The sequence below is a fragment of the Myotis yumanensis genome, unplaced genomic scaffold, assembly GCF_028538775.1.
Source record: "Myotis yumanensis isolate MYYU_CA2020_CCGP unplaced genomic scaffold, mMyoYum1.0.hap1 SCAF_1, whole genome shotgun sequence".
NCBI lineage: Eukaryota > Metazoa > Chordata > Mammalia > Chiroptera > Vespertilionidae > Myotis > Myotis yumanensis.
In genome coordinates, this window is record NW_027223752.1 from 148677479 (window position 1) to 148821657 (window position 144179).

The 144179-nt window shown below is 41.3% G+C and overlaps 1 pseudogene; it reads right to left on the reverse strand.

Annotated features, from left to right (window-relative positions):
• Positions 1-86192: 86192 nt before the first annotated feature.
• On the reverse strand, positions 86193-87889 carry LOC139019653 (glutamate dehydrogenase 1, mitochondrial-like; annotated as a pseudogene).
• Between the last annotated feature and the right edge of the window lie 56290 nt (positions 87890-144179).

The window sequence follows — 144179 nt, forward strand, 5'->3', positions numbered from 1 at the left end:
ACCTACCGTCTCTGCTTTATTTTGCTACTGTCAACTGCCCTAACCAAACATGGACTCTTACAGATGGCTCTCACAGGGGGGAAAATACTACCAACTATTATTGTTCTTTCTTAAATTAGTAAGATTTGTTAAAGCAAAACAAATGAGAAAGACGTAAACCTAGAAAAACACTAACATTTTCAATGAAATAAATTGAGCTTCCTGACTCATTTCAGCATGGATGCTTGAAAACTTCATAGTGGACTTATGCTAGTCCAAAGGCAACATATTTTTTGGTCTCCTATCTCTTTATGTGGTTTCCTTTCATCTATCCTCTACATGAAGGGTCAGCAAAATAGGGCCCAAAGGCTGATACAAGCTGCCATCTGGTTTTGCAAATAGTCTCACTGGAACACAGCCGTGCCTACTCACTTACAGATTCTCTATGACTGCTCTCACACTACAATGGCAGACTTGAGTAGATATGACAGACCACATGGACTAAAATCAGTCCCTTTAACAGAAAAATCTTGCTGATCCATGCTTCACACCACAACCAGAGGACCCTAATCTGCCGGAAGCCGGTCCATCCTTGCTGCTTGACACAGTCGCTGCAGGAAAGAAACATCTGCACAGCATATGTTTCAAAGGACCTGGCATGTATAGCATATTGTTCTTAATATGTTTGCTCTCCTTAGTGTCATGTGTTTTAACCAAGGTCACCTCTCCGAGAAAGGTTGTTTCCCCAGGTGGGGATTTTTCCCTGAGGTTAGGGATGGGATACAACCCCTTAATTAAGTGCCAGGCAGGTAGTTAAGCTACATAATCTTTACTCCCTGGAATGGAGATAAGAAACGTCCTAACCTTTGTAATAGAAATTGACAGGATTAAAATCGGCTGGTATAAATACGGATGTAACAAGACAATAAACATCAGATCCTCATCAGATCCTAAATAGAACCTGGCTGGAGAACCTAGACAGAACATGGCGGGAGATCCTGGATAGAACCTGGCGGCAGAACCTGACTGGAGATCCGGGCTAGAAGCTGGATGGAGAACCTAGGGAGAGAACATGGCACCAGAACTTGGTTGGAGTTCCTAACCAGAACTTCGCTGGAGATCCTGGAGGGAGAACCTCGCTATGCTGATGAACTGAAATCAGTTTCCATGTCATTCATTCTTCGCCGACTCCATCCTCACCTTTGGGGATCCCTGGACCCGTTGGGGTTGGACCCCAACACTAATCATATGTATTCTTGTTAGTCTTCTGCCAAAAACTCCAATGAATCTCTGTAGTAAGCATTGCTGGCTCCCTACCTTAGTCTTCCTTATTGTTGGAGAACCACAACTGTATTTGGACATTTACTGTTCTGATACACAAAGAAGCTTGTATCTCCCCAGCTCCAGAGAGAGATATGATTATACTAAGCTCATTGAAGTCACTAGTTTACCACTAAAGGATTTATGAATGAACATGGGATATAATCCAAGCCCATCAAAAATTAGGGGAAGTCAACTCCAAGTCTCTCAGTTTTTTCCCTATTTAAAAGAAACGCATAGGCCAGGCCAGTATTGCTAAGTGGATTAAGAGTTGTCCCATGCACCAAGAGGTTCCTGGTTCAATTCCCGGTCAGGACACATGCCCCAGTTGCAGGTTCAACCCCAGCAGTGGCAAGCAGGAGGCAGCCGATGGATGTGATGGTTCTCTCTCTTTGATGATTTTATCTCTTTCTCACTTTCCCTTCCTCTCTCTCTAAAAATAAATAAAAACATGTTTAAAAAATTTCAAGGAAACACATAGCTCAAATCACTAATCATGGAAATGCAAATTAAAGCCATAGAGAAGTACCATCTCACTCTTCTCAGAATGGCTGCTATCAAAATGTAAATAAAAAGTGTTTTCGAGAACATGGGTAAGAGAGAAAGCCTCACACACTGTTCATGTGAATATAAATTGGTGCAGTAATTGTGGCAAATAGCATGGAGATTCCTCAAGAAATTAGAAATGGAACTGCCATTCCTCGTCTGGGTATTTACCCAACAGATATATATATTACACACATTTTGAAAATAAATATCTGTTCACCCCTGTGGAGAGTGGCTACAGTGTTCGGACAGGATCAAGCCTTGGACTCACTTGTGGCAAAGCCACATACAAGTTCCAGTTTTAATGGCAAAGCCCTCCAGCACAATTATAGCCAAAAGGCTATGGTTGTAAGCTTGACCTTATAGTCCGACCCTGCAGTCCTAGGTAGCTAAGGGATGTGGGCTGCAGGGGGTGCAGCAAGTGCTGCCTAAACAAAGCTTGATAGAGTTCAGAGAATGGCAACAACAGGAAAGAAGCAGATTGTCTCAGAAATTCTCAAAAACATTATAAACATCTTGCCCTTGTTTTGCTTTGTGTGATCTGACTATAAAATAAAGATCTTGCTTACAGGCAGGGTCACTGTTTCCTCATCCAGGCACAGTGATTCACCTGGTCCCAACTGTATTCTCCTGTCTGTTGTCTTTAATCCTTCACCACCCCTCCTTCACCATCGGCCATGCTGGACACACTTCACACCCCTATGTTCACTACAGCATCATTCATAATAGCCAGGATATGGAAGCAACCTAGGGTCTTTCCATAGATAAATGAATAAAGAAGATGTGTTATGTACATGTTTTATGTATATATGTTATATATGTATTATATATTATATATATATTTATACATACATACATATACATATATATGTAGAGAGAGAGAGAATATATTACTCAGGCATAAGAAAGAATGGAATCTTGCCATTTACAACAACATGGATGGGAAGAGAGGGTGTTAGGCTATATTAAATAAGTCAGAGAAAGTCAAATGTCATATGATCGCACTTACATGTGCAACTTAAAACAATAAAACAAAACAGAAACAGGCTCCATAGCTACAGAGAACAAACTGATGGGTTTACAGAGGACAGTGACTTGGAGAGACGGATAAAATAGAAGAATATGAATAAGAAGTGCAAACTTCCAGTTATCAAATATATAAGCTACATGGATCTTGTGTGCAAAACAGGCAATGACCCAACGTAGTACTAATGTTGCATGGTGATAGATGGTTACTAGACTTATCATTGTGAACACATCCTAAGGAATGTAGATGTCACATTATAATTTCATACACCAGAACGTAATATATTGTGTGCCAGCTACATTTTAACAAAAAATTATAACAAAAAAAGACCTAGTCTCTGGTGTAGGACTAAAGACTTTCATAAGCCTGTTGCTAGGCACTCACCTCATTCCGAAATACCCCCATGGCACACAATTTGCACCTTGGCAACTGTACTGCTCATGAATCCCACAAAGTTCCCTTGTGTATCCCAGCCCTTGCACTGCTGTTCATTCTGCCAAATGTGTCATCTCAAAACATGTTCTTCTTGCCAAACATCACGGTCTGTCTCTTTACCTGGTAAAGTTCTTCATACTCTGCATACTTACTTTAAATACTACACAATTTTTTTTCAATTTTAATAAATTGATTAGAAAGTGAGTATGGGTAAGGGAGACACACAGAGAGAAAACATTGCTTTCTTGTTTCACATATTTATGCATTCACTGGGTTACTCTGGTATGTGCCCTGACCAGGCATCAAACTCACAACCTTGGCATATCCGGGACAAAGCCTGAAGCAAATGAGAAACCCAGCCAATGCCTCACCCACATTTTTAAAACTCTAATTCTCATCATGGATTCAAAGTGGCTGGCACACACTGTGACCCAATAAAAAGGAAAAAAGTAACTATATTTGTAAGCACCTAGTGCGATCTGGCGCCTAATAAGCACTGAATAAAGTATAGTAAATCACTACAATAATAAATGGCAATGATAATAACAAGCTCTTGGAGGCAGGGACGGTATTTGAATTCTGCAACATCACAGTAACAAGTACCTAAAAGACGCCTGAGAGTTAAAGGCAGATCATTAAGCTGAAAAATGAAGAACTGAACTTTGATATTTTCTGTGAAAATTATGTTTAAAAAAACAAAAGAGAAATAAGCCCAGGAAAGCTCTCCCATGTTATGCATACCTTCAAGGTCAAAACACTGTTTCATCTCTGTGTTTCCCATAACCTGCAAAACCAGCCTACACAAGTCCTCTGATAAACATCCACTAAGTCCAAGGTGTCTCACACAATTCAGATTGCACAATGAACAGGTAACAGAGCCGGCATTTTTGTTATGGAGAAACATTTTTGTATGTTTATTGTAATTTACTGAGTCCCAGGTTGGGCTATTTGAATATTTATTAGATTATTTTTTCACCAATGGCAACATAGCATCTTGTTCTACAGAGATTCCAGTGTCCTGATAATTATCAAATTAATAAAGTCAACATATCTCCTTCTGTTTTGTCTTCTGAAGATTGAAGTTGATATCATGAGACCTTGTTGGTATAATGTGAAAAATACACTATGCTTCTCAACAGGCATTGTTTTTCTGACTTCTGAACTATGGGTAGATATCTTTAAGACACAATGTCATTGAGATTCTTGCACACTGGCTAAGTGGTGTACTTCTTATTGTTTGCCATATGCTTGTGCTACCAGGAAAGTATTGTTCAGTTCCTAGTTTTAGTTATTTTTTTGTTGTTGTTAGTGAGACAAATCACTATGCAATAACAAGTACTCACTTACTAAATATAATCCACTCACAGTTAAAACTAAACAAAGATCCATTTTTAGAACAAATACAATTTTTTATAATGTGAATATAGAGGAAATGTACACAATCCGACCATAAAATCTTTTTTTTTTTTTTACATAAAGATATCTTACGGGATTGTAGGGATCAGGACTAAATAAATGAATTTCTTTTCAAACGATATTGTCCCAGATTTTAACTTTGTTATTAATACTGAATACTATGCTATTAAGAAAGAGATTAAGAAAAACGATACATGCAACTTACACATTGTTTGGTATTTTTTTACTGCTCTTTCATTATCAAACTTTCTTACTCTTACTTCATCTATGGTAGGAGCACCAAGAGGAATTCACTATCAGAAGTCTTACCAAGAGTGCCACTTTCTGATCTTTGGGGTCTCCTTTCTTCTTTATATTTAGAAGTTAGTTGTTGCTTGCTGTGTATAAAAATGGTGATAAATAGCATTACTCTCTTACTATTAATATAAAAAAATTTTCCAAATATAGTAAATTCTTAGGATATTTCAGATAATATCAGAGCTAATATTACAATGTTAATGATACCATACACTTCAAATTTTTGTAAGTTCCACAACTGTTTTAGGAAGTAAAATTTTTTTAAAAATGTAACTTTCATGACTTGAGAGCAGTATAATTCAGTGAATTAATTAGAGTTAGCTTAATTAGACATAATCACACATTTCTAGAACTCAGACACCCTAGTTCTATAACCAACTGCTATTTGTTATCAAACAAGTCACTTATCTTTGGCTCAGTTCTCCTTTACAAAATAAGAAACTTACTGCCTTATTTTAGAAGTTTGTTAGGAGGATTAAAAGAGATGAGACAGCAAAAAGATATGCTCAGAAAATCATAAACCAAAGAAAAAATCTAGTCATGACATTTATTTCTTGAGTATTCCCAAATAAATACCAATGTGAATTTTTCATAGTTTCTCATATTCAAATGTTGCAGTTTTTTGAAAATGTTATGAATTTTACTTATAACCTGTACTTACGTTGTGGTTTGTAATTCAGGGCATCTCAGCTATTATGTAAGTGGCAACTAAATTTATGTACAAATAGATTACCCCATGAAGTCAGATAACACAATGCTCCCTTCTTTATGTAGCAAATCAAACAAACCACAGAAAACTAATAGAAGCCAGGACCTGGCCTGGGCTAATACTATCCCTTTTCTACCTACTCAAACTGTGATCCAGCAGATCTTTATGAAAATGATGCTTAATCTCCCCGTTCACCCCCAATTGGCTTGGAAGACAGAACCCTACTGGTCACACATGGACACTTGAGTCTTGGATGCGACCTAAGCAATTTTAAGTCCCAATAACCTACTTTTGAATATATTTTATTGATTTTTTACAGCGAGGAAGGGAGAGGAATAGAGAGTTAGAAACATCGATAAGAGAGGAACATCAATCAGCTGCCTCCTGCACATCCCCCACTGGGGATATGCCCGAAACCAAAGTACATGCCCTTGACTGGAATCAAACGCAGGTCAACGCTCTATCCACTGAGCCAAACAAGTCAGGGCCCAATAACCTACTTTTGATTCAGAGCTTTCTGTTGACTGGCTTCTATATGAGGCATAATTTAAAATTCTCTGAAACCTAAGGTAAATTTAAGTCACCTGGGAAACTTTCATTATTATGGCAAAGAGATCACTTGAGGGACCAACTTTAATTATGGGACCTCGGGCAAGTTGGTGCCTACCGCTCTGCGGGAGTGATGTGGGACCTTCCACTACCTAAAGAAAGGTGCGCTACAGAATAGAAAGTGACCTTGGGGTACAGATCTGGAAACAAAGGAGAAAGGAACATCTGGTCCTTTCCTGCAGCATTATTTGAATATCCCTGGCAGCTCAGAATGGTTCCAACTAACACTTTCTAGCAGGAAAAAAACCCAAGAAGCTCAAAGAGTAACTAGTCTGAAAAGATCTGGGCTAAGAAGTAAGCTCCACATAAGCTTTCCAGTGTGGGTGGTGCAGCGGGGGGTGGGTAGAGGGGGGCTGTGGGTGGCTAGAGCTGGAAGGCCCAGCTGCCTGAATAGGGAGCTGGTAATTGTAATAGTGGCTAAGCATACAAAGCATATGTGTATAAGCTGGAAAAAAAAAAAGCTGTAACTCTCAAGTGCAAGTGTGAATCAACATGAAGACTCAGGAATCTGAATCAGCAAGGCCAACCAGGGAGCAAAGATCAATCATGACTATATGATGGGTTTCAATGGCAACTCAACAGCAATAGAATCAATGGAAATAACAGAAAATTTAGAATGTCCCTTTTTCACCTCTCCATCTGACTTGTGAGAGAAGATTGTCTCCCTTGAACTCAGAGAATCCTTATATTCCTGAAGAATTCAAGGGGGAATGGATAGGAGATAGCCCCAGACACTACAGATTTTTCTGCTACAGTGAACACTTCAAGACCAAAAATAACTAGTTAGAAAAACCAGAGATGAGACTTTATTTATAATCTTATGCATAGGAGTTAGATTGGAATGAAATGGGTAAAAATCTCAAAAGTTTTAAGATAAAGAATCTGGCCCATTGCTCCTTCTAACTAGTTGAGCCTTGGTTTCTGGCTGATGACCTAGATTGACTGGCATTCCCAAACTACCTGACCCAAACTATGAAATCTCACCTGTCACAAAAAAAGTAACAGTGAAATGATTTTAAACCTCATTTAGTGATAACTAGTACTTCAAAACAAACACAAATTAAAACCACCAACAAAAGCATATTCTTCTGCAGTCCACTCACAGTCAACTTGAGAAAAGCCATCAGTACCTTGCTAAAAAAGAAGCCTGACTGTATTTGTGGACTCATTATTTCCTGTAAGCATGCGGGCTGTGTATATAACACAGAAGTCACTTCACCCTCGGCATCTTCTATTATGTTATTGAAACAGCTAACTTGATATACTTCCAAGTTAATACCCTGTTTGTCTGTCTAGAGTTGACCATTTACATGCTGAAGTGTTCATCGTGTAAATTACCTCCAAGACTAAAATGAAGGAGAAAAACGGCCACCTCTTATCCCACTTGGGTATTGCTAATTTGAAGTCCTCTAACAGATAAGAAACTATGCTGAGGTCACTAATCTGAAGCAGGGGAAGATTTAAATGAGGAACCACCACTTGGCCAAGATGTAAACACAGGTTGAAGTTACTAGAGGAGGTTTTGATTAATTAATTGCTAGGCTTCCTTAAACTCCTGAAATTCTACCTGCCTTTCATTCTGTCCACAGAAAAATGGAGAACACTGGAGAGGCCAGAAGAGCAAATAAATAACACAACGAAAGAAACACCAGAAAAATCTAGACAATAAAGTAAAAGAATCAAGGAAAGCAATGGAAGATGAAAAAAGGACTCTAGGAAAAAAGAAAAAACCTTCATACAACTAGGCAAAGGTGCAAGCCTGAGGGGGAAAGCCAGACTGGGAAGTCAGTAAATAGAGAAATCTATTAGAAATATCCTCTAATTAGATGCTGGATGTAATGAATATAACATGGTCTATACATAGATATTCTTTACTCACAGATAATTCCTCCCAAGAAGAATAGATATCATTTTAACTAAAACCACTTGCCTGTATAGGCCTTGTTTAGGTAAAATCTTTGGTTCTGTCGCAATATCTAACTGAGATGTGCCCTAAAAGCATTGGTGGGAAGAACAAGGTCCTATTTATCACCACATTTGTCAAGGAGAGTAAGATAAATGCTTAGACTAACTGGGCTTCTAAGGAAAAGTCTAAATCAGAGTTAACACACAGATTTGACTTTCTGGGATGAACTTGTTTGCATCCTTATCTCCATGGCAGAGCTACACAGGAACTTATCAGTGTATGTTGAGGGACAAGAGAATAATTTGGTAGCCAAAATGGTTGACAGTCAAATCATGGCTCAGCCCCTTGCTAACTATGGAATCCTGGGTCAATTCATCCACCTCCCTAAACCGCAGTTGCCTCATTAATAAAACGTAGGCTATAATAGCACAGTTACTTTACAGAGTTATTGTGATGACTGTATAACACAGGTTAATTAGGCTCTAGCCCACAGTAGAACTCTCTAGAAATGTTATTTTCTTTCCTCTGAATTCCCTTAATTAACATATAATTTTGAAAAATCCATAAAATCCTACCTGCTTAAGGAGTCTTCTTCAGAGGTATCAACCACTATTTTTTAAAAAAAAGTAAAATACATTTTAAAGCAGTAAAAATATAGGACTCTAAAGTACCAGATTAATGCATTGTTAGAAAGTATAACTTTGGAACCACACCTGAAGACTACACTAGAGTTACTATTATTGGTAGACCATTAATGCATTAACAACATTTACTTTCTCTTTTTAAATATATTAAGTGCAAAAAAAGAATGGGATATATCAAATTTTGATACTTACCTGTGAACTGCTATGTACAATGAACATAATCCTAACCAAACCCCGTCAGACTGACAGAAAATTGTATCGTTAGTAGAAGCAGAATCATAGACTAACCATGTCAAACTTAAATATCATGGGTTTTCTGGACTCCTTCCATTAACAGCAGTAAGAAGAGAGTTATTTTCCCGTTACGCAATACATCTCCAGCTCTTGAGTGAAGACTAGCCAGTTTAGGATGAAACACTCTACCACAAGGAAGCTTGATGCCTAGGCAATACATTTTCTTTCAAAGCAAACCATAGAAAACAGACACTTTCTGTCCCCATTTCCAATAGCAAATAAGTGAGATTCCAGTTGTATAAAGTAGAATCCCTTGAGACTGTCTCCTTTCAACGCTAGCTTGTAACTGTTCCCACATCATAGAGCAGGGGGATCCAGACAGGGAGGGCTCTGCAGTAGTGCATGAGGTCATTTTTCTCAACCCTGCCCAGCAGGTGACAAAAGCCTGTAAAAATCAAGCTTGTTCTGCTTGTATGGCATATGTCATCAGAGCCTATGCTGACGAACAACAAGCCACAATAATTATGACATGTCATGTAGTAGTGTTCTAGTGCTTACAGAGTTCTTCCTATTTCCACATAATACTTTTCTTAATTTCTTATAAAACTGAAAGCATGGCTTGCCCATTAAAGGCAGTTGTTGGCAAGTCAAAAAGTCAAAGAAATATTACTCAGAATTTAGGGATATCCATGGACATTCCACCAAACTCAACATGCATGGAAACATACTGGTCTTTTCAGTTGAACTATTGCTCTTTCCTGCTCATCTCACAAAGTCCTATTCTTCATGTCCAATCTAAATGCCAGTGCACTGCCTGGACACCTACAAAACACCTTGCATTTCTCTCTCCCCGCCAATGTTTTACATTGATTTTTCACAAAAATATATGAACTAGACCTCTTCATTGTATCTGCTTTGTTCTGTTACTGTCAACTGCCCTAGTCAAACAATGGCTCTGAACAGATGGCTCTCACAGGGGAAAATCCCACCAACTATTATTGTTTCCTCTTAAATTAATAAGACTTTTTGAGCAAAAACAATGGGAAAGACATAGACCTAGAAAAACAATGACATTTTAAATGGAATAAATTGAGCTTTCTTATTCATCTCTGCATGGACAGGTGAAACTGCATAATAGGCTAATGCTAGCCCAAGGAGGAAAAATCTTCCATTGTTTCCCAGTCTCTTTATGTGATTTCCTATCATCTGTCACTTTATGGTGGTGGGGGGGAGGGGGCAGGCCTCAGCTAATGAAGGAACACAGGCCAAATGCAAGCTGCCATTAGGTTTCATAAAGAAATGTCTCACTGGAACACAGTCCTGCCTGTTCAATTAAAGGTTGTCTAGGATGGCTCTCACAGTACAATGGCAGACTTGAGTAGATATGACAGACCACATGGCCTAAAATCAGGCCCTTTACAGGCAAATCTTGCTGATACCTACTTCATATCACAACCAGAGGGCCTTAATCAAACCCAATCTCGTTCCACTTCTGCTCAAAACTCCTGAGTCCCTGCGGTAAATATTGCTGGCTGCCTAACTCAGTCTCCACTCTTGCTGGAGAACCAAAACTCTGTTTGGACATTCTCTGTCATGAAACACAATGAAGGTGTTATCTCCCAAGCTCCAAGAAGAGAAATAATTATGAAGAGAAATAATTATACTGAGCTCATCAACGGGACTAATTTACCACTAACTGGTTTAGGAATGATTATGTGATGTAACCCACACCTATAATATGTTAGGCAAAGTCAAATGCAAGGCAACCAGTTTCTTTCCATTTAAAAGGAACAAATAGGCCACACCAGTGTGATTCAGTGGATTGAGAATCGTCCCATGCACCAAGAGATGGCCGGTAGGATTCCCATTTAGGGCATATGGCCAGGTTACAGGCTTGATGCCCAGTATTGGTGGGCAAGAGGCAGCCAAGCAATGTGATGGTTTCCTTGTTACTTCCATCTCTCTCTCCCTTCCCCCTCTTCTCTCACTCAATATCAATAAAAACTCATTTTTTTAAAAAATTAAAGGAAGCACATATCTCAATATCGCTAATCAGGAAATGCAAATGAAAGCCATAATGAAGTGCCAGCTCACTACTCTCAGAAATTCTGTTATCAAAATATCTACACTAATAAAAGGAAACATTCAAATTGGTGTCACTCCTCTATGCCCAACAGTCAATCGATGAGTATGCAAATGAATCCAACAAAGATGGTGTTTAATTTGCATACACAGGCACCGAGCAGAGAATGAAGGCTCTGGCCAAAGTGAAGCTTGAAGACTGCTAAGACTGAAGACTGAAGACTGAAGAGGCTTGGCCGCGGAGAAGACAAGGCTTGCTGCAGTCGAACCAAAGGCCAGGATTCTGGGTGCCAGAGGAAAACCTTGAGTGGTGGCCATGAAGCTGGAGGCTTGGGTTACACCAGGCAATGGAGGAAGCCAAGCTTCCAGCCGGCCCTGGTCTTTGCTCAAGGGAGAGAACAACATGCACGCATGGCCAGGAGTTTGAGAGATCAAAACGGGGGGGCTCCTGCTGCAAGTTTCCATGGTGTGGCTGGGGGCAGGCCCTCAGGGGACATACACACACACACCAACACACACACACATATGGGGTGCCTTCTCTGAGCCTCCGATGTGGCTGGGGCAGGCCCCCAGTGAGGACAAACACACACACACACGGGATGACTGCTACTAGTCTTCGACCTGGCTGCTGGCAGGGCCCAGAGGACACACACACACACACACACACACACACACACACACGACACTGGCTCCAAACCTCTGTTGCCAGACTGTGGCTTAGGCCTGCTCCCCTAAGCCATCAGTAGGACATCCACTGCAGGCTCCTGGACTGTGAGAAGGGGCAGAATGGGCTGAGGGACCCCCTAACCCCGGTGCAGTAATTTCATGCACCAGGTCTCTCATAAATAAATAAAAAGTGTTGGTGAGTGCTGGCAACCATTTACTGTCTTCGCTAGCTGAGTATAGACAGAGACCCCCCAAAAGCTAGTCACCTTTGAAAGTCCTAGCAAAGGTCAGGGCTGTGCACCACCCAGTTAATTTAGACACCACCCAGTTAATCTAGATGATGCTAGGTAAAGCAATATGCCCACCTTAGCTCACTGAATTCCTTAGATACTTGTGTAGATCCTTGTTGATTATTGTTGATCAGATACCCTGCCTATTCTAGGAAATTGTCTACTGAGAGCTAATCAGATACTCTGTCTATTCCCAGAAACTGTCTGCTGATCTGTGTGTCATTGAAATCTCCTTACGTAAGGCTACAAGCTCAATAAAAGATTGGAGTGGCCTGAGCATCAGTGGAAGTCCCTCTCCTGGAGTTGGACTTGCCCGCCTGGTCCTCCAATATTGCAAAATTATCTCATGTCTTTTTTCTCATTTGTGTGTGGCCCCTCTTTCAGATACTGAACCCTACTCCATGCAGGATGTGGAGCGAGTCTTACACTACAGGTGAGGATATGAAGAAAAAGAAAACTGGGGAGAAACCAAGATGGCGGCATAGGTTAACGCCGGAGTTTGCTGCCTCGAACAACCACTTCAAAATACAACTAAAAGATGGAACGGACATCATCCAGAACCACAGGAAGGCTGGCTGAGTGGAAGTTCTACAACTAGGAGAAACTGAGAATAAGAGGAGGCACAGTGCTGAAGTGAAATACTAAGGTGTGGAGTGCACGTGGCGTGGGCTGGTGGCTGAGGGCGCGGTTGTCTGTTTCAATCCGGAGGGAGCCTCAGACTCTGAGCTCCAGTTCCGGGCGAGTCTCTAGGGACCCAGAATCAAACGGGAGAAGCAGGACTGTCTGGCTACGGTCCCTCCGAGGTTTGCAGCGGTGGCTGGGACAGAGAGACAGAGCCACTGGGGACGGACTGAGAGCAGCCATAACTGCTCCCTCCTCCACCCTGTTGATCCCGTGGGACCCGCCCCGCCCAAGCCCTGCCCAGAGGCATTTGCCAGATAGCCTCAGGCAAAGGCTAGATTAGCACCTCCCTAGAGGACACAAGTTCTTCCACTGCAGACACAGCTGATTATCACAGCCAGTCGGCCTGGAGGTCAAATCCTTCTAGTATTAACTACAACAATCAAGGCTTAACTACAACAAGACTGCACACAAAGACCACTAGGGGGTGTACCAAGAAAGCGTAAAAAATGCGGAGACAAAGAAACAGGACAAAACTATTAAGGGAGGATATTGAGTTCAGAACCACACTTTTGAGGTCTCTCAAGAGGCTTCTAGAGTCTGTCGATAAACTTGATGAGATGTACAGGAAATCGAATGAGACCCTAGATGGTGTGATAAAGGACCATCTAGAAAGTAAGATTACATTGACTGAAATAAAGAATATTATACAGACTCCCAACAGCAGACCAGAGGAGCGCAAGAATCAAGTCAAAGATTTGAAATGGGAAGAAGCGAGGAACACCCAACCGGAAAAGCAAAATGAAAAAAGAACCCAAAAATACGAAGATAGTGTAAGGAGCCTCTGGGACAGCTTCAAACGTACCAACATCAGAATTATAGGGGCACCAGAAGATGAGAGAGAGCAAGATATTGAAAACCTATTTGAAGAAATAATGACAGAAAACTTCCCCCACCTGGTGAAAGAAATAGACTTACAGGTCCAGGAAGCGCAGAGAACCCCAAACAAAAGGAATCCAAAGAGGACCACACCAAGACACATCATAATTAAAATGCCAAGAGCAAAAGACAAAGAGAGAATCTTAAAAGCAGCAAGAGAAAGAAACTCAGTTACCTACAAGGGAATACCCATATGACTGTCAGCTGATTTCTCAACAGAAACTTTGCAGGCCATAAGGGAGTGGCAAGAAATATTCAAAGTGATGAATAGCAAGAACCTACAACCAAGATTACTTTATCCAGCAAAGCTATCATTCAGAATTGAAGGTCATATAAAGAGCTTCACAGATAAGGAAAAGCTAAAGGAGTTCATCACCACCAAACCAGTATTATATGAAATGCTGAAAGGTATCCTTTAAGAAGAGGAAGAAGAAGAAAAAGGTACAGATACAAATTATGAACAACAAATATGCATCTATCAACAAAGTGAATCTAAGAATCAAGTGAATAAATAACGTGATGTACAGAATGAACTGGTGATTATAATAAAATCAGGGACATAGAAAGGGAATGGACTGACTATTCTTGGGGGGAAAAGGGGTGTGGAAGATGCGGGAAGAGACTGGACAAAAATTGTGCACCTATGGATGAGGACAGTGGGTGGGGAGTGAGGGCGGAGGCTGGGGTAGGAGCTGGAAGGAGGGGAGTTATGGGGGGAAAAAAAGAGGAACAAATGTAAAAATCTGAACAATAAAGATTTAATAAAAAATAAAAAAAGAAAAAGAAAAAGAAAACTTTTGTGTACTATTCATATGATTGTAAATTCCTAGAGTCATTGTAGAAAACAACATGGAATGTTCTCAAAAATTTGGAAATAGAACTGCCATTTCACTTCTGCATATTTATACAACAAATACATGAACAGGAATTTGAAAAGATATCCACACCCCTATCTTCACTGCACCATTATTTACAATAGCCAAGATATGTAAGCACTGTATGTGTCCTTACATACAGAAATGAATAAAGAAGATGCAATATATATAATATTACTCAGACGTAAAAAAGAACAAAATTTTGCCACTTAGTGCAACATCCATGGACTGAGTGGAGGTTATGGTAAGTGAAATAAAACTTAGAAATACAAATACCTTATCTCACTTACATGTGGAATCTAAAACCACAAAGCAAACAAAACAAAAACACACCCATAGCTACAAAGAACAAACTGATGTTTGCCAGAGGGTAGTGAGTTGAGGAGATGGTTGAAATAGAAGAATATGAATGAGAAGTGCAGAATTCTAGTGATAAAATATATAAGCAACAGACATCTACTGTACAGCAAAGGGAATGTGTCAATCCTATTTAATAAAAGGGTAATATGCAAATTGACCATCACTCCAACACACAAAATGGCTGCACTCATGTGGACACAAAATAGCCGGCAAGGGAGGAGGGCTGTTGGCGATCAGTCCAGTATGAGAAGGCAGTTGGGTGGTACCAGGCCTGAAAGGGAGGGCAGTTGGGGGAGACACAGGCAAGCAGGGAAGGGCAGTTGTGGGGGACCTAGGCCAGCAGGGGAGGGTAGTTGGGGGAGACCTGCACAGGAGGACATAAGGGCGACCAGGCTGGCAGGGTAAAGCAGTTAGGAGTCACCAGGCTGGCAGAGGAACAGTTAGGCATCGAACAGGCTGGCAAGGGAGTGGTTTGGGGCAATGAAGCAGGCAGGCAGGCGAGCAATTGGGAACCAGCAGTCCTGGATTGTGAGAGGGATGTCCAACTGCCCATTTAGGCCCCATCCCAGGAGGCCCGATGCTCCTGGGATCGGGCCAAAACGGGCAGTCAGAAGTTTCTTGAGGGGTCCCAGATTGGAAAGAGTGCAGGCTGGGTTGAGGGACACGCCCCCTCCCCCATGCATGAATTTCATGCACCCGGCCTCTAGTATTGTAACAACATGGTATGGTGATTGGTGGTTACTAGACTTATCATGGTGAACCCATCATAACATATGTAAATGTCAAACCTCTATGTCATACACATGAAAGTAATATACTCTGTGCCAACTAGACTTTAATAAAAAATTTAAAATTGACCAAAGCAGTCCTTTGGCCGTCTCATACTGTCACGTGAGAATAGGATGCTTTGCAGCCATCACTAATTAGTCCACCAGGAAAGCACTCATAAGCACTGTCAACCTCACAGCTGAATAAGGGACAACACCTGGGATCCTAATGCCATCACTGAACCACCAAAACAATCCTGGTTCCTATTGTTTCAGCCTCTTAATTAGGCCACCCATACTAACCTGAAGCTAAAAGCATTCTGTCTGATGAATTTCCCAAGGCCACAGGCTAAGATCTAGTCCTCTCTGTAGTACTAAAGCCTTTCATAAGCTTGCTTTATAGCTAGGCACTCACCTCATTCCCACCCATTCCCACAGCACACATTTTGCACATTGAACAGTACAGCTCAAAAATCCTCCAAAGTTACAGTGCACATCATAGCCCTTGGAATGAGGTTCCTCTTGCCAAACATCACCCTTCTGCCCCTTTAACCTGGCAAACTTCTCCATCTGCAGGCTTAATTTAAATCTCACCCACATTTTTATTTTTTATTCTTTATTTTATTTGTGTGTAGGTGAATTTTAGAGAACATTTATTTTTGAAGGTGGGGATAGTGAAACAAGAAAGGGCTGGGGAAATGAGCCCAGGTTCACTAAGAAGTCAGGATTAGAGGGTTTTCCCAGGATGAATTGCTACTGACCATTGTTGCTCTGGTTGGAAGCCTCCTGGGGTACCTTAGTGTCTATGTGACTCATCCCTGTGGGGAAAGAAAATGGGGAAGTCTTGGGTGTGCAAGCATGTCTTTAATTTTCTTTAATTTTTAGCACCTTTTAAACATTGATTTAAGAAAAAGAGAGGTTGAGAGAACATTGCTTTTTTGTGCAACTTATTTAAGTATTCATTGGTTGATTCTGGTATGGACGATGACCAGGGATCAAACCCACAACCTTGGCCTATTGGTACAATACTTTAAGCAAGTGACCTACCCGCCAAAGCTTCCCCATATTTTTAAAACTCTAATTCTCATCATGGACTTAAAGTTGCTGGCACATGCTACACACCAATAAAAAAGAATAAATAATGATAATGATAAGCTCCTAGTATGTTCTACCACCCAGCAAGCACTGAATAAAGTATAGTAACTAATAAAAATGGCAGTAACAAGCTCTTGGAGAGCAGAGACTGTGTTTTTAAAACATTTCAATTCTGCAACATCAGAATAGCATTCAGGACATAAATGGCACCTGAGAGTTAAATAGTACACCAGTAAGCAGACAAATTAATAACTGAATTTTGACATTTTCTTTGAAAATTCTGATAAGATAAACAAAAAATAAAAGAGTGACAGCTCACATATTATGAGATCAAGGTCAAAATGATATTTCATCTTGTATTTCCTATAAGTTACAAAATCAACATACACAAATCCTCTGGTTGAAGTCTACTAAGCTGTCCTCATACAGTTCCGGTTCAGATTGCAAAATGCAGTGGTGCCACATCTGGGCAGCACATTGGCATCTTTGTCAGTGTGAAACACTTTTGCACTTTATTATAATATATTGAGCCCCGAGTTGGGGTATTTATATACAGTATTTATTATGATTATCTTTTGATCAATGCCAAGAGAGCTTCTTGTTCTAAGGAAATTGCAGTGTCCTGACAATTTCCCAACAAACAGGACGAAACATCTTGTTCTAATGCATCAACATATCTCATTCTGTTCTGACTTCTGAGGAATGAAGTTGATGATAGTGAGGCCTTTTTGGCATAATATGTAAAGTATCCTATGATTCTCAACAGGTATTGCCCTTCTGACTTCTGTGCTACTGGTAGGTGTCTAAAAAAAAAAACACCTCAAAGGTCCCAGGCAGTGCTGTTCATTGATTGAGGGTAGACCTTTGAATCAGGAGGTCAAGGTTCCATTAGCAATTAAAGCACATGCCCCCTTAATGGGCTAGATCCCTAGTGTGGGGAATGTAGGAAGCAGATCATCAATGATTACCTCTCATCTTTGATGTTTCTCTCTCTCTCTCCCTCGCCCTTTCTCTCTGAAATCAATAAAAGTATTATTTAAAAAAAAATTTCATTGGGATAGTTGCACACCAGGTGTTGTAGTTCTTATTGTTTGCCATTTGTTTGTGGTACCAGGAAGGGATTGTTGAGTTCCCACTTTTAACTACTTTTTTAGTGAGACAAATCACTCTGTAAAAACAGGTTTTCAGCTCTAGCCAGTTTGGCTCAGTGAAAGAGCATCAGCCTGTGAACTGAAGGGTCCTGGGTTCGATTCTGTTCAAGGCCACATGCCTGAGTTGACTGCTTAGTCCAAGGTGGGAGGCATGCAGGAGGCAGCTGATCAATGATTCTCTCTCATCATTGATGTTTCTACCTCTCTCTCCCTATCTGTTCCTCTCTCAAATAAATAAAAATATTTTTTTAAAAAATTAAAATAAACTACAGGTTTTCATTCATTAAATGTAATCCATTGCCTGTAAAAACTAAACAAAATGTCCATTTTGTATAACAAGTCCAATCTTTTACAATGTGAAAATAGAGAAAACATACAACATCCTAACTTAAAATCTTTTTTCTTTTTTACATAAAGATATCATATAGGATTTGAGGGATCAATACTAAATAAATGAACTTCTTTTCAAACAATATTGACCCAGATTTTAAAATTACCTACAATTAATTTTTTAAATAATACTGAATACAATAAACATTCACATGCAACTTACACATTGTTTGTTTTTATTGCACCTTCGTTATCAAAATTTCCTTACTCTTAATTCATCTATGGTAGGAGCACCAAGAGTAATTCACTATCAGAAGTCTTACCAAGATTGTCACTGTCAGAAGATTTCATAGGTCTTATTTCTTCTTTTTTTTCAGGAGTTGATTGTTGGTTGCTGTGAATAAAAAAATGGTGCTAAATGATATTCCCATTGAAATACAAATATAAAAATATTTCCCAAATATTGTAAATTCTTAGCCTATTTCAGAGAATATCAGAGTTAATAGTAAAACATTAATTATACAACACACTTCAAATTTGTAAGTTCTACAAACTTCTTATGAACATGTAATTTTTAAAGAAATGTAGCATAAAAGAGTCCTGATGTAAAGGCAATCTAGTTCAGTGAACTAATTAGAGTTAGCTTGCAATAATGGCAAGTCTCTTTAACACAGACTTCCCAGCTCTATAAACATGGCTATTTGTTCTCAAACAAGTCACTTTTCTGTGACTCAAGGTCCTCCTCTACAAAATAAAAATCTAACTGCCTTACTTTAGAAGTTTGCTAGGAGATTGAAATGAAAAAACACGTTAAAAGGAGATGCTCAGGAAACAGTAAGGCAAAGGAAAAATCTGTTATTGAACTTGAGTTGTTGAAACTGTTGGAATCCCAAAGAAACACTAACATGGGTTTTTCATAGCTTCTACAATTCAAATGTCACCGTTTTCAGAAAATGCTATTAATTTTGGTTGTTACCTGTCCTTTCTTTGTGGTTTGTAATTCGGGATGTCTCAGTTACTGTATAACTTGCAACTAAACCTATGTACAAATATATTATCTCATGAACTCAGATAGCAAAATGCTCCCTAAGTTTTGTTTTGAGTCATGTGAATTGTAGAAAACTAATTGAAGTTAGGACTTGGCCTGGACTACTAGTATCAATTCTCTTCCTCCTCAAAGTGTGAATCAGCATATCTTTATGATATGAAAATGATGCTTTTCTCCCTGTCCACTCCCAATTGGCTTGGAAGGTAGAATCCTACTTGTCACACATGGACACTGATGGGTGATGCACCCATAGCATTGGTAAGGACCAATAACCTACTTTTGAATCAGAGCTTTCTGCTGATTGGATTCCATGTGAGACACAATTTAAAATATTTTGAGACCTGAGGAAATTCAACTCACTTGGGAATGTCTCATAGTTATGGCAAAGAGATCACTTGAGGGGCCAACCCCAATTTTGGAGTCTCAGGCAAGCTGGTGCCTACTACACTGGGAAAGGCAATATGGGACCTTCCACTTTCTAAACAAAAATGCTCTATAGGATTTAAGGGGAACCGGGGAACAGAACTGGTAACAAAGGAGGAAGGAATGTCTGGTCTTTTCCTGCAGCATTATTTGAACCTCTCTAACAGCTTCGAATGGTTCCAACTAACACTTGTTTCTTCTATCCTAAGGCCTTCCTTGTTTCACTGTCCCCAGCTTTAACAAATGCGCTCTCTGAATAAAAAACAAAAGAATGAACAATTGTACCCTTCCATTGGATGATCTTTCGAACCTCTAGTTAGTAAAAATTCCACCATTTTCTCCTTGTTTTCAGATTTGGCAAGTGAAAGTGGTGTGAAGTCATCCTGTAGAGCAGAAGAAACTATTTATAATTCATAGAATGACATGTATCCAAACTGAATATTCGAATTTAAATAGATCCTCTGAACTTAAACATATACAATAGAAAGCAAATAAACAGCATCCATCCCCTTTTGCCCTGACTCATGTTCTCACTGGTTACCAGGGGTGGGAAAACTTTTTGACTCGAGGGCCACAATTGGTTCTTAAACTGGACCGGAGGGCCAGAACAAAAGCATGGATGGAGTGTTTGTGTGAACTAATATAAATTCAAAGTAAACAGCATTACATAAAATGGTACCATCTTTTTTTTGTTTGTTTGTTTTATTCATTTCTAATGGGCCGGATCCGGCCCGCTGGCCGTAGTTTGCCCACGGCTGGGTTAGACCATTGGACAGCACATTTAAGGGTCTAGGTTTAATTCCCATTCAAGAGCACATACCCAGATAGCAGGTTTGATCCCAGACCGTGGCCTGGGCCTATGGGGAGGCACCCCCACATAGGTGTTCCTCTCTGTCTCTCTCTCTTTCTCTCTCTCTCTTTGTCTCTCTCTTTCTCTCCTTCTCTCCCTTCAATTTTCTCAAAAAACAATGGGAAAAAATATGCGTTGATGTCGATGAAAAAAAAATAGTAGCAGCCCTTTTCTTCTCACCTCTGAACAGTCACTGACTGCTTCTTCCCTTTAAAATGTCCTCCACTCCCTCTTCAGCAGATTAACTGTAACATCATTCCCCAAAACTCACCTCAAAGATTTACAGTGTGAGTTCCAAGATTCTATGTTCCTGTCTTACTATCTATCCTGGTACACTGTCGTCATTATGTTGCCTGTGCACTGGGACCTCTCCTCACTTGCACTCACCCAGCTCCCCTTGCTGGGTATTAGGTCTCCTCTCCCCACCCATCCCCAGCAGCTGCCATTTCCTTAGCCCCAGTCAGCATGGCAACCAGTCCCCACCATCACGTCACTCCCCCGGCCTTCAGTCCTTAGTGGGATCTGAGCCTATCTCCCACTCCCAGGCACTAACAGGAAGTTCTTCCTTCTGGGTGGAAGGGTAGCTGGGAGGGAGAGCTTCGCCCCTTCCATGGACACTACATTTCTCCAGCCCTCCCTGCATGGGCTTTCGAGTTGTTTCCATGGTGACAGGGCCTGATCTATTGTATTCAGTGTATGTATGTGAGAAAGAAAATGCTTGTTCCCAGCTGGGGTGGCTCAGCAGTTGAGTGTTGACTCTTGAACCAGGAGGCACATGTGGGGCTTGTGAGCTGGATCCCCCAATGGGGGTGTGCAGGAGGCAGCCAATGGATGACTCTCTGTCATCATTGATATTTCTATCTAACTCTCCCTTGCTTTCTCCTTAAAGTCAGTAAAACACAGTTTTTTTAAAAAAGGCTTGCAACTGAAATAAAAACATGTATTTCAAACATTTTGTAAATAAAGTTACTTGATCTATACCTTGTTTCTCACTTCCAGATTTGCCATACAGGAAACTAGCTTTTCCGCTATAGTTGTGTTTTGACTAAGGACAGCATAGTGAAGAGCAGTGTTGCCTTGGATGTCCACTACATTTGGATCGGCACCGTGCTCTAGTTGAATAGCAGCACATTCTTCTTGCTCATATTCAATAGCCTGTCGGTATTATGGAAAAAAATAGATAAGTGTTAGGAAAGCAAAGTAACATTCCACAACTTTCACCAATGGCTTCTAGTTAAATGAGATAAACACATTGTTATTCTAAGTAATTAAATTCAAACCCATCTCATGTTGACCTGGTTGGCTAATACATACGTGAATTAGAGCTGTTTTATTGTCAGTATCACAGAGATTCAATAGGCGACGTCTGCTTGCTAGCTGACTCACCACTCGTTTATGGCCCTTGTAACAGGCCACCTTCAGAGCATGCCTATGAAAGGGAGAGGATCCTTAGCAACTTAGAGTGCACTAGATGAAAGCATACACTTGTCCATGTTCTTGTAAACATTCTCCCTATGCCTTCAAAACAAATATTTAATTTTCTTCAGGAGGCAGTACAGTGTTTATTAGTTCTTGTTACTCACCACATTAGTGAAGGAGAAGCCTATTTGAATGGAGAGAGGATGACCTGGGGATTCAGCTCAACTTGGTTCTGATCCCATTTTAACTGTCACATATCAGATATCACTTGGTCTCTCTGTGCCTCAATTTTCTCATCAACAGAATGGGGATAAAAATAATAGGTATCTCACGGGACACCAGAATCTATGCAAAGTGTTTAGTACAGTTCTTAGCCGAGAAAAAAATAACTCAATAATTGTTAGATAATATCAGTATCTTCATTATTATTATTACTCCCAATTTACAAAAACAACATTTCAATTAAGTAAAATGATATCATCATACCTACTTTGAGAACTTATTATAAGCATCAGAAAGAACATAGTATTTCAATGCTTCTAAAATGCTTATTTACAAAGAATTTAACATCTCTGACATTGGAGTCCAATTTTTAATTCAGAATGCCTTACAACCATTATTGGGAGCTTTTAAAAAATTAATTAACACAAAAAATACTGACAATCTGACATCCATGGTACCTTACATTAAGTGAAATATTGCTAACTATAACATTCCTCTTGCAGTTTTGTCAAATGTTTGGCATTGAAATACATATTAATTATTTATAGCTTTATGGGGGTAAAGAGGGCACAAAAGGAAATCAAGAAAATTTTAAAGGTAATTCTTACTTTGATTTTCAAGAAAATTTAACTCAAAGGAAGGTCAGAATTCAAATATTTAAGATGGCTCAATTTTTTCAATATTTAGATTTTTAGATTGTAGGGAAAATGGACGTTCCCAGTGAGCAATACTAGTATTTATTACTATTATACATCATCAAAAGGCCAGTTAAAGGTTATCTTTTACAGTTTCCTACTTTCAGAAATACTTTGGTTTGGAAGCAGATAGAAAAAAGCTTCAACATGATGATGCCCTAATATTTCAATTATGAAATTCTCCTTTTGCTCATATTGGGCAACATGAAATTGTAAGGATGAAAGGGCCTGAGATTTGGAGGGAAAGGGTCCAGAGAAGAATATGTCTGCTACATAATAATAGGTATTCAGGTTATATTTCATGTAAACAGGGATTGAGAGAATGCATACACATAGTGGAAGAGTTCAATATTTTTAAATAAATCTTTACAGATTAAAAAAACACTTCAGCATTAATAATAATCTTTCACATTTTCTCTCTTCATTAAAAAAGTTTATGGTTAAGAGTATTACAGATCTCCTACATTTCTCCCTCATCGTCACCGTCCACCTGGTTCCTGCCTCACCCCAGTCCTTTAACACCCTATTGTCTGTGTCCATAGGTAAAATCTTAGGTTAATCTAGTCCTGCTCCTCTGTTCCCCCTTGCCACTGAGATACAGAAGTCTGTTACATGTTTCCATGCCTCTGGTTCTATTCCATCCATTAGTTGTTTTTGTTTTTTTCATTAGATTTATTGTTTATTTATTTTGATTTTTACATTCAATTGATGATCTATAATAAGGAAAGCATAATATGCTAATTAGACCAGAGGTCTTTCTGGATATCCTTCGGACGAGTTCGAGATGAAGCCAGGGCTGCAGCCACAGAATCAAGGAAGCCTCTGTGACTACCAGGGAGGAATCCAGGCAGCCCCTGTAGCTGCAAGGGAGAGATCCAGGTAGCTGCCATGGCTGTGAAGGCCTATCCTTGCACAAATTTCATGCATTGGGTCTCTAGTAAATACATATGTATTGACATATTATTGTTTCTATTTTTAAATTTTTGCTTTCTTCTCCTTCTCCTCCTTCTCCTCCTTCTCCTCCTTCTCCTCCTTCTCCTCCTTCTCCTCCTTCTCCTCCTTCTCCTCCTTCTCCTCCTTCTCCTCCTCCTCCTCCTCCTCCTCCTCCTCCTCCTCCTCCTCCTCCTCCTCCTCCTCCTCTTCCCCTTCCCCTTCCCCTTCCCCTTCCCCTTCCCCTTCCCCTTCCCCTTCCCCTTCCCCTTCCCCTTCCCCTTCCCCTTCCCCTTCTCCTTCTCCTTCTTCTTCTTCTTCTTCATCTTCATTTTTCTTTCTCAAGAATACCCATCAATATTTCATTCAACACTGGTATAGTAATTGTGAACACTTTTTTTTTTGTCTGTGAAGCTCTTTGTCTGACCTTCAATTCTAAATGATATCTTTGTTGGGTAGAGTAATCTGGATTGTAGGTCCTTGCCATTTATCACTTTTTATAATTCCTGCCACTCGCTACTGGGCTGCGAAGTTTTTCTTGAAAAATCAACTGGCAGTCTTACAGGTATTCCTTTGAAGGTAACTAACTAATTTTCTCTAGCTGCTTTTAAATTCTCTGTCTTTAACCATTGGCATTTTAATGATGATGTGTCTTGGTGTGTGCCTCTTTGCCTTCCTCTTGTTTGGGACTCTCTGTGTTTTCTACACTTGTAAGTCTATTTCCTTTAGCAGGTAGGAAAATTTTTTCTTTCATTATTTCTTCAGATAGGTTTTCAATATCTTACTCTCTCCCTTCATCTGATGACAGGAACATAATGTGATTGTTTGTATACTTGAAGTTATCCCAGAAGCTCTTTACACTGTCTTCATATTTTTGGATTCATTTTTCTTTTTATTCTGCTGACTGGGCATTTTCTGTTTCCTCATATTCCAAGTCTTAATTTGATTCTCAAGATCTTCAACTGTACTGCTGAATCCCCCAAAATTATTCTTGACTTCACTTAGTGTGTGCCTAAGTTCTGACAGATCCAGGTCTTTTTAATGTCTTTGATGTTGTCATTAAATCCTTGAAAGTCTCACTAAGTCCCTTGAAGCTTTCATTAAAGATCCTTGAGCAACCTCATAACCATTGCTTTGAACTCTGTATCTAGTAATTTTCTTGCTTCCATTTCATTTAGTTCTTTTTCTGATGATTTCTCCTGTTCTTTCATTTTTGATAGGTTTCTTTGTTGCCGAATTTTTGGCTGCTTCCCTGTGTTTGTTTCTATGTACTAGGTAGAACCTCTATGTCTCATGGAATTAGTAGAATGGCCTTGTATAAGAGGTATCCTGTGGCTCAGTCTCTTTAGGAACCTGAGCTGGGCAATCTAGGTGAACCCCTGTGTGGGCTATGTGCAGAATCTTTTTCTGTGCCTTGACTGCTGTCGGTGTCACTAGGTGCAGTTGACCTCCAGGCCAATTCGGTGTGAGGATCAGCTGGGACTACATTGGAAGAGATGCTGTGCAGGCAAAACACTTTCTTGTTTGAGATATTTTTGCAAAGTGTGAAGCCTGACCCAGGACATGCCATTCATATGTTAACGGTGGTACAAAGCGCTTGAGTGGTGTTCAAATTGCATTTGGTTGGGTCTCAGAGAATCACCAGGGGAGAGCTAACAGTTTGAAACAAGCTGATGAAAACTCATATACAGATGCCTGTCAACTCTGGAATGGGGGAAGTCTCAGCACAGGAACAATGACCTCTGTGAGCACCTCTGTCTCTGAGAAAGCAGCCTTTGATTTCTTGCCCTGATGCCAGACAATCCAGTTACTCCCTGATTGTCACAAGTTCCTTTCAAGCTGCCACCACCAGGCTGGAGCCCTAACTGTTTCAGTCCTAGTAAGTTCTTGTGCTGGCCCTTTAAAAGGAACTACCTGGGTCTCCCACAGTGTGTGTTCTTGTCAATCAGCCAAAATGCTTGCCCATTTTCATAGCTTGAAGTTAAAGGGAATTCTCTACCCTGCTCTGGAACCCTGGGTTGTGGGCCTCGTGTAAGACTGGGGCACCCTTGCTTCTCACAGGAAGCCTCCATAACCACAACATATATCAAGATTAGAAAAAGACGCCACATGTTGTTGTGGGACCAGCCCATTCAGTGCCTCTGCCCTTCCTACCCACCAAAATGTGCTTCTTCTTTACTTCTCTAGCTGTAGGAATTCCATTCAGCAGGATATCAGGTGATTCTGAATGATGGTTATTCTGTATCTGTATTTTAGTTGTAATTTTGATGTGGTTATTGGAGATGGCAAGTACCAGGGTATACTTATGTAGCCATTTTAGTTCTTCTGTACTTTCTATTTTTTAATTATATTTTTTTAAAGAAATAACTCAGTTAGAGAAAGAAAAATTTCAAGTGACCTCACTTAATTATGGAATCTAAAGATCAAAATGTACTGATGAACAAAATATGTCCAGAGGTAATGGTGCATAGAATAGAACAACAGATCTAGGGATGGTGGTGGTAGGACAGGAAGAGATTAAACAAAGAGCATATATTTATAACCCATGGACACAAACAATATTATGAGAAATTTCCTGTGGTGGAATGGGGTGTGGTTTAGGTGGAAGAAGGACAAAAAAGGGACAAATTGGGAGAGTTCTGTAATACTGTAAAAACAAAAAAAAATTAAACTTTTAAAAAAATATATTTTTAATTGATTTTAAAGACAGAGGAGGTTGAGAGAGAAAAACATTGATGTGAGGGAGATGCATCAATAGGTTTGCTTCCATAAGCACCTCAATCATGGATCAAATCTGAAACCTGGATAGTTCTCTATTACCAGGAACAAACCCCAAGACCTTTCAGTGTACAATAAGGTTAATGGATGATGCTCCTACCACCTGAGCCATACTGATCAGGGTGCTATTTTGAAATTTTTAGGTTCAGAAGCACATCAAGATGTGAGTAATCTATAATAACTTTCATATTATATGTAATAAAGCTATATAACATAAAACACATATGTGTATAATTATATATACATAAGTGCATATACATATATATATATATATATATATATATATATATATACAGTAATAAAAGACAAACATGCAAATTGACCAAACCTTTGCCATGCCTTAAGTCATGCCCACCATCCAATCAGAGTGACTATATGCAAATTAATCCAACCAATATGGCATCTGGGAGCCACAGGACTTGAGCAAGCAGGAAACTTCGTTCCCCAGTGATGGAAGAAGCCAAGCTTCCCACCAGCTACGGCCAACTCTGAGCTCCACTGAAGGCAACAAAGTTTCAATTATAGGAGATAAATAAACCCCAGATACCTGCTTTCACCCCGCCCTGGCCAGGGAGCTGGAGCGAGCAGGAGCAAACTTGGGTTGCTCCTAGTGTTGGAGGAAGCCAAGCTTCCTGGCCATCATGGCCTGCTCTGAGTTCCATTCAAGGCTACAAAGTTTCAATTAAAGAAGGTAAAAAAATACCAGGGAAAAAAAAGAGGCTCAGAGCTTCCATCGCTGGCGGGGCTTGGCCAGCCTGAAAAGGGCCCTCAGCCCATCGGCCAAAGTGTCCAGACACCAAAGTGGGGACCCCCACCCTGAAGGGGGTGTGACCAGCTTTTAACAGCCATCAGCCCCTCACCCAGTCTGGCCACGCACCCTAGTGGGGACCCCCACCCTGAAGAGCATGTGAGCAGCCTGCAAACACACATCATCTCCTCACCCAGGCTGGCCACACACCCCAGCGGGAGCCCCACCCTTATCCAGGACACCCTTCAGGGCAAACCAGCCAGCCCCCACCTGTGCAGCACACCTCTATCCTCTTTAATAAAAGGGTAATATGCAAACTACCCTAACAGCAGAATGACTGGGTATGACTGGTCACTATGACACACACTGACCACCAGGGGGCAGACACTCAATGCAGGAGCTGCCCCCTGGTGGTAAGTGCACTCCCACAGTGGGAGCTCTGCTCAGCCACAAGCAAGGTAGATGGCTGCCAGCACAGTGGTGTTGGCAGGAGCCTCTCCCACCACCTCAGGCAGTACCGAGGATGTCCAACTGCAGCTTAGGTCTGCTCTCTGCTGGTAAGTGGACATCCCCTGAGTGCTGCCAGGCTGCCAGAGGGATGTCTGCCTGCCAGCTTTGGCCCAACACCCCAGGGAGCATTCCTAAGCTAGCAGGTGGACATCCTCCAAGGGGTCCCAAATTTCAAGAGGGCATAGGCCCAGCTGAGAGACCCCCCCGAGTGCACTAATTTTTTTTGCACCCGACCTCTATTGTGTGTGTGTGTGTGTATGTGTGTGTGTATATATATATATATTAGCAGCCCAGTGCTCAAAATTGTGCGCTGGTAGGATCCCTGCCTGTGTTCTTGTTCCAGTATTATGAAGGCTTCAGGAAATCTGGAGAATGCTTTGCGTACATTATATAGCAGTCCAGAGATGCAGCATGATTTTGAAAGGCATTTGGGGGTCAGAGGAACCTAGGTTAAAGAAAACTAAGATCTCCTTGTCTCAGGACCCCATGCTTTTGATTAACACAATTGGTCCTGAGGCAAGGCAGAGATATGTACTTCCAAGGGTCAGGGTTTCCTATACAGAGGCATTGTCAGATTTGGGGGAATTAAACTACAGCTATTCAGGTGTTTGGCCAGTAGGAGGCAATTACATGTAGATTAAGATGCCCTGAGCTGTCTGGCAGCAAACTATCAGTCAGTCCCTTTTGGGGTTTGGGGAAATAACATCAGCCGTTCCCAGATTCAGTCCTGCTATCATGCTGGGATTGGCTTCTGGCAGGGCCCTATGCCTAGTCTGTGATCAGGTCCATCTTCTGCCTGCTCACCAGTCCCCAGTCCTGCCCCACCGCCGCCACCAAACCAGTTCCCCTCGCCATTCCCCAGTCCTACTATACTGCCGCGACCCACCCAGTAACCTGACCCAGTCCCCAGTCCCGCAGCACTGACATCCACCCTGGTTCCCCATTCACCATCTGATGATCAGAGCCTATGATTGCTCTACTCACAGCGACTGGTAGAGCAATCGTTCTGGTCGTTACACCATTATAGTCCCTGGGCTTTTATTTTACAGGGTTAGTGTCCCAGTAACTTAAATTTGTGCATGAGGGGTGGGTATCCCTCAGCCCCGCCTCCGCCCTCTCCAATCTTGGACCCCTTTAGGGATGTCCAACTGCTGGTTTAAAGATCAGGCATAAAATGGCAGTCGGATATCTCTCTCGCAATCTGGGACTTCTGGCACATAACCGCTCACCTGCCTGACTGCCTGATCACCCCAGGCTACCCTGTCTGCTGGCTTATTTGCCCCCAACTGCCCCACCCCCCGGCCAGCCTTCTTGCCCCCAACTGCCCCCCTGCCAGCCTGATTGCCCCAACTATCCCCCTTGACAGCCTGCTCACCCCCAAGTACCCTCTCCTCCTGGCTTGATCACCCCTAACTGCCTCTGCTTCAGCCCTGACACAATGGCTTTGTCTGGAAGAAAATCCACAAGGCCTCCCAAAGGTCTCCCGGCCTAAATAGTATATTACTCTTTTATTAGTATAGATAGAGGCCTGGTGCATGGCTGGGGCCAAGCTCATATTCCCTGAAGGGGTTTCCTGATCAGGAAGGGGGTCTCCACTGGGGGCATTGCTGACCTGAACAAGGGACTCGGGCAGATTGTAGGCTGGCCATGCTTCCATCAGGGTGGGGGTCCCCGTTGCGGGGCATGCCCAGCCTAGGTGAGAGTTGAGAGCTCTTTTCAAGCCAGTCACACACCCTTTGAGGTGGGGGTCCCTGCTGGGGGTGTGGCCAGCCTGGGTCCCAGCCTGGGTGAGGGGCTAGTAGCTGCTTGCAGGCTGGCCATGCCCACATTGGGATGAGGTTTTCTGCTGGGGGCGGGGTTGGCCTTGGCTTGGAGCTAATGGCCTTTTGCAGGCTGGCTACACCCCCATGGGGTGAGGGTCCCCACTCTGGCTAAGGGGGCCTAGGCAAAGGGCTGAGGGCCATTTGGGGGTACTTTGCAGGCTGGCCAAGATCCTGGCTTTGTCCAGAAAGACATCTAGTGAGCGCGATTCATATGATTGCCCTTCCTGAGGATGCTTTTATTCATAATATTTCCTAGAATTTCCTTACATGTTCAAACATGAAATCATATTTTTTAAAAAGCAAATGTTCATTTTTAATACAAATGCTCAGAAATAAATTTTATCACATTTTGCATCTATTTTTCACTAATTAAGATCATAGTCTGTTTGTGTGTATGTATAACCAAAATGAGTTTTTCTTATTAAGACATTGTTATTTTCAGAAGTACTGAGTGAAACAAACTATATAACTTAGATTTTAGTATAAATAGAATTGATGGGTACTGGGAATATATCTATACTAGAGGCTCAATGTAAGAAATTTGTCAGGGGGGTGAGTATGTCCCTCAGCCTGGATTGCACCCTCTTGCAATCCAGGATCCCTCGAGGATGTCCGACTGCTGGTTTAGTCCCCGTCCCTCAGTGGATATCCCTCTCACATTCTAAGACCACTGACCTCTAACCTCTTGCCTGCCACCCTGCCTGCTCTGACTGCCTGCCAGATTGCCCCAAACAGCATCTGCCTCGTCTCTCACACCCGGGACCTCCGCTTTTCTCCTCCAGCTGGCTGCAGGCACCTGGTACCCAGGCTTTCCTCCCTTCGGCTAGCTACAGGCACCTGGGACCCCGTGCAGCTCACACGTGGGCTGGCCTCAGGCACCCAGAACCCCCAGCAGCTTCGCCCAGGCTGGACACAGGCACCCTGGGCCTGAAAGGCTTCGCCTGGGCCCCTGCTCTGTCAGAAAGGTCATCCAGAAGGATGTCTGGAAGATGTCTGGTCTATCCAGTCTATTTAGTATATTACCCCTTTATTAGTATACTAGCAGATTTTTAAATGTGCTGCTCAGGGCCAAATTTCTTATTGCAAATGTCAAAAACAATCTAAATTTGAAACAGCAGCAAAAGGACAATCTTCAAAAACTGGATGGATGGAAAATATTATTTTACTCTTTTACCTTATTCCCTTTTTCCCAGGGACACTAAATATATTCTCAGTTGTCCATTGGTCACTTATACTTATGCAAAAAAAATACTGTGTTCATTTTCAAGTTATAGTTTTTTGTTGTTGATCTCAAAGACTTCTCTGTAAAAGGAAGACATACCTTTCCTCTGATACACATATACCGCAAATATTTTGCAAGAACGTTTTCTTTCTTTTGCTAAAATTATTTTATGGTAGACAGAGTGTATGAAACATTTTAAAATATATTTTCATTGATGAATACAATATATTTTATTCAATATTGAGAGAGAATCATTGATTGGCTGCCCCCTGCACACTCCTACAAAGGATAGAACCCGCAACACAGACATATACCCAGACTAGGAATCAAACCATGACCTCCTAGTTCTTAGGTTGGCACTCAACCACTAAGTCATGCAGCAGGAATAGAACTTTTTATATTGCTCAATCAACCTCCAGAAATCCTGTGCTTCAAGTCTTTGTCAACATGAAAAAACAACAACAAAGTATAAACAGACATTTGTATATTCTCCTGGTACTTTTCTCATTTTGCATATTTAAAACTTTTAATCTGAGATTTATTTGGAGTAATAAAAATCTAGCTAGTTTTATACAAACACTTAACATGGAATCCTCCACCATTTTTCACTGACCTTTTCCTACAAATATGAAATGTCACCAGTATCTAGTTCTAAAGTGTTACATATTTTTTGAGGTTTGGGCACTTTCCATTCTGTTCCAATCATTTATCTGTCCTTTCAGCTATTAGTAAACTGATACTTTGTGGAAATTTATAGCACACATTAATAGCTAGAAGGGTAAACCTGTGTCTACTATGCAAAATTTGTCTTCATTTCATTCCAATGATGGGAGATAACATGTAACTCAAAAAAGTTTAATGTGTATTGAATTGGTTGGTAAAACTAATAAACAGGACAAGCACACATTTTGAGAAACTCAGTCATCATAATCAGGACCACAGCCACCTTCCCGTTTCAAAGTTGCATCTGAGTTCCCTCCATAAAGAACATAGGTTATTAGATTTTATCCAAGGAATTTTTAGCCCAGAAGTGGATCTATTATGAGAATTATCTCTCTCATTGTGCACTTTTCGATAGTATGTAACATCATGCTATAAAAATGTGTATGGTATCCAATGAACACACTCTGATTAGGATTAATTTGTTGTCACTACTTCCTGGCTGACATAACTTTTAATCCCTGAACTAGAACTCATCAGATCACCTAAATCAAGGCAGGAAGATACATTGTTCCTTCCTCATCACTTGTCACTGGTTCAAAGATTAATTGATTTCAGTCAAAAAAGGCTTTCTTGCTTTTTTTGCATGCAAACCACTTATTAGGGAGATCCCACTCCTTCCTTTTGTTCTCAAACCACAAGGTAATTGCCCTGAAATGGTGGAAAGTTAAATGTCCAAACGTCAAAGAACAAAATGTATATGTTGTTAGCCGATGTAATAATATATATATATATATACTGACCTACTGTATGTTTTATACACATAATAACACAAAGTAAATGTCCTTAGACTGCATATGTTTATGTTTATACAAGTCATGTTTTCATGTAGGATCTAGTTCTGGAAGTGAAGCTATTGGGAAAGGAATGACATACTTGAATTTTTGAAAAAAGCTCAATTACCCCTCTAAGAAGATGTGCTAATTTCATCTACCAATAGTGCAGGAGAATGCCCCTTTCCTCTCATGGGACAATCCTGGTTTTTATTTTTTACAGAGAATAATTATCCATATAACTTTAAAAAATGGTATCTTATTATTTGTTGATATGCATTTGTTTCTGATCAGCAAGGAAGTTTCTATCTAGTAAAAATGTAAATTTGCTAATCATGAATATTAGCTCAAATTGGAATTTGTTTGATAGGAAAAGAATAATTACCTACTGCTAAATACTGCTATAGGCTTACCTATCAGTATTTACATTCTCCTTAATAGGAACCTGCTGCTTCTCACTTTGTTCCATGTTGCCTTTCTGCCTCACACCAACACTGTCACTGTTGTCTTCAGCGCCATCATGCATGTTACCTGACACTTCCCTTTTACTACTTCTCTTCTTCTGTTGTTCTTCAACCTTTGATGAAAGTTTGATACTGTTATTAACTTATTCTTTAAAAAGGAGTGTTTATTCATTAATTTAGTCATTTGGATTTATCAGTTGTGTTTGTTACTACCTTATCCACTAAGAAGGCTGCGTTTTCATTAATTCTATCATTTGGCTGCTGGGAATCAGTTTGTTCACTGTTGATTTGTTGCAATCCACTTCTGTCACTGTCATCATTAGCGCCATCATGCATGTTACCTGACACTTCCCTTTCACTACTTTTCTCTTCCACCTCTTTTTCAACCTTTGATGAAAGTTTGATACTGTTATTAACTTATTCTTTAAAAAGAGTGTTTATTCATTAATTTTGTCATTTGGATTTATCAGTTGTGTTTGTTATTACCTTATCCACTAAGAAGGCTGCATTTTCATTAATTTTATCATTTGGTTGCTGGGAATCAGTTTGTTCACTGTTGATTTGCTGTTGCAATCCACTTCTGTCACTGTCATCATTAGCACCATCATGCACATTTTCTGACACTTCCCTTTTACTACTTTTCTCTTCCACCTCTTCTTCAACCTTTGATGAAAGTTTGATATTATGGTTATTGTTATTACCTTATTCATTCAAAAGTTATATTTTTATTAATTTTATTACAGAAATGAAATTGCTATAACTTGAATCAATAAATATATTTTGAATGTTTAATTTTATCATAACAGGTCATTGAAATTATAAACACTGTTTCGTATCTGTTTCTGTATAGGAGCCGGATAGTCCAAGATTTCTAAAAGGCTTTCTTAATTTTGTGCTCCTATTCACATTACATCCACTCTTTGCTACCTGACATTTCCCCTTCTCACCCTCATCCCATTTATCTACCACAGACAATGAGATAAAAAGACAAAGATGCAAAATTTCCCCCTTTTGTCTTTCCTACCTGAGTGTTGCATTGCACAGATTGATTTAGAAGATGTGAATTTGTGCCTCAGTAACAAATAGGAAACTTTGTCTTTCTTCATGAAGCTATTGTTTCCCACATTGCCTTTTACAATTTTTTCAAGATCTTTAAATGTTTCAAAAGTGGTGGTATTTAAAAAAATATCAACCAATATATTACAACATTGGATCAGAGTGAAGCCAATGAATTGTTAGTTAAAGTACTATTTTGGAAAGTGAGTAATGTTCCCCTAATTTCAGACCAAATCTTGGTATTTTGGGCCTGATGAATTCTGCTGGCCTTACCCCAAAGAGTCTCTTAGGTGCCATCAAACCATCAAGTCCATGGGTACCCAGTGGGTGATGGCTGGTATTTATGTATGCTGGGACTTTTGCTGAGTGGCCTCACACTCAGAAATGAAATTGCGTTTCAAACTGTCAACATGGTAAGTACCATTCACACCTACCTGGTGACTCACTTATCTCTTGGGACTCATATACCAATGGGAGTTCTTTCAGTGATTGACCCCAACAGAAAGCTGGTAGGCAGAAGAGGAACTCAGAGTGACTTGGGCTTTGTACTCAGTTGTCATGAGGGCTTGGTGCTGGTAGAAGCAGGCATTACTGTGCAGCTTGGCCCCTCCCTTGCACACCTAGGCCTAGCAGAGGCTGTCACAAACACTGCATCACTTTGTATCTCCACACAGGTTGCTCAGGAAAAATCACAGGCAAAGACTGACATTGACTTACAACAGAGTGCCCACCACCCCCATCTCAAGAGGCTCCAGTGGGCAGCTACAGAGCATGAACCATTATCTCCACAAGCCAAACACTGAAAGGAAGATCTAGGCAGGCACCATACGACACTGGTGTGAATTACTCTACATGGGGTCAGCCATCACACAGCAGCTTGTATACTGTGGTCAGCCAGCCTGAGCAGCAACACCGTCCACTAATAGATAAACATCAACAGTCTACAAAAAGAGGGCTCACATCACACACAAGTGACATTCCTGGAGCACTTAGCTCTGGTGATCAGAAAGTATGTTCCAATGAGCCTGACCAACACCTAATACAGAAGGCCATTTTTCCAAGACTTGGAGGCAACATACGTCTACCCATATTCAAGGAAACAAATATAGAAGGAAAGCTGAAATGGGAAGAAAAATAAATATGCTCTAAATTAAGAAACAGGTAAAATATCCAGAAAAAAACACACACAAATAAATGAAATAGAGGCAAGATAAGCACCAGATACAGAGTTCAAAAACATGGGTACAAAAATTCTCAAGGAACATAGTGAGAACTTCAACAAAGAGACAGTATGTATGAAAAAGGATAAATAAATCATATGAAATATCCACGCAGAAATGAAGAAATAATACCTTAAATGAAGAAAACACAAGAAAGAATCTTAGCAGAGAAGATGAAGCATAGAATAGAATCTTTGACTTAGAAGAGAATATAGCAGGATGTAACCAATTAGAGCAGCAATATATATACTTTTATAAAAGTACACATCCTTTTATAAAAGTATATATAAAGAAGAGATACTTTTATAAAAGTATCTATACTAATAAAAGAATAATATGGTAATTAGACTGGATAGACTGGACATCTTCTGGACAAAGCCACAGTGGTGGGGCCAAGGCAGAGGGGGTTATTAGGCAAACGGGAGAGAGTAGTTTGGGGAGATCAGGATGGCAGGGGAGTGAAGTTAGGGGCATCAGGCAGGAAGGCAAAGGGGTTATAAATGATCAGGGAGGCAGAGTGTTTAGGGGTAATCACTCAGGCAGGCAGGTGAGTGGTTAGGAGTCAGCTGTCCCGGATTGCGAGAGGAAAGTCCAACTGCAGAATCAGGCCTAAACTGTCAGGAAGACATCACCTGAGGGGTCGCAGATTGGAGAGGGTACAGGCCAGGCTGAAGGAATCCCCTCCAGTGCGTGAATTTTGTGCACTGGGACTCTAGTATATATATATATATATTTGTTCTTAATGAGACTAGTTTAAAAAATTTATTGGGTAACAGAAAACATAGCAGTGTCCATAGGAGCACCAGAAGGAGGAGAAGAATAGCAAAAATTAAGAACCTATTTGAGAAAATAATGATTGAAAACTTCCTTAGCCTGGTGAAGAAAGAAGACACACAAATGCAGGGTGCAACGAGAGTCCCAAACAAGACACTTTATAATTAGGATGGAAAAGCTTAAAGAAAAAGAGATCTTAGAAGCAGACGGGGAAAACTAGATAGCACCAAATAACGGAGTCTCAGTAAGTCTATTAGATGCTTTCTCAACAGAAACACTTCAGTCTGATAGTTACTGGTACAAAATATTCAAAGTGATAAAACAAAAGGACCTACAACCAAGACTCCTCTACTCATCAAAGGTATCATTTATAATTGAGGAGGAAATAAAGAGCATCCTAGGTAACCTAAAGAAGTTCATCACACACACACAAAAAGAGACAGTGTTATGGGAAATATTAAAGTGGCTTCTATATAAAAAGCAAAAAGGCAGGGGACATAATTTTAAAGAATAAAATAGCAATAATCCAGTACCTATCAGTAATCCCTGTTAATGCCCAGCAGGGGGCATATATGTCTTAAAAGCTCCAATCAAAAGACGGAGTTAAATGGATGGCTAAGAAAACCAGATCCTTATATGTGCCATCTACAAAATAACAGATTCAGAAAAAGATACACACATACTGAAAGCAAAAAGGAGGAAAATGATATTTCCTGAAAATACAAACAAAAAGGGCCCTATTCTGGTGTCACACGTGGTTAGAGTATTGACCAAATATGCCAACTTTGTGGGTTTAATCTCTCATCAGGGATATACAACTAGCAACCACTGAATGCATAAATAAGTGGAGCAACAAATCAATGTGTCTTTCTTTTTCTGTCTATCCTTTTCTCTCTCTCTCAAATCAATAAATAAAAATTCACTTAAAAAATATTCCCATGGCCAGTGTTGCTCAACAGTCAGGTGTCTACCTAAGAAACAAGAGGTCACCAGCCTGGTCAGAGCACATGGCCAGGATACAGGCCAAAATCTCAGAGGGGGGCATGCAGAAGGCAGAGGATGGATGTTTCTCTCTTATTGATGTTTTTACCTCTTTATCCCTCTAGCTTCCTCTCCCTGAAATCAGTAAAAATGTATTTAAAAAATAAAAGAGCAAACAACAACAAAAGCTGGGATAGCAATACTTATTTCAGGCAAAATAGAAGTTAAATCTGAGACTATAGAAAGAGACAAAGGAGGCCATTACATAATGACATGGGATCAACCCAACAAAAAGAAATAACATTTATGAACAGGAACACTTCATTCTATAAAGCAAATATTGATAAAATCATTGTTAAAATATTAAATACTCCATTGACTTCAAAGAAGCAATTCCCATTTCAATATTCCCAAATTATCAGTTCAACCCCTATTGTGGACCATGCAGGAGACAGCTAATCAATGTTTGTTTCTCACATCAAAGTCTCTCTCTCTCTCTCTCTCTCTCTCTCGTACCCCTTCCACTCTCTCTGAAATCAATAAAACAAACAAATATTTCTTTGCTTGAGGATTTAACTACAAAAGACTAATTTTGCATTACAAACTTAAAGCATAAAACAATGACAGGTAGGCCACTAGGAAGTTTTAAGAGAAAGTGTTACACAAAATTCAATTGAGAGCAAGAAAATCAATTTCACAAGAGAGCACTTTACCTTGAAGACTACATTGTCTGATGTAGGACATGAAACAGCAATGCGATGTTTGCTGTAAAATCCACAGCACCAATGAAGAAATTCATTTAAAAAAACAACAACAAAATTTTAAGTGAAAGATCAGCTTTTTGTATATTAAATAAAGATTCTTTATATAATTAACACTGGGCCAATGTTTAAAAAACCTTTTAGTTATCTATTTCCGCTGTCACCTCTCCCAGCCTATGAACTATTTAACAGACACACTCTGCCTAGGATTAATTTGCTTTCACCACTTACTGGATGACATAACTTTTATTCCCTGAACTGGAACACATCTGATGACCCAAATTAAGGCAGGAAGATAGGTTGTTCCTTCCTCACCATCTATCCCTGGTTCAAAGACTAAGCGATGTCAGTCAAAAATGCATTCTTGCTTCTTTAGAATGGAAACCACTTATTAAGGAGATCCCATTCCTTCCATTTACCCTTAAACCATACAGGACGTTCTGAAATGGTGGGAAGTTATATATTCAAATATATATATGTGCTGGTAGCCTTCCCACTCCCACATCACACTTTGGCAGGCTCCATGCAGTCTCCAACATTTAAATCTTCAGCTTATGAAGGCACAGACTCATGAAACAAGCATGGGCTCAAATGACCAAGAATAGGAGCTCATGTTTCCCTTGCTCTTGGAAAACAAAATAAATGGAGTCTGAGTGATCAACTCATAACACAGGTGTGTCACCCAACTCCATTAGTGATTTGAAATCTAGTCTTACTCTTACTCAACCCTCTGTGTACATGGGAGTCACATCAGCTAATTGGAAAACAGGTAGAGGGCAGAAGACACCTGCCTTGGGCCATAGATCTATGTAGTTCAGCAATCTCCCATCCCCTAGGACTCCAGGGAACCTAAGCTCCACTCTGTGAGTCAGAGTTCAGGTCGATGAGACCATAGTTGTATTTGTGATCAAAAGAATCTTTCCAGTGCCTCCAAATTTTTTAAAAATATTTTTCTAAAGAAACCTTGAATGTTCCTAGTTCCTCCAATTAAACAAATAACAGAAAAACAGCAACCTCTTCAGGACATCCTTGAGCCCAATATCTTAATCTGCCAAATCTTGTGGCCTTCCTTCTTAAAATGTATCTTTAACTTGTCTTAAACCCCAATATCTCCATCTGTTTTCTAAAACTCTATTCCAATCCCAACCCAGTGTTGTTCCTCTCAAAACCTGGGATCCCCTTCTAAATCCATTCTTATCTTCTATTGACTACATTTGCTGCCCACTCCCCATATTTGTATTATGAACCTCACCTGCAGAATGATAAAGAAGGAAGAGTATTACACTCATCAACGTGAATTTACAAGTCAGTTCCACCCTTTACTATACCCCAATAAGTCAGTTTAAAATCTTTGAATTTCCAGTACTCCATGCATACAACCACTTGGCCAGGACATTAAACACTGGTTGAAGAGCTGGAGGGAATTGTGTTTAATTAATTTCTAGGCTGTCTTAAATTCCTGAAATTCTATGTGCCCTTGATTCTGTCTATAAAAAATGGAGAACACCATAGCTGGCAGAATTGGAAAAAAAAAAATTACACAATGAAAGAAACGCCCCAAAAAGTAGAGAATAAAAAATTTTAAAGTCAAGAAGTCATGTGAGAATTAAGTAAGAATATGGGAACAAAGAAGAAAACCTCATACAACTAGGCAAATGTAGTAGCCTAAAAAGAAAACCAGACTGGGAAGACAATAAATAAAGAAATCAATTAGAGATATCCTCTAAGTACCTGCTGAATTTAATTAAGATAACAGGCTTTATACATAGACATTCTCTACTTACAGATAAATAATTCATTCCAAGATGTATAAATATCATTTTAGGAGTTAGAAACAGAGGAGAATCGAAGATGGCGGCATAGGTAAACACCGGAGACTGCCGCCGTGGACAACCACTTCAAAAATACATCTAAAAGTCGGAGCGGACATCAACCAGAACCAAGGGAAGGCTGGCTGAGGAGAGTCTCTTCAACTAGAAGCAAAAACAACAGCATTCTGACGCTCAGCGGAGGCGCAGTGTGGAAAATTTAAAGGTACGGCGGTGCGGTGGTGAGGGTGCGCGCGCAAAGCAGACTGGCGGCTGAGGGCGCGATTGTCGTTTTCAATCAGGAGCGAGTCTCAGACTCTGGGCTACAGATCCGGGCGAGTCTCTAGGGACCCAGACTCAAACGGGAGAAGCAGACTGTCTGGCTACGGCCCCTCCGAGGTTTGCAGAGATTGCTGGGACAGAGAGGCAGAACCCCTGGGGACAGACTGAGAGCGGCCATAGCTGCTCCCTCCCCCCCGCCCTGTTGAGCCCGCCCTGCCCAAACCCTGCGCACAGCCATTTGCCGATCGCCTCAGGCAAGGGCTGGGCTAGCGCCTCCCCTGAGGACTGAAGTTTTCCCACAGCTGATTTCCACCGCCAGTCGGCCTGGTGGTCAAATCCCTCTAGTGTTAACTACAACAATTAAGGCTTGGCTAGAACAAGACTGCGCACAGAGACCACAAGGGGGTGCACCAAGAAAGCATAAAAGATGCGGAGACAAAAAAACATGACAGAAATGGAGGATATGGAGCTAAGAATCACAATTTTGAGGGCTTGCCATAAATTTGTGCAGAGCCTCACGAAAACTAATGAGACCCTCGATGCTACGATAAAGAAATTAGAAAGTAAGCATACACAGACTGAAATAAAGAATATTATACCCAATAGCAGACCAGAGGAGCACAAGAATCAAACCAAAGATTCGACAAAAAACACCCAATTGGAAAAGCAAAATGAAAAAAGAATCCGAAAGTGTGAAGATAGTGTAAGGAGCCTCTGGGACAGCTTTAAGCGGACTAATATCAGAGTCATTGGAGTGCCAGAAGATGAGAGACAGCAAGATATTGAAAACCTGTTTCAAGAAATAATGGCAGAAAACTTCCCCCACCTGGAGAAAGAAATGGACTTACAGGTCCAAGAAGCGCAGAGAACCCCAAACAAAAGGAATCCAAAGAGGACCACACCAAGACACATCATCATTAAAATGCCAAGAGCAAAAGACAAAGAGAAAATCTTAAAAGCAGCAAGAGAAAGAGGCTCAGTTACCTACAAGGGAATACCCATACGACTGTCAGCTGATTTCTCAACAGAAACTTTGCAGGCCAGAAGGGAATGGCAAGAAATATTCAAAGTGCTGAATACCAAGAACCTACAACCAAGATTACTTTATCCAGCAAAGCTATCATTCAGAATTGAAGGTCAGATAAAGAGCTTCACAGATAAGGAAAAACTAAAGGAGTTCATCACCGCCAAACCAGTATTATATGAAATGCTGAAAGGTATCCTTTAAGAAGAGGAAGAAGAAGAAAAAGGTAAAGATACAAATTAGGAACAACAAATATGCATCTATCAACAAATGAATCTAAGAATCAAGTGAATAAATAACCTGATGTACAGAATGAACTGGTGACTATAATGAATCAGGGACATAGAAAGGGAATGGACTGACTATTCTTGGGGGAAAAGGGGTGTGGGAGATGCGGGAAGTGACTGGACAAAAATCATGCACCTATGGATGAACTCAGTGGGTGGGGAGTGAGGGTGGAGGGTGGGGTGGGAGCTGGAAGGAGGGGAGTTATGGGGGGAAAAAAGAGGAACAAATGTAATAATCTGAACAATAAAGATTTTAAAAAAAAAAAATATCATTTTAACCTAAGCAGGCCTTGCTTAGGTAAACCTTTTGGTTCTGTGGCCATAGCTAACTGCTATAAACCCTAATAGCTTTGGCGGGAAAAAAAAGGTTCTATTTACTGGTACTACTAAAATTGCCAAGAATAGTAAGGTAAGCCCTAGCGGATTTGGCTCAGTGGATAGAGCGTCATCCTGTGGACTCAAGGTGCCATGTTCGATTCCGATCAAGGGAATGTACCTTGGTTAAGGGCACATCCCCAGTAGGGAGTGTGCAGGAGGCAGTTGATTGATGTTTCTCTCACATCAATGTTTCTAACTCTCTATCTCTCTCCCTTCCTCTCTGTAAAAAAAAATCAATAAAATAAATTTAAAAAAGAATAGTAAGGAAGTGCTTATACTACCTAGGCCTCTTAGAGAAACTCTAAATCAGAGTTAACACACAATCAGATTTACTTTCTGAGTTGAGCTGATTCGCATCTGTATCTCAAGCCAGTGCTACACAGGAATTTATCAGAGAAGTTGAGGAAAAATGGAATAGATTTGCAAGTCAAACAGGTGGACACTCATTAACTATAGAATCAGGTGTCAATTCCTCCACCTCCTTGAACCACAGTTGTCTCATTACTAAAAAGTTGCCTAATGAATACAATAGCACAGCTACTTTGAAAGTTATTGTGATGACTAAATAACACAGGTTAGTTACATAATATAGGGTCTCCTCTAGCCAATAGTAGACTACTCTACAACTGTTAGTTTCTTTTCTTAATATTCCTGTAGGTAATATGTTGTTTCTAAAAATCCACAAATTCCTACCTGTATGAAGGCTCTTCTTCAGATATCTCACGTACTATTAAGGAAAAAAGTAAAATACATTTTAAAACAATAATATAAAAATACAGGACATTAAAATTACCTGAGTAATTCTTAGTTAGAAAGTATTCCTTTGGGACCACACACCACATACCAGGATAAATATTAATCATAGTGTTGGTAGGCCATTAATACATTAAGAATTCTTACTTTACTTTTTAAATATATCAAATGAAAGAACGAAAAGAAGGGATCTGATATGTACAATGGACATAAACTCAAACAAAAACCATTAGACTGACAGAAAATGGTATGGATAGTAAAAGCAGAATCATAAACTAACAATATCAAACTTATATATCATGAATTTTCTGGACTCTTTTCACTAAGAAAGTTTAGAAGACTGTACTTATTTTTCCATAACATAATACAACTTCTCCAGTTCTTTATTGAAGACTCGCTAGTTTAGGATAAAACACTCTATCACAAAAAAGGTTGGTCGCCAAGCACTACACTTTGCAGCATAGCATAACATAGGAGACAGACTCTTTCTAGCAACATTTCCAATTGCATCATAAGTAGAAAAGACTTTGTGATTCCAGTTGTATAAAGTAGAATCCCCTGATACTGTCTCCTTCCAACGCTAGCTTGTATCTGTTCCCACATCATAGAGCAGGGGTGTCCAGACAGGGAGGGCTCTGTAGTAGTGCATGAGGTCATTTTTCTCAATCCTGCCCAGCAGGTGGCAAAAGACTGTAGAAATCAAGCTTGTTCTGCTTGTATGGCTTATGTCATCAGAGCCTATGCTGATGAACAACAAGACACAATAATTATCACATGTCATGTAATAGTGTTCTAGTGCTTACAGAGTTCTTCCTATTTCCTCATAATCCTTTTCTTAATTTCTTATAAACCTGAAAGCATGGCTTGCCCATTAAAGGCAGTTGTTGGCAAGTCGAAAAGTCAAAGAAATATCACCCAGAATGTGGGGATATCCATGGATATTCCACCAAACTCAACATGTATGGAAACATACTGGTCTTTTCAGTTGTACTCTTGCTCTTTCCTGCTCATCTCACAAAGTCCTATTCTTCATGTCCAATCTAAATGCCAGTGCACTGCCTGGACACCTACAAAACACCTTGCATTTCTCTCTCACCGCCAATGTTTTACATTGATTTTTCACAAAATTATCTGAACTAGACCTCTTCATTGTATCTGCTTTGTTCTGTTACTGTCAACTGCCCTAGTCAAACAATGGCTCTTAACAGATGGCTCTCACAGGGGGAAAATCCCACCAACTATTATTGTTTCCTCTTAAATTAATAAGATTTTTGGAGCAAAAACAATGAGAAAGACATAGACCTAGAAAAACAATGACATTCTAAATGGAATAAATTGAGCTTTCTTATCCATCTCTGCATGAATAGGTGAAACTACATAATAGACAAATGCTAGCCCAAGGAGGAAAAATCTTCCTTTGTTTCCCAGTCTCTTTATGTGCTTTCCTATCATCTGTCATTTATACGGGGGGGAGGGGTTCACTAGGAAATGAGAAACTACAGGCCAAATACAAGCTGTCATCAGGTTTTGTAAAGAAATGTCTCACTGGAACACAGTCCTGCCTGTTCAATTAAAGATTGTCTAGGATGGCTCTCACAGTACAATGGCAGACTTGAGTAGATGTGACAGACCACACGGCCTAAAATCAGGCCCTTTACAGGCAAATCTTGCTGATACCTCCTTCATATCACAACCAGAAGGCAGTAAGCAAACCCAATCTTGTTCCACTTCTGCTCAAAACTCTTGAGTCCCTGTGGTAAATATTGCTGGCTCCCTACCCCAGTCTCCACTCTTGCTGGAGAACCAAAACTCTGTTTGGACATTCACTGGTATGAAACACAATGAAGGTGTTATCGCCCATGCTCCAAGAAGAGAAATAATTATACTGAGCTCATCACAGTGATTAATTTACCACTAACTGGTTTAGGAACGGTTATGTGATGTAACCCACACCTATAATATGTTAGGCAAAGTCAAATGCAAGGCAACCAGTTTCTTTCCATTTAAAAGGAACACATAGGCCACACCAGTGTGATTCAGAGGATTGCGAGTCGTTCCATGCACCAAGAGATGGCCGGTAGGATTCCCATTTAGGGCATATGCCCAGGTTACAGGCTTGACACCCAGTATTGGTGGGCAAGAGGTAGCCGAGCAATGTGATTGTTTCCTTGCTATTTCCATCTCTCTCTCCCTTTCCCCTCTTCTCTCACTCAATAAATATAAAAACTTATTTTTTTAAAAAATTAAAGGAAGCATGTATCTCAATATCACTAATCAGGAAATGCAAATGAAAGCCATAATGAAGTGCCAGCTCACTACTCTCAGAAATTCTGTTATCAAAATATCTACATTAATAAAAGGAAACATTCAAATTGGTGTCACTCCGCTATGCCCAACAGCCAATCGGATAAGTATGCAAATTAATCCAACAAAGATTGTGTTTAATTTGCATACGCAGGCACCGAGCAGAGAATGAAGGCTCTGGCCAAAGTGAAGCCTGAAGACTGTGAAGACTGAAGAGGCTTGGCAGCGGAGAAGCCAAGGCTTGCTGCGGTTGAACCAAAGGCAAGGATTCTGGGTGCCTGAGGAAAACCTTAAGTGGTGGCCATGAAGCTGGAGGCTTGGGTTGCACCAGATGATAGAGGAAGCCAAGCTTCCAGCTGGCCCTGGCCTTTGCTCAAGGGAGAGAACAACATGCACCCATGGCCAGGAGTTTGAGAGGTCAACACAGGGGGGCCCGTGCTACAAGTTTCCATGGTGTGGCTGGGGGCAGGCCCTCAGTGGACACACACACACACACACACACACACACACACACACACACGACACTGGCTCCAAACCTCTGTTGCCAGACTGTCGCTTAGACTCGCTCCCCTAAGCCATCAGTAGGACATCTACTGCAGGCTCCTGGACTGTGAGAGGGGGCAGACTGTGCTGAGGGACCCCCCCCCCCCACCCCTATGCAGTAATTTCCTGCACCAGGTCTCTCATAAATAAATAAAAAGTGTTGGTGAGTGCAGGCAACCATTTACTGTCTTCACTAGCTGAGTATAGACAGAGACCCCCCAAAAGCTAGTAACCTTTGAACGTCCTAGCAAAGGTCAGGGCTGTTCACCACCCAGTTAATTTAGACACCACCCAGTTAATCTAGATGATGGTTGGTAAAGCATTATCCACACCTTAGCTCACTGAATTCCTTAGATACTTGTGTAGATCCTTGTTTATTACTGTTGATCAGACACCCTGCCTATTCTTGGAAATTGTCTACTGAGAGCTAATCAGATACTCTGTCTATTCCCAGAAACTGTCTGCTGATCTGTGTGTCATTGAAATCTTACCTAAGGCTACTCCAAGCTCAATAAAGATTGGAGCAGCTTGAGCATCAGTGGAAGTCCCTCTCCTTGAGTTGGACTTGCCCACCTGGTCCTCCAATATTGCAAAATTATCTCATGTCTTTTTTCTCTTTTGTGTGTGGCCCCTCTTTCAGATACTGAACCCTTACTCCATGTGGGACATGAAGCGAGTCTTACACGACAGGTGTGGATATGAAGAAAAAGAAAACTTTTGTGTACTATTCATATGATTGTAAATTCCTAGAGTCATTGTAGAAAACAACATGGATTTTTCTCAAAAATTTGGAAATAGAACTGCCATTCCACTTCTGCATATTTATACAACAAATACATGAACAGGAATTTGAAAAGATACCCACACCCCTATCTTCACTGCACCATTATTTACAATAGCCAAGATATATAAGCACTCTATGTGTCCTTACATAGAGAAATGAATAAAGAAGATGCAATATATATAATATTACTCAGACGTAAAAAAGAACAAAATTTTGCCACTTAGTGCAACATCCATGGACTGAGTGGAGGTTATGCTAAGTGAAATAAGACTTAGAAATACAAATACCTAATCTCACTTACATGTGGAATCTAAAACCACAAAGCAAACAAAACAAAAACACACCCATAGCTACAAAGAACAAACTGATGTTTGTCAGAGGGTACTGAGTTGAGGAGATGGCTGGAATAGAAGAATATGAATGAGAAGTGCAGAATTCTAGTGATAAAATATATAAGCAACAGACATCTACTGCACAGCAAAGGGAATATGTCAATCCTATTTAATAAAAGAGCAATATGCAAATTGACCATCACTCCAACACACAAAATGGCTGCACCGATGTGGACACAAGATGGCCGGCAGGGGAGGGCAGCTGTTGGTGATCAGGCCAGCATGAGAGGGCAGTTGGGCGGTACCAGGCCTGAAAGTGAGGCAGTTGTGGGGGACCCAGGCCAGAAGGGGAGGGCAGTTGGCGGTGACCTGTCCTGCACAGGAGGACATAAGGGTGACCAGGCTGGCAGGGTAAAGCAGTTAGGAGTCACCAGGCCAGCAAATGAGCAGTTAGGCATCGAACAGACTGGCAAGGGAGTGGTTTGGGGCAACGAAGCAGGCCGGAAGGCAAGCAATTGGGAACCAGCAGTCCTTGATTGTGAGAGGGATGTACAACTGCCCATTTAGGCCCCATCCCAGGAGGCCCGATGCTCCTGGGATTGGGCCTAAACGGGCAGTCAGTAGTCTCTTGAGGGGTCCCAAATTGGAGAGAGTGCAGGCTGGGTTCAGAGACACGCCTCCTCCCCAGTGCATGAATTTCATGCACCCGGCCTCTAGTATTATAATAACATGGTATGGTGATAGATGGTTACTAGAATTATCATGGTGAATGCACCATAACATATGTAAATGTCAAACCGCTATGTCATACACATGAAAGTAATATATTCTGTGCCAACTAGACTTTAATAAAAAATTTAAAATTGACCAAAGCAGTCCTTTGGCCTTCTCATACTGTCACATGAGAATAGGATGCTTTGGAGCCATCACTAATTAATTCACCAGGAAATCAGTCATAAGCACTGACAACCTCACAGCTGAATAAGGGACAACACCTGGGATCCTAATGCCATCACTGAACCACCAAAACAATCCTGGTTCCTATTATTTCAGCCTCTTAATTAGGCCACCCATTATAACCTGAAGCTAAAAGCATTCTGTCTGATAAATTTCCCAAGGCCACAGGCTAAGATCTAGTCCTCTCTGTAGTACTAAAGACTTTCATAAGCTTGCTTTATAGCTAGGCACTCACCTCATTCCCACCCATTCCCACAGCAAACATTTACACATTGAACGGTACAGCTCAAAAACCCTCCAAAGTTACAGTGCACATCATAGCCCTTGGAATGAGGTTCCTCTTGCCAAACATCACCCTTCTGCCCCTTTAACCTGGCAAACTCCTCCATCTGCAGGCTTAATTTAAATCTCACCCACATTTTTATTTTATATTATTTATTTTATTTGTGTGTAGGTGAATTTTAGAGGACATTTATTATTAAAGGTGGGGATAGTGAAACAACAAAGAGCTGGGAAAATGAGCCCAGGTTTACTAAGAAGTCAGGTTTAGAGGGTTTGCCCAGGATGAATTGCTACTGACCATTGTTGCTCTGGTTGGAAGCCTCCTGGGGTACCTTAGAGTTTAGGTGACTCATCCCTGTGGGGAAAGAAAATGGGGAAGTCTTGGGTGTGCAAGCATGTCTTTAATTTTCTTTAATTTTTAGCACCTTTTAAACATTGATTTAAGAAAAAGAGAGGTTGAGAGAACATTGCTTTTTTGTTCCAGTTATTTAAGTATTCATTGGTTGATTCTGGTATGGACGATGACCAGGGATCAAACCCACAACCTTGGCCTATTGGTACAATACTTTAAGCAAGTGACCTACCCGCCAAAGCTTCACCATATTTTTAAAACTCTAATTCTCATCATGGACTTAAAGTTGCTGGCACATGCTACACACCAATAAAAAAGAATAAATAATGATGATAATAGGCTCCTAGTGTGTTCTACCACCTAGCAAGCACTGAATAAAGTATAGTAACGAATAAAAATGGCAGTAACAAGCTCTTGGAGAGCAGAGATTGTGTTTTTAAAACATTGCAATTCTGCAACATCAGAATAGCATTCAGTACGTAAATGGCACCTGAGAGTTAAATAGTACACCAGTAAGCAGACAAATTAATAACTGAATTTTGACATTTTCTTTGAAAATTCTGATGAGATAAACAAAAAATAAAACAGTGACAGCTCCCATATTATGAGACCAAGGTCAAAATGACATTTCATCTTGTATTTCCTATAAGTTACAAAATCAACATACACAAATCCTCTGGTTGAAGTCTACTAAGCTGTCCTCATACAGTTCCGGTTCAGATTGCAAAATGCAGTGGTGCCACATCTGGGCAGCACATAGGCATCTTTGTCACTGTGAAACACTTTTGCACTTTATTATAATATATTGAGTCCCGAGTTGGGGTATTTATATACAGTATTTATTATGATTATCTTTTGATCAATGCCAAGAGAGCTTCTTGTTCTAAGGAAATTACAGTGTCCTGACAATTATCCAACAAACAGGATGAAACATCTTGTTCTAATGCATCAACATATGTCATTCTGTTCTGACTTCTGAGGAATGAAGTTGATGATAGTGAGGCCTTTTTCACATAATATGTAAAGTATCCTATGATTCTCAACAGGTATTGCCCTTCTGACTTCTGTGCTATTGGTAGGTTCTTAAAAAAAAAAAAAAAAAAAAAAAAAAAAAACACCTCAAAGGTCCCAGGCAGTGCTGTTCATTGATTGAGGGTAGACCTTTGAATCAGGAGGTCAAGGTTCCATTAGCAATTAAAGCACATGCCCCCTTAATGGGCTAGGTCCCTAGTGTGGGGAATGCAGGAAGCAGATCATCAATGATTACCTCTCATCTTTGATGTTTCTCTCTCTCCCTCACCCTTTCTCTCTGAAATCAATAAAAGTATTATTTTAAAAAATTATTTCATTGGGATAGTTGCACACCAGGTGTTATAGTTCTTATTGTTTGCCATTTGTTTGTAGTACCAGGAAAGTATTGTTGAGTTCCCACTTTTAACTACTTTTTTAGTGAGACAAATCACTCTGTAAAAACAGGTTTTCAGCTCTAGCCAGTTTGGCTCAGTGAAAGAGCATCAGCCTGTGAACTGAAGGGTCCTGGGTTCGATTCTGTTCAAGGTCACATGCCTCAGTTGACTGCTCAGTCCAAGGTGGGAGGCATGCAGGAGGCAGCTGATCAATGATTCTCTCTCATCATTGATGTTTCTACCTCTCTCTCCCTATCTCTTCCTCTCTCAAATAAATAAAAATATTTTTTAAAAGATTAAAATAAACTACAGGTTTTCATGCACTAAATGTAATCCATTGTCTGTAAAAACTAAACAAAATGTCCATTTTGTATAACAAGTCCAATCTTTTACAATGTGAAAATAGAGAAAACATACAACATCCTAACTTAAAATCTTTTTTTCTTTTTACATAAAGATATCATGTAGGATTTGAGGGATCAATACTAAATAAATGAACTTCTTTTCAAACAATATTGACCCAGATTTTAAAATTACCTACAATTAATTTTTAAATAATATTGAATACAATAAACATTCACATGCAACTTACACATTGTTTGTTTTTATTGCACCTTCGTTATCAAAATTTCCTTACTCTTAATTCATTTATGGTAGGAGCACCAAGAGTAATTCACTATCAGAAGTCTTACCAAGATTGTCACTGTCAGAAGATTTCATAGGTCTTATTTCTTCTTTTTTTTCAGAAGTTGATTTTTGGTTGCTGTGAATAAAGAAATGGTGCTAAATGATATTCCCATCAAAATGCAAATATAAAAATATTTCCCAAATATTGTAAATTCTTAGCCTATTTCAGAGAATATCAGAGTTAATAGTAAAACATTAATTATACAACACACTTCAAATTTGTAAGTTCTACAAACTTCTTATGAACATGTGATTTTTAAAGAAATGTAGCATAAAATAGTCCTGATGTAAAGGCAATCTAGTTCGGTGAATTAATTAGAGTTAGCTTGCAATAATGGCAAGTCTCTTTAACACAGACTTCCCAGCTCTATAAACATGGCTTTTTGTTCTCAAACAAGTCACTTTTCTGTGACTCAAGGTCCTCCTCTACAAAATAAAAACCTAACTGCCTTACTTTAGAAGGTTGCTAGGAGAATGAAATGAAAGAACACGTTAAAAGGAGATGCTCAGGAAACAGTAGGGCAAAGGAAAAATCAGTTATGGAACTAGATATGTTGAAACTGTGCTGGAATCCCAAAGAAACACTAATACAGGTTTTTCATAGTTTCTAAAATTCAAATGTCGCCGTTTTGAGAAAATACTATTAATTTTGTTTATTACCTGTCCTTTCTTTGTGGTTTTTAATTCAGGATGTCTCAGTTACTGTATAACTTGCAACTAAATCTATGTACAAATATATATTATCTCATGAACTCAGATATCAAAATGCTCCCTAAGTTTTGTTTTGAATCATGTGAATTGTAGAAAACTAATTGAACTACTACTGCTATCCCTTCTCTTCTTCCTCAAAGAGTGAACCAGCATATCTTTATGATGTGACAATGATGCTCAATCTCCCTGTGCTCTCCCCATTGGCTTGGAAGATAGAATCCTACTTGTCAACATGGACACTGATGGGGCATGCACCCATAGCATTGTAAGGAACAATAACCTACTTTTGAATCAGAGCTTTCTGCTGAATGGTTTCAATGTGAGACACAATTTAAAATATTTTGAGACCTGAGGAAATTCAACTCTCTTGGGAATGTCTCATAGTTATGGCAAAGAGATCACTTGAGGGGCCAACCACAATTCTGGAGTTCCAGGCAAGCTGGTGCCTACTACACTGGAAAAGGCAATATGGGACCTTCCATTATCTAAACAAAAATGCTCTATAGGGTTTAAGGCGAACCGGGGGAACAGAACTGGTAACAAAGGAGGAAGGAATGTCTGGTCTTTTCCTGCAGCATTATTTGAACCTCTCTAACAGCTTCGAATGGTTCCAAGTAACACTTGTTTCTTCTATCCTAAGGCCTTCCTTGTTTCACTGTCCCCAGCTTTAACAAATGTACTCTCTGAATAAAAAACAAAAGAATGAACAATTGTACCCTTCCAGTGGATGATCTTTTGAACCTTTAGTTAGTAAAAATTCCACCATTTTCTCCTTGTTTTCAGATTTGGCAAGTGAAAGTGGTGTGAAGTCATCCTGTAGAGCAGAAGAAACTATTTATAATTCATAGAATTACATGTATCCAAACTGAATATTCGAATTTAAATAGATCCTCTGAACTTAAACATATACAATAGAAAGTAAATAAACAGCATCCCCTTTTGCCCTGGCTCATGTTCTCACTGGTTAGACCATTGGACTGCACATTGAAGGGTCTAGGTTTAATTCCCATTCAAGAGCACATACCCAGATAGCAGGTTTGATCCCCAACCCTGGCCTGAGCTATGGGGAGGCACCCACACATAGGTTTTCCTCTCTCTCTCTCTCTTTCTCTCTCTCTCTCTCTCTCATTCTCTCCTTCTCTCCCTTTAATTCTCGCAAAAAACAATGGAAAAAAATGTGTTGATGTCGATGAAAAAAAAATAGTAGCAGCCCTGTTCTTCTTACCTCTGAACAGTCACTGAATGCTTCTTCCCTTTAAAATGTCCTCCACTCCCTCTTCAACAGATTAACTCTGACATCATTCCCCAAAACCCATCTCAAAGATTTACAGTGTGGGTTCCAAGATTCTATGTTCCTGTCTTACTATCTGCCCTGGTACACTGTCGTCATTATGTTGCCTGTGGACTGGGACCTCTTCTTCTCACTTGCACTCACCCAGCTCCCCTTGCTAGGTATTAGGTCTCCTCTCCCCACCCATCGCCAGCAGCACCATTTCCTTGGCCCCTGTCAGCATGGCAACCAGTCCCCACCATCACTTCACTCCTCCCTGCCTTCAGTCCTTTGTGGGATCTGAGCCTATCAACCACTCCCAGATACTAACAGTCAGTTCTTCATTCTGGGGTGGAAGGGTAGCTGGGAGGCAGAGCTTTGCCCCTTCCATGGACCCCACATTTCTCCAGCCCTCCCTGCCTGGGTTTTTGAGTTGTTTCCATAGTGACATGGCCTGATCTATTGTATTCAGTGTATGTATGTGAGAAAGAAAATGCTTGTTCCCAGCTGGGGTGGCTCAGCAGTTGAGTGTTGACTCTTGAACCAGGAGGCACATGTGGGGCTTCTGAGCTGGATCCCCCAACGGGGATGTGCAGGAAGCAACCCATGGACGACTCTCTGTCATCATTGATATTTCTATCTAACCCTCCCATGCTTTCTCCTTAAAGTCAGTAAAACATTGTTTGTTTTTTAAAAAAAAGCTTGAAACTGAAGTAAAAACATGTATTTCAAACATTTTGTAAATAAAGTTACTTGATCTATACCTTGTTTCTCACTTCCAGATTTGCCATACAGGAAACTAGCTTTTCCACTATAGTTGTGTTTTGACTAAGGACAGCATAGTGAAGAGCAGTGTTGCCGTGGATGTCCACTACATTTGGATCGGCACCGTGCTCTAGTAGAATAGCAGCACATTCTTCTTGCTCATATTCAATAGCCTGTCAGTATTATGGCAAAAAATAGATAAGTGTTAGGAAAGCAAAGTAACATTCCACAACTTTCACCAATGGCTTCTAGTTAAATGAGATAAACACATTGTTATTCTAAGTAATTAAATTCAAACCCATCTCATGTTGACCTGGTTGGCTAATACATACGTGAATTAGAGCTGTTTTATTGTCAGTATCACAGAGATTCAATAGGCGACGTCTGCTTGCTAGCTGACTCACCACTCGTTTATGGCCCTTGTAACAGGCCACCTTCAGAGCATGCCTATGAAAGGGAGAGGATCCTTAGGAACTTAGAGTGCACTAGATGAAAGCATACACTTGTCCATGTTCTTGTAAACATTCTCCCTATGCCTTCAAAACAAATATTTAATTTTCTTCAGGAGGCAGTACAGTGTTTATTAGTTCTTGTTACTCACCACATTAGTGAAGGAGAAGCCGATTTGAATGGAGAGAGGATGACCTGGGGACTCAGCTCAACTTGGTTCTGATCCTATTTTAACTGTCACATATCAGATATCACTTGGCCTCTCTGTGCCTCAATTTTCTCATCAACAGAATGGGGATAAAAATAATAGGTATCTCACGGGACACCAGAATCTATGCAAAGTGTTTAGTATAGTTCTTAGCCCAGAAAAAAATAACTCAATAATTGTTAGATAATATCAGTATCTTCATTATTATTATTACTCCCAATTTACAAAAACAACATTTCAATGAAGTAAAATGATATCGTCATACCTACTTTGAGAACTTATAAGCATCAGAAAGAACATAGTATTTCAATGCTTCTAAAATGCTTATTTACAAAGAATTTAACATCTCTGACATTGGAGTCCAATTTTTAATTCAGAATGCCTTACAACCATTATGGGCAGCATTTAAAAAATTAATTAATACAAAAAATACTGACAATCTGACATCCATGGTACGCTACATTAAGTTAAATATTGCTAACTATAACATTCCTCTTGCAGTTTTGTCAAATGTTTGGCATTGAAATACATATTAATTATTAATAGCTTTATGGGGGTAAAGAGGGCACAAAAAGAAATCAAGAAAATTTTAAAGGTAATTCTTACTTTGATTTTCAAGAAAATTTAAATCAAAGAAAGGTCAGAATTCAAATATTTAAGATGGCTCAATTTGTTCAATATTTAGATTTTTAGATTGTAGGGAAAATGGACGTTCCCAGTGAGCAATACTAGTATTCATTACTATTATACGTCATCAAAAGGCCAGTTAAAGGTTATCTTTTACAGTTTCCTACTTTCAGAAATACTTTGGTTTGGAAGCAGGGAGAAAAACCTTCAACCTGATGATGCCCTAATATTTCAATTATGAAATTCTCCTTTTGCTCATATTGGGCAACGTGAAATTGTAAGGATGAAAGGGCCTGAGATTTGGAGGGAAAAGGCCCAGAGAAGAATATGTCTGCTACATAATAATAGGTATTCAGGTTATATTTCATGTAAACAGGGATTGAGAGAATGCATACACATAGTGGAAGAGTTCAATATTTTAAAATAAATCTTTATAGATTAAAAAAAACACTTCAGCATTAATAATAATCTTTTACATCTTCTCTCTTTATTAAAAAAGTTCATGGTTGAGAGTATTACAGATGTCCTACATTTTTCCCTCATCGTCACCCTCCACCTGGTTCCTGCCCTAACCCTGGCCTTCAACACCCTATTGTCTGTGTCCATAGGTAAAATCTTAGGTTAATCTCTTCCTGCCCCTCTGTTCCCCTTGCCTCTGTGATACAAAAGTCTATTCCATGTTTCCATGACTCTGGTACTATTTTATTCATTGTTTTGTTGTTGCTGTTGTTGTTCATTAGATTTCTTCTTCATTTATTTTGATTTTTGGATTCAATTGTCGACTTATAATAATAAAAGCATAATATGCTAATTAGACAAAATGTCCTTCTGGACATCCTTCTGGAAAACCTTCCAGATGAAGACGGGCTGTAGCCACAGGATCCAGGCAGACTCCAAGGCTGCAAGGGAGGGATCCAGGAAGCTGCCATGGCTGAGAAGGCCTACTCTTGCACAAATTTCGTGCATTGGACCTCTAGTAGATATATATTTATAGACATATTATATTTTATATTTTTCAACTTTTCTTCTTCTTCTTCTTCTTACCCACTCCCCATATTTGTATTATGAAACTCAGACGCAGAAAAATAAAGAAGGAAGACTATTACACTCATCAACCTGAATTTATAAATGAATTCCACCATTTACTATAACCCAATAGGTCATATTAAACTCTTTGAATTTCTAATACTCCATGCAATCAACCACTTAGCCAGAACATTAAACACTGGTTGAAGAGCTCAAGGGAATTGTGTTTAATTAATTTCTAGGCTTTCTTAAATTCCTGAACTTCTATGTGCCCTTGATTCTGTATAGAAAAAAGGAGAACACCATAGCTGGCAGAATTGGAAAAAAAATTACACAAAGAAAGAAACACCGAAAAAAGTAGAGAATAAAAATTTTTAAAGTCAATAAGTCATGAAAGAGGAAAGAAAGAGTATAGCAACAAAGAAAAAAAAACCCTCACACAAGTAGGCAAAGGTAGTAGCCTGAAAAGAAAACCAGACTGGGAAGACAATAAATAGAGAAATTAATTAGAGATATCCTCTAAGTACCTGCTGAATTTAATTAAGATAACAGGGTAAATACATAGACATTCTTTACTTTCAGATAAATAATTCATTCCAAGAAGAATAAATATCATTTTAACATAACCAGGCCTTGATTAGGTAAATGCCTTGGTTGTCTGACCATAGCTAACTGATATGGGCCTTAAAACTTCAGTGGGAAGAAGAAGATTCTATTGACTGCTACCACTACAATTGTCAAGAATAATAAGTTAAGAGCTTGGACTAACTAGGACTCTTAGAAAAACTCTAAATCAGAATTAACACACAATCAGGTTTACTTTCTGAGTTGATCTGATTCGCATCTGTATCTCACGCCAATGCTACAAAGGAATTCATCAGAGATGTTGAGGGACAATGGAATAGATTTGGAAGTTAAACAGGTGGCCACTCGCTAACTATAGAATCAGGTGTCAATTTCTCCACCTCCCTGAACCACAGTTGTCTCATTACTAAAAAGTTGCCTAATGAATACAATAGCACAGCTACTTTGAAAGTTATTGTGATGAATATTTAACACACGATAGTTACATAAAATAGGGTCTCTAGCGGATAGTAGACTACTCTAGAACATTTAGTTTCCTTTCTCTGCATTCCTGTAGGTTATATATTGTTTTTAAAAATCCACAAAATCCTACCTGAATAAAGCCTCTTGTTCAGCTAACTCACGTGCTATTAAGGAAAAAAGTAAAATACATTGTAAAACAATAATATATAAATATAGGACATTAAAAGTACCTGAGTAATGCTTTGTTAGAAAGTATTCCTTTGGGACCACACACCACATACAGAGGATAAATGTTAATCATATTATTGGTAGGCCATTAATACATTAAGAACACTTAATTTCTCTCTTTAAAAATATCAAATGCAAGATAGAAAGAAAAGGATCTGATATTTACAATGAACATAATCCCAAACAAACCGCATTCGGCTGACAGAAAATGGTATGGATAGTAGAAGCGGAATCATAAACTAAAAGTATCAAACTTATATAGCATGAATTTTCTGGACTCCTTTCACTAAGAAGGTTTAGAAGAGAGTGTACTTATTTTTTCCAAAACACAATTTAACTTCTCCAGTTCTTCAGTGAAGACTCACTAGTTTAGGATGAAACACACTATCACAAAAAAGCTTGGTCTTTGCTAGGCACTACACTATCCAGCCTAGCAAAACATAGGAAACGGATACTTTATGGCAAATTTGTAATTGCAAAAATAAGTAGAAAAGACTTTGTGATTCCAGTTGTATAAAGTAGAATCCCTTGAGACTGTCTCCTTCCAATGCTAGCTTGTATCTGTTCCTACCTCATAGAGCAGGGTGGTCCAGACAGGGAGGGCGCTAGTAGTGCATAAGGTCATTTTTCTCAACCCTGCCCAGCAGGTGGCAAAAGCCTGTAGAAATCAAGCTTGTTCTGCTTGTATGGCTTATGTCATCAGAGCCTATGCTGATGAACAACAACAAGACACAAAGGAGAAAGAACGTCTTGGAAAGCTACAGCCAATTTCCTTGACATTTTAATGTTTTAAACATGCAAAAAGATACCCACTGTATGATTCCAACTATACAACACTCAGGAAAGGCAAAACTACGGAGACAGTAAGAAGATCGGTGGGTTCCAGGCCAAGAGAGACGGGAGAGGATAAATAAGCAGAGCACAGAGGCTCTTTAGGCGATGAAATGATTCTATATGATAATCTTAATGGTGGATTCATGCCATCATACATTTGTCAAAATCCCTAGAATGTACACCAAGAGTGAATCTTTATGTAAAATATGGACTTTGGTTGATAATGAGGGGTCAAAGCAGGTTCATCCAAAGTACCTCTATTGCAGGATGACAAAAATGAGCAGGGCTGTGTGTAGGGGATGTGGGGCTTGTGAGAAGTCTCCACACATTCCCCTCCTTTATGCTGTGCACCTAAACCCGCTCTAAAACTGTCTTATTAAATTTTTACAGCATCTGAGGAACATGCTATTAACATTTGTCAACATATTTATGCTATCTTCAAGACACAGTCAACTTGTAAATTAATATAAAGATCCAAGTATCTGAATACGGCGATTATCCTCAGATTTGATTTAGCCATTTGAAAAGACATAAATAAAGCCAATAATTTTAACCGTATAGTAGAGAAAGAAAATAACTGATAAATATGATTGAATATCTTGCTTTAAAATTACAACCAGGGATTAAGTGCAACATAAACCAAAACTGAATCATCCATGTAATTGAAAGACACGTTTTATTATAATTTAAAATCAGAAATCATTATGATAATTTTATCTAAAAATTATTTTGAAACATTAATTGGTTAAAAAAAGCATATAATTGCCTAATATTGCCCTAGTAATTTATGTACAAATACCTGTTAAATACTCAAAAAGAGTCAGAAAAATAACCAGAAATGCAAGCAATTATGGATGATGCAACAGAAACCAGTACCATGTTATATTATTATATTACCGGCTCTAAAAAAAAAAAAAGTACGTCAATGCCAAAAATTCAGTGAGGGCCATACATTGTGCTGAAACATGTCATGCAGCAGGCCTAGGACTGTTATCCTTTGAAAGTCCTGCTGAAATGGCTGCCCTTTATTTGGTGTCTGAAAACTTGAATCTGGGGAGGGGGTTCCCATCTTTCCCTATCTGATAACAGTGGCCCCCAGTGCCCAAAGAGTGGCACAAGCAATGAGGTTCATGCAGAACACTTGCTTTCCTTCTGGGAATCTAGAATTTTGGTACATGCTATAGGGAAGATGGTTATGTGAGTAGCGTGCCATGAAAACCTTGCCACTGAGTCTAAGAAGACTTGTAGATAACATATCTCATGTGTGTGGTCAAAATTTGACGCTGGAATAATTCAGCACATCCTGGTAACTCTACAGAGAGAGGACCCTTGGAAGCTTGTGCCTGGTCTCCCTCACACTTTGTCACACAAACCTTTCACTTGGCTGATTTTGCTTTTGTCCTTTCACTGCAATAAATCTCAGGTAGGTGCATAACTATATGCTGAGTCCCGTGAATCATTCTAGTGCAAAGCAAACTTAGGTGAGGGTTTAGGAACTTCTATCTCAATTTCATTATGTGAATTTTTTATAATTTGGTTGATACATGATTACAGTCAGAACTTGATTTCATAGAATACCTTTCTTTGATTTTCTTTTGCTCCAAGCTTGTTTTAGAGATTTCTGTAGATCAGTAACTATTGAAATAAAGGCATAAAAGGGATAAATAAAACATAAATGTCAGAAAACAATGTTAAACAAGCAGCAATCCTATTTACTCAGAATAGAAGATACAGAAGCCAAATGATTGACAACATATTCCGTAACATAGAAGTTCCTCTAAAAAAAATTGCCCCCATACTGACAATTTTCTCCAAAGAAGCAGGCTTTAATCCTTTTTGCAATAGTAGTTATGAGTCAATCAAATAACTGGGATAGCTACAGAAAAACAATAATTATCACATGTCGTGTAATAGTGTTTTAGTGCTTGCAGAGTTCTTTCTATTTCCTCCTAATCCTTTTCTTGATTTCCTATAAAACTGAAAGCATGGCTTGCCCACTAAAGGCAGTTGTTGGGAGGACAAGTCAAAAAGTCAAAGAAATATTACTAAGAACTTAGGGATATCCATGGATATTCCACCAAACTCAACATGTATGGGTACATACTGTTTTTTCCAGTTGAACTGTTGCTCTTTCCTGCTCATCTCACAAAGTCCTATTCTTCATGTCCAATCTAAATGCCAGTGCACTGCCTGGAAACCTACAAATCACCTTGTATTTCTCTCTCCCGACCAACATTTTACATTGATCCATCATAAAATTATATGAACTCGACCTCTTCTCTGTCTCTGCTTTACTTTGCTACTGTCAACTGCCCTAGTCAAACAAAGGCTCTTAACAGAGATGGCTCTCACAGGGGAAAATTCCCACCAGCTATTCTTGTTTCCTCTTGAATTAATAAGATTTTTGGAGCAGAAAAATGAGAAAGGCATACACCTAGAAAACAATATTTTTAGACACAATAAATTGAGCTTTCTGACTTATGGATAGATGATACTTCATAATAGACTAATGCTAGCCCAAGGAGGCAAAATCTTCCTTTGTTTCCCAGTCTCTTTATGTGCTTTCCTATCATCTGTCACTTATATGGTGGGGGGGCGGGTAGGCCTCAGCAAATGAAGGACCACAGGCCAAATGCAAGCTGCCATTAGGTTTAGCAAAGAAATGGCTCACTGGAACACAGTCCTGCCTGTTGAATTAAAGATTGTCTAGGATGGCTCTGACAGTACAATGGCAGACTTGAGTAGATATGACAGACCACCTGGCCTAAAATCAAGCCCTTTACAGGCAAATCTTGCTGATACCTACTTCATATCACAACCAGAGGGCCTTAATCAAATCCAATCTTGTTACACTTCTGCTCAAAACTCCAGTGAATCCCTGCAGTGAATATGCTGGCTCCCTACCTCAGTCTCCACACTTGCTGGAGAACCACAACTCTATTTGGACAGTCACTGTCGTGATACATAACGATTGTGGTATCTCCCTAGCTCCAAAAAGAGAAAAAATTATACTGAGCTCATCACAGTAACTGGTTTAGGAACAATCGTGTGATGTAACCCAATCTTATAATATGTTAGATAGGGGAGGTCAATTGCAAGGCAATCTGTTTTCTTCCGATTTAAAAGAAACATATAGGCCAAGCCAGTGTGATTCAGTGGATTGAGAGTCGTCCCATGCACCAGGAGATGGCTGGCAGGATTCCCATTTAGGGAACATGCCCAGGTTTTAGGCTGGATGCCCAGTATGGGTGGTCTGGAGGCAGCCGAGCAATATGATTGTTTCCTTGCCATTTCCTCTCTCTCTCTCTTTCCCCTCTTCTCTCACTAAATATCAATAAAAACAAATTTTTTTAAAAAATTAAAGGAAGCACATATCTCAACATCACTAATCAGGAAATGCAAGTGAAAGCCATAATGAAGTGCCAGCTCACTCCTCTCAGAACGGCTGTCATTAAAATATAAATAAATAACGAGTGTTGGCGAGGATATAAAGAAAAAGGAAACCTTTCTGTACTATTCATATGATTGTAAAGCGGTACAGTCATTGTAGAATGCAGCATGGAAATTCCTCAAAAAAGTTGGAAATGGAACTGGGTAGTCCACTGGCATCTTTGTCACTGTAAGACACTTTTGTACTTTTATTATAATTTATTGAGTCCCGAGTTGGGGTATTTGTATATTTATTATGATTATCTTTTGATCAATGGCAATATTGCTTCCTGTTCTAAAAAATTGCACTGTCCTGACTATTCCACAACAAACAGGAGGAAACATCTTGTGCTAATGCATCAACATATCTCTTTCTGTTCTGACTTCTGAGGAATGAAGTTGATTGTAGTGAGGTCTTTTTGGCATAATATGTAAAGTATACTATGATTCTCAACAGGTATTGCCTTTATGACTTCTGTGCTATTGGTAGGTATCTTAAAAAACAACCTCAGTATTCACAGACTGTGGGGCTCATTGGTTGAGGCTTGACCTATGAAGCAGGAGGTCAAGGTTCCATTAGTGATCAAGGCACATGCCCCCTTTGTGGACTAGATCTCCAGTGTGGGGCATGCAGGAGGCAGATAGTCAATGATTATCTCTCATCTTTGATGTTTCTCTGTCTTTCTCACTGTTCCTCTCTGAAATCAATATAAATGTATTTAAGAAAAACAGCAACACAATTTCATTGGGATAATTGCACACTAAGTGGTGTAGTTCTTATTGTTTGCCATTTGTTTGTGGTACCAGGAAAGTATTGGTGAGTTCTCACTTTTAGCTACTTTTTTAGTGAGACAAATCACTCTGTAAAACAGGTTTTCAGCCCTAGCAAGTTTGGCTCAGTGGGTAGAGTGTCAGCCTGCTGACTGAAGGTTCCTGGGTTTGATTCTGGCCAAGGGCACATGCCCTGGTTCCAGGCTCAATCCCTGGAGGTGGGCATGCAGGAGGCAGCTAATCAATGATTCTCTCTCATCGTTGATGTTTCTATCTCTTTCTCCTTCTCCCTTCCTCTCTCAAATAAGTTAAAATATGTTTAAAAAAAGATTTTTATAATAACCAAGTTCTCATTTACAAAATGTAATCCATGGCCTGTAAACACTAAACAAAAGGTCCATTTTGTATAACAAGTCCTATAGTTTACATGTGAAAATAGAGAAAACATACAACCGCCTAACTTAAAATCTTTATTTACATAAAGATATCATATAGAATTTTAGGGATCAATAATAAATAAATGAACTTCTTTTCAACCAATATTGATCCAGATTTTAAAATTATCTACAATTAATTTTTTAAATAATACTGAATACTAATCTATTAACAAAGAGATTAAGAAAACATTCACGTGCAACTTACACATTGTTTGTTTTTTCTTGCTCCTTAATTATCAAAATTTCCTTACTCTTAATTCATCTATGGTAGGAGCACCAAGAGTAATTCACTATCAGAAGTCTTACCAAGATTGTTACTTCCAAAAGATTTCAAAAGTCTTCTTTTTTCTTTTTTTTCAGAAGTTGCTTGTTGGTTGCTGTGAATAAAAAATGGTGATAAATGATATTACCATCTTAATACACATACAAAAAATATTTTCCAACTATTATAAATTCTCAGCATATGTCAGATAATATCAGAGTTAATATTAAAACATTAGTTGTATTACACACTTCAAATTTGTAAGTTCCACAAACTTCTGATAAAGCATGTAATCTTTGAGGAAAAGTAGCATAAAAGAGTCATGATTTGCAGGCAATCTAGCTCCGTGAATTAGACTTAGCTTCACTTAATGGCAAGTCTTCTGAACTCAGACTTCCTAGTTTTATAAACAGGGCTATTTGTTCTCAAACAAGTCTCTTTTTCTGTGGCTTGAGGTCCTCCTCTACAAAATAAGAATCTATCGGCCTTACTTTAGAAGGTTGCTAGGAGATTGGAATGAAAGAACACATCAAAAAGAGATGCTCAGAGAAACAGTACGGCAAAGGAAAAATCTTTTATTCAACTTTATTTGTTGAAACTGTGTTGGAATCCCAAAGAAAGCCTCATGTGGGTTTTTGATAGTTTCTAACATTGAAATGTCACAGTTTTCTGAAAATGCTATTAATTTTGGTAATTACCTGTCCTTTCTTTGTGGTTTGTAATTCAGAGGATGTCAGTTACTTTAGAACTTGCAACTAAATTTATATGCAAATATATTATCTCATGAAGTCAGATAGCACAATGTTACCTTAGTTTTGTTTTGAATAATGTGAATTATAGAAAACTAATAGAAGTTAGGACCTGGCCTAGACTACTACTGTCCCTTCTCTACCTCCTCAAACTGTGAACCAGCAGATCTTCATGAGAATGATGCTTATTCTCCCTGTCCACTCCCAATTGGCTTGGAAGATAGAATTCAACTTGTCACACATGGACACTGATGGGTCATGCACCCATAGTAATTGTTAGGGCCGATAATTTATTTTTCAATCAGAGCTTTCTGTTGATTGGCTTTCATTTGAGACACAATTTAAATATTTTCAGACCTGAGGAAATTCAACCCTCTTGGGAATGTCTCATAATTATGGCAAAGAGATCACTTGAGGGGCCAACCTCAATTTTGGTATCTCAGGCAAGCTGGTGCCTACTACACTGGGAAAGGCAATATGGGACCTTCCACTATCTAAACAAAGATGCTCTATAGGGTTTAAGGCAAACCGGGGGAACAGAAATGGAAACAAAGGAGGAAGGAATGTCTGGTCTTTTCCTGCAGCATTATTTGAACCTCTCTGACAGCTTCGAATGGTTCCAAGTAACACTTGTTTCTTCTATCCTAAGGCCTTCCTTGTTTCCCTGTCCCCAGCTTTAACAAATGTACTCTCTGAATAAAAAACAAAAGAATGAACAATTGTACCCTTCCATTGGATGATCTTTTGAACCTCTAGTTAGTAAAATTTCCACCATTTTCTCCTTGTTTTCAGATTTGGCAAGTGAAAGTGGTGTGAAGTCATCCTGTAGAGCAGAAGAAACTATTTATAATTCATAGAATTACATGAATCCAAACTGAATATTTGAATTTAAATAGATCCTCTGAACTTAAACATATACAATAGAAAGTAAATAAACAGCATCCCCTTTTGCCCTGGCTCATGTTCTCACTGGTTAGACCATTGGACTGCACATTGAAGGGTCTAGGTTTAATTCCCATTCAAGAGCACATACCCAGATAGCAGGTTTGATCCCCAACCCTGGCCTGAGCCTATGGGGAGGCACCCACACATAGGTTTTCCTCTCTCTCTCTCTCTTTCTCTCTCTCTTTCTCTCTCTCATTCTCTCCTTCTCTCCCTTCAATTCTCTCAAAAAGCAATGGAAAAAAATGTGTTGATGTCGATGAAAAAAAAAAAAATAGTAGCAGCCCTGTTCTTCTCACCTCTGAACAGTCACTGAATGCTTCTTCCCTTTAAAATGTCCTCCACTCCCTCTTCAACAGATTAACTCTGACATCATTCCCCAAAACTCACCTCAATGATTTACAGTGTGGGTTCCAAGATTCTATGTTCCTGTCTTACTATCTATCCTGGTACACTGTTGTCATTATGTTGCCTGTGGACTGGGACCTCTTCTTCTCACTTGCAATCACCCAGCTCCCCTTGCTGGGTATTAGGTCTCCTCTCCCCACCCATGGCCAGCAGCAGCCATTTCCTTGGCCCCTGTCAGCATGGCAACCAGTCCCCACCATCACTTCACTCCTCCCTGCCTTCAGTCCTTTGTGGGATCTGAGCCTATCAACCACTCCCAGATACTAACAGTCAGTTCTTCCTTCTGGGGTGGAAGGGTAGCTGGGAGGCAGAGCTTTGCCCCTTCCATGGACCCCACATTTCTCCAGCCCTCCCTGCCTGGGCATTGGAGTTGTTTTCATAGTGACAGGGCCTGATTTATTTTATTCAGTGTATGTAAGTGAGAAAGAAAATGCTTGTTCCCAGCTGGGGTGGCTCAGCAGTTGAATGTTGACTCTTGAATCAGGAGGCAAATGTAGGGCTTGTGAGCTGGATCCCCCAATGGGGGTGTGCAGGAGGCAGCCAATGGATGACTCTCTGTCATCATTGATATTTCTATCTAACGCTCCCTTCCTTTATCTTTAATATCAACAAAACATACAGTTTTTTTAAAAAGGCTTAAAACTGAAGTAAAAACATGTATTTTAAACATTTTGTAAATAAAGTTACTTGATCTATACCTTGTTTTTCGCTTCCATATTTGCCATACAGGAAAGTAGCTTTTCCACTATTGCTGTGTTTTGACCAAGGACAGCATAGTGAAGAGGAGTGTTTCCATGGATATCCATTTTGTTTGGATCGGCACCGTGGTCTACTAGAATTGCGGCACATTCTTCTTGCTCATTTTGGATGGCCTGTCAGTATTATGGCAAAAAATAGATGATAAATTCTAGTAATGCAAAGTAAACATTCCACAAGTTATTCTAAGTAATTAAATTAAAAGCAATCTCAAGTTCACATAGTTGGCTAATACATACGTAAATTAGAGCTGTTTTGTTGTCAATATCACAAAGGTTCAATAGGCAATGTCTCTGAGCTAGCAGTCTCACCACTCTTGGATGGCCCTTGCCACAGGCCATGTGCAGAGCAGTCCTATGAAAGTGAGAGGACTTATTAGGGACTTAGAGTACACTACATTAAAGCATACAGTTGTCTATGTAATTGTAAACATTTCCCACTATACCTTCAAATTAAATCTGTAGTTTTCTTCTGGAGACAGTACAATATTTATTAGGTCTTGTTACTTACCCTATTTGAATAGAGGGAGGATGACCTGAGGATGAAGCTCTACTTGGTTCTGTTCCTATATTAACTGTCACTTATTAGATAACACTGGGCCTTTCTGTTCCTCAATTTTCTCATCAACAAAACAAGGATAAAAAAAATAGGTATCTCACAGGATACCATTGTTGGCTTTCATGAGAATTTATGCAAAGTATTTACTACAGTTCTTAACCCAGGGAAAAATAACTCAATAATTGTTAGAAAATATCAGTATCATTATTATTATTACTAGAGGCCCGGTGCACAAAAATTTGTGCACTCGGGGGGCGGGGAGACGGGGGTCCCCCAGCCCAGCCTGTGCCCTCTCGCAGTCTGGGACCCCTTGGGAGATAACGACCAGCTGGCTTAGGCCTTCTCCCGGGTGGCAGAGGGCAGGCCCAATCCCTAGGTGCAGCCCCTGGTCGGGCTAAGAGCAGGGCCGATTGGGGAGTTGGGGCACCGCCCCATCATGCACACAGCAGGGCGGATTGGGAGGTTGTGATGCTACCCTCAGTCACGCTCAGGGTAGGGCCAATTGGGGGGTTGGGGCACCGCCCCCTGTCACACTCAAGGCAGGGTCGATGGGGAGGTTGCGGCGCCACCCCCTGTCACTCACAGAGCAGGGCCCATCAGGGGGTTGGGGCGCTGCCCCCTATCACTCACAGAGCAGGGCCCATCAGGGGGGTTGGGGCTCCATACCCTGTCACACATAGAGCAGGGTCAATCAGGGGGTTGAGGAGCTCCCCACTATCATGCACAGAGTAGGGCCGATAGGGGAGTTAGGGCTCCACCCCCTGTCACACACAGAGCAGGGCAGATCAGGGGGTTGGGACACTGCACCCTGTCACACTCAGGGCAGGGCCAATGGGGAGGTTATGGCACTATCCCATTACACACAGAGAAAGGCCTGTGGAGGGTGGTTGGGGCACCGCCCTCTATCACCCACAGAGCAGGGCCGATCAGGGGGTTGAGCGCCGCCACTGTCACTCGCAGGGCAGGGCCAATGGAGAGGTTATGGCTCTACCCTGTCACACACAGAGCAGGGCCCGGGGGCGAGGGGGGCGGTTGGGGCACCACACCCTGTTACACACAGAGTTCAGGGTGACCAGGGGATTGGGGAGCTCCCCCCTATCAGGCACAGAGCAGGGCTGATCAGGGGGTTGGGGTGCCTTCCCCTGTCACGAACAGAGCAGGGCAGATAGGGAGGTTGTGGCCCCGCCCCCTGTCACACACAGAGCTGCAGAGTGATCAGGGGGTTTGGGCACTGCCCCCTGTCACACTGATCCTGGTGCCGGGAGGCCTCGCTGCTCTGCTGATCCCGGTGCCGGGAGGCATATTACCCTTTTACTATATAGAATAGAGGCCTGGTGCATGGGTGGGGGTCGGCTGGTTTGCCCTGAAGGGTGTCCTGGATCAGGGTGGGGGTCCCCACGGGGGTGCCTGGCCAGTCTGGCTGAGGGGCTGAGGGCTGTTTTCAGGCTGGTGGGTTGACTGAAGCTCCCAACCTCTCCTTTTTTTTCTTTTTTCTTTTTTTATTCTGGGCCAGCTTTAGCTCTGAGGCCTCGCTTTCGGTTTCTGGCCTTTACCTTCTGTATTTGATACAATGTTGCGGTCTGGCTGGCTGAAGCCTGGCTGACTAATGCAGGTTTCTGGGGTCTTGTTTAGCTTCTATATTTGCAACATAGTTCCTTAGAGTTGCAGCTGAGAGGCCAGCAAGTGAGGCGGGGAACGTTGGAGTCCGCCTTCACTGGAGCAAGCAAGCCTCCCTGTTCGCTTCAGTGCATGGCTGCCGGCCGCCATCTTGGCTGATATTTAATTTGCATAAGCATATGCTGATTAGCCATTGGGAAGGGTAGCGGTTGTACGCTAATTACCATGTTTCTCTTTTATTAGTGTAGATTACTACCAATTTACAGGAACCACATTTCAATTAAATAAAATGATATCATCATACCTACTTTGCAGATCTATTATAAGCATCAGAATGTACATAGTATTTCAATGCTTCTAAAATGCTTATTTTCTCACAATTTAAAATCGCTGATATTAGAATCCAGTTTTTAAATCAGAAAGACTTACAAACATTATTGGCAGCATTTAAAAAATTAATTAATACAAAATATACTGACAATTGGACATCCATGGTACCTTACATTAAGGAAAATATTGCTAACTATAACATTGATCTTGCAGTTTTGTCAAATGATTGGCATTTAAATTCATATTAATTCTTAATATCTTTATGGTGGTAAAGAGGACACAAAAAGAAATCAAGAAAATTTTTAAAGGTAATTCTGACTTTGATTTTCAAGAAAATTTAAGTCAAAGGTAGGTCAGGATTCAAATATTTAGGTTGACTCATTTTGTTCAATATTTAGATTTATAGATTGTAGGGAAAACGGATGTTTTCAATGAACAATATTAGTATTTCTTACTATTATACATCGTCAAAAGGCCAGTTTAAGGTTATTTTTTACAATTTCCTACTTTCAGAAATACTTTTTTGGAAACAGGTAGAAAAAGTTTCAACCTGATGATGTCCTAATATTTCAATTATGAACTTCTCATTTTGCTCATGTTGGGCAACATGAAATCATAAAGATGAAAGGGCCTGATTTGGAGGGAAAGGGTCCTGAGTAGAATATGTCTGCTACATAATAGGTATTCAGGTTATATTTCATGTAAAAATGGATTGAGAGAATGCATACACATAGTGGAAGAGTTCAATATTTTTAAATAAATCTTTATAGATTAAAAACACACCTCAGCATTAATAGTAATCTTTTACATTTTCTCTCTTTATTAAAAAAGTTTATGGTTAAGAGTACTATAGATCTCTTACATTTTTCCCTCATCGTCACCCTCCACCTGGTTCCTGCCCCACCCCAGGCCTTCAACATCCTACTGTCTGTGTCCATAGGTAAAATCTTAGGTTAATCTCTTCCTGCTCCTCTGTTCCCCCTTGCCTCTGAGATACAGAAGTCTGTTACAGGTTTCCATGCCTCTGGTACTATTCTATTCATTGGTTGTTGTTGTTGTTGTTCATTAGATTAATTACTTGTTTTGATTTTTACATTCAATTGATGATCTATAATAATGAAAGCATAGTATGCTAATTAGACCAGAGGTCCTTCTGGATATCCTTCGGGACGACTTCCAGATGAAGGCAAGGCTGCAGCCACAGAATCAAGGAAGCCCCTGTAGCTGCAAGGGAGAGATCCAGGTAGAGGCCATGGCTGTGAAGGCCTATCCTTGCACAAATTTCGTGCATTGGGTGTCTAGTAAATACATATGTATTGACATATTATTGTTTCTATTTTTAAACTCTTCTTCTTCTTCTTCTTCTTCTTCTTCTTCTTCTTCTTCTTCTTCTTCTTCTTCTTCTTCTTCATCTCCACCTCCTTCTTCTTCTTCTCCTTCTTCTCCTCCTCCTCCTCCTCCTCCTCCTCCTCCTCCTCCTCCTCCTTCTCCTCCTTCTTCTTCTTCTTCTTCTTCTTCTTCTTCTTCTTCTTCTTCTTCTTCTTCTTCTTCTTCTTCTTCTTCTTCTTTATTTTTCTTTCTCAAGAATACCCATCAACATTTCATTCAACACTGGTTTAGTAATTGTGAACACTTTTAGTTTTTTTTTGTCTGTGAAGCTCTTTATCTGACCTTCAATTCTAAATGATAGCTTTGCTGGGTAGAGTAATCTGGATTGTAGGTCCTTGCCATTCATCACTTTGTATAATCCCTATCACTCGCTACTGGGCTGCAAAGTTTTTCTTGAGAAATCAACTGACAGTCTTACAGGTATTCCTTTGTAGGTAACTAACTGATTTTCTCTAGCTGCTTTTAAATTCTCTTTGTCTTTAGCCATTGGCATTTTAATGATGATATGTCTTGGTGTGGGCCTCTTTGCATTCCTCTTGTTTGGGACTCTCTGTGTTTTCTCCACTTGTAATTCTATTTCCTTTAGCAGGTAGGAAAATTTTTCTGTCATTATTTCTTCAGATAGGTTTTCATTATCTTGCTCTCTCCCTTCACCTGCTGGCAGGAACATAATGTAATTGTTGGTATGCTTGAAGTTATCCCAGAAGCTCTTTACACTGTCTTCATATTTTTTGGATTCATTTTTCTTTTTGCTCTGCTGACTGGGCATTTTCTGTTTCCTCATATTCCAAGTCTTAATTTGATTCTCAGGATCTTCAACTGTACTGCTGAATCCCCAAAATTATTCTTGACTTCAGTTAGTGTGTGCCTAATTTCTGACGGATCCAGGTCCGTTTTTATGTCTTTGGTGTAGTCATTAAATCCTTGTAAGTCTCACTAAGTTCCTTGAAGCTCTCATTAAAGCAACCTCATAACCATTGCTTTGAATGCTGTATCTAGTAATTCGCTTGCTTCCATTTCATTTAGTTCTTTTACTGATGATTTCTCCTGTTCTTTCATTTGTGATATGTATTTTTGTCACCACATTTTTGGCTGCTTCCCTGTGTTTGTTTCTATGTACTAGGTAGAACCTCTATGTCTCCTGGAATTAGTAGAGTGGCCTTGTATAAGAGGTATCCTGTGGCTCAGTCTCTTTAGGAACCTGAGCTGGGCACTCTAGGTGAACCCCTGTGTGGGCTATGTGCAGAATCATTTATCTGTGCCTTGACTGCTGTTGGTGTCACTAGGTGCAGTTGATCTCCAGGACAATTGGCTGTGAGGATCAGCTGGGACTACATTGGAAGAGATGTTGTGCAGGAGATACATTTTTTTTGTTTGAGATATTTTAGCAAAGTGTGAAGCCTGACCAAGGACATGTCATTCATATGTTAACGGTGGTACAAAGCGCTTGAGTGGTGTTCAAATTGCATGTGGTTGGGTCTCAGAGAATCACCAGGGTGGAGCGAACAGTTTGAGACAAGCTGATGAAAACTCAGATATGGGTGCCTGTCAGTTCTGGGATGGGGGAAGTCTCAGCACAGGAACAATGACCTCTGTGAGCACCTCTGTCTCTGAGAAAGCTGCCTCTGAGTACTTGCCCTGATGCCAGACAATCCAGTTACTCCCCGATTGTCACAAGTTCCTTTCAAGCTGCCACCACCAGGATGGAGTACAAAGTGTTTCAGTCCTAGTAGGTTCTTGTGGTGGCCCTTTAAAAGGAACTACCTGGGTCTCCCACAGTGTGTGTTCTTGTCAGTCAGCCACAATGATTGCTCATTTTCACAGCTTGAAGTTAAAGGGAATTCTCTTCCCCTGCTCTGGAACCCTGGGTTGTGGGTCTCGTGTAAGACTGGGACACCCTTGCTTCTCACAGGAAGCCTCCATAACCACAACATATATCAAGATTAGAAAAAGACGCCACATGTTGTTGTGGGACCAGCCCATTCAGTGCCTCTGCCCTTCCTACCCACCAAAATGTGCTTCTTCTTTACTTCTCTAGCTGTAGGAATTCCATTCACCCAGATGTCAGGTGATTCTGAATGATGGTTATTCTGTATCTGTATTTTAGTTGTAATTTTGATGTGGTTATTGGAGGTGGCAAGTACCAGGGTATACTTGTGTAACCATTTTAGTTCTTCTGTGCTTTCTATTTTTTAATTATATTTTTTTAAAGAAATAACTCAGTTAGAGAAAGAAAAATTTCAAGTGACCTCACTTAATTGTGGAATCTAAAGATCAAAATGTACTGATGAACAAAATATGTCCAGAGGTAATGGTGCCTAGAATAGAACAACAGATCTAGGGATGGTGGTGGTAGGACAGGAAGAGATTAAACAAAGAGCATATATGCATAACCCATGGACACAGACAATATTATGAGAAATTTCCTGTGGTGGAATGGGGTGTGGTTTAGGTGGAAGGAGGACAAAAAAGGGACAAAATGGGAGAGTTCTGTAATACTGACAAAAACAACAACAAAAAATAAAAAAATTTTTAAAAAGTACTTTTAATTGATTTTAAGAGAAAGGAGGGTTAGAGAGAAAAACATTGATGTGAGGGAGATGCATCAATAGGTTTGCTCCCATAGGCACCCCAACCATGGATCAAATCTGAAACCTGGATAGGTCTCTATTACCAGGAACAAACCCCAAGACCTTTCAGAGTACAATAAGGTTAATGGATGGTGCTCCTACCACCTGAGCCATACTGATCAGGGTGCTATTTTGAAATTTTTAGGTTCATAAGCACACTAAGATGTGACTAATCTATAATAACTTACATATTACATGTAATAAAGCTATATAACATAAAACACATATGTGTATAATTATATATATATATATATATATATATATATCTACAGTAATAAAATACAAACATGCAAATTGATCAAACCTTCTCTATGCCTTAACTCAGGCCCCCCAGCCAATCAGAGTGAGTATATGCAAATTAACCCAACCAAGAAGGCAGTCGGCAGCCACAGAGCAGGAGCAAGCAGGAACCTCGGTTCCCCAGTGATGGAAGAAGCCAAGCTTCCCATCAGCCATGGCCAACTCTGAGCTTCACTGAAGGCAACTAAATTTCAATTATAGCAGATAAATAAACCCCAGATACCTGCTTTCAGTCGGCCGTGGCCACGGAGCTGAAGCAAGCAGGAGGCTTGGGTTGCCCCTGGTGATGGAGGAAGCCAAGCTTCCCAGCAACCATGACCTGCTCTGAGGTCCAATCAAGGTACATAATTTCAATTATAGAAGGTAAATAAATGCCAGAATAAAAAAAAAAAAGAAAAAAAGGAGAGGCTGGGAGCTTCCATCGCTGGCGGGGCTTGGCCAGCCTGAAAACAGCCCTCAACCCCTCACCCAGACTGGCCAGGCACCCCATTGGGGACCCCCACACTGAAGGGGTGTGACCAGCTTTTAACAGCCATCAGGTCCTCACCCAGGCTGGCCAGGCACCATAGTGGGAACCCCCACCATGAAGGGCATGTGAGCAGCCTGCAAACACCCATCAGCCCCTCACCCAGGCTGGCCACACACCCCAGCAGGAGCCCTACCCTTATCCAGGACACCCTTCAGGGCAAACCAGCCAGCCCTCACCTGTGCAGCAGGCCTCTACCCTTTATAATAAAAGGATAATATGCAAACTGACCCTAACAGCACAACGACTGGGAATGACTGGTCACTATGACACACACTGACCACCAGGGGGCAAACACTCAATGCAGGAGCTGCCCCTTGGTGCTAAGTGCGCTCCTACAGTGGGTGCTCCACTCAGCCACAAGCCAGGTTGATGGCTGCCAGCACAGTGGTGGTGGCGGGAGCCTCTCCCACCACCTCAGGCAGTACTGAGGATGTCCAACTGCAGCTTAGGTCTGTTCCCTGCTGGTATGTGGACATCCCCTGAGGGCTGCCGGGCTGCCAGAGGGATGTCTGCCTGCCAGCTTTGGCCCAACACCTCATGGAGTGTGCCTAAGCCAGCAGGTGGACATCCTCCAAGGGGCCCCAAATTGCAAGAGGGCATAGGCTGGTCTGAGAGACCCCCCCGAGTACACAAATATTTGTGCACCGGACCTCTAGTGTGTTTGTGTGTGTGTGTGTGTGTGTGTGTGTGTATTAGCGGCCCAGTGCACGAAATTGTGTGCAGGTAGGGTCCCTGCCAGGGTTCTTTTTTATTTTTTTTTTTTTTAATTTATTTATTTATTTATTTATTTATTTTTTTGTTTTATTTTTTTTATTTTTTTATTTTTTTTTATTTTTCGCTTAAAGTATTACAAAGGGTATTACATAAGTATCCTTCCCCCCCCCCCGCCCTTGACAAACCCCTACCCTCCCTTACCCCCCAGTGTCTTATGTCCATTAGTTATGCTTATATGCATGCATACAAGTCCTTCGGTTGATCTCTTACTCCCCTCCCTCCTGCCCCCCATCTCTCTCTGGCCTTCCCACTGCAGTTTGACAATCAGTTTGACCTGCCAGAGTTCTTGTTCCAGTATTACGAAGGCTTCAGGAAATCTGGAGAAGGTTGTGCGTAGATTAAATAACAATCCAGAGATGATGCATAATTTTGAAAGGCATTTGGGGGTCAGAGGAACCTAGGTTAAAGGAAACTAAGATCTCCTTGTCTCAGGACCCCATGCTTTTGATTAACACAATTGGTCCTGAGGCAAGGCAGAGATATATCCTTCAAAGGGTCAGGGTTTCCTATACAGAGGCATTGTCAGATTTGGGGAATTAGCCTACAGCTATTCAGGTGTTTGGCCAGTAGGAGGCAATTACATGTAGATTAAGATGCCCTGAGCTGTCTGGCAGCAAACTATCAGTCAATCCCTTTTGAGGTTTGGGGAAAGGCCATCAGCCATTCCCAGATTCAGCCCTGCTGTCATGCTGGGATTGGCTTCTGGCAGGGCCCCAGGCCTAGTCTGTGATCAGGTCCATCTTCTGCCTGCTCACCAGTCCCTAGTCCTGCCCCGCCGCCGCCACCAACCCAGTTCCCCTCGCCATTCCCCAGTCCCACCACACTTCTGCCTCCTACCCTGTTCACCTCACCAGTCCCCAGTCCGCAGCACTGAGACCCGCCCTGGTTCTCCATTCACCAGCTGATGATCAGAGCCTGCGAACTTGCGGGGAGGGTCCAAGAGGTGGTTGATGCACCTCATAGTGACTGGTAGAGCAATCATTCTGGTCTTTACACCATTACGGTCACTGGTCTTTTATTTTACAGGACTAGTGTCCCCGTAAATTAAATTTGTGCATGGTGGGGGCGGGGGGGGGGGGGGTGTCCCTCAGCCAGGCCTGCACCCTCTCCAAACTTACACCCCTTGAGGGATGTCTGACTGCTGGTTTAAGGATCAGGCATAAAATGGCAGTCGGATATCTCTCCCGCAATCTGGGACTTCTGGCACCTAACCGCCCACCTCCTGCCTGACTGCCTGATAACCCCTAGCTACCTTGTCTGCTGGCCTATTTGCCTCCAACTTCCCCCTCCCCCGGCCAGCCTTCTTGCCCCCAACAGCTCCCCTGCCAGCCTGATTGCCCCTAAGTACCCTCTACTCCTGGCCTGATCACCCCTAACTGCCTCTGCCTCAGCCCTGACACCATGGCTTTGTCTGGAAGAAAATCCAAAAAAGTCTCCCAAAGGTCTCCCGGCCTAAATAGCACATTACCCTTTTATTAGTATAGATAGAGGCCTGATGCATGGGTGGGGGCCAGCTTGTCTTCCCTGAAGGGGTTTCCTGATCAGGGTGGGGGTCCCCATGGGAGCATTGCTGGCCTGGGTAAGGGGCAGGGGCAGTTTGCAGGCTTGCCATGCCCCCATCTGGGTGGGGGTCCCTGCTGTGGTGCATGCCCAGCCTGGGTGAGAGGCTGGGGGCTCTTTTCAGGCCAGTCACACACCCTTTGGGGTGAGGATCCCTGCTGGGGGTGTGGCCAGCCTGGGTGAGGGCTGATAGCTGCTTGCAGGCTGGCCAAGCCCCCATTGGGATGAGGGTTTCCGCTGGGGGCGGGGTTGGCCTGGGCAAGGGGCTAATGGCCTTTTGGAGGCTGGCCACATCCCCATGGGGTTAGGGTCCCCACTGCAGTTAAGGGGACCTGGGCAAAGGGCTGTAGTTTGGGGGTAGTTTGCAGGCTGGCCAAGCTCCAGGCTTTGTCCAGAAGGACATCTAGAAGGTCTCTGGAAGGACTCCCAATCTAATTACCATATTCCTTTTTTATCAGTATAGATATATATATACTTTACAGGCACTGTTATAAAACAGCTCAAGTGCCCATCAGTAGATGAGTAGATGAAAAATGTGTAGTACATTTACACAATGATATATTATGCTACTGTAGAAAAGAAGGCACTCTTATACCCTTTGCGACAGCATAGACAGATCTGGAGATTGTTATGCTAAATGAAATCAGCCAGTCAGAGAAAGGCAAATGCCATATAATCTCACTTACACATGGAATATAATGAAGAAAATAAACTGACAAACAAAATAGGACCAGAGGCCTGGATTCCTGGGCCAGACTCACAGATCTCAGAGGAAGGGGTGTGGGGAAAGGGAAGTGACTAGCCAAAGAACATATATGCACATATGCATAGCCCTTGGACACAGACAACAATGTGTGAAGCCTGAAGACTGTGTGGAGAGACACTAAAGTGTTGAGATGGGAGACATCTCTGACAGTGTCAACAATAAAAATAAAACATTTTCAAAAGAAGTCCAAAAGGCAGAAAGTGAGAAATGAATTTTAGTGAGCACGATTCATATGATTGCTCTTCCTGAGGATGCTTTTATTCATAATAATATTTACTAGAATTTCCGTACATGTTCAAACATGAAATCAGATTTTTTAAAAAGGAAATGTTCATTTTTAATACAAATGCTCAGAAATAAATTTTATCACATTTTGCATCTATTTTTCACTAATTAAGATCATAGTCTGTTTGTGTGTATGTATAATCAAAATGAGTTTTTCTTATTAAGACATTGTTATTTTCAGAAGTACTGAGTGAAACAAACTATAAAAATTAGATTTTAGTATAAATAGAATTGATGGGTACTGGGAATATATCTATACTAGAGGCCCAATGTAAGAAATTTGTCAGGGGGGTGGGTATGTCCCTCAGCCTGGATTGCACCCTCTTGCAATCCAGAATCCCTCAAGGGATGTCTGCCTGCTGGTTTAGGCCCGGTCCCTCAGTGGATATCCCTCTCACATTCTAAGACCACTGGCTCCTAACCACTTGCCTGCCACCCTGCCTGCTCTGACTGCCTGCCTGATCGCCTCAAACTGCATCTGCCTCGTCTCCCACACCCGGGACCTCCGCTTTTCTCCTCCAGCTGGCTGCAGGCACCTGGTACCCAGGCTTTCCTCCCTCTAGCCAGCTGCAGGCACCTGGGCCCCTGCTCTGTCAGAAAGGTCATACAGAAGGATGTCTGGAAGATGTCTGGTCTATCCAGTATATTTAGTATATTACCCCTTTATTAGTCTACTAGCAGATTTTTAAATGTGGTGCTCAGGGCCAAATTGCCTACTGCAAATGTCAAAAACAATGTAAAATTTAAACAGCAGTATAAGGACAATCTTCAAAAACTGGATGGATGGAAAATATTATATTATTCTTTTACCTTATTCCCTTTTTTCCAGGGACACTAAATATTTTCTCAGTTGTCCATTGGTCACTTATACTTATGCAAAAAAATACTGTGTTCATTTTCAAGTTATAGTTTTTTGTTGTTGATCTCAAAGACTTCTCTGTAAAAGGAAGACATACCTTTCCTCTGATACACATATACTGCAAATATTTTGCAAGAACGTTTTCTTTCTTTTGCTAAAATTATTTTCTGATAGACAGAGTGTTTGAAACATTTTAAATATATTTTCATTGATGAATAAAACATATTTTATTCAATGTTGAGAGAGAATCATTGATTGGCTGCCCCCTGCACACTCCTACAAAGGATAGAACCTGCAACACAGATGTATACCCAGACCAGGAATCGAGCCATGACCTCCTGTTTCTTAGGTCAACACTCAAACACTAAGTCATGCAGCCGGACTTGAACTTTTTATATTGCTCAATCAACCTCCAGAAATCTGGTGCTTCAAGTCTTTGTCAACATTAAAAAACAACAACAAAGTATAAACAGACATTTGTGTATTCTCCTGGTACTTTTCTCATTTTGCATATTTAAAACTTTTCATCTGAGATTTATTTGGAGTAATCAAAATATAGCTAGTTTTATACAAACACTTAACATAGAATCCTCCACCATTTTTCATTGACCTTTTCCTACAAATATGAAACGTCACCAGTATCTACTTCTAAAGTGTTACATATATTTGGAGGTTTGGGCACTTTCCATTCTGTTCTTATCATTTATCTGTCTTTTCAGCTAATAGTAAACTAATACTTTGTGGAAATGTATAGCACACATTAATAGCTAGAAGGGTAAACTTGTGTCTACTATGCAAAATTTGTCTTAATTTCATTCCAATGATGGGAGATAACATGTAACTCAAAAATTTTAAAGTGTATTGAATTGGTTGGTAAAACTAATAAACAGGACAAGCACACATTTTGAGAAACTCAGTCGTCATAATCAGGACCACAGCCACCTTCCCGTTTCAAAGTTGCTTCTGAGTTCCCTCCATAAAGAACATAGGTTATTAGATTTTATCCAAGGAATTTTTAGCCCAGAAGTGGATCTATTATGGGAATTATCTCTCTCATTGTGCACTTTTCTATAGTATGTAACATCATGGTATAAAAATGTGTATGGTATAAAATCCTATATAAGAAAAACCTAATATGCTAAGTGTCGGTTATCAGTTACCTGTTCAACCAATCAAAGAGTAATATGTTTATGATAAGCTAAGGCCACTTACCCACTCGCTATGAAGTGCACTGACCACCAGGGAGCAGACACTCGGACCAGTAGGTTTGCTTACTGCTGAGGTCAAGCTGATCAGCACTGAGCGAGATGGGCCAGACATGCCCTGGAGCCCTCCCATGGTCCCTCTGCAGCTGGCCAACCTCTCGTGTCACTCCCTGGCCCCGAATGTGCATCAGTAGGGGCCCTTGGCCTGGCCTGCACCCTCTCACCATCCAGGACCCCTCAGGAGATGTTGGAAAGCCGGTTTGGGCCCAGTCCTGCAGGCCAGGCCAAGGAACTCCACTGGTGCATGGCTTCATTATTGATATGTAGTTAAATCACTTAAAAATTGTTAGTAAAGTGTTCTGTAAGAAGAATTCTGTGTGAGTCCATGTGTTTTTATTTTTTGCTGCTCATAAATTTGGTCTGAGCACTTGCCCCAGGTCCGGTGTCCACCAAGGAGTTGCTGCTGGGCCTTGCAAGGGTGCGCCTCTCCCCGTCCACCCACCTCCTCCCAGTGGACCCCAGGCTGCCAGCCTCCCAGACCCTATTACCTGCTCATCCTGTCCCTATCATTCAGGCTACTTTTCCTGAACAATAGGATTTGCCTCACTCTCCACAGGTTTCCCACGCTGGCAGCTTTGTGGATGGCGCCCATATCTTCATCTCCATAGTGGGGCATTCTGGCTCCCAGGCCACTGCTCCCAGGACTGGTGGGGGAATCCATGACTCCCACTCTGGAACTTCTCAGAAAAGGAAAACGGTTTCCCACGCTGGCAGCTTTGTGGATGGCGCCCATATCTTCATCACCATAGTGGGGCATTCTGGCTCCCAGGCCACTGCTCCCAGGACTGGTGGGGGAATCCATGACTCCCACTCTGGAACTTCTCAGAAAAGGAAAACGGTTCTGCATGGCAGAGAGTCTAGGGCTTCAGAGAAGCCCTAACTTCCCTCTGCTTTTTGAACCTCCTGAGCCGAACACGAGCTCTCTAGCCAACCACCTTATGCCACAGCATTCAAGCAGGGCAGTTTGGCAGTTAACCATCTCCTCTCGGAATCATAGTAACCAAGCAACGGCCTCTGACATCACTACCCCTGCACATAGAGCCTTGAGGTCAAAGGTAGCCAGAGCACATGTGCAAAGCCCAAATATCTGAAATCTCAGAGACTACCCTGGTGGGTGTGTCTCCCTGGTACAAGCTCCCACACCAGCACCAGAGGGTGGCGGTCCCATAAGTGGTCAAGAGCATGAACTAAAGTTGCAGATTAGATCCCTGGTCCCAAGTTAGGGGCATGCATGCTAGTGGCAGTCAATTCAAGTCTCTCTCATGTGTATGTTTCTCTCTCTCTCTCTCTCTCTCTCTCTCTCTCTCTCTTTCTCTCTCCTCTCTCTCTCTCTCTCTTTCCCTCCCTCTCTCCTAAACCTGCTCCCTCCAGTACTTTCCTTCCACAAAGTAATGAATAAATATTTAAAAATTTAAAAAATGGGGAAAATATCCTCAGTGAGGATTAAGAAAAATAAAAATTAAAAGAAATATATCAGTGATTTCCTGTGGGAAGGTCTGGGTTCTGCTCAAACATCCCTGGGAGTTGGCCAAGTATTTCCAGAGGCTTGTAACAGTTACTCACCCAGTGAAAAAGCAGTCTTTGCCTAAGAACAGAGCTAGGGTGGTGTGAAACTCCAGGATACACAAGGAATTATGTCCTAGGAAACTTCCCTTAAAAAAAAAAACTCTGCAACCAAAGCACTTGTATGCATGCATAGAAGCATTACAAATATACACAGCCATTGGGACGGGGGGGGGGGGTGAGAGCATGTGCTGGGGGGTGGGAGTGGCCAGGGAGAAGCTAATGGGGGAAAAATAATATTGTAATAGCTATGTACAGTCCAGGGGGGGTGGGTACTTAAAATATCAGGGGAACAACTATGTAAAGTACAAGATTGTCTAATCACTATGTTGTACACATGAAACTAATGCTATATAATAAAATGTTAATATGCAGATAGACTGACTGACAGAACAACCGCACAACCAGTCACTATGACATGCAGTCACCACCAGGGGGCATGGCCACAGGCAGCAAAATTCAGAACATGGGTGTGTCAGCCACGGTGGGATGGTGGAACAGGTTAGTGGGGCACCAGACCAAGGCAGGGTGCTGGTCACTGTCATCAGGGTGAGCCTCTGGTACTTATTGAAAATTCTTTGCTCCCACACATTGTGGTCCTACCCAGCACTCACACCTGCTGTTGGCACTGGCCCCACTCACACCTGCTGCTGGCACCCGGCACTGGCCCAATTGCTTGGCGCCGTCAGCGGGTGTGTGTGGCAGCTGCTGGCCCCAATTGCCCCTGAGGGGTTCACACCTCCCCCTGCCCCTGAGGGGCGATCCGGGCAGCAGCTGCCACTCACACCCACTAATAGTGCCGGCCCTGATCGCACCCACTGCTGGAATGAGCCCCAATCACTCCGTGCCATCAGCGGGTGCAAGTGGGGCTGGCGCTGTCAGCACATGGGAGTGGTGGTGGCAGAAGCAGGGCTTCTGGCAGACAGGGGACGGTGGGGCCATGGCAGTAGGGGTTGGGCAGTGACTCAGAGGATGGGCCAAGACCTGCTCCTGTGCCCACCTCAGCCTCGAGGTCCACAGTTTCTTTCAAGGTTCACAAATTCATGCACTGGGCCACTAGTACAGAATAATATTGAAAAAAAAAAAGATGGAGAATACCTCCTCTCTAGTCTCAGGTGTGTCACCCAAGACCCACAGCTGCCAAGTCACTGCAGCTTGGCATCTCCTGCATTGAGCGTCTGCTCCCTGGTTGTCAGTGCCTGTCATAGCTACCAGTTGGAAAGTTGGACATTCAGCCATTTACTTAGGTTTTTATATAGAGAGATTTATGTATTTATTTATTTTTTTATTTAGAGAGAAAGAAACATCGATTTCTTGTTCCACTTATGTATGCTTTCCTTGGATGCTTCTTCTATGAGCCCTGACTTGGGGATCAACCCACAACCTTAGCGTTTCCTGACAATGCTCTAACCAACTGAGCTTCCCAGCCAGAATGGTATTTTTATTTTTGCTTTTGAAATTATTTTTGTTGTTGTTGACATTATTATGGATGTGGTATTTCTTTTTCTTATGTAAATTTTGCCCACTTCTAGACATATCAGGGATTTTTCATTTTTTATTGTGACAGACTATTTTGCCATTATCATTATGTTTATTGCATTAATATCTGTACATTTGATAATCAGACTGAAGAAAGCTGTAATTTCATAACTGGTGAAGGAGTTGAGAGTTTATGGCAGTTTTTCAGGAAAGGCAAACTGCATGGTAAAGATTTCACCAGAAAGATATTGAGGAATGTTATGATGCAGATGGAAAAACAAATAAAGTAAAATGCAAGCAAGAGGGGTCGTTTTTATTGAAGAATAAGATAATCGCTAAAAATAAAATTATATAAAATGGCTATTTTTCCCACAAATCACATTAGCCAAATTTTTCAGTAACTCGTTTACTGACCTTATCTTCACCATCATGAAGCCTCTTGTACTCCATAAGTGTTCTATATTCTTTAAGATTAACAAACTTAAAGTCTAAATACTCATTTCCCCTTGCTTCCTTCTTTCTCTACCAGCAACTTCTGTCTTTCCATCTTTATACCATGTGTTAGGAAGGTAAAATAGGTTGACTCCATATTCCATAGAAACTGGTATAAACATGTGAGTACATACAGAGACTCCTTTTAGTGTAGTTCTTGATCCAGCAACTCCAAATGGACTACACCTGCTACGGTGGGTGAACCACACAGGAGCAGGAGCTGCCCCACAGCAACAGCTAATACAAACCCAGCTAACTCAGAACTCACCACATTCCCACTGCATTTGTTAATGATTTCAAGTGCTAACCAAAATGAAAAGTAACAGAAACCAACACTGCACAAAATGCACCAGAAAAATGTGAAAGTTTGGCAAACACATCTTACAGCAAGACAAATACATAGGTTTTAACTTATTCTTCTGAGACCATTTACTGCCATTTTGTTCTTTGTTGCTTGAGTAGTTCACAAAATTGCTTGGAAATGGAAGCTCAGAAGTTGAGTGCCTGGGCCTTCAGCAGACATTGCTGCTGGTGACAGATTCCCCACTGAGGGATGAGTGCCTTCATTGGGAAAGGAACAACTATCAAAACCAACAACAAATTCTGAGGCCAAACATGTGTCAGTCAGCAGAGCTAGACCAACTGGTTTTGGTGTGTGTGAATGGTGTAAACGATGATCACCAAGCAGTTGCCTCCTACATCAGCCCAACTAGAAGTTATCTATTGTCCCTTATTTGCTCCTCAAATTTACAGGAGAGGCTCTCTGTAGTGACATGTGGCAAGAAGGGTCTGATATTTCCTGTGCAGCCTACAATGAGGATCAAAGACATGACCCGGCTACAGAGAGGTCGGAAACACACACCAGGACTCCAGGTCAGTTGACCCTAGTGTTTTTCCATGGATCAGGGATACTCAGAGTATAGGTTATGCCAGCTCTGAGTTTCTGTGTTTCCTTGGTCAAAGAGCAACTGGAATTTAAAATTTCCCATTCCCACATCTCTGTGGAAACTAATTGTAGATGCCCAGAGCAGATGCCCTGTAGAAAGGTATTTCTTGGAACTCTTGTGCTTATCTAAGACTCAAATAATGCCCTGGTTCAGCTTTCCTGCACACTCATTTAAGTTATGCTACTGGAATTCATAATGTGTTGACAAATATTTCTTTTGTGATGAAAAACAACTGAGAGATGGTTGCCTTACCAAATCTCTTAGCAAAGGTTTTCCAAATCTGGTTGAAATGCTGTCATTAATGTTTTTCCTAGTAAGAGTAACCAAGAAACATGTGGAACACTTTTCCACAACTGATTCATTTGTTCTCTGTGATGTGCAAAACCAGGGAAGACTTGAAAATATTCTGAACATTGAATGTACTTGTGAGTCAACCCACAGATCCATCAGCAGAGTGGAAGTCCTGACTGATGTGGTGTGTAGAGAACCTTGGTCCAATCACTGGCTAAATGGTAAGCAATCCAAACACAGCAATAACCCTTAGGAAGCAAGATTCAAATTCTTTTAAATGAACAGAGACATGAATGGCTGCACACTCCAGTAGAGACAAACTTCACAAATTGCACAACATCTGGAGGCAACTTACTAAACAAAACAAGAACAACCTCTACAAAGAATATCGATTCTTTCTCATCATTGATGTTTCTATCTCTCTCTTCCTCTCCTTTCCTCTCTGAAATCAATAAAAATATATTTTTATTTTTGCAACACTAGCTGAAATTCAATGAGAATAGAAAGAAAATAAGTAAGAAAATGTGACCTGTACTAAGAAAGAAAATAGAAATTGCTTATCTCCTCCAGATGCTGGATTTCGTATAGACTTTAAAACAGCTATTATGAACATGTTCTAAGAACTGGTGGAAGCCATGTTGAAAGAATTAATGAAAATTATGATGAAAATAATGCAATGCATGGAGAATCTCAATTAAGATAGAGAGTATATGATAGACCAAATAGAATTCCAAATAGGATTTGGAGCTGAAAAATACAATGATCTAAAATGAAAAATTCATTGGGATGAATGATTTGAGATGGTAGAAGAAAGAATTCAGTGACCTTGAAAAATCAAATGAAATTATTCAGTCTAAAGAGGAGAGAGAAGGCAATGAAGAACAGTAACAAAGCTCAAGAGACCGGATCAACATCAAGTATTGACAATCCCAGAAGGAGCAGAGAGACACTAAAGGATGGATAAGTATATTTGAAGAAATAATTGTTAAAAACTTCTCAAATGTGTTGTGGCCGGGTGGCTCAAAATGTTGTAGGTTGTATTCCTGGTAAGGACACATACCTAGGTTGGAGGCTTGACTCATGGTTGGGGTGCACCGGAATCAACCCATCGATGATTCCCTCTCACATTGATGTTAATCTCTCTCTCTCTCTCTCTCTCTCTCTCTCTCTCTCTCTCTCTTTCTCTCATCAATAGACACATATCCTCAGATGAAGATTTAAAAAAAGAAAACTTCTCATCTTTAATGAAAAACATTAATGTACAGATCCAAGAAACTCAACAAATCCAAGCATGAAACACACAAGGACATACACACCTAAAGGTCAAAACTGAGAAAAGCATCTTGAAAATGAGAAATAAACAACCTATCACCAAAGGAGAGAAACATTTTGATGAATTGCTGGCTTCTCACCAAAATACTGGAAGTCAAGGATCTGTGGGATAACATATTCAAAGTTATTAAAGAAAAATACGGCCTGGATGGTGTTGCTCAATGGTTGAGCATCAACTTATGAACCAGGAGGTTATGGTTCCATTCACGGTCAGAACACATGTCCAGTGTATAGGCTCAATCCTCAGTAGTGGGTGTGCAGGAGGCAGGTGGTCAATTATTCTCTCTCATCATTGATGTTTCTATCTCCCTCTTCCTCCCCTTTCCTCTCTCTGAAATCAATAAAAATATATTTTTTAAACAACAAGGAAAACTTTAAAAAAGAAAAAAGCTGTCTGACCATGTATTATTCTATATCCAGCTAAAATATTCTTTAAAAAAATGCATATTAAAGACATTCCCAACAAAGACTGAAAATGATTATATAAAGTGCAGTTATAGCACTGTATTTTTGAGTTGTAACATATACGCATACTACATATGACAGTAATAGCAGAAACAGAAGAACAGAAGTTACTAGAATAAAGGTAATGTATTTTACCAGAATTAAATTTGTAGTATTTTGAAGTATACTAGGATAAGTTGATGTGTATTATCTTCACTAAAATGTAACTTAAATTTAAAAAATGAACATAGGGACATTTTTATCTATGGGAAAAACAGAAAACACAAAGAGAAATAGCAGATATTAAAAACAACTTTATGAATATTAAATATGAAGGAACCATACCCAGAACTCAAATAACATAAGAGATTGCCAGACTGGGTTTTAAAAGGCAAGATTCAGCTGATAAAGGACTTGTATTCATAATATGTGATTTCTTAAAATGAATAAGACAAACAACCCCCAAAAGGGTTGGGAGTCATATATTTGAATATATATCTCTCCAAAGATACACAAATGGTAAACAGCATAGGAGAGAACACTCATTATCACTTGTGCTAGGGAAATGTAAATTAAATCCACGATGTGATACTGCTTCATATCCACTAGATGGGGCCTCAGCAAAAAGACAGACTAAAAGGGGTGAGGTGAAGTAGATGAATGATGATGGAAGGCAACCTGACTTGGGGTGGTGAACACACAGTACGATATACAGATGATGATCTGCTGTGGAACTGTATACCAGAAACCTATATAATTTCACTGGTCAATGTCACTGCAATACATTCAAATTTAAAAAAAAAAAAAGACAGACTATAAGAAGTACTACTGTACAAGATGCAGAGACACTGGAACCCTCAAACACAGATGGTTGGAGTACAGTATTATATAGTTAGTTTGGAAATAATTCCTCAGGTTCATAAAAATTACCACATGACTCGTCAACTTTTACCCTAGAAGTCTACTAAGAGAAATGAAACACAAATCCACACAAAGACGTGTACACACACATTAATATACACACACAAAGAGGGAGAGGGGGGAAAGGGAGGAGAAGAAAAATAGGGAAGAGGCAATCAAAAAATTAGGCAAATGAACAAAACTGATGAATCTCTGTCAAGGGTATATGGAAGGTCCTATTATTCTGGTAAATTTCTGTAAACGTGAAATTACATCAAAACTTAAAATTACCTTTAAATACTCGGGATAACAAGGAAAACAGAAGGTGACCTTCATACCTATTGGCACATGAATGATGAATAGATCTACACGGTCCAGCTGAAGTTTCTTCAGTGATGTTTCCAGGGCATGTCGAACCAATTATGGTCAAAATGAAGTAGACCAATGCTGCAATAACCAAAACATTATTTTAAAAGATGGTTTGTGATGTCACACATTTGGGAACTGAAATTCAACATCATGGTTAAGAGACTGAGAAGCGAGTAACCAACCACTGTGATGGTCTCAAAATAGGAAGTCCCAAGGCTAAATTCATGTTACTTACTGTAAATGAGGCTTTCAATGGGATACTGAGATTTATTTCAGTGACTGTAAGAAAACTGTCAATAAAATGTAGGTGGGCCAGGAAAAGCAACCTAAATGTTTCAAGCATTAGCAAACTCATTTCTGAAAGGAGAGTCAGAAATGTCAGGCCAGGGGAAATGGAATCTACTGCCCTACATAGGAAATGCCAGGAAGCAGGACTGCTCAGAGGTCCACATTCGGAAAACAAATCATCATTGATGTGGACACACATAGGACCATTCTGTAGAGACCTCAGCTCTCTTTGTGTTGGAAGCAGGCTTTTCCACTTAAGAAAAATTTTACAAATTTCAGTAAATTCAATGCTGACTTGAAAACAGTCTTTCCTAGTAGGGCTCCCCTCTGGGAATAATATGTCACCCTCACTTGGATATGTGCTGAGAGAATTTGCTGAAGAATGAAAGGAGTGGATCCATTTGCAGTGGCTCAGTCAATCCACAAGCAGATGGAGAAGCTAATGAGCAAGTGGTAGTTAGAATCCCTTTCATATATGAAGGTCAAACAGCCATAACTGATATACTGATATGATTTAGGTTCTTCGGCCACTCAAAGTAAGATATTGTAACGCCGTCCCCCCACCCCCCGCCCCACCCCAGCATTCAGGTAGAGATATGGAATAACCATGATGTTTCTCTCCAGGAAAATCTTATCTGCTTCTAGAGTTGTTGGCCCATGGGCACCTTCAGCAATGATCTTGGCTTTGAATCTGGGTGTACTGGACTTGGTCAGCTGCTTTTCACTGGCAGCAGGGATCAGTATGTCACAGTCGGCCTCTAAGATGCCCCCTTCATAAAGCTCTGCCTCAGAGAAATCTGGGATTGATCCATGCTGCAATTTGAAGTCTTCCAGTTCCTTTGGGTCAATACCATCTGGATTCCATAGACTCCCATCAGATGCACCAACACCAACACATTTAGCACCAAAGCGATGCAAATATCTCATAGAGTGAAGGCCCACATTACCAAATCCCTGAACAACAAATGTTTTATCTCCAAACCCTGGTGTCATTTCTAAAATGCTCATATAAGAAGCTTCATTGATGAAGTTTTTGATTCCATGGAAAACTCTCCAGCCAGTAGCAGAGATCCATCTCTGGACTGATGGGCTTGCCAGTGCCATAGGCAAGGGCATTAATAGCATAGTGCCCGATGGTGCTAGCACAGGTGTCCGAAATCCAGGACATCTCTCGCTCCCCGTGCTCATGTCTGGGGCAGGCACAATGCCCAGACCAATGAAGCCCTTCTTTGCCAGTTCCATGGTAAACCTCCTTGTGATCTTTCCCAGCTCATTATCGGTATAGTTCTTGGGGTTGATCATAACACCAGCTTTGGCACCCCCAAATGGCACATGAACATGTCCTCAGAGAAGCCAAAGCTTTCACTTCATCTACACTCACCTCAGTGCTGTCAGGAATAGCTACCTCCCTGGCATGGCGTGCGGTGCTGGCGGTGCTGGACCTGGTAGCCCTGGATGACCTCCCAGGAACTGTCCTGGCGCCAGATGGGGAAGGACAGGCTCAGCACATGGTTGCAGGGCTTGATGATCCGCATGATGCCGCGCACCCGCTTCTGCTCCTCCCTCACTCTTCCTCCAGGGTCTTGAGGTCCTCTACCAGCTTGTCCTCCATGATGCTGGCGCACAGTGGAAGAACCCCTCCACCCTCCTGAAGAAGTCAGGTCGTCCTGGCAGTCAGCCGCTGCCTGGCTGTAGTGTCACCAGGAAGGTGGAGGGAGCTCCGGCTGCAGGGTGGCGGCTGCGGGCTGCCTGCAGGCCAGGCCGGCCCAGCAGCGCAGCCAAATCAGCTGCAGGGGAGCCCAGGGCTGCAGCCCGATGCCTCGCCCAGGCAGTGGGACATGGTGGGGGCGGACGAGAAGTTCTCTGAGAGGCTCGGGACCATGGGAGGGAGGGATGGCCCTGCAAGGGCTGCCCTTTTAAGCAGCAGCTTCCTGTCCTCAGGAGCGGTCCCTCCCCTTGGCGCCCACTGCCTACCCGGGAGGAAGGACTTTGGGCTCCGGGCCAAGGTGGCCTGTGAGTGGCAGGGGGTGGGGCGGGGGGCCCTGGCCTCCCTGGAGCCTTACCTCCTCCTTCTCCTCCTGCTCCTCCTCCTCCTCCTCCTCCTCCATGGTCTCCCAGGCCTCCCTGGCGATGGCGCATGCAGGTCAGGCTGCAGGACCCCAGATTTTTATTTTGTTTCCTCTTCAACATTTTTGACACTGTTCTAATAGTTTTATTCAGTATTGAAAGCTTTTTAGGAAATTTTGACAGTATTTTTGTACAAAACATTTTTTTGAAAAAAACACTTGTTAACTTATTCTATTTTAACTTGCCAAATTCTATAAAAATTTAAGAAATGAAAAAAAAAGAAAGAAAATGACAAGCTTCACTGCATGGCCCACGTGACTGTGCAAGCCCCAAGCGGACCCAAGCACATTGCCGGGCATGCGCACTTGAGCCTCCTCAGTTGCTGCGCATGCGCCTTGCTGCCAGCATCCTGGGAGGCGAAGGAAGGGAGGCGGCTGTCTTCCTGCATCGCATCCTTTCTCCCATTAAGACTGAACTGGTGGATGCAGAGAGCAGCGCCCCCAGGACTCTAGTGAGCATGGGAGAGTGGGAGGAGGAGCCCGTGGCCTCCTAGGGGGAGGGCCCGAGGTCAGCGCCTTTCTCCTCTCAGGCATCATGGCCGCCGGGGCCCTGGGAGTGCCCACGTGACCTGGACAAGGAGGGTGGTGCGCCCACGTGGACAGGGATCAGCAAGAGTCTGGGGTATTATTTCAGGTGCCTGGGTCCTGTGGGCACCAGGAAAGGGAGCATAGGATCCAGAGTCATCCTTGGAGCCCTGGGCAGGGGGTGGGGCGGCGGTAAAGGAAAGGCCTAGAAAGGGGAAGGCCCAGGGACCTCAGCAGCGCCCTGGGGTTTGCAGTGCGCCAAGCAGAGGCCAAGGGAGAGGCAGGCACCCCCACTGGCCAGCTCTCCCTCCCTGCCCACAGCACAGGCAGCCTGCAGAGCCTCGGGCCTGTCTGTGGTCCAGCTGAGCTCTATTTAAGGGGAAATGGGCCTCTTCACCCGGAGGGCAGCAAGAGCAACCATCTCACAAGTGTCTCTCAAGCAGCATTTTCCTAAATGTCTTCATACCGGGAATCCAGTCCTCGCCTTTGTCACCCGCTTGAGGGGATGACCCTGCCAGAGGGTCATGACATGATGTCTTCGCAAGCCCATGTGCTTGGTATAACCAGAAAGCCTGCGCACATATATTTAAAGTACTTTCAAAGTTAAAATAAAAGAAAGAAATCATTTAACCAAGAAAGTAGTATAGCTATTCTTTTAAGTACATTATCCAAACCAAAATGTTCTACTTCCAGTGTGAAATATGAGTTGGCGTGTAAGTGCAAGATCCTTGTGGAAAAGAATACTAGGAGAAGATGAAGAGTCTCCCCAGTCTCCCCAGCCAGTTGAACCCGTGCTTGTGAGTCCTCCAGTGTCTATTACCAAACATTTATTTTTCTGAAAGTTCTGTTTAAAGAAAGTAGATAAAGTGGGAAAAGTTTCAGTTCTGGTAAGGAGAAGGAAGCATTGATCCAGGATAATTCCATAGGAAGGTTTCATTGTTTTAGGAAGATTCCATTCTGTAGTTGCCTATAGAAATATGCCCTATGACTCCTTTCTCCTGCCCTTTTTCTTAAATTTAAATTCTTTATTGTTGAAATTATTACATATGTCTCCTTTCTCCCCTATTGTCCCCTCTCTGGCTATTCCTGCCCTGCGCCCTCCCCCCCACATGTCCTGCCCCCTACTGTCCGTGTCCATTGGTTATGCTTATATGCATGCATTCAAGTCCTTTGATTGACTTCTTACCCATCCCCACTTCCCCCCTCCCCTGCCTTCCCTCCATGGCTAGTGTGTCTGTTCATGCTTCTGTGTCTCTGGGCCTATTTTTGTTCATTAGTTTACACTGTTCATTACATTCCACAAATGAATGAGATCATGTGATATTTATCTTTCACTGACTGGCTTGTTTCACTTAGGATAATGCTTTCCAGTTCCATCCGTGCTGCTGTAAAAGTTCCTTCTTTTTTACAACAGCATAATATTCCATTGTGTAGATGTGCCACAGTTTTCTAATCCTCTCATCTGCTGATGGACACTTAGGCTGCTACCAAATCTTAGCTATGGTGAATTGTGCTGCTATGAACATAGGGATGCATATATTCTTTCTGATTGGTGTTTCTGGCTTCTTGGGATAGTGTCCTAGAAGTGGGATCACTGAGTCAAATAGGAGTTCCATTTTTAGTTTTTTGAGGAAACTTCATACTGTTTTCCACAGTGGCTGCACCAGTCTGCATTCCCACCAGCAGTGTATAAGGGTTCTTTTTTCTCCGCATCCTCACCAGCACTGGTCATTTGTTGATTTGTTGATGATAGTCATCCTGACAGGGGTGAGATGGTACCTCATTGTTGTTTTGGTTTGCATCCCTCGGATGATTAGTGACTTTGAGCATGCTTTCATATGCCTCTTGGCCTTCTGTATGTCCACTCTCGGTAAGTGTCTATTAGGTCCTTTGCCCATTTTTTGAATGGATTGTTTATCTTCCTTTTGTTAAGTTGTAGGAGTTCCCTGTAACTTTTGGAGATTAAAACCTTATCAGATATAAAATTGGCAAATAACGTTCTCCCAGACAGTGGGCTCTCTTGTTATTTTGTTGATGGTTTCTTTTGCTGTGCAGAAGCTTTTTATTTTGATGTATTCCTATTTGTTTATGTTATTCTCAATTTCCATTGACTTAGTAAACATATTGCGATGAGATATGTCTGATATTTTGTGCCTATGGATTCTTGTTGGATTTTTATGACTTCCTGTCTTACATTTAAGTCTTTGATCCATTTTTGAGTTTATTTTTATGTATGGTGTAAATTGGTGGTCTAGTTTCATTTTTTGCATGTATCTGTCCAATTTTCCCCATACCATTTACTGTAGAGACTGTCTTGACTCCATTGTATACTCTTGCTTCCTTTGTCAAATATTAATTGAGCATAGTGGCTTAGGTCGATTTCTGGGTCCTCTGTTCTATTCTATTGATCTATATATCTGTTCTTGTGCCAGTACCAGGCAGTTTTGAGAACAGTGGCTTTGTAATATAACTTGGTATCTGGTCCTGTGATCCCTCTAACTTTGTTCGTTCTCAGGATTGCTGCAGCTATTTCAGGGTCCTTTTTTATTCCATATAAATTTTTGGAGTGTTTGTTCTAGGTCTGTGAAATATGCTGTTGGTATTTTAAAAAATATTTTTATTGATTTTAGAGAGGGGGAGAGAGAGGGAGAGATAGAAACATCAATGATGAGAGAGAATAGTTGCTTGGCTGCGTCCTGCACGCCCCCTACTGAGGATTGAGCCCACAACCCGAGCATTTGCCCTTGACCAGAATCGAACCCAGGGTCCTTCAGTCTGCATGCTGATGCTCTATCTACTGAGCCAAACCAGCTAGGGCTGCCGTTGATATTTTAATGGGGATTGCGTTGAATCTATAGATTGCTTTAGGTAGTATTGACATTTTAATGATGTTGATTCTACCAATCCATGAACAGGGTATATTCTGTCACTTGTTTATATCTTCCTCTGTCTCTCTTTTTCAATGTCCTGTAGTTTTCTGAATACAGGTCTTTTATCTCCTTAGTTAAGTTTATTCCTACGTATTTTAATTTCTTTTGTTGCCATGGTAAAAGGAATTGTTTGTTGTTTTGTTTGTTTGTTTGTTTGTTTTTAGTATCTCTTCCTGTGAGTTCATTATTGGTGTATAAAAATGCCATAGGTTTCTGGGTGTTAATTTTGAATCCTGCTATGTTGCCAAATTTATTTATTAAATCTAGTATTTTTTTGATGGAGTCTTTAGGGTTTTATATACAATATCATGTCATCTGTGAAAGACAGTTTTACTTTTTCCTTTTTGATTAGGATGCCATTTATTTATTCTTCTTGTCTGATTTGGCTAGCACTTTCCAGTACTGTGTTGAACAGGAGTGGTGAAAGTGGGCATCCCTGTCTTGTTCCTGTTCTTAGAGGTAATGACACAGTCTTTTAAATGAATAAGGTAATAACAATATCCTTCATATAAAACTTTCATCAAAGGTTGAAGGAAAGAAGGAACAGAAATGTAGTAAAAGGGAAGTGTCAGGAAACATGCATGATGGTGCTCATGATGACACTGACAGTGATGGATTGAGTCAGTAAAGTAACAGTGAAGAAACTGATAACCAGCGACCAAATGATAAAATTAATGAAAAAAAAAACACAATCTTTTTAATGAAAAAGGTAATAATATCCTTAATTTCAAACTTTCATCAAAGGTTGAAGAAAGAAAGGAGCAGAAAAGTAGTAAAAGGGAAGTCTCAGAAAACATGTATGATTGTGCTAATGATGATAGTGATAGTGATGGATTGAGGCAGCAAAGCAACAGTGAACAAACTGATAAGCAGCAGCTTCCTGTTATGGAGAATGCAGATTCTGATAGGTAAGCCTATAGTAGTATATTACAACTTTAGCTGATATTCATGATTAACAAATTTAATATTTTTACTAGCAAGATTTAACCTTGCTTGGTAATCAGAAAAATGCAAATCAACAAACAATGACATACCATTTTTTTGAACTTATAATGATAAATATTGCATTTAAAAAAAATTGGCATTCTCATGTGCTCTTTGTTGATGACATTGGCAAAACTTTTTTGAAAGGAAATTGAGCTGGTTTCAAGATTTCAAGTATGTTATTCTTTTATCCCAATAGCTTCACTTCCAGAACGAGATCCTACATGAAAACATGACTTGTATAAACACACATACACAGTCTAAGGACATTAATTATATATTATTATGTGTATACAACATAAAGTAGGGCATTATGTGTATTATGTATATACCAGAGGCCTGATGAAGGAGTTTGTACTTGGGTGGGGTCTGGCCAGCCGGCCCCGATTGGGGCCAATAGGGCCTGGCCAGCTGGGGGGAGGGGCCATGGGCGGTTGGCCAGCTGCCTGGCTGGCTGGCTCCTGCCCCCTGGTCCAACTCCTGGTTGAACTCCCTGTCAAACATATGTATGTTAACGATATTTATTACAACATTGCATACCAAAATGTTGGAAGTAATGTAAATACCTATCTATAGGAAATACTTTATTAAGCCCATAAAATAATGGAGTATGCAACCACTGAAACTGTAGGCCTAGTCTACAGTATACTGATTGTCTCACGATTGACGTGTATTTAAAGCATTGGATTTAATCTCATGTCTTAAGCAAATTTTGTACGAATACTTTTAATATCTGCTCATTTATAAAAGGAGCATAATGCTACACTGGCACATTACTTTGTTTCCATTGAAATTGATAGTTATTAGCTTTTTGTGTTTTGTTTCTAATACCTGAGTGCTCAAATATTGGACCCTCAATTTAACCTGAAAGCTGAGGGATTTCACAAGGCAATTTGTTCTATATTTTATATACAGATTTCAGTATATTGAGTAAAACCTATTAAAACCCATCAGGGTATTAATCTGTTAGATCAGGGGCTGACAGGCCTTTTCTGTAAAGGGCAGATAGTATTGTAGGCTTTGTGAACCATCGAGTCTCTGAAATCTGTCATAGACACTAGGTAAAGGAATGGGTGTAACTGTGTTCCAATAAAACTATTGACAAAAACAGGCTCTGGGCTGGATTTAGCCTGTAGGCATTCATTGTAAACCAAGGTGTTCCTAATATAGGGACTTTTCTTTTTGAAAGGTACCTTGCATGCATGCCTTTATCCTTCCTTTTTAAGGAGAATACATTTCAGTATGCACCACCCAATTTTTCAGAAGGGACTTCATATTACACAACTTACAAAAATTCAGTTTATAAAGTAAGAATACTACCTACATGGTTGCCCCTTTATTTCTGTTACACAATTTTAATATTACTAATTACAGTGTACTTTGTATACTTGAGTCATGTAAAATATTCTAGAGTTGGATGATATTCATCTAGCAAGAAATCCTCCCATTGTCTTTTTTTTTTAAATATATTTTATTGGTTTTGTTTGTTTGTTTGTTTGTTTTTTACAGAGAGGAAGGGAGAGAGATAGAGAGTTAGAAACATTGATGAGAGAGAAACATCGATCAGCTGCCTCCTGCATATCTCCCACTGGGGATGTGCCTGCAACCCAGGTACATGCCCTTGACCGGAATCGAACCTGGGACCTTTCAGTCCGCAGGCCAACGCTCTATCCACTGAGCCAAACCGGTTTCGGCCCTCCCATTGTCTTTGTAAGCACATGAAACAAGGTAATCAGGTTACATAATATTATATATCTAGAAAAATTTCATAGAGGTCTTTTAGTTGTATAATAGTGTGAATTTATTATTTACTATCAAGTATGGCAGGTTTAAAACCACATAGTGCCACAGATAGGTAATTAAAACATTTAAGTATTACAAAAATACTTCATAGTCATTATGAAAGGATTGAAAGTTACAACTAAACATGAAACACATGAGATGATCCAAGGTCATGCCATTGAGCTACAGAGTCCTTAAAGGAACGATGTGTTCTCCATGATTCTACTTTCCCTTCCATGCACTCTTGAACCCACTCAAGTAATGTTCAGTCCATCTCTTCTCCAAAATTGTTTTTTCTTAAGGTTAGTGATTTGTTTTCCTTTAAGAAATCTAAACATAATTTTAACTTCGTTTTACATGCCTTATCAGCAATAATTGACCTGATGGAAAACTTTTTTTTTCCATTTTTTGGCTTTCAGGACTGAATTTTCAGAGAGGAAACATATTTACTGGGTTTCCTCCTTGCCTGCTTAGTCTGTCCTTCTCAGTCTGTTTTGTTTTTCCTCATCTCCCACCTTTTCCACATGCAAGTGTTCTGTTCCTGCTCATTTCCGACCTTTTACACATTCAAGTGTCCTGGCATTCATCTTTTTATCATCACTTTAATAACTTGTATAGTCTAATGATCTTCAAATATATATCGCCAGCCCAGATTTCTCTCCTTAATTCCATACTTTACATGAAACTGCCTGCATGATATATTTTTTAAATAGTTATTGGGTGTTGCCGACTTCAGATGTCCAAAATTGAACTACTGATAGTCTTTCTCATACCTGCCTTTAAGTGGTCTTTCCTGTTTGAGTTAATGACAGCTCTTCAATTGCTCTGCCAAAATGTTGGTATCATCCTGTCTCTTTGTCTTAAACCTCACATCTAATCAGTCAGCAAATCTTGTCAGGTTACCTTCAAAATACAATAAAACCTTGAAGTAATGGACTAGTTCGAGAGAGTGGTTGTCCCTTAAAGTGCAATGTCCATTATATTTAATGAGGTAGGTTTTCCAAATGTGTATGTTTAAAATTGACACGTTAGTTTACCTGTTTTTACATATGTAGACACATTCGTGTAAGTATATATGAAGTATATATGAAAAGTTTAACTTCACAGAAAAGTTTTCTACATGTATGATTGCTTATGTACTAACCATAATTTTGAGACTGTAATAAACAAATATGCAATCTAAATCTAAGTAAACATTTTTCTGAAAATCCACTTTAATTATATTTAACTAAATGAATAAACAATATTCTTAAAAACAAAACAAAATTAAAATTTTTAAGAACACAAAATATTTTTCCTATTTAATGGTGTTTGGATGATGATATATCCAGACACTCCCATTGTAGTGTGACATTAATGTCCCATGTCAAGGTGCTTGCTTTAGGTAATCCTGCTTTGAATACTATAAAATGTCAAGTTTTGTTTGAACTTTTGTAGTGTGCAATTTTTTTTGGAATTCATAAAATTTTAAAAATGGGTGTAATAAAGCTGCTTTTCATTATCTGATGAATTGTCAATAAGTGTTATGAGATAATCCAGATGGGACTAATCACTAATAACTTTATTTTTAGGGTGCATTGTTTCTTCTTCCTCCTCATCTTCACTCCCATCCTCATCTTCCAAGGTCATCAACTCATCTGCTATTTTACTTTCAGTCATAATGAGATACCAAGGGTCACCTTCATCTTCGTCTAAGGACTCTAAAGTACCTTCCTCAGCTACTACTTCTCCATCAATATTCTGTGTTGTCCTACAGTAATCAGTAACCTCCAGCCCTTCGAATTCCAAGTCTGCCTTCATGGTCCAGCAAATTCTTCCAAACTTTTTGGACTTTTACTTCTTTTCATGCTCCAGCAAAATTTAAAAGTTGCTGATTTTAATCTATAACTATTTAAGTTTTGTATGGTACATGGTCCTCTTGTATCTTAATCATTATCTTCATCCTGCAATACAACCATTACTTCTAAAAACTTTTTGAGGTATATTCATTTGGTTGCTAGGATTATCTCCAGGTCCATGGTCTGGATGAGTGATACTGTATTTTTTTGGCAAAAACATACATCTACATTTGCCATCTTCTTGCAATTCTGGTACAATTTTTGCAAATCAATAAACATACATTACATAAACAAATTGAAAGACAAAAATCACACGATCATATCAATAGACATAGAAAAATCATTTGAGAAAATCCAACATCCATTTGTTTATAAACACTCTCAGCAAATTGGAATAGTGGGAATAGAGAGATAAAGGGAGGGAAGGAGGGAGGGAGGAAGGACGGAGGGAGGGAGGGAGAGAGACAGGGAGACAGACATGGATGTGAGAGGGAAACATTAATCAGTTGCCTCCCACAGGCACACCAATAGGTCAGACAGGAAACCTGGGTGCCCTGACTTGGAATCAAACTCACATTTTGGTGTCTGGAACGATGCTCCAACCAACTGAGGTACCCAGCCCAGGCTAACCAGATGTTTGCTGTTTAACAGTTGCCTCCCAGCCCTGCCAGTTTGACTCAGTGGTTGATTGTCAACATATGAACCAGATGGTCATGGTTCATTGCCATGGGGGGCCATGCAGGAGGCAACTGATCAATGATTCTCTCTCTTCACTGATGTTTCTATTTTTCTCTCCCTCTCCCTTCTTCTCTGAAATTAATAAAAAGTATTATTAAAACTTTGCTTTCCATCAGCTATGTTCAAAAATAAAAACTATTTCCTATTCTATAATTAGAGACTTACTTTTGAAGTTTGGGTCAAGAGGAATTCTTTAATAATTGCTCTTAGGAAGAGTTCTCCTCCCCTCTTCAGTATGGTTTCATTGTGTTTGGAAAGAGAAGAAGGGAGTGGGGAAAAGAGATAGAAACATCAATAATGAGAGAGAATCATCATTAGGCCACCTCATGCACTCCCCCTACTGAGGATTGAGCCAGCAACCAGGGCATGTGCCCTGACTGGGAATTGTTCAGATGACCTCTTGGTTCATGGATTGAAGCTCAACCACTGTGTGACCCCAGCCAGGCAATCTCCACACCCCCCACCCCTTTTTTTAGATGTTTAATGTTAACCAGGAGAGTTACTTGCATTGATAGTTAGAAAATGAAAAGAAACCTATTTATTTACTTAATTATATATATATATATATATATATATATATATATATATATATATATATATATATTAGAGCCCTGATGTGTGAAATTCGTGCAAGGGGCTCGGTGCTCGCAGCAGGGGTGGCTTGCCTCGGCCCAAGGCAACTGTGGTGGCTGCCTCAGCACTCGCAGCCCCAGCTTCACCGGGAAGGTCGTCTGGGAGGACATTCAGAAGGGCATCTGGTCTAATTAGCATATTATGCTTTTATTATTATAGACTAGGGGCCCAGTGCATGAATTAGTGCACCTTGAAAGGAACTGTGGGCTGCAAGGCTGTGGAAGGCACAGAGGTGGGTCTTGGCCCATCTTCCACATCCCTGCCTGGCCCTTCCCACTGTAGCCCCTGGTCCCCTGTCTGCTAGGAGCCCCACTCCTGCTGCCATTGCTCCCATGTGCTGACAGTGGCCCGCCCTGCTCGCACCACCTGAAGGTGTGGAGCAATTGGGGCTGGCGCCAGCAGTGGGTGTGAGCAGGGCTGGCACTGTCAGCATGTGCAAGCAGCAGCTGCTTCCCCAGTCCCCCCTTAGGAGCAAGGGGAGGTGGAGAAGCCCTCTGGTGATCAGGGCCAGCAGCCACCACTCCCACCTGCTAATGGTGCCAAGCAATCTTGACCAGTGCCGGGCCCTGGCAGCAGGTGTGAGAGGCGGCTCTGGCGCTGGCTGCAGGTGCGAGTGGGGCCGTCACTAACAGTGGACATGAGCAGCAGCTCCAGCTCTGGCAGCGGGTGCAAGTGGGGTGCTCACCGGCAGTGGATGCAAGAGGCAGTTACTGGCCCCGATCTCTCCTCAGGAGCCGGGGAGGTGGAGAAGATCTGAGGAATGATCAGGGTTGGCAGCCACCACTTGCACCCGCTGACAGCGCCAAGCGGTCAGGGCCAGTGCCAGGCACTGGTAGTGGATGTGAGTGGTGCCGGCGCTGGCAGCAGGTGTGACTGCCGGGTAGGACTGCGTTGCACGGGAGCAAAGAATTTTCAGTAACCACCAGAGGCTTACCCAGATGATAGCAACTGGCGTCCCGCCTTGGTCTGGGGCCCCCCCTCATCTGCTACACTATCGTGCTGCAGCCAATGCCGGCCATGTTCCATTCAGGCCCCCTGGTGGTCAGCACACATCATAGCAACCAGTTGTTTAGATGTTACAGTTGTTATACCATTCAGTCTATTTGCATATTAGCCTTTTATTATATAGTATGGAGATATATATATATATATATATATATATATATATATACACATTCTCACCGAGGATATGTTCTTATTGATTTTAGAGAGAGAGAGTAACATTGATGTGAGAGGGAAATATCTATTGGTTGCCTCCTGCTATTTGCCCCATCCAGGAATTTAACCAGAAACCCAAGTATGTGCCTTGATGGGGAATCAAACTGTCAACCTATTGGTATACAGGATGATGCTGCAATCTACTGAGCTACCCTCACAGGTTATTTTTCTACATTTTTGAAGATATATATAATTGTGATATTCTTATGCATGCACTTACTCCATGAAAATGTAATTATACTTTTCTTTTGGTACATCTAGATTTTTATATTAAGAGTAGAAGCCAGGTGCATGGAATATATGTATGGGTAGGATCCCTAGGCTTGGCCAGTGATCAGAGCAGATTGGGTCCTTCTGGCTGCCAGCTGGGGCCTTTCTTTATTCTGTGCCGCCCAATGGTGATCAGCGCATTTCATAGCAAGTGATTGAACTCGTAGTCTCCCAGTCAAACTCCAGAGTGGACAATTTGCATATTCAGCTTTTATATATATAGATTAGATACTAGGCTAAACGTATATAAAAGTTACCAAATACCTTGATTTTCAAAGAAAATCAGAACTAATTGGTTTCTTGTCATTTTCTAACTATATATAGAGTGACATGTGGGTATTTTATTTTTTCAAATTTCTAATTTTTCCTGGCTTTATTGAGATATATTTGACATGTAACATTGCATATGTTGAAGGTATACAGTGTATTCATTTGGCACACTTTTTTGTTGTTAAATGATCAGCAAGGGAGTGTTTGTTCACATTCCCATTAGATCACATAATTACAAAAATCTTTTCTGTGGTGAGAATACTCCCTTAGCAACTTTCAAGTATACAGTACAGTACTGTTAACTATAATTACCATGCTGTACATCAGATCCCCAGAAATTATCATCTTATAACTGAAAGCTTATACCTTTGATTAACAGCTCCCCAATTTCTCCATAACCTCAGCCCCTGTCTACCACCACTGTATTCTCTAACTTTATGAGTTCAGCTACTTTAGATTCCACATGTAAGTTAGATCATGCAGTATTTGTCTTTCTCTGTCTGACTTAATTTTACTCAGTCTGGTATGTATGTATACTCTACAGTCAAGGTTCACCCATGTGGGCACGAAAGGCAGTGAAACCTAACAACAAATGGGTCCAGGCTGCCTGTCACTACTTAAGCCAATTGAGCAGAGACAGGGTTGAATCATATATAATAAAGAGGAAATATGCAAGTTGACCATCACACCCTTGCACAAAATGGCCACCCCCATGTGGGCACAAGATGGCTGCCACATATTGGCTGGCAGAGGAGGGCAGTTGTGGGTGATCAGGCCAGCAGGGGAGGGCAGTTGGAGACAACCAGGCTTACAGGGGAGGGAGGGCAGTTGCGGGGGACCAGGCCTGAGGGGAGGGCAGTTAGGGGAGACCAGGCCTGAAGGGGAGGGAAGTTAGGGGCAACCAGGCCTGCAGGGGAGGGCAGTTAGGGGCAACCAGGCCAGCAGGGGAGGGCAGTTGGGAGCAACCAGGCTGGCAGGGGAGGGCAGTTGGGGGTGATCAGGCCTGCAGGGGAGGGCAGTTGAGGGCAATTGGGCCAGCAGGGGAGCAGTAAGACATTGATCAGGCGGGCAGGGGAGTGGTTAGGGGGAGATCAGGCTGGCAGGCAGAAGAAGTTAGGGGCAATCAGGCAGGCAGGTGAGCGGTTGGGAGCCAGCAGTCCCAGATTGTGAGAGGGATGTCTGACTGCCGGTTCAGGCCCGATCCCTGTGGGACCTAAATCGCCAGTTGGACATCTGCCAAGGGGTCCCAGATTGGAGAGGGTGCAGGCTGGGCTAAGGGACACCTCCACCCTCAGCATTCAAGCACCAAGCATCTAGTCATATATGAGCATTTATTCCATTAATGCTGGCAGTATGGAAGAGCAGCAGGTCATCCAAGAATATTTGCTCCATACAACCCCACCCCAATAAACCACCTGCTTGTATGGGGTAGAAGGTCAAAAGATTACATGGGGAAGTAGGCAAAATGAATAAGAATGTGTATGCAAAAGGAATAAAAATGGGTATTACAGGCATAGAGAAGTAGGCAAAAGGAATAAAGATGGGTATAATGTTTACAGATTACAGATAATGCAAGCTGGGGGATTGCAAAGGCTGGGCACCTCTGTGACTCCATTGTTGCACCAAGAAGGTTGTTAACCTTTCGATGATAATAGGCAGCCAAGGAGGATGGCCACATTTTCAGGTTAACTCCAAGGTCTGAAGGAGGTGGGGGTGCTCCCAGCCAGATCAGATTATACTTTCTTTAATCAGAAAAAAACAATCACAGTTAAGAGAACATGATTAATATTTCTCATAACTGTAGCCAGTCTCTATTATTCTATTTCTTTCTCATGCCTGAGGAAATACCATTGTATATGTATGTGCTTGTGTGTGTGTATGTATGTATGTATGTATATATATATGTGTGTGTGTTTGTATACATACATGGTATCTACACTAATAAAAGAGAAACATAGTAATTAGCGTACGACCGCTACCCTTTTCATTGGCTAATCAGTGAGTATATGCAAATTAACTGTCAGCCAAGAAGGCGGCCAGCAGCCAGGGACTGAAGCGAGCATGAGGCTTGCTTGCTGCAGACTCCAATGTTCCCCACCTCACTTGCCAGCCTCTCAACTGCAACTCTAAGCAACTATGTACTATGTTGCAAATAAGAAGGTAAACAAAAACCCAGAAACCTGCGGAATGAAACCCAGCCGGACCGAAAAATTATATCCATGTTTTCAGCAGCGAGGCCTCAGAGCTAAAGCTGGCCAGAATAAAAACAAAAAAGAAAAGAAAACAAGGAGCAGTTGGGAGCTTTAGTCACTCACCACCCGGAAAACAGCCCTCAACCCCTCACCCAGACTGGCCAGGCACCCCAGTGGGGACCCCCACCCTGATCCAGGATACCCTTCAGGGCAAACCAGCCAGCCCCCACCCATGCACCAGGCCTCTGTCCTATATAGTAAAAGGGTAATATGCCTCCCGGCACCGGGATCAGCGGAGCAGCGAGGCTCCCGGCACCAGGATCAGCGTGACAGGAGGCAGCACCCAAAACCCCTGATCGCCCTGCGGCTCTGTGTGTGACAGGGGGCGGGGCCACAACCTCTGTATCTGCCCTGCTCTGTTCGTGACAGGGGAAGGCACCCCAACCCCCTGATCAGGCCTGCTTTGTGCCTGATAGGGGGAGCTACCCAATCCCCTGATTGCCCTGGGGCTCTGTGCTTGACAGGGTGCAGCGCCCCAACCCACCCCCCCCCCCACAGGCCCTGCTCTGTGCCTGATAGGGGGGAGCTCCCCAACCCCCTGATCGGCCCTGCTCTGTGTGTGACAGGGTGCGGCGCCCCCGCCCCCCACGCCCCCATGGGCCCTGCTCTGTGTGTGACAGGGTAGAGCCATAACCTCCCCATTGGCCCTGCCCTAAGTGTGACAGGGTGCAGCGCCCCAACCTCCTGATCCGCCCTGCTCTGTGTGTGACGGGGCGGTGCCCCAACTCCCCTATCAGCCCTACTCTGTGAGTGACAGGGGGGAGCTCCTCAACCCCCTGATCGGCCCTGCTCTGTGTGTGACACGGGGGAGCTCCCCAACCCCTTGATGGGCCCTGCTCTGTGAGTGACAGGGGGCAGCGCCCCAACCCCCTGATTGGCCCTGCTCTGTGAGTGACAGGGGACAGCACCCCAACCCCTTGATCGGCCCTGCTCTGTGCATCACAGGGGGTGGCGCCGCAACCTCCCCATTGACCCTGCCTTGAGTGTGATAGGGGGTGGTGCCCCAACCCCCCAATCAGCCCTACCCTGAGTGTGACTGAAGGTGGCATCGCAACCTCCCAATCCACCCTGCTCTGTGCATGACAGGGGGCGGCGCCCCAATTGCCCAATCAGCCCTGCTCTGAGCCCGACCAGGGGCTGCACCTATGGATTGGGCCTGCCCTCTGCTACCCAGGAACAGGCCTAAGCCAGCAGGTCGTTATCTCCTGAGGGGTCCCAGACTGTGAGAGGGCACAGGTCAGGCTGAGGGACCCCCCCTGCCCCCCCGAGTGCACAAATTTTTGTGCACCGGGCCTCTAGTATATATATATACATATACATACACATGCACATTCATATAGGTAATAAATACATATAAACATGCATGCAAACATACATACCACATCCTCTCTATCCATCTATTGGTGAACACTTTGTTTATATATCTTGGCTATTGTGAATAATGCTGCAGTGAATATGGGAATGCAGCTATCTCTTTGAGGTGGTGACAAAAAATGTATGACTGCTCTCTAAATGTTGTTATGTCCATTTGGTCTAATGTTTGGTTCAAGTTTAATATTTCCTTATTGATATTTTGTCTAGATGATCTATTCATTGCTGAAAGTAGGGGTATTGATGCCCCCTGCTATTATAGTATTGTTGTCTATTTCTACTTCTGTTAGTATTTGTTCAATATTTTTAGGGGAACCAATGCTGGGTTCATACCTATTTACAATTGTTATATCTTCTCTATGAAGTGATCTCCTTATATCTCTAATAAAAGAGTGATATATAAATTAACTGTCACTCTGTGAAAAAGATGGTGGCGCCCATAGTGGCTGGGGCAGGATGCTGGTGGCGTCAACCCAGCAATGCGAGCCCAGCATCCACGCCCCGGGCGCACAGAGGGAGGGGAGGGCAGGGGCCCTGGCTAAATGGAGGGTAGGGAGGGAAGGGGCCTTGGGCTGGAGGCCCTGGCAGCGGGGAGGGAGGGGAGTGGAGGGTACTCGGGCTGGAAGTGGGAGCCCTAGAGCAGGGGCAGCACCAGGAATGCTGGGAATTGTAGTTCTGGTGCAGGCCCTTGGACTGGAAGTGGAAGCCAAGAGCATGGGGAGCACCAGGAATGTTGGGAATCCTGGTTCTGGTGGCAGACACTTTGCGAGATCTCCTAGAACAGTGATGGCAAACCTTCTGAGCTCGGTGTGTCAGCATTTTGAAAAACCGTAACTTAACTCTGGTGCCGTGTCACATATAGAAATTTTTGGATATTTGCAACCATAGTAAGAAAAAGATTTATATTTTTGATATTTATTTTATATACTTAAGTGCCATTTAACAAAGAAAAATCAACCAAAAAAATGAGTTCGCGTGTCACCTCTGACACGAGTGTCATAGGTTCGCCATCACTGTCCTAGACACTCGAGCGAAGTGAACCTGGAGCAAGTTACTGTTGCGGGTCAGGGATGGAGGGAAAGCAAAGGTGAGAGACATAAGTCGTAGTGTCGAGGAAAAATTAAAAGGAAGATATCCTGCAACTTCTAGGAAATCTCCATTAAAACTGAATCATTACGGAAACTAGGGAGAGGTTTAGAATGGTTTTTTAAAAAAAACAAAAACAAAAAACAGAAACATAAAAACAGTTTTACACCGGCGCGCACCACATTTATACCACAAAATACCACCAAATCAGTTTCAATTGTGCAGAGATACAGAACAAGTTCCTGAACAGAGGCAGTAGAAAACTGCCTAGGAACTCTTCTACCATTTTAAAAGACAGGCCAGCCTCAAACCCTTTGCCAGTCTGAGTTTTGGCTCCCCTCCCGGAAGTCCCAGAGACAGTGAATACCATCTAGAAACCATTCCTCCAGATACAGGACAAGTCCCTAATATACAAACATAGACAGAAATCCTCACTAATTGGGCTAATTCCTCCCATGACAGACAGCAAATGTCTCCGAGAAAACCAACTCAGCAGCGCTGCCCAAGGCCTTCGCAGACCATCACAGGTTCAGCTTCCAGCAAATCAAACATTTTAATCAGATGAGCAAACAAAATCAAAGTAGCTTTCACTTTCACACAGATCAGTTAATCACAGGTAATACATCCGCACTCACACTCTTTCAGTAGACTAGCCCAGACTGGAGCTGAGCAGAAAATACCCAACTCCCCAGATGGGCATGGGGGCACTCTCCCAGCACCCAACCCGCAGACCAGAATTCTCGACCAAGGTCTCGGTGAGAACCTACCGGAGGAGTTAAGGCTGCGTCCAGCCCCTACCCGCTTCTCGGTAGCAAATTGGCTAGTCCCACACAAGCAAACAGAAGTGTGAACCCATAATTCCTTAATAGAATCTGAATTCCCTCACCTCCGAGTCCTGATTCCTGAATACCTGACGAAGTCCTATGACTTCTGGGGAGGTGATCAAGCTCCCCCTTCCACTAACTTGTAGTTGGCCTGACTGACTGGGACCCCTACCTTACAGATTCTACCGACTGGTTCAGAGGTGTCTGTCTACTTTCTCCAGATGCCGGACAGGTCCTGGGCTGAGGTCCAGAAGCGCCTGGAGTTCCCCCAGATTCAATTCTGCTAAAATCAGCAGCAGGCACCTTCCGGAGGCCTGTCCCGCACCCCCAGACCTCAAACCCCGTCCACTCACCAGAGGCAAGAGCCAAACTCTGTTAGCTTCCTGGTTCTGGGAACCAAATGTTACAGAAGAGCAAAGAAAAACCGAGCACGCTTCCTAGAGAAAGGGAGGGAACCATTTATTAACACTAGTGACTACTGGACTCCTGGAAGTAATTTCCAAATCAGAGTGTGAAGTAACATACAGAGGCTTTGCTTTTTATAATCTTACTAGAGGCCGGGGGCAAAAAATATGTGCACTCCAGAGGGGGGCGTCCCCCAGCCGGGCCTGTGCCCTCTCGCAGTCTAGGACCCCGCGGGAGATAACGACCTGCTGGCTTAGGCGTGCTTCCGGGTGGCAGAGGGCAGGCCCAATTCCTAAGTGCAGCCCCTGGTCAGGCTCAGAGCAGGGCCAGTTGGGGAGTTGGGACGCAGCCCCTTCATGCACAGAGCAGGGCGGATCGGGAGGTTGCAATGCCACCCTCAGTCACGCTCAGGGTAGGGCCGATAGGGGAGTTGGGGCACCGCCCCCTGTCACACTCAAGGCAGGATCGATGGGGAGGTTGCTGCGCCTGTCATACACAGAGCAGGGCCGATCAGGGGGTTGGGGCGCTGCCTCCTGTCACGCACAGAGCAGGGCTCATCAGGGGTGTTGGGGCTCCGTACCCTGTCACACACACAGCAGGGCGGATCAGGGGGTTGGGGCACCGCCACTGTCACACTCGGGGCAGGGCCGATGGAGAGGTTATGGCTCTACCCTCTCACACACAGAGCAAGGCCTGTGGGGGCAGGGGGGCGTTGGGGCGCCGCACCCTGTCACACACAGAGCTGTGGGGCAATCAGAGGATTGGGGAGCTCCGCCCTATAGGCACAGAGCAGGGCAGATAGGGAGGTTGTGACCCCGCCCTCTGTCACACACAGAGGGCGATCAGGGGGTTTGGGCGCTGCCCCCTGTCACGCTGATCCCGGTGCCGGGAGCTTCACTGCTCCACTGATCCCGGTGCCAGGAGGCATATTACCCTTTTACTATATAGGATAGAGGCCTGGTGCATGGGTGGGGGCCGGCTGGTTTGCCCTGAAGGGTGTCCTGGATCAGGGTGGGGGTCCCCACTGGGGTGCCTGGCCAGTCTGGGTGAGGAGCTGAGGGCTGTTTTCCGGAAGCAAGTGACTGAAGCTTCCAACCGCTCCTTGTTTCCTTTTTTTTTTCTTTTTTTTTATTCTGGGCCAGCTTTAGCTCTGAGGCCTCACTGCTGAAAACATCGATACAATGTTGCTAAACCCCGGCTGAATGAAAGCCCGTTTCTGGTGTTTTGTTTAGCTTATTTGCAACATAGTACATAGTTGCTTAGAGTTGCAGTTGAGAGGCCGGCAAGTGAGGCAGGGAACGTTGGAGTCCGTAGCAAGCAAGCCTCATGCTCACTTCAGTGCCTGGCTGCTGGCCGCCATCTTGGCTGAAAGTTAATTTGCATATACTCACTGATTAGCCAATGAAAAGGGTAGCGGTCGTACGCTAATTACCATGTTTCTCTTTTATTAGTGTAGATGGTTTTAGTGGGGAGCTCCCTATTCATTTATCTAAAAGGGGGACTTCAGGATGTTTGCAGCTGGATCAGGGTGGGGGTCCCCAATGGGGTGCCTGGCCAGCCTGGGTGAGGGTCTGAGGGCTGTTTTCCGGAAGCGAGTGACTGAAGCTTCCAACCGCTCCTTGTTTTCTTTTTTTTCTTTTTATTCTGGGCCAGCTTTAGCTCTGAGGCCTCGCCTCTGAAAACATCGTTACAGTGTTGCTAAAGCCCAGCTGACTGAAAGCCGGTTTCTGGGGTTTTGTTTATCTTCTATGTTTGCAACATAGTACATAGTTGCTTAGAATTGTAGCTCAGAGGCCAGCAGTGCAGGCGGGGAACGTTGGAGTCCTCCTTCACTGCAGTAAGCAAGCCTCATGTTCGCTTCCAGCTGCCTGGCTGCCAGCCACCATCTTGGCTGACAGTTAATTTGCATATACTCACTGATTAGCCAATGAAAAGGGTAGCAGTCATACGCTAATTACCATGTTTCTCTTTTATTAGTGTAGATGGGGGTCTTTGTCTTGCAGATATGGTTCCGCCCCCTGTGGGCTTACAGGAAGGCCCCCAGGTGTTGGGGTTCCCAGGTCGTATCAGATGATCTTCCTGGGGTCAGTGATAACGACCTGGCCCCCCTCCCCCCCAGGGCAGTGCATTGTTCAGTTTTTATGACCTGACATGCCTTGCAAGACCAGTTTCCTCCTCAGTTGGAAACCCTCACAGGCCATGCCAGCACTAACTTTTTTCAAGAGCTGGTTCCACCACCAGGAAATCTGGACCCTTACATCAACTTAAGGTCTTTTGAAAGTTGCATAAAATCTCAAATCCTTGTGAAAGGAAAGAACTCCTTTCCTCCTCACTCTGGATAAAGTCACAGAAGAACTTAGGACTCATTTTTCTTTTTCTGGATATTAAATGGTAAGATTTTTTGAAGTGATGATTAGATGAGAAAAGTAATATATTTATTTCCATCTTCAATTATGTATTGAGAGGTAGAAAAATTACATTATATAAATCTTAAATGAGTCAAATTAAATATTTTTAAATTGAAAATATATTTGGTATTAAAATGTTTAAAAAATAGTAGAAATCCTTATTTATACTTTCTGATAAGTGTCAGTCTTCAGTCTCAATATTTTTTCCAGATGTTATAGAAGTAGAATAAAATATCTTAGGCCTGACACACAATTAAATACACATGCATAGAACATGAGAAGTCACAGATATCTACAAAATCTACATGAATCTTTGACCTAAGGAAAAATCACAGTGAATTATGTGGGTTTTTGTGGGGATGGGAAGGGTTGAGAATGGAGTGAAAGGTCAGGCCTGGTGTGTCCAATGTTCACTATTTTTTGCAATGCTAAAGAGTAGTGTTGCCACTAGATGGCAGGATTGGATTAGAAATTAAAGAGCAGTAACCATACAATTCCTTGCAAACAAAAATAGATATTTTCCCAATAATATACATCCAGTTATATCATTAATACACAAATTGAGCTTCACCTCTGATCTTAATTTGGTCTTTGTCTTTATAAGTTTTGGTTGATGTCCATAACATCTAGTAATCCAAAGATCTGGTCCCATCAACCACCTGTGACTTTATGAAGCAGGTGCAATTTCTTTAGGCAGCCTATTCCTCTTTTCTGTCTGATACTATCTCTTACTTGGCCCTCTTGCCTTTTCTATTCAGTGATAGTCACATTCAATCAAGAAATGATTCTTTGAGCTGTTACCATGAGCCCTACACTTTAGGGTACCGTCCTTCTCGGGCTTAATCAACAGTGTTCCTCCACAACACACCCAGGGCCTCCTGTGTTAGTCCTGAAAATCCCTACCTGCTTCCTATTATTATCCATTTCTTCCACCTGAAACCTATACTCTCTAAATTTATTCTATCCTAGAGGCCTAGTGCACAAAATTTGTGCTCAGGTAGGGTCCCTAGGCCTGGCCAGTGATCAGGGCCGATCCGGGCCTTCCTTACCTTGCCTGCCAGCTGCTGGCCAGGGCCTTCCTTTGTTCTTCACCACCCCCTGGTGGTCAGCGCATGTCACAGCAAGCGGTCGAACTCCCAAAGGGGCAATTTGCATATTAGCCTTTTATTATATAGGTTGGATTGCTAGGAAATTGATATGCTTATATATAACTTTAACAATAAGGGCTAAAATGAAAATACAGTGCTATCTAATCCTTCTTAAAATAAATTTCAAGTTAGAATTTATTCTGATGATGACTAATAATAATATTTATTTAGTATTTGTATTTTATATGACCATTTTTCATTAACCTGATATTTATGTATGTTTTTCATTTGGCTTGTACTATAAGTTCAAAGTAATCCTGAATGTAATCATACAATATAGATATTACAGTTATTACAATTGAGATTTGGGCTAAAGATGTATTTTTAACCATTTAGATGGTTAAGAAATGTGAGGATCTAGACCAGGGGTGGGCAAACTTTTTGACTCGAGGGCCACAATGGGTTCTTAAACTGGACCGGAGGGCCGGAACAAAAGTATGGATGGAGTGTTCGTGTGAACTAATATAAATTCAAAGTAAACATCTTTACATAAAAGGGTATGGTCTTTTTTTTTTTTTTAGTTTTATTCATTTCAAACGGGCCGGATCTGGCCCGCGGGCCGTAGTTTGCCCACGGCTGATCTAGACTGTGGCTTATTTGAGATCACCAGCATGTACGTGACAAAAGTAGTTTTTCTGACACTAGCTAATACCTGCCTCTCAGGTGTGTGTGTGTGCGGTTTTTTATAAACACCAATTTGTCATCCAAATTAAACTTCAAATTAAAATTGAGGTGCTAAGCAGATGTTATTAGATTTACTAAAATTTAAATGTAAAGCCCTATATTTATATTCTTATGTTCACTAGAATAATTAACCCACCAAATATGGAACGTGCTGATAGGACCTAAATTCACAATAATGATTAAACTTGACTCATCAAGGAATGTTAATGACCCATGGAAAGTAAATGTAGAGACTGTCTTTTTTGTGATGATCTTAAATAGAGATACAACAAAGTAACAGTCACACACATCAAATATCTGTTTACACAAGGTCTGATTTAGAAGGCAGAAGCTGTACTAACCCCAGACATGTTACTTTCGTCAAAAGCTCATGCAGGACAGTCCCAGGCGCAGACATGAGCAGTGGCTATAGTGGGGACGCATCTTGTAGTCTAGGGCGTGTTTGAAACCAGACTTAGTTCTCTGATGTTTCCTACAATAAGCATCACATTGAGGACACAACCCAGCCTGTCCATGTTTCCTAGCTTACAGAGGGTACAGTGAGAAGATGACCTAAGAGAGAAAGTGGAGTTCATTGCGCCACATCCCTACAGGTTGGGAGACTTTGAATTAGTACCTGTGTGGGATCTAAACTAATGTATGAGCCATCCAGAAAGACCTGATAGTTTCTGGGCCTCATAGCAGGTGCTCACAGAAGTTTCTTTGGATTGCAGTCTGGTCTGGAAACAAAGTTTCTGAGAAGCTAAAGGTCAGTCTTCTAGACTGCCAGTGAGTGAGGTTCCACACACTTGCCTTTCTGCCTACTCCTGAATTTTTCTTCAAAACCAAGAAAAGCCCTGACCGGTTTGGCTCAGTGGATAGAGCGTCAGCCTGCGGACTCAAGGGTCCCGGGTTCGATTCCGGTCAAGGGCATGTGCGTTGGTTGCGGGCACATCCCCAGTGGAGAGTGTGCAGGAGGCAGCTGATCGATGTTTCTCTCTCACTGATGTTTCTAGCTCTCTATCCCTCTCCCTTCCTCCCTGGAAAAAAAAACCAAAAAAAGTATTTTAATATTCACTAATGAAAACAAATCTGGAAGTATTAATAAACTTTTACTACCCAGGGAACAACTGTCAACTTCAAATATAGTTTAGAGTTATTTTTAGATGCACTTTTTTTGCTTGTTTGCTTATTTGAGACCTACCTTTTATAGTGCATAAATATGAAATGAAATAAGCAGATGTCTAATAAATGTCTGGTGAACTGAAAATAACACTTTTCAAAAATATTTATGTTTGGAAGTTGAGTCAGAAAAACTCAAGATTCAGTTTTAATTTAAATTATAATTCATTTATCTCAAGCTAAGAAGAAAGTAGATTGTGGTCATTAACACTTGGCATTTCATTTAAGGTAAATTTGTATACTTGGCATCAGCAATGAAAATTACACTATTTCACAATTTTTTAATTTTTTAATTTTTCTCACAATAATACTTAGGATCTTTTCCAGCCTTACTGAGTTATAATTTGTTTACAAAAAAAATTGTACATAAGTTATGTAGGAATTTGGTGAGTTTTGATATATGAATGCCCCCATGTTAGCACCACCACTAAGGTAATAAAGATATCCGTAACCTCCAAAAAACTTAGAACTTAGACTTAAATATATTGTCTCAATGTTTAGACAATGTTTGTTGTTGTTGTTTGTTTACTTTTATTTCAGCAAATTGCCTCAGCTCACCACAGGAGGGAAACCAGGCATCTAGCAGATGGTGTCTTTCAGCCTCTGCCATGAAGTGCTACCAGAAGACCACCAGGGGGAGCCTGGATCCCACACTGGAAAATTCACTCAGAAGGGATGGACTCCTCAGAGGACAACCTGCATGTTGGCCAGATGAACTGTCCCTCCATTCCTGACAGGCTTATTTCAAAGCGTTCAAATATGCACTTAGTGTTGAGTGTAGAGTTTAATCTCTGAATGGTAAAATCCATATCCTTTTCAGTCTGAAATAGTATCTCTTATGTCTCCTAATGAGAGGACTTTTTTTCCCCCCATTTTAATTTTTTCTTTATTGGTTAAGGTATTACATATGTGTCCTTATCCCCCCATTACCACCCCACTCCCCACCCCAACTGGTGTCTGTGTATAATGGTTAGGCTTATATGCATGCATACCAGTCCTTTGGTTGATCTCGCCTCCTTGCCCCCACCCTCCCCTATCTTCCCTCTGAGTTTTGACAGTCTGATCGATGCTTCTCTGAGAGGACTTTTGTTGCAAATATGTATAGAAGAAAGCCAAAAATTTTTTTACAAATTTCTTATACAGAATGTAAAATGATTTTTAAATAACTGCATTCCAGAACAACTCTGGACCTTAAAATTTACAAAGTCTGGTATTCAATCAAATATCACCAAGTATTCAAAGAAGAAAATAATTTCATAAGGAGGAAAATCAATCAATAGGAAAGGGCCCAGAAATGACAAAGTCTTATAAATAATGATATTTAAAAGTTATAATAACTCCACTTCCATATGTTTAAGAGCCAGGGAAAAGATTGAGCATGTTAGGTAGTGATATGGCGAATACAAAAGGACTCAACTATGAGATAAAAATTACTTAAAGCAGATATAATGCTGCAGTGAAACAGATTAGTAAAATAGAAAACAGAGCATTAGGAACTGTCCAAAATGAAAAGCAGGAAAGAGGACTAAAACAAGAAAAATTTGATCATAGCATTAATAAACTGAGGACAAATTCAAGTGGCCTAATAAATGTGTAATGGGTTGTTGGGTTAGGAGGGAGAACATAATAGAAAATGATTTGAATAAATAATGGTTGAAAAAAATACTCAAACTTGGTAAATGCTACAAACCCACAGATCTAAACAGATTCATGAACCCCAAGACAGAAGAAATTATAAAGACAAACCAAAGCAAATGATAGTCAAAGGGCTAAAAAAAAATAAAAAAAAAAAAAAACAGAGATAAATTTAAAAGCATCCAGTGGAAAATAACACAGCATATAGATAAGAACGCAATAACCATGACAGCAGCCTTTTTGGTGGAAACAATGCACACCAGAAGATATTCTTACCAGAAAAAAAAAAAAAATCCTATAATGCTGTAATTTAAAAACAAGACAAACAAAAATACAGTTAGCATGGATTTCTAAACTAAATAACAAAGTTTTTCAAAAATGAAAGTGAAGTAAAGCTTTTTTAAGCCTAGTATAAAAATCTGTCATTTACAGCTTTAAAAATTCATAATGCCAATAAATTCTTGACCAAAGAATTAAGCAGTAGAGTTGCAAAATAAATTTCAAATTATCTTAAGACTAGAGGCCTGGTGCACAGATTCACCCTTTTGCAATCCAGGACCCCTCAGGGGATGTCAAAGAGCCAGTTTTGGCCTGATACCCATAGGCCAGGCCGAGGGACCCCACTGGTGCATGAATCTATGCACCAGGCCTCTAGTATGCATATAAGATCTTTGGTTAATCTCTTCCCACCTTCCCCCTCCTTCCCTCTGAGATTCATCAGTTTGTTCCATGCTTCCATGTCTGTGGTGTCTGCTCCTGCATCGAGCGTCTGCCTCCTGGTGGTCAGTTCATGTTATAGCTACTGGCTGGCCAGTGAGTCACTTAGATATATATATTGTTATGTCTGACAAATCTTGTCTTAGATATAGTTAACAAATCTGTATCATTTCATTCTATTACCATATTTTTTAAATAAAAAGTTTGCTGACTATTTTCAAGAACATTCTGAACTGGCAAGATGGCCTTAAAAAATGTTTCTCATAATTTCCTTCAGTGGCTATTCCCTGAGGACACAAAGCAGGGTATTGTGAGTAGGTGGAGCCCTAGTGGAGGAAAGGTGGGAGGGATAAGGCATATTTTCCTGGAACAAATTTTTTGTTTTTGGTGGTATATTTTCTTGGCATAGAGTTACATTCCTCGGGTTCCAATGTCTCATTTCCCACAGCCAGTCCTGAAAGAGGGGCAGCTGGGAGTTCAGCAGAGCCAGAAAGAGGACCAGTGTCCAGGGTTTCCGTTCCACATTGCAGCCGGGCGTGGTTCAGAATCCAGGCCAGATTCAAGTCCTTCAGTCCACGTGTGGGCCCAACACGGCCATGCACCATGCGGCCACAGTGCAGTCCCCTGCAGCCGGAGCCCCAAGAGGTCACGCGTGAGGCCCAGAGAGGGAACTTCGTTTGTTTGGAAGTTTGTTTATTTATTTATTTATTTATTATTTATTTATTTATTTTCTCAAGATAATACATATAATTAATTTTAAAGGGCCAGAAAGTACCAAAAAAGGTCTGTAATACAAAGGAAAAACCCTTTCTCCAGTCCTACTAAACCCTAAGTTCCCTCTCCAGCACCACAAGCTACCACTATCAAGACTTTTAATTGTTTTTGCTATTCCTAGATTTTTAGCATATGGAATGTTCTTTATCTGTGGACTCTGTACCAGTAGAAACGATGATTTAGTTGGCTTTCTTACAATATGAGCTTGCACATGTGCTCACGCACACACCTCTCTCCCTCACCCTATTTTTCCATTATGTCTGTGTCTCCACTTTTTTTTTATTGCCTAAAGTTTTACATTTGTCTTCTTTTTCCCCAATTGACCCTCTCCCCCATCCCTTCCCAGCCAGGGCAAGCCCCCACTGCCCCAGTGTCTATGTCCATTGGTAATGCTAGTATGCATGCATATAAGTCCTTTGGTTGCTCTCTAACTCCCCTCCCCTATCATTTGTCTCTAGATCAGTGGTTCTCAACCTGTGGGTCTCGACCCCTTTGGGGGTCAAACGACCCTTTCACAGGGGTTGCCTAAGACCATTGGAAAACACATATATAATTACATAATGTTTTTGTGATTAATCACTATGCTTTAATTATGTTCAATTTGTAACAATGAATATACATCCTGCACATCAGATATTTACATTACAATTCATAACAGTACTAAAATTACAGTTATGAAGTAGCAACAAGAATAATTTTATGGTTTGGGGTCACCACAACATGAGGAACTCTATTAAAGGGTCTCGGCATTAGGAAGGTTGAGAACCACTGCTCTAGATCAATCTATCTTTGTTCATCAGACTATGATGATCATTATATCTCACATATGAGTGAGATCATGTGATATTTATTTTTCTCCAATTGGCTTATTTCACTTAGTGTAATGTTCTCCAGTTCCATCCATGCTGTTGCAAATGGTAAAAGTAAAGAAATTTTTTTTTAGAAAACTGAGACTAAAATAGAGCAGGCACCCTATTCTATGTATAACAATGTCAGGAAGTAGCTTATAAATTCACATTACTTTTTAAGAATACACAAGATAGATAAGTTTCACTAATGGTGCCTTTCCACCTCTCCTCAACCTTCTCATCAACCCCTCCTCCATCCCCACTAAGAACTCACACTTTGCCTCAGGATGCACCTCAATGAAAAAGTTCATAGAAAATATCTATATTAATGGCATTTTGTACATAATGGTATAATATATCCGCATATCCAGGTATCTATATATATAAAAAGCCAGCGACCAGAACGCTGTAACAACTGGAACAACTGGTCACTATGACACCCTCTGTGGCCAGCAAACTGGCTCGATTGTGGGTGGGGCCAGTGGCCAACCTCCCACAGCCCCTTCCCCGGGCCCGCCCCACCCCCAATCGGCCCCCCACCCCAATAGGGGGCAGAACTGGCCAGCCAACCTCCTGTAGCCCCTCCCCCAGCCAACTCCTCCCTCGATCAGCCCTCCAACCTCTGGTCAGGGGCAGGGCTGGCCAGCCAACAGCCCGGGCACCTACCCCCAGCCACTGCCCTCCCCACACCAATCGGGGGTGGGGCAAGCCAGCCAACCACCCACAGGCCCGTCCCCCGGCCCCCAGTCGGTCTCCCCCATCCCATCAGGGATAGGGTCAGTTGGCCCACTGCCCACAGCCCCTCCCCACAGCTGAGTCCACCCCCAATCAGCCCCCACCACCCTGATTGACCCAGCTCCACCCCCAATTGGCCCCCCACACTCTGATCAGGGGCAAGTCCAGTGGTTATAGCCCATGGCCCCTCCCCCCAGTTGGTCCCGCCCCCAATCATCTCCCCTGCAAGCCAATCGCCTATGGCCCCTCCCTCCCATCCCAGCTCTAATTGGGCCCTGATCGATGTGGGCTGCTGGCCAAACTCCTGTGGTTTCCTCCTCCCAGTAGGCCCAGCCCTGATCTGCCCCAATCGGGGCTGGGCTGGCTGGACCCCACCCATGCACGAATTCGTGCACTGGGCCTCTGGTGTTAAATAATCCTGCTCAAGTCATTCAGCATTTTTACTTCTCAGCTACCTCATTTCTTAAATGAGAAAATACACAAAATAAGTCACTAAATTGTTATTAAAATGTATCTAAAGACAACTGTCCTGGTAACTCCTCATGTCTTACAAAGAAATAGAAATTAGAAGGAAGATTTAGAGAGAGCATTTCTTAGAGCTCAATAAGCTGAGAATGTTGCAACAATCCAAATGAAAAGGAAAAAAGAACATAACATCTCACCAGTCTTATATCAGGCTTGCATTATGTGTTCACGTACCAAAATAAAAATTAGACCAAATTGGGAACTGAATGAAAATAAAAACACCACACAACAAAAATAGTGGGATGCTAAACCATTAGTTACATAAAATTTTATAGCATTAAATACCAGGATTAGAAATAAAAAAACATATAAAATCAATGAACTCATCATCCTTCTAAAAAAGTGAGGGTGCTAAAGAACAAATAAAGCTATTAAAAGCATTAGAAAGGAAAAAGTGGAAAATCAGTGAAAGAGAAGACAGAAAGAAAATTAGTGAAACCAAGAGCTGCTTCTCTGAGAGAAAACAATAAAATTGGTAAACCTTTGCAATGCTGCTCTGGAAAAAAGATAGAAAAACAAATTACCAGTATCAGTGATCCTATATATACTAGAGATATCAAAATGATAACAAAAATGTTAAATAATTAAAATATTACAAAAAGACATTATGCCAATAAATTTGGTAGTTGAGGAAAAGGAAAAAATCTTCAAAAGATACAAACTGCCAAAGTGCATTAAAGAAGTGGAGAATTTGAATACCTTGTACCTAGTCTTAAAATTTTGAATTTTTAAGTTACAAATATTAAAATATTAAATCATTTGGTAACAGCTGCCTCACTGTATTAGTTTGCTAGGGTGGTTATTACAAAGTAATACAAAAGGGGTGACTTAACAAAAATTTGTTATCTCACAGTTCTGGATGCTAGTAGTACGAAACCAAGGTGTTTGAATAGATAAACAATGCAATAAAAAATGGGCAAAATACAATAACAGACATTTTTTTTCAAAAACAATTTACAAATGAAAAATATGCACAAGAAAAGAAGTTCAACATCATTAGTCATTGTAGAAATGCTAAATAAAACCACAATTTAAAATCACTACGGTGGGCATTAAAATGGTACAGCCATTCTGGAAGTTGGTTTGGCATTTTCTTAAAAACGAAATACACACACACACACACACACACACACACACACACACACTGAACCTAGGGTGCCCCTGTAGTCTGAGAGTACACCCTCTTTCTACAGTTCTTTTTCTCCTGTGTTCCCAGATGCCTCTTGCTCTGTTTTCTTCATTCACAGTCTGATCTCATTTATAATTTCCAGAAATATACATGGCACTTTTATTATTGGCATACCCCCAGTGATCTCAATAGTACATCCTATCTGCTTTAACTGTTGCACCCTTTATCTTGAGAATCAAATGAAAGGACAGTGTTCCCTTTGAAAGCACATATAATAAAACTTGAATGACACAGAGATTAATATGTACTCTGTGCAAAATTGATATGTACATGTTTTACATATTCCACATTTACAAATCAATATGTACATGTATTACATATTGTGGGAAGAGCTCAGGAGATTTATCTCAGTGCTGCGGCAGATGCAATGGCGTGAGCACACTCTGCCTGCACAAGCTTCCTTGGCACACCAGGAAGTGGCATCGCCCGCCTGAGCTGACCTCCTAGAGCCCCTACATGGTACCCTGATCTTTCCTACTATTGGTTGCCCTATGGATGTTGTAAACTTCTGATTGGTCTGGAATGTTATATATACTGCTGCACTCACACAATAAAGTTGGATCTGCGTCACTGAACCTTCCCCGGAGTCGGGCATGCTTTGTTAGGACTCCATTCGGCCTCACCCCCGCAGGACCTCCTGCTTCAGCTGGCGCCCGAACAGGGACAGGGACCCCAGAAATAAAAGTCAAGAAAGTCGGCAGGCAAGCCTAAGGTCGGGTGAGTGCCCCTCTGTAACTATGGGAAACTTTCGGGCGCTCCATGCGTCGTTACAGAGCAGGCGAGTAAAGGTAACAGAAAGGGAGCTACAAAAGCTCTGGGCTATCCTAATAGCATTTAACCCCTGGCTCTCCGCCACCGGCGGTGCGGACGGGGGAACAGAAGACCCTTTACCTCCCTATTCCCCTCCAGAGTCTTCTGCACCCACAGATTACTGCGCTGTTTTCAATAAGACAAAAGTAGTTTCTCAAAGTTCAAGGAAGGCTGAAACTGAGAGAGAAAAAACCTCTAGCGAGGTGAAAGCAGGGAAGTCTCACCAGGAGGCTTCCTGCAGGAGTCACTCCCCTGCTCCCCTAGCAGAGCAAACAAAAAGTTTAACTGCCCAGCAACCCCCAAGTAACCCTTTCGTGGGAGACACGGATGAAAATCCATGGACGGGAATATATCAATCCTTGTGTAGCCAGAGAGATAGAGAAAAGAAGTCTTTAGGGCTAGAGACCCCTAGACTCTTTCCTGTGAATGTTAACCCCAAAGCTGCAGCAAATGCCACAGTATCTGCAACAATATTCCCGATATCCAAATGGTTAATGCAGAGAAAAAAAGGGGGGGGGGCGTTGCCATGGAGAGCAGGGAGAGAGAGTTCTTTGTTGATTTTTGCTTATCTAAGGTATGCGAGGACCCTAGCTGCTAGCAGACAAACTTATCTGTCCAGTTTTCTTCTCTTTAACCCTTCCAATACTAAATTAGACTAATACAATATACTTAAGATTACACAAGAAAGGAAGCACCTACTTTTATTAATCTAAAGAAATGCTGAATGTTTAACTTGCCAACTAAAAGTTTAAAGTTCTAGTTAAATTAAATTGGGAAAAATTATAATTGTGGTAACTAAATGTCTAAAATATAGAAAGAAAATCTTGTCAGTTTTAATTTAATTCATATCTCTTAATAATTATAAAAATTACTATAACCAAGGAATGACTTTAAGACATTTCATGGGCCCTGAAATGTTTTCAAAAGTTTATTCTCTCTTCTTAAAGGATTTTTTAATAAAGCCAATTTAATGTGCTTGAAATCACATGGAAAGCTTTATCAAATAAAAATTAATAAGTATATATCTTGAGTTTTTGCCTCTAAGAAAGGGCAAAACAAGTTATTTTATATAATATTTCTTAAAATACAGCAGTATAATTTTAAGATATAATTTAAAATAACAGAAGCTCATTAATAATTTTTAATATTTTATAACAGCATATTATACATTTATTCCAAACAAGCTTACAAACTAATTCTTTAAATGTTTGGAAATTAGGATTGTTATCAGCAATTTAATAAGAACATGAAAGGATTTAATCCCTTCCACTGTGTGGAAGGGCCCCTGGGAAGGCACTTAAGCATTCTTTATTGACCTCTCTTGCCCTTTTTGCCAAGGGGTCCCTCTTCCAATTGCCCACAGCTGTTATCTGAGCTCTTCGTTCAAACTGGGATCATGAAAAGCTGGTACCATGGATCTGTCTCTTGCCCAATGGCATAAGCTGGGCCCTAAGGAACCTGGGTTCCCTATGATCAATGCCAGGGCCCCGCCAGCAGGCGAGGGGATCCAAAGGCAGTTGCTGGGCATGAAGGCCAGAGGGACATAGGCTACCAAGGAGACAGAACTGAACTTCACATCACCCTACTTGGCCCAGAGATGGCTGGTAGTCAAAGACGGGTAAGACCCCACAGGGTGGGGCAACCTAAGACAGGCACAGCCGGGGGCCAGTAGGAGAGAACTTGGGGTTCAACAGAGGTGGGGCACAGATCCTTACCCCCCCCAATGGTGCAAGGGCTTGAACACTCGCCCCTTCTGAGGAAGGTCTCCTGTCCCCATGGCTGCTTCTTGCTTCCCATGCCCAGCCCAGATCAGGAACCAAATAACAAAAGAGACTTGGTCCAGCTGAAAATGGTACCCAGAAAAATGAACACTTAGTTAACAGACCCTAAATTTAAATCTAGCCTAAGAGGAATGCTTAAGCCTCCTCAAGGACGTAAAATAATCCTTTCCATTAATATTTACAGTGTAAACTAAGATTGTTGTTAAAATATTAAATTTGACAATAAAATAGTAGTCAAGTTTTCAGATGAATTAAAAGTGGCTCAAGAAGTATTAACCAAAATTTTCATTTCATGGAAAAATTTGCTTAACACATAATGAACCTAAAGTAGTCATATTTTTATGCAAAAAATTAAAATTTAAAGTTATCTAAACTGCATTATAAATTTTCCAAAAATTCTCCTAATAATTAAATAAAAAAAAAGAAGGAAGAATAGTGGAAAAATACCATGTAAGGAAAAATATCCTGTAACTAATTTACATCTAGAAAAATTTTTTCATTTGTAATGCTAACAGCAAGACACCCATGAAAAACCTATGTGGTGTCAAAATAAGCCAAAGGAAATTCATCTAAGCAAAAATAAATAGAACCCCAAGTAAAGTTTCCTTTATTAACCTTTGGTCGAGAATACATTTATATATTTTCAGAAAACAACTCCAAGGCCATATGGATTCCTGCAACAGAGAGGAATCATCAGGAATGCTCCAGCCATGAAGACAAGAGGAAAAACAATCCAGAGATAGAGGCAGTTAGCTTGCACAAGCTATTTCCACATTTAACCCTCTCTAGCTGCAAGCATCTCATACGGGCATGCAAAACATGTGGCCCCCTATTGCCTTTAGGCCCCCTCTAGCCACAAGAGGTCAACCCCTGGGAGCTCCAACCCAATGCCTTATGGACAGAACAAAGAACTAAAAACCCAGATTCAAAAAGAAAAAGAAGGGGGAAATACAGGCACGCCCCAACAACTATTACAACAGGCCTTATTAATTCTCAATTATTTTCATTTTGCCCCCGACGGTCTTCCTCCCATTTTCAAACATTGGGGAGGTCTCAGGGACGTACCAACACCTCTCCCCTTGGCCTGGTGGAGAGATCCACTAACCAGGGCTTGGAAGGGCCCCGATCCACTCTTAACCCAAGGGAGAGGGTTTGCTTGTATTTTTCCAGAAGGTGAGAAAAACCCCGCATGGATTCCTGCCCATAACATCAAACCCTGCACCACCAGTGATGAGACGTAGACCACCACCACCATCACCCCCGGTAGAGGAAATGGAGGACCTGACCATAGAGGACAACCAGCCCTGACAGCAGAGGCAACCAAGACACCGATGGGCCCTCAAGAACCTACAGGACCAAGCTGCACGCATGGCAGCAGAAGGCAATCCGTCAGAAGGGACATTATTCCTATTAATGTGTGCCATCATAACAGTGAACTCTCAGGCTCAAGCACAACATGTATGGGTGGCCATACCTCATCTAGGGGTGCTCATGCCTGTCAGCGCCAACAGCCTACAATTCCCCTCTGTCCAAGTGTCTGACTGCTCTGTGGACTTACACTGTGATGGAGCGGAACCGGTCTCATTGCCATAGAACGGCACTGTATGGGCTGATAGCAGTAGCCCTAACCTCCTTAAGTGGACTCTAGATAATGGGACTGCCCCGGGACAAGAGTGGATATACCTAGCACCTCAAGCAATAATACCCGAGTGAAACCCGTTGAGTTTAGTTTCTTAAGTGATGCCCTCAGCCGTCTAACCTCCTGGTTAAACCCAGCCAACCTCCTCATTTGGGGAGTCATGATAGTAGGATTCGTCGTAGGAGTAGTATTATTTCGCTGTTTATACAACATGTTCAATAAGCTAAGTGCTCAGCAAGCCATGATCATACACACCCAGCAGGCGCTAATAAGAAAAGAAGGGGGAGATGTGGGAAGAGCTCAGGAGATTTATCTCAGTGCTGCGGCAGATGCAATGGCGTGAGCACACTCCGCCTGCACAAGCTTCCTCGGCACACCAGGAAGTGGCATCGCCCGCCTGAGCTGACCTCCTAGAGCCCCTACATGGTACCCTGATCTTTCCTACTATTGGTTGCCCTATGGATGTTGTAAACTTCTGATTGGTCTGGAATGTTATATATACTGCTGCACTCACACAATAAAGTTGGATCTGCGTCACTGAACCTTCCCCGGAGTCGGGCATGCTTTGTTAGGACTCCGTTCGGCCTCACCCCCGCGGGACCTCCTGCTTCAACATATTTCACATTTATCAATAAACTTATGAAAAGATGTTCAACATCATACATCATTAGAAAACTGCAAAGTAAAATCAGATACCACTACACATACATTAGAATGACTGAAATCCAAAACATTGACAGCATCCAATGCTGGTGGGCATGTGGAGCAACAGGGCAAATGCAACATGTATGCGAGTGAGAATGCAGAATGGCACAACCTCCTTGAAAGATTGTTTGGCAGTTTCTGACAAAGTTAAATATATCCCTACCATATGGTACAGCAATCACACTGCTTGGTATTTGCCCAAATGAGTAGAAAACTTATGTCCACACAAAATCCTACACATGATGTTTATAGCAGATTTATTCATAACTGCCCAAACTTGGAGGCAAACAAGATGTGTCTTTAGTAGGTAAATGGGTAAATAAACTGTGGTTCATTCAGACAATGGAATAGTATTCATGCTAAAAAAGAAAAAAAGAGAGAGAGAAATGTTATGCCATGAAAAAGAGTGGAGAAATCTTACACACATATTACTAAAAAAAGTGAGCCAACCTGAGAAGCTACAAAAGGTTTGATTCCAACTATGTGACATTCTAGGAAGACAGTAAAAAAAAAAAAAAAAAAAAAAAAAATCAGTTGTTACCAAAGTATCAAAGGAGAAAGGGATAAATAGGTGGAGCACAGAGGATTTTTAGGGCTTTGAAACTATTCTTTATATACCACTAGAGGCCTGGTGCACGAATTCCTGCACAGGTGGGCTCCCTCGGCCTGGCCAGCGATCAAGGCCTATCCGGGGGCCATGGGAGATTGGCTGGCCATGGCTGGTTGGCCGGCCGTGGAAGGTTGGCTGTGGGAGTGCACTGACCACCAGGGGGCAGCTCCTGAGTTGACTGTCTGCTCCCTGGTGGTCAGTGCATGTCATAGCGACTGGTTGACTGGTAGTTCCAGTCATTTCAGTCATTCGGTCATAACGGTTGCTTAGGCTTTTAAATATATAGATAATAGTGGATAAATGTCATTGTACATTTATAAAAATCCATAGAGTACACAACACCAACAGTGAACCCTAATGTAAACTATGGGTTTTGAATAATAATGGTGTATTAATGTTGTTTCAGTAATTATAGGATGGCGGGGAAGGCTGTGAGTGCGTGTGGGGGGGGGGAGGGAGGATAGAGGAACACTGTACTTCTCATTAAATTCTGCTGCTAAGACAAAACTGCTCTAAAAAAAATTAAGTCTTTTTTAAAAAGTATTTTTTTAAAAAAGCACAGAGAAATAAATTTTTAAAATTGGACTTCTTGAACCAGACACAGTTTGATGATAGCACCTTTAAATAATACCTTTGTGCTGCAACCTTTTTCAGCGAGGATTCAGGATCTGGATAAGGCACCGTGCACAAACGAATGCACTAGACAAGAAATATGAATTTAGAAGGCATGGGGGGCCAGGCGGAAACCTTCCTCTAGTGGAGAGGCTCTCTGACTTCTGGGTCCCGTTTTCTTTCATTCACTTGAATACACATTTACCCTTTAGGAATCTGTATGGGCATATCAAAGGTAAAGTTTGGTAAACAGTAAAAGGATTATCACGTTAGGGAATTGCCTTCAGTCATTTGGCCAACAGCAGGGTAATAGTATGCTGCATTTTCAGCGGAATATCACATTAATATATTAACTACTGTTGGTCTTAGCCTCTGGTACCTTTGTATAAAGAAACCTCAAATTTGCTAAATTAAAAAGGTCTGTTTTCAAAATTGGTTTTCTATATTTTTAAAAGAATAATTTGTATATCCGTTATAACCAGACGACACAAACAACATGAACACAACATGAACAGAATATATGTGCAGCTGTCAAATCAACCTATATATAATATGGAGCATTTTTAACACTAGTCACATATAAAGCATGCTAAAAAAAATTTAAGATGCCACAACCTACACTTAGAATGAGAAACATCATTATAAGTGATTTATATTAAAAGATCATACATTGCAGCTAAGCCACAAAGGTCATTGAAAAATTTATCACAAGACAATAATCTACAGTAAAAAATGTGTGATTCATGGGCAAAATTATGCTTGCTTATTTGTTTGTTTGTTTATTTCTACAGATATATTTTTTTCAGTAAACTTCAAATTTTTGACATGAGACATGTTCTTTAGCTCGTCAACAACCCTTTCACTCCTTACCATCCTCCATCCAGCCTACCTTGCACTTAACAAATTACCTGGCTTTTGAAAGAACTTGATTTAGTAGCATCTCCTCACCTAATATATTTTGTAATGGTCATGTTCAGAACTATTAAAAAAACCAAGGTGTTCTAAATCTTTGGAAACCAAAGTCAATTAAAAATAAAAACAATTACATTTTTTTAGTGAATGACATGTGGCATGGGAAACTCCAAATACTATCTTTCTATAAAAGGTATGAAGAAACTGGAAAAACTGTCCAAATCAACTTACCAATCCTCAAAATTAATGTACTGGTGCCTGTTACAGCATGGACAGTTTTTCAAGGATATTCCAGACAGGGCAAAAGAAACAGTCACAGTTCTCTGAGAATATGGCCTCTTCTGCTCCTTAAGGTGCTAGAAACCTATAGTGGGAATGTGAGCTGCAGTCTTCAAGATCTCTGCAGAGCTTGGGTGTGGGGGGTTAGTCAGGGTAAGGTAGTAAATACATCACAAACCTCTCCTACTGAAATTTAGGCTTTTTTTCCCTTTGGTTAGCACTCATCTGGTTAGTGTAAACTATTAGTTTCTGCACAGAAAACATATATTGTTCAATTACATTTATATTAAATGCCCAAAATAGGCAATTTTATAAACACAGGTGAAAATGTTCTGGAATTAGGTAGTAGTGATAGTTGCACAACATTTTGAGTGTACTAAAAGCCACTGAATTGTATGCCTGAAGGTGGTTAAGATGATCATTTTTATGTTATGTGAGTGCCATCTCAATAAGAGAACGTGTGCTTGCTTCAGCAGCACATATCCTATACAATAAAAGCATAGTATGAAAATTATCCCCTTGCTTGGGAGTTCATCCAGGGGTTTGACCAGGGGGCAGGCTGGCTGGGGACCCAATCAGTGCACACATTTTATGCACTGGGCCTCTAGTACTATAATAAGAGAATGTGATTCTTTAAATCTTGGAAAATATAATTGTTACAATCTTTTCTTTAGAAGCTACATGTCATTTGTTCCCCTATACTTATCTTAAATTGCCTTTTAATATAGACTGTCCCTTATTCATTTATTTCATTAATAAACAGATACTTAGGAAGTACCTTTTATTTGACAGCTACCATTCTATTTAATGGGATTACAGCAGTGACATATACTGAGTCCTCTCTTCATGGACTTTGGATCCTAATGGGAGAAGAAAATCAATAAATCAATAAAAATGTAATAAAAAATTAAATTATGTGCATAAGGTGTATTTTATTTTTCCTTTTTATACCAATATTTTTTTCTTATTCTCTCTCTTCTTTGCACACACACAAATGCATGCACACAAACACACAAGAGAACAAACACACAAGCATGCATATATTAACAGGCCTTCCGATAGGCATCACATTCTGGTTGATTTATCCCAGAAAAATAATGATATCTATGGACACAGTCTGTGCTCCTTTATGCCATGGGTAATTCCTTCCTAAGTGACTAATTTTCCCTTGAGATTCTTTGGAGTGCATTCCTTCTTGGAAACACAAATATTTTGTAACTAGAGGTCCAGTGCACAAAAATTTGTGCACTCAGGGGAGAGGGGGGTCCCTCAGCCCGACCTGTGCCCACTCACAGTCTGGGATTCCTTGGGGGATGACCACCTGCTGGCTTAGTCCCGCTCCCCGGGGAATTGGGCCTAAGCTAGGAATCAGAAATACATCTGGCAGCCCAGGAGCCCCCGGGGGATTTCCACTTGCCAGCGGGAAGCAGGCCTAAGCTGCATTCGGACATCCTTAGCGCTGCTGAGGAGGCGGGAGAGGCTCCCACCACCACCACTGTACTGGCAGCCATCAGCTTGGCTTGTGGCTGAGCAGAGCTCCCTGTGTGGGAGTGCACTGACCACCAGAGGGCAGCTCCTGCATTGAGCGTCTGGCCCATGTTGGTCAGTGTGTGTCATAGTGGCCAGTCATTCCAAGTCATTCTGCTGTTAGGGTCAGTTTGCATATTACCCTTATATTATATAGGATAGAGGCCTGGTGCACTGGTGGGGGCCGGCTGGTTTGCCCTGAAGGGTGTCCCGGATCAGGGTGCCTGGCCAGCCTGTGTGAGGGGATAATGGCTGTTTGCAGGCTGGTCAAGCCTCCCCAGTGGGGACCCTCGCCCCATGGAGGTTTGGCCAGCCTGGGTGAGGGGCTGATGGCTGTTTTCAGGCTGTCCACACGCCCTTTTAGGGTGGGGGTGTCCCCACTGGGGTGCCCGGTCAGTCTGGGTGAGGGGTTGAGGGCCGTTTTCAGGCTGGCCAAGCCCACCGGTGATGGAAGCTCCAGGCCTCTCATTTTTTTTTTCTTTTATTGGATTTTTTTACCTTCTATAATTGAAACTTTGTAGCCTTGAGAGGAGCTCAGAGCTGGCCAGGGTGGCAGGGGGCGGGGGCGGGGGGAACTTTGCTTCCTCCATTGCCAGGGGCAACCCAGCCTCCTGCTTGCTCCAGCTCTATGGCCACAGCTGGCTGAAAGCAGGTATCTGGGGTTTATTTACCTTCCATAATTGAAACTTTGTTTCTTTGAGTGGAGCTCAGAGCTGGCCACGGCAGGAGCGAAGCTTGACTACCTCCATCATTGGGATAACCAAGCCTACAGCTTGCTCCAGCTCCGTGGCTGCTGGTTGTCATCTTGGTTGGGTTAATTTGCTTATAGTCACTCTGATTGGCTGGTGGGCATGGCTTAAGGCATAGCGAATATACGGTCGATTTGCATGTTTGTCTTTTATTAGTGTAGATGGATGAATGAACAGGAGCATATGAACTGAGAAGGTGAATTGGTGGACTATTTTCTGTGACTTGTTCCAACTTGGAACGTGTAAACTACAATTTATAATGTCATAGATAAAAATATTATTGGTATAATTTCTTTAACATTACAATGTCATTAAATTTCATCGTGTTCTTGAAGGGATAAACTTTAAGATCTTTGTCATTTGTGAAAATATGTATATGAACTATTATGCCAGCAAAATCAATAAATGTTTAATTTCTTAGCAGTGTGAATTATTATCATGATAAGTATAATAATCTATGTTCTAACTTTTGTGGTTTTGTGTTTTTTAATGAATTTTTTGGAGGCCAGTTATAAATTGTGTATTGAAACATGTCAGAAATCTTGAAAAAAAAATTGCAAAAATCTCACCATTTTAGCAGACTGACCTGAAAATGTTTTCCTGATCTATGCTGATACTATGTTCTTTTGGGGCAGAGTGGTAAGCCCCAGCCTGAAGAGAGGGCTGTGAGCAGCAATTAGAAAAGATGGTGATGAGGAAGTCAAGAAACCCTGTTTTTTTCTCCACTTTCCTTTCATCAAGAGATAGACCTATAAGTTGAGAACTACCTGCCATTTCCACTTCAGAGTGACCTTAAAGGTTGAACATAATTGCTATGATGCTCCTCAACTCTACTCCCAGGGGAGAAACAGTCTTATGTGCCAGACTCACTTTCTTAATGGTTAGGGCTAAGAATATTCAATCACCTGCCTTCATTCTCAGCCAAGATAAATTGACTTATATAACAAACAAAACACACACAGAAAAAATTCTGTAGATAAGAATGAGCCTTCTTAGTTCCAATTTCACTTCTACCTTTTCTCAAAGTCTCCTTTTCTTTTTTTTTTTTTTTTTTTTTAAATATATTTTATTGATTTTTTACAGAGAGGAAGGGAGAGAGATAGAGAGTCAGAAACATCAATGAGAGAGAAACACCGATCAGCTGCCTCCTGCACATCTCCTACTGGGGATGTGCCCGCAACCCAGGTACATGCCCTTGACCGGAATCGAACCTGGGACCTTTCAGTCCGCAGGCCGACGCTCTATCCACTGAGCCAAACCGGTTTCGGCTCAAAGTCTCCTTTTCATTTTTATTCCTATGTTCACCTTATTTATATTTTAAGATTATTTTTAGGATATCATGATAAAATGTTATCATTCCTGTTAAAACAAATATTTTAATATGTTGGCTGTTTCCTTTTATCCCTCCCACAAAAACTTAAGAAAATTGGTAAATATAAAAATTATACCAGAGTATTTTTTAAATGCCAGAATTACTAATTTCCCAAAGAATTAGGTGAACACATTTCTAGAAAATAAGATGGGACTGGAGCTAAAGTTAGATCTCCATCCAATTCTCAGCTGATTGTCTCTTTTTCTACTACCATGGTCTTTTTTCCCCCCCTAATCGATAGCAGTGACTACTTGCTGCAGTTCAGAGTGGAAGAAATCAATTTTCCTTTCTAATAGGAAGGTCACTGTAGCATTTATAAATACAGTTTATCTAGTATAATGTCTTCTCTTTTATTCAGCCATAAAGTAACTGCAGTACCACTTGGCTATTCCTTAAAACACCAGAAAAATCAAGATATTCTATGGGGAACAGAAGTGAATATCCTGATTCAAACCAAACATCCAAACATTTTCTCATCCAGTAAAAGTTGCTGAGGATTTACTTTTGTATTAGTTTCATAGGGCTGGCTTAACAAATTACCAAAAAATGAGTGATATGAAACAATAGACATTCATTCTATCACAGTCTGTAAGCTACAACTTAAAATTCAGGAGCCATCAGGGCAAAATTCCCTCTGAAAGTTCTAGGGGAGAATTCTTCCCTTCCTCTTTCCAGCTTCTCGAGGCTCCAAGCAATCCTTGCTGTTCCCTGGCTTGTAGCTGCACCCCCTTTAATCTCTGCCTCTGTCTTCACATGGCCTTCTTCCTGTGCGACTGTGTATTACTCTCCTCTTCTTATTGATGTGGAATTTTTGGACTGGAACCTGGATTCTTTGTCCGCTGGAGGAGAAGAATGAATCCATGGACAGAAGATCGTATTGCAAAGGTGGAAATTTATTAAAGAACAAGTACAGACTCCCACGTAGGGAGGGGGAAGAGTCCCATAGAATGGAGAGGGAAAGGGTCCCACTGAGTTCCTTTTTCCTATGGCTTATATAGGCTGCAGATCTTGGTGCCCTGATATCCCCTCTGATTGGTCACTATTCCCTTAGACTGGTTACTATGGTAACTCCTGAGCTCAAAGGTCAAACCTCACATGGGACATATGAGTTCTCAGCAGCCCCCTCCACCCGCCACCCACTTCCTTATTGTTTTCCTATTCCTTTTAGGCTTTCCTCTTCTCTTCTGGATGCTAGGCTTCCTTCCCTTTATTTTGTAAATAGAGACCTTTTGCTGTTCCCAGCTTCCTCATTCTATGGTAATGGACCTGTTGCAGCTTTTCAGCTCCCCTATTCTATAGAAATATTGAAAGGGCAAGGGCTATGCCCTCCATCTTGCCCGTATCCTCCATGTTGGGGTAGGAGCCATGTGCTCAGGCCCCTTTCTTCCTGGAAGCCCAGGCCTCTGCTGGCCACGCCCGGGATTTTAAACTAACCAATGACAATCCAGGGACATGCGCACCATAGAAATGACCACATCCTATGTAACAGGACCCGGCTTGCGCCTGGCCAATCGGCAGGGCCCACAGTCCCCTCACTCCACCCCCTATTAAAACCCTGTTTTTCCCAGGCGGTTTCACTCTGCTTCAGGTCACTGCATTGGCCTGAAGCAGGAGTCGGGCCGGCTAGCCCAATAAAAGGACCTTCTGCTTTTGCATCGAACTGGCTCCTAGTGTGGACTTTTGGGGATCTTGAGATCTGCGCATAACAAATATATCTTCTGCTGCTCTGTAGCCCTGTGCTTCTTCCATGGTCCCCTTAATTTCTAAAATTTCCTAAAACCTGTCTTTCTCATCCCGCAAAATTCCTGTTTCATTATAACTACACCAGTCACTGGATTTAGGAGCCTCATTAATCCAGCATGGAGGAACCTGGAAAGTATGAAGTTAAGTGAAATAAGCCAGTCAGAGAAAGACCAGTATCACATGATCTCACTCATATACGAAATCAAAATTGTTTTGGAGACATTGAAGCATGAAACAGACTGATGAATTTCAGAGGGAAAGGGGGATTTATCAAAGAACTTATATGTATACTAGAGGCCGGACGCATGAAATTCATGCAAGAGTAGACCTTCCTTCCCCTGGCTGCAGGCACTGTCTTCCCTCTGATACCTGGGACCCGGGGTTCCCTCCAGCCACCAGCATCCAGGACCCAGGCTTTCCTCTGGCTGCCGGCAGGCACACAGGACCTGGGCTTCCCTTGCAGCCCTGGCTTCACCTGGAAGTTTGTCTGGAAGGTCTAATTAGCATATTAAACTCATTAGTATAGACTAGAGGCAGACACAAGCAGGGCATATTTTGAGAGAAAAAATTTAAAAAACAACCAAAAAAAAAATAAACTAGTGGCAAAGGAGTTATTGGAACTTGGTTTTAGAAATACTTAGAAGTTTTCTTCTAATATTTTATTCTTTCACCTTTTTCTCCAGCTTTAAGTCCTGTTTATACAAAGGTAAGGAAATTAAATTTTAAAGTATGAAAAAACAGTGGGACTCCACATTTATTAAAAAAATATTTACTATTGCATGGGTGGGGAATTAAAGAACTGGAAAACTGATAAATATTTATCTAGTCAGCATAACCATCAAAACATGATTCATACAGATGTGTCAAATCCACTTCACAATAAATCAATAATAGCAAGAGGGTACCATTATGTTAGGCTTACTGACTCATGCTCCAAATTACTAATTCACAGGGAATGTATAACAATCTAATCTTTCCTATATTATCATTAACTTTCACCTTAGGAAAAAGAAAGAAAATGAGTAAGTGATGGTTCACTCAAAAACAAAATCAGTATCTGCTATTGATAGAGAAATAAATTTTTAAAATTGGACTTCTTGAACCAGACACAGTTTGATGATAGCACCTTTAAATAATACCTTTGTGCTGCAACCTTTTTCAGCGAGGATTCAGGATCTGGATAAGGCACCGTGCACAAACGAATGCACTAGACAAGAAATATGAATTTAGAAGGCATGGGGGGCCAGGCGGAAACCTTCCTCTAGTGGAGAGGCTCTCTGACTTCTGGGTCCCGTTTTCTTTCATTCACTTGAATACACATTTACCCTTTAGGAATCTGTATGGGCATATCAAAGGTAAAGTTTGGTAAACAGTAAAAGGATTATCACGTTAGGGAATTGCCTTCAGTCATTTGGCCAACAGCAGGGTAATAGTATGCTGCATTTTCAGCGGAATATCACATTAATATATTAACTACTGTTGGTCTTAGCCTCTGGTACCTTTGTATAAAGAAACCTCAAATTTGCTAAATTAAAAAGGTCTGTTTTCAAAATTGGTTTTCTATATTTTTAAAAGAATAATTTGTATATCCGTTATAACCAGACGACACAAACAACATGAACACAACATGAACAGAATATATGTGCAGCTGTCAAATCAACCTATATATAATATGGAGCATTTTTAACACTAGTCACATATAAAGCATGCTAAAAAAAATTTAAGATGCCACAACCTACACTTAGAATGAGAAACATCATTATAAGTGATTTATATTAAAAGATCATACATTGCAGCTAAGCCACAAAGGTCATTGAAAAATTTATCACAAGACAATAATCTACAGTAAAAAATGTGTGATTCATGGGCAAAATTATGCTTGCTTATTTGTTTGTTTGTTTATTTCTACAGATATATTTTTTTCAGTAAACTTCAAATTTTTGACATGAGACATGTTCTTTAGCTCGTCAACAACCCTTTCACTCCTTACCATCCTCCATCCAGCCTACCTTGCACTTAACAAATTACCTGGCTTTTGAAAGAACTTGATTTAGTAGCATCTCCTCACCTAATATATTTTGTAATGGTCATGTTCAGAACTATTAAAAAAACCAAGGTGTTCTAAATCTTTGGAAACCAAAGTCAATTAAAAATAAAAACAATTACATTTTTTTAGTGAATGACATGTGGCATGGGAAACTCCAAATACTATCTTTCTATAAAAGGTATGAAGAAACTGGAAAAACTGTCCAAATCAACTTACCAATCCTCAAAATTAATGTACTGGTGCCTGTTACAGCATGGACAGTTTTTCAAGGATATTCCAGACAGGGCAAAAGAAACAGTCACAGTTCTCTGAGAATATGGCCTCTTCTGCTCCTTAAGGTGCTAGAAACCTATAGTGGGAATGTGAGCTGCAGTCTTCAAGATCTCTGCAGAGCTTGGGTGTGGGGGGTTAGTCAGGGTAAGGTAGTAAATACATCACAAACCTCTCCTACTGAAATTTAGGCTTTTTTTCCCTTTGGTTAGCACTCATCTGGTTAGTGTAAACTATTAGTTTCTGCACAGAAAACATATATTGTTCAATTACATTTATATTAAATGCCCAAAATAGGCAATTTTATAAACACAGGTGAAAATGTTCTGGAATTAGGTAGTAGTGATAGTTGCACAACATTTTGAGTGTACTAAAAGCCACTGAATTGTATGCCTGAAGGTGGTTAAGATGATCATTTTTATGTTATGTGAGTGCCATCTCAATAAGAGAACGTGTGCTTGCTTCAGCAGCACATATCCTATACAATAAAAGCATAGTATGAAAATTATCCCCTTGCTTGGGAGTTCATCCAGGGGTTTGACCAGGGGGCAGGCTGGCTGGGGACCCAATCAGTGCACACATTTTATGCACTGGGCCTCTAGTACTATAATAAGAGAATGTGATTCTTTAAATCTTGGAAAATATAATTGTTACAATCTTTTCTTTAGAAGCTACATGTCATTTGTTCCCCTATACTTATCTTAAATTGCCTTTTAATATAGACTGTCCCTTATTCATTTATTTCATTAATAAACAGATACTTAGGAAGTACCTTTTATTTGACAGCTACCATTCTATTTAATGGGATTACAGCAGTGACATATACTGAGTCCTCTCTTCATGGACTTTGGATCCTAATGGGAGAAGAAAATCAATAAATCAATAAAAATGTAATAAAAAATTAAATTATGTGCATAAGGTGTATTTTATTTTTCCTTTTTATACCAATATTTTTTTCTTATTCTCTCTCTTCTTTGCACACACACAAATGCATGCACACAAACACACAAGAGAACAAACACACAAGCATGCATATATTAACAGGCCTTCCGATAGGCATCACATTCTGGTTGATTTATCCCAGAAAAATAATGATATCTATGGACACAGTCTGTGCTCCTTTATGCCATGGGTAATTCCTTCCTAAGTGACTAATTTTCCCTTGAGATTCTTTGGAGTGCATTCCTTCTTGGAAACACAAATATTTTGTAACTAGAGGTCCAGTGCACAAAAATTTGTGCACTCAGGGGAGAGGGGGGTCCCTCAGCCCGACCTGTGCCCACTCACAGTCTGGGATTCCTTGGGGGATGACCACCTGCTGGCTTAGTCCCGCTCCCCGGGGAATTGGGCCTAAGCTAGGAATCAGAAATACATCTGGCAGCCCAGGAGCCCCCGGGGGATTTCCACTTGCCAGCGGGAAGCAGGCCTAAGCTGCATTCGGACATCCTTAGCGCTGCTGAGGAGGCGGGAGAGGCTCCCACCACCACCACTGTACTGGCAGCCATCAGCTTGGCTTGTGGCTGAGCAGAGCTCCCTGTGTGGGAGTGCACTGACCACCAGAGGGCAGCTCCTGCATTGAGCGTCTGGCCCATGTTGGTCAGTGTGTGTCATAGTGGCCAGTCATTCCAAGTCATTCTGCTGTTAGGGTCAGTTTGCATATTACCCTTATATTATATAGGATAGAGGCCTGGTGCACTGGTGGGGGCCGGCTGGTTTGCCCTGAAGGGTGTCCCGGATCAGGGTGCCTGGCCAGCCTGTGTGAGGGGATAATGGCTGTTTGCAGGCTGGTCAAGCCTCCCCAGTGGGGACCCTCGCCCCATGGAGGTTTGGCCAGCCTGGGTGAGGGGCTGATGGCTGTTTTCAGGCTGTCCACACGCCCTTTTAGGGTGGGGGTGTCCCCACTGGGGTGCCCGGTCAGTCTGGGTGAGGGGTTGAGGGCCGTTTTCAGGCTGGCCAAGCCCACCGGTGATGGAAGCTCCAGGCCTCTCATTTTTTTTTTCTTTTATTGGATTTTTTTACCTTCTATAATTGAAACTTTGTAGCCTTGAGAGGAGCTCAGAGCTGGCCAGGGTGGCAGGGGGCGGGGGCGGGGGGAACTTTGCTTCCTCCATTGCCAGGGGCAACCCAGCCTCCTGCTTGCTCCAGCTCTATGGCCACAGCTGGCTGAAAGCAGGTATCTGGGGTTTATTTACCTTCCATAATTGAAACTTTGTTTCTTTGAGTGGAGCTCAGAGCTGGCCACGGCAGGAGCGAAGCTTGACTACCTCCATCATTGGGATAACCAAGCCTACAGCTTGCTCCAGCTCCGTGGCTGCTGGTTGTCATCTTGGTTGGGTTAATTTGCTTATAGTCACTCTGATTGGCTGGTGGGCATGGCTTAAGGCATAGCGAATATACGGTCGATTTGCATGTTTGTCTTTTATTAGTGTAGATGGATGAATGAACAGGAGCATATGAACTGAGAAGGTGAATTGGTGGACTATTTTCTGTGACTTGTTCCAACTTGGAACGTGTAAACTACAATTTATAATGTCATAGATAAAAATATTATTGGTATAATTTCTTTAACATTACAATGTCATTAAATTTCATCGTGTTCTTGAAGGGATAAACTTTAAGATCTTTGTCATTTGTGAAAATATGTATATGAACTATTATGCCAGCAAAATCAATAAATGTTTAATTTCTTAGCAGTGTGAATTATTATCATGATAAGTATAATAATCTATGTTCTAACTTTTGTGGTTTTGTGTTTTTTAATGAATTTTTTGGAGGCCAGTTATAAATTGTGTATTGAAACATGTCAGAAATCTTGAAAAAAAAATTGCAAAAATCTCACCATTTTAGCAGACTGACCTGAAAATGTTTTCCTGATCTATGCTGATACTATGTTCTTTTGGGGCAGAGTGGTAAGCCCCAGCCTGAAGAGAGGGCTGTGAGCAGCAATTAGAAAAGATGGTGATGAGGAAGTCAAGAAACCCTGTTTTTTTCTCCACTTTCCTTTCATCAAGAGATAGACCTATAAGTTGAGAACTACCTGCCATTTCCACTTCAGAGTGACCTTAAAGGTTGAACATAATTGCTATGATGCTCCTCAACTCTACTCCCAGGGGAGAAACAGTCTTATGTGCCAGACTCACTTTCTTAATGGTTAGGGCTAAGAATATTCAATCACCTGCCTTCATTCTCAGCCAAGATAAATTGACTTATATAACAAACAAAACACACACAGAAAAAATTCTGTAGATAAGAATGAGCCTTCTTAGTTCCAATTTCACTTCTACCTTTTCTCAAAGTCTCCTTTTCTTTTTTTTTTTTTTTTTTTTAAATATATTTTATTGATTTTTTACAGAGAGGAAGGGAGAGAGATAGAGAGTCAGAAACATCAATGAGAGAGAAACACCGATCAGCTGCCTCCTGCACATCTCCTACTGGGGATGTGCCCGCAACCCAGGTACATGCCCTTGACCGGAATCGAACCTGGGACCTTTCAGTCCGCAGGCCGACGCTCTATCCACTGAGCCAAACCGGTTTCGGCTCAAAGTCTCCTTTTCATTTTTATTCCTATGTTCACCTTATTTATATTTTAAGATTATTTTTAGGATATCATGATAAAATGTTATCATTCCTGTTAAAACAAATATTTTAATATGTTGGCTGTTTCCTTTTATCCCTCCCACAAAAACTTAAGAAAATTGGTAAATATAAAAATTATACCAGAGTATTTTTTAAATGCCAGAATTACTAATTTCCCAAAGAATTAGGTGAACACATTTCTAGAAAATAAGATGGGACTGGAGCTAAAGTTAGATCTCCATCCAATTCTCAGCTGATTGTCTCTTTTTCTACTACCATGGTCTTTTTTCCCCCCCTAATCGATAGCAGTGACTACTTGCTGCAGTTCAGAGTGGAAGAAATCAATTTTCCTTTCTAATAGGAAGGTCACTGTAGCATTTATAAATACAGTTTATCTAGTATAATGTCTTCTCTTTTATTCAGCCATAAAGTAACTGCAGTACCACTTGGCTATTCCTTAAAACACCAGAAAAATCAAGATATTCTATGGGGAACAGAAGTGAATATCCTGATTCAAACCAAACATCCAAACATTTTCTCATCCAGTAAAAGTTGCTGAGGATTTACTTTTGTATTAGTTTCATAGGGCTGGCTTAACAAATTACCAAAAAATGAGTGATATGAAACAATAGACATTCATTCTATCACAGTCTGTAAGCTACAACTTAAAATTCAGGAGCCATCAGGGCAAAATTCCCTCTGAAAGTTCTAGGGGAGAATTCTTCCCTTCCTCTTTCCAGCTTCTCGAGGCTCCAAGCAATCCTTGCTGTTCCCTGGCTTGTAGCTGCACCCCCTTTAATCTCTGCCTCTGTCTTCACATGGCCTTCTTCCTGTGCGACTGTGTATTACTCTCCTCTTCTTATTGATGTGGAATTTTTGGACTGGAACCTGGATTCTTTGTCCGCTGGAGGAGAAGAATGAATCCATGGACAGAAGATCGTATTGCAAAGGTGGAAATTTATTAAAGAACAAGTACAGACTCCCACGTAGGGAGGGGGAAGAGTCCCATAGAATGGAGAGGGAAAGGGTCCCACTGAGTTCCTTTTTCCTATGGCTTATATAGGCTGCAGATCTTGGTGCCCTGATATCCCCTCTGATTGGTCACTATTCCCTTAGACTGGTTACTATGGTAACTCCTGAGCTCAAAGGTCAAACCTCACATGGGACATATGAGTTCTCAGCAGCCCCCTCCACCCGCCACCCACTTCCTTATTGTTTTCCTATTCCTTTTAGGCTTTCCTCTTCTCTTCTGGATGCTAGGCTTCCTTCCCTTTATTTTGTAAATAGAGACCTTTTGCTGTTCCCAGCTTCCTCATTCTATGGTAATGGACCTGTTGCAGCTTTTCAGCTCCCCTATTCTATAGAAATATTGAAAGGGCAAGGGCTATGCCCTCCATCTTGCCCGTATCCTCCATGTTGGGGTAGGAGCCATGTGCTCAGGCCCCTTTCTTCCTGGAAGCCCAGGCCTCTGCTGGCCACGCCCGGGATTTTAAACTAACCAATGACAATCCAGGGACATGCGCACCATAGAAATGACCACATCCTATGTAACAGGACCCGGCTTGCGCCTGGCCAATCGGCAGGGCCCACAGTCCCCTCACTCCACCCCCTATTAAAACCCTGTTTTTCCCAGGCGGTTTCACTCTGCTTCAGGTCACTGCATTGGCCTGAAGCAGGAGTCGGGCCGGCTAGCCCAATAAAAGGACCTTCTGCTTTTGCATCGAACTGGCTCCTAGTGTGGACTTTTGGGGATCTTGAGATCTGCGCATAACAAATATATCTTCTGCTGCTCTGTAGCCCTGTGCTTCTTCCATGGTCCCCTTAATTTCTAAAATTTCCTAAAACCTGTCTTTCTCATCCCGCAAAATTCCTGTTTCATTATAACTACACCAGTCACTGGATTTAGGAGCCTCATTAATCCAGCATGGAGGAACCTGGAAAGTATGAAGTTAAGTGAAATAAGCCAGTCAGAGAAAGACCAGTATCACATGATCTCACTCATATACGAAATCAAAATTGTTTTGGAGACATTGAAGCATGAAACAGACTGATGAATTTCAGAGGGAAAGGGGGATTTATCAAAGAACTTATATGTATACTAGAGGCCGGACGCATGAAATTCATGCAAGAGTAGACCTTCCTTCCCCTGGCTGCAGGCACTGTCTTCCCTCTGATACCTGGGACCCGGGGTTCCCTCCAGCCACCAGCATCCAGGACCCAGGCTTTCCTCTGGCTGCCGGCAGGCACACAGGACCTGGGCTTCCCTTGCAGCCCTGGCTTCACCTGGAAGTTTGTCTGGAAGGTCTAATTAGCATATTAAACTCATTAGTATAGACTAGAGGCAGACACAAGCAGGGCATATTTTGAGAGAAAAAATTTAAAAAACAACCAAAAAAAAAATAAACTAGTGGCAAAGGAGTTATTGGAACTTGGTTTTAGAAATACTTAGAAGTTTTCTTCTAATATTTTATTCTTTCACCTTTTTCTCCAGCTTTAAGTCCTGTTTATACAAAGGTAAGGAAATTAAATTTTAAAGTATGAAAAAACAGTGGGACTCCACATTTATTAAAAAAATATTTACTATTGCATGGGTGGGGAATTAAAGAACTGGAAAACTGATAAATATTTATCTAGTCAGCATAACCATCAAAACATGATTCATACAGATGTGTCAAATCCACTTCACAATAAATCAATAATAGCAAGAGGGTACCATTATGTTAGGCTTACTGACTCATGCTCCAAATTACTAATTCACAGGGAATGTATAACAATCTAATCTTTCCTATATTATCATTAACTTTCACCTTAGGAAAAAGAAAGAAAATGAGTAAGTGATGGTTCACTCAAAAACAAAATCAGTATCTGCTATTGATAGAGAAATAAATTTTTAAAATTGGACTTCTTGAACCAGACACAGTTTGATGATAGCACCTTTAAATAATACCTTTGTGCTGCAACCTTTTTCAGCGAGGATTCAGGATCTGGATAAGGCACCGTGCACAAACGAATGCACTAGACAAGAAATATGAATTTAGAAGGCATGGGGGGCCAGGCGGAAACCTTCCTCTAGTGGAGAGGCTCTCTGACTTCTGGGTCCCGTTTTCTTTCATTCACTTGAATACACATTTACCCTTTAGGAATCTGTATGGGCATATCAAAGGTAAAGTTTGGTAAACAGTAAAAGGATTATCACGTTAGGGAATTGCCTTCAGTCATTTGGCCAACAGCAGGGTAATAGTATGCTGCATTTTCAGCGGAATATCACATTAATATATTAACTACTGTTGGTCTTAGCCTCTGGTACCTTTGTATAAAGAAACCTCAAATTTGCTAAATTAAAAAGGTCTGTTTTCAAAATTGGTTTTCTATATTTTTAAAAGAATAATTTGTATATCCGTTATAACCAGACGACACAAACAACATGAACACAACATGAACAGAATATATGTGCAGCTGTCAAATCAACCTATATATAATATGGAGCATTTTTAACACTAGTCACATATAAAGCATGCTAAAAAAAATTTAAGATGCCACAACCTACACTTAGAATGAGAAACATCATTATAAGTGATTTATATTAAAAGATCATACATTGCAGCTAAGCCACAAAGGTCATTGAAAAATTTATCACAAGACAATAATCTACAGTAAAAAATGTGTGATTCATGGGCAAAATTATGCTTGCTTATTTGTTTGTTTGTTTATTTCTACAGATATATTTTTTTCAGTAAACTTCAAATTTTTGACATGAGACATGTTCTTTAGCTCGTCAACAACCCTTTCACTCCTTACCATCCTCCATCCAGCCTACCTTGCACTTAACAAATTACCTGGCTTTTGAAAGAACTTGATTTAGTAGCATCTCCTCACCTAATATATTTTGTAATGGTCATGTTCAGAACTATTAAAAAAACCAAGGTGTTCTAAATCTTTGGAAACCAAAGTCAATTAAAAATAAAAACAATTACATTTTTTTAGTGAATGACATGTGGCATGGGAAACTCCAAATACTATCTTTCTATAAAAGGTATGAAGAAACTGGAAAAACTGTCCAAATCAACTTACCAATCCTCAAAATTAATGTACTGGTGCCTGTTACAGCATGGACAGTTTTTCAAGGATATTCCAGACAGGGCAAAAGAAACAGTCACAGTTCTCTGAGAATATGGCCTCTTCTGCTCCTTAAGGTGCTAGAAACCTATAGTGGGAATGTGAGCTGCAGTCTTCAAGATCTCTGCAGAGCTTGGGTGTGGGGGGTTAGTCAGGGTAAGGTAGTAAATACATCACAAACCTCTCCTACTGAAATTTAGGCTTTTTTTCCCTTTGGTTAGCACTCATCTGGTTAGTGTAAACTATTAGTTTCTGCACAGAAAACATATATTGTTCAATTACATTTATATTAAATGCCCAAAATAGGCAATTTTATAAACACAGGTGAAAATGTTCTGGAATTAGGTAGTAGTGATAGTTGCACAACATTTTGAGTGTACTAAAAGCCACTGAATTGTATGCCTGAAGGTGGTTAAGATGATCATTTTTATGTTATGTGAGTGCCATCTCAATAAGAGAACGTGTGCTTGCTTCAGCAGCACATATCCTATACAATAAAAGCATAGTATGAAAATTATCCCCTTGCTTGGGAGTTCATCCAGGGGTTTGACCAGGGGGCAGGCTGGCTGGGGACCCAATCAGTGCACACATTTTATGCACTGGGCCTCTAGTACTATAATAAGAGAATGTGATTCTTTAAATCTTGGAAAATATAATTGTTACAATCTTTTCTTTAGAAGCTACATGTCATTTGTTCCCCTATACTTATCTTAAATTGCCTTTTAATATAGACTGTCCCTTATTCATTTATTTCATTAATAAACAGATACTTAGGAAGTACCTTTTATTTGACAGCTACCATTCTATTTAATGGGATTACAGCAGTGACATATACTGAGTCCTCTCTTCATGGACTTTGGATCCTAATGGGAGAAGAAAATCAATAAATCAATAAAAATGTAATAAAAAATTAAATTATGTGCATAAGGTGTATTTTATTTTTCCTTTTTATACCAATATTTTTTTCTTATTCTCTCTCTTCTTTGCACACACACAAATGCATGCACACAAACACACAAGAGAACAAACACACAAGCATGCATATATTAACAGGCCTTCCGATAGGCATCACATTCTGGTTGATTTATCCCAGAAAAATAATGATATCTATGGACACAGTCTGTGCTCCTTTATGCCATGGGTAATTCCTTCCTAAGTGACTAATTTTCCCTTGAGATTCTTTGGAGTGCATTCCTTCTTGGAAACACAAATATTTTGTAACTAGAGGTCCAGTGCACAAAAATTTGTGCACTCAGGGGAGAGGGGGGTCCCTCAGCCCGACCTGTGCCCACTCACAGTCTGGGATTCCTTGGGGGATGACCACCTGCTGGCTTAGTCCCGCTCCCCGGGGAATTGGGCCTAAGCTAGGAATCAGAAATACATCTGGCAGCCCAGGAGCCCCCGGGGGATTTCCACTTGCCAGCGGGAAGCAGGCCTAAGCTGCATTCGGACATCCTTAGCGCTGCTGAGGAGGCGGGAGAGGCTCCCACCACCACCACTGTACTGGCAGCCATCAGCTTGGCTTGTGGCTGAGCAGAGCTCCCTGTGTGGGAGTGCACTGACCACCAGAGGGCAGCTCCTGCATTGAGCGTCTGGCCCATGTTGGTCAGTGTGTGTCATAGTGGCCAGTCATTCCAAGTCATTCTGCTGTTAGGGTCAGTTTGCATATTACCCTTATATTATATAGGATAGAGGCCTGGTGCACTGGTGGGGGCCGGCTGGTTTGCCCTGAAGGGTGTCCCGGATCAGGGTGCCTGGCCAGCCTGTGTGAGGGGATAATGGCTGTTTGCAGGCTGGTCAAGCCTCCCCAGTGGGGACCCTCGCCCCATGGAGGTTTGGCCAGCCTGGGTGAGGGGCTGATGGCTGTTTTCAGGCTGTCCACACGCCCTTTTAGGGTGGGGGTGTCCCCACTGGGGTGCCCGGTCAGTCTGGGTGAGGGGTTGAGGGCCGTTTTCAGGCTGGCCAAGCCCACCGGTGATGGAAGCTCCAGGCCTCTCATTTTTTTTTTCTTTTATTGGATTTTTTTACCTTCTATAATTGAAACTTTGTAGCCTTGAGAGGAGCTCAGAGCTGGCCAGGGTGGCAGGGGGCGGGGGCGGGGGGAACTTTGCTTCCTCCATTGCCAGGGGCAACCCAGCCTCCTGCTTGCTCCAGCTCTATGGCCACAGCTGGCTGAAAGCAGGTATCTGGGGTTTATTTACCTTCCATAATTGAAACTTTGTTTCTTTGAGTGGAGCTCAGAGCTGGCCACGGCAGGAGCGAAGCTTGACTACCTCCATCATTGGGATAACCAAGCCTACAGCTTGCTCCAGCTCCGTGGCTGCTGGTTGTCATCTTGGTTGGGTTAATTTGCTTATAGTCACTCTGATTGGCTGGTGGGCATGGCTTAAGGCATAGCGAATATACGGTCGATTTGCATGTTTGTCTTTTATTAGTGTAGATGGATGAATGAACAGGAGCATATGAACTGAGAAGGTGAATTGGTGGACTATTTTCTGTGACTTGTTCCAACTTGGAACGTGTAAACTACAATTTATAATGTCATAGATAAAAATATTATTGGTATAATTTCTTTAACATTACAATGTCATTAAATTTCATCGTGTTCTTGAAGGGATAAACTTTAAGATCTTTGTCATTTGTGAAAATATGTATATGAACTATTATGCCAGCAAAATCAATAAATGTTTAATTTCTTAGCAGTGTGAATTATTATCATGATAAGTATAATAATCTATGTTCTAACTTTTGTGGTTTTGTGTTTTTTAATGAATTTTTTGGAGGCCAGTTATAAATTGTGTATTGAAACATGTCAGAAATCTTGAAAAAAAAATTGCAAAAATCTCACCATTTTAGCAGACTGACCTGAAAATGTTTTCCTGATCTATGCTGATACTATGTTCTTTTGGGGCAGAGTGGTAAGCCCCAGCCTGAAGAGAGGGCTGTGAGCAGCAATTAGAAAAGATGGTGATGAGGAAGTCAAGAAACCCTGTTTTTTTCTCCACTTTCCTTTCATCAAGAGATAGACCTATAAGTTGAGAACTACCTGCCATTTCCACTTCAGAGTGACCTTAAAGGTTGAACATAATTGCTATGATGCTCCTCAACTCTACTCCCAGGGGAGAAACAGTCTTATGTGCCAGACTCACTTTCTTAATGGTTAGGGCTAAGAATATTCAATCACCTGCCTTCATTCTCAGCCAAGATAAATTGACTTATATAACAAACAAAACACACACAGAAAAAATTCTGTAGATAAGAATGAGCCTTCTTAGTTCCAATTTCACTTCTACCTTTTCTCAAAGTCTCCTTTTCTTTTTTTTTTTTTTTTTTTTAAATATATTTTATTGATTTTTTACAGAGAGGAAGGGAGAGAGATAGAGAGTCAGAAACATCAATGAGAGAGAAACACCGATCAGCTGCCTCCTGCACATCTCCTACTGGGGATGTGCCCGCAACCCAGGTACATGCCCTTGACCGGAATCGAACCTGGGACCTTTCAGTCCGCAGGCCGACGCTCTATCCACTGAGCCAAACCGGTTTCGGCTCAAAGTCTCCTTTTCATTTTTATTCCTATGTTCACCTTATTTATATTTTAAGATTATTTTTAGGATATCATGATAAAATGTTATCATTCCTGTTAAAACAAATATTTTAATATGTTGGCTGTTTCCTTTTATCCCTCCCACAAAAACTTAAGAAAATTGGTAAATATAAAAATTATACCAGAGTATTTTTTAAATGCCAGAATTACTAATTTCCCAAAGAATTAGGTGAACACATTTCTAGAAAATAAGATGGGACTGGAGCTAAAGTTAGATCTCCATCCAATTCTCAGCTGATTGTCTCTTTTTCTACTACCATGGTCTTTTTTCCCCCCCTAATCGATAGCAGTGACTACTTGCTGCAGTTCAGAGTGGAAGAAATCAATTTTCCTTTCTAATAGGAAGGTCACTGTAGCATTTATAAATACAGTTTATCTAGTATAATGTCTTCTCTTTTATTCAGCCATAAAGTAACTGCAGTACCACTTGGCTATTCCTTAAAACACCAGAAAAATCAAGATATTCTATGGGGAACAGAAGTGAATATCCTGATTCAAACCAAACATCCAAACATTTTCTCATCCAGTAAAAGTTGCTGAGGATTTACTTTTGTATTAGTTTCATAGGGCTGGCTTAACAAATTACCAAAAAATGAGTGATATGAAACAATAGACATTCATTCTATCACAGTCTGTAAGCTACAACTTAAAATTCAGGAGCCATCAGGGCAAAATTCCCTCTGAAAGTTCTAGGGGAGAATTCTTCCCTTCCTCTTTCCAGCTTCTCGAGGCTCCAAGCAATCCTTGCTGTTCCCTGGCTTGTAGCTGCACCCCCTTTAATCTCTGCCTCTGTCTTCACATGGCCTTCTTCCTGTGCGACTGTGTATTACTCTCCTCTTCTTATTGATGTGGAATTTTTGGACTGGAACCTGGATTCTTTGTCCGCTGGAGGAGAAGAATGAATCCATGGACAGAAGATCGTATTGCAAAGGTGGAAATTTATTAAAGAACAAGTACAGACTCCCACGTA